A 131,250-nucleotide genomic window follows, 5' to 3' on the forward strand; every position below is an offset into this window, starting at 1 on the left:
TAAATATTGGAGTTCAAAGGATGACAAAACTCATCAGCAGTAGAGGTAGGGTAAGGATATTTTACTATATAATTTTAGATCGTGTAATTATGTAGTTTGGTAGTAGATATTATTATGTCAGTGAAAACTACGCAATCGACGTGTTGTCATTTCTCCACACCTCGGAAGGAATGACGTGGTAGACAGGCGGCCACTGACATCAGCATAATTCTTCAGTAAAGTACGGAGCCATAGTCTGACTTCTAAAAAACTTAAAAAATGTATACAATACAATAGTAACTGCTTCCAAATGTCTGGAGCCAGTGGGGACTATGGTATTTCCACCGGTGGTATGTTGTGAGGCTATAAGGGAATACACTCAAAGGAAGGAGATGGGGAGGAGAATGGTTGGAATTTTCCTTACTTTTATTTTTTTAGTACTGTGTGACAAATTATTAATCCATTTACAGCACATTCTTCTCATTCTATTACTCTTAACATCTGGGAAGATAAATATACAAAAAAGTCCTAAAGAGGAATTAAATACATCCACTGTTTCAAAATAGTTATTCAACGGTGCTATTTCTCGTGTCATGCTATGTTGTGCTAGAACATCTGTTTGTTGCCTCAAGGGCATGAACCTCGGGTAAGTTCCATACGTCAGACGTACCTAAGAATTTTTTACAATGACTAGACATTCTGTCTGGCCCAGGAGTCGAACAGTCTCACGTCAATATGCAACCTCAGATTTTTTTCAAATTGTTATAGATTACACTTCTTGAGATTGTGTATTCACTGTCGAAAAAGCTTCTAAATAAAATACGAAATAGTGACCTTGCTTGTTTTGTGGTAGAGTGAAAAAGTGTTGACACGTCTGATGTCTTATAACATCATAGTTTAGTAATGCGCAAATCAAAATAATTTCAGTTTCGAAATAATATATAGTTTTCATCATTTAGTCACTCCCCTAACTCCCTCTCTCAATTCATGAAGGAAGGTATTATAATTTTTACATCCCGGGGAATGAAACTATTCGATTTCATAATATATGGAGAAAAATGATCCTATTAAGAAAATGACAGCATGCTAAGTTCCTGATAAAATATAGTCATTCAGAATAAATCGAGAACACTTGTTCTTTTCCGAATAGAATCATGAAGGAATGCTACAATACACGTATGTCAGTATCAATATCAGTACTTTTATGAACACGTATTCATTTGCTTATAAAACATTTGCTTTTGACTGATACTTTGTTACAAACTCTTTCATTTCATTCGTTATGGGCCTGCAGTCCCATTTTTAACAGGAAAACAAAAAAAATTACCAGATATTTTTATAAATTAACAGAAGATGTTATTTTTTTTTTTTTTTTGTATTTCTTTGGCATTCACTATGTAACAATTTCTAGACATTTTTTGTTTTTAATGAGTTTTTTTATTCACAATGTACATTTGTTACGTATACATTTTTTATAAAATGTTTAAAAAATAATAATTTCTCCGAGTTCGCTAATCATTTGATAGAGACAGGCCATAGCTTCAACCGGGATAAAACTAAGTTTAAACATTCTAACATTAATAAATATTTTAATTTGTGCGCATTAGAAACATTAGAAATCAACAAAAAAATTAATTCAAGCATTAATATAGTAAATAAAATAATAGCACCTTGCAAATCACCTCTATTGACAATGTTCCCCGTTATTTTGACTCCTCCCTCCACTTCCCTCTCAACCCCCTCCCCCTCCCTCAAATCCCCTCCCACCAAAGAACCAAACTAAATAAAACCCCATATTTCTGCACTTAAAAATTTTGTTTTAAAATAGCTAGTTAATGACACGGACGTGTCGAAACCGGTCGCTAATTTTATAAAAAATTTATACGTAACAAATGTACATTGTGAATAAAAAAACTCATTAAAAAAAAAAAAAAAAGAAGATGTTATACCTATTTGTGAAAGTTTTCTCAGTGTAATCACAAAATACGTTCGAGTTTTCCGTATCACCACAAAGATAAATATCCTTTTTTGACACAGGTGAGCTTTGCAGGTAGCAGAGTATCAACTGGCCTTAAAATCTCGATAAGTTTCATTACTTAGCGTTAGCCCAGACAACACGAACTGGAATAGAGCATGCATGCAATCAGTTTAGTGAACTTTCCCGAAAATGGACATTCCGTGACGAATTTCACCAAATTGTTATAATTTAATATCTAATGTACACACCATTTTAGATTAATGAATACCACACAACTCTGTATTTGTACACATTCCTTGCTTCATTCACATGCATACATCGATCCATGTCGTACACATATTTGCTATTTTACTGTTATCCCACCTGCACGTCATAAACGTTTTTAAAAAATTTCAAGTTTATGCACATTGTACAGAAAATATTAGTGCAAGCGAGAAACTATTGAATGTAAATCATATTTATAGAAAACCCAAAACTTTTTTACTTTCTTCCACTTTTGTCTTAAACTAAAGCATTAATAAAACTTTTGCAGACGTATCTATGCTTCAACGCATTTTTAAAACATGAAAAAGCTGATATTAACCCCCTAGCGACCGATTTTTTTTTTCAAATTTGACTTAATAAATTGTAACTTCGTATTCGATTTACTCGAAAACGAAAGCTCAAATCAAAAAATTATCTAATCTAAATTATCCAAATGTGATAGATTCACCAGTTTTCCTCTTGTTCTACGAGTTTTCGATAGTTGGCTTTGCATTCATATTGTTATTTTTTTTTAATTTTCACCAATTTATTTCTTTCTTTCTTGATTATACCTAATTTCTCTGGAGTGTTCTGCTCCCTTTCAGTTTACGTGACAATAGTATATTCTGGTGAAAATTGATAGTAGCAATGTGCTAGCCTAAGCATAATGCCGACCAATCATTATAATAATGATGTGCTTTAATTATGCGATTTATAAATTAGAGTATAGCGCCACAGACGGGGAAGCTCCTTACTAAAATCCTAGACGCAAACCACAATCTCGCCGATTCTTTTGCCAACCAGTATTATATGTAAAACCTTTAATAGTCTGGAACTTAGATATAAGTTCTTATTTCAGTCGATAGTCTTACCTTACATGACAATTTTACTTACCGGTTTGATTATCTTTTAATAATTATCAAACATTTGGCCGTGTTTGGTGACCAAATCTGAATAGGGCAGTTGCTTTCCCTTCTTCCTCTACCCCATCTCCTCTCCACCCCATAACAATTGGGAATTTCATTGTATCACTGGGTCCGGTTACAAGAGTCCCAACCGCTTCCCGTTTGAGAAGATTGTTTCAGTTTCTAATTTAACCGTGTTTATATCTCATTGAAAAAATACATATTTTTCCTAAAGTTTATTTATAAAAATACAGTGTCGTACTACGTACTACAGGTGCTGTTTTACATAGTAAACCTCTTATTTTAGTTAACATTTCAATCATATTAATATGGCAGTGCTTAAATGGAAGAATTTGAATTCAAAATTCAATTTATTAGTTTAAAAAATTAGTGACAAAAAATAAATGCGTTTTTTATGAAATTATGATTACAGCTCCAATCCTTTCAAAGGGAAACTAAAAAAATATCTATAAACTATATATAAAGTTTTTCTGCTCCTTATTCGCCGTTTGCTTCATTTAAGTCATCACATCTGTGATCCAGATCGTCCTGTAAGAAAAAAAACTATTAGTCTTACTAATTTCGAGCAAACAGATGATTACAAATTCATGTGAGAGTATACTGATCACATGTTGATTCACTTTCATGTTCCTACCATTAGATCAAGGTTCCCTACTTTGTGTTATTGTTGTTCTGTCATAAATATATTACACACCATTGGTAACCCTTATGCTTTGTTAGCTGATGTTTTTAATATGCCTCTGTTGAAGTAAACAGCTAAACTAATTAATCATTTCTGCAGTGCATATTTTAATGAGGTTACTGCAAACAGGTTTTGTTTTTGTATCTTTTTTCACTAACTTTTCTCTAATATATATTGTTTGTGCCTATGTCTTGTTTACGTATAATATTTTAATTTTTCTTTTCTTTCTGCTTTCTATATTGTAGTATGACTGTCAATAACTATCATATATGTAAATGGCACCTGTAAATTTACTTACACACACACATGTATATATATTATAGTTTGTGTTTTTTTTGTTCTTTTTTGAGGTCAAAAAATCTATTAAATACATTATCTAATGGAATTGTATGAAAATGAAGAATCTAATGAAAAAATACAAAGGAATAGTGTATTGGAATTTACTGTTTAATGAATTGTCTAATTGGATTTCCTATTGGAATTTGTTTTTTGTCTTTATATTCCGCTCAAATGAAATGTCATCAAACTTTCTAATTTTGGTTGTGGGTCTGTGTGTAAGTGATTGTAACTCTGATTCAATGAATTCGGATTTCTTTCGGATTTAAATCTCACTTTCAAAACATGAACCGGTTGTGTTAAGAATTCAGACAAGCTATAAAGTACCTACCCATATAGCATTTTAACAGAAAATAATTTTAAATTTCATTTTCGAAATTGAAACTAATGTATCAAAAATACAAACATAATTTGATAACTTTCATGACTCATCAAGAAAAATATTCACGAAGAATTGCAAAAAAAAAAAATTAAAGTGGCTAATAGTTGTGGGAAATATTACAAAAAAATTTGAAAATAATAATTATTAATATTACTACACAAAAATATATTTGAAATTAACATTATACAGGTTTTCCAATAAGAGGTGTTATTTTGAATAGCCCGCTATTTCGTTAGATGTTACTTTTGAAGCTGTCATTTTTTAACATTTGACAAGTAGAAACTTACGCCATTAATAAAAATGGAACAATATACGCTTCAACAACGCATTAAAATTCACTTGAGTTAATCAAATGCAAATCATCTTGAGTGATGAGGCCCATTTCCACCTCGGTGGCTTCGTCAACAAGGAAAATTGTCGCATCTAGGGCTCGGAAATCCCAAGAGTTATTGTTGAAAAGCCTCTCTATCCTCAGCGTGTGACTGTTTGGTGTGGTTTGTGGTCCGGTAGAGTCATTGGACCTTACTTTTTCGAAAATGAGGCTGGAGCAACATTTACGGTGAATGGATTGCGCTATCGAGAAATGATTAATGATTTTTCATGGCCTGAATTGGATAGTATTGATCTGAATAACGTTTACTTTCAACAAGATAGCGCTACGTGCCACACAAGCAACGAAACCATTGATCTTTTACGATTGAATATCAAAATAACACCTCTTATTGGAAAACCCTGTATATGAATATATTTAAAGTATTAAATAATTCTTCAAAAGTAACATCTACCGAAATGGCGAGCTATTCAAAATAACACCTCTAATTGGAAAATCCTGTATTATAGGGTATTTGCTTACACACCATAAGACGAGTTTTAAATTATCTGAAGTTATAGTTAAAAATATTGTTCTTACATCATCCAACTGCAGGCACTTGCCCCATTCGATGAGCGTGATGCGGTGGTCATCATCTGAGTCGCAGCTGTTGAGGAAGGGGCCGATGCAGTGCTCCAGGGACATCAGGGGGGCCCTGATTGGGAACAGCTCGTGACGGGAGACGAACCTGAAAAGTCATTGCTCAGTGAAATAAGTAGGTGCAATCAGGTATACAAAATAATCAATATGACACCCATAGAGAGTGTTGGATTCTGTCTAATTAGTAAAACTGTTAAAATTGAATATCATTTTAAGGACAAGCGATACTGAGAGATGACGAACTTTTTTGCGGGCTACACATAGAATAAAGAAGAAAACTAGGTGTCTTCCATACAAATTTGAATAGAAACAAATGTCACCACTGACTTATTACTTTTGGTTCTAGACCATTTAGCACGCGCTCTATCTCACCTACATCTACCTGACATTTTACACGAATTTCGTAATCATGGTGACACACAGTTTTAGTATTGGAAATTAAGGCCCGATCTTTGGATCACGATATACATCCATGTGGCATTGCTTGGGTTGTTCTTTATTGTATGGAGCTACAGTTAGTAAACAATACCATCCCCAAAATACAAATGATACCTTTTTTATAATAGCTCCACACAGGAGTCCACGAGGAAAAAAATCCCTCATTGCCTATGTCATATTTGGGGATGGTGTGTGGTGGGTCTTTTTAGGGAAAGGAAGGAGAGGAAGTTCTAGGAATCTGGAGTTCAATGTATCCAGGAGAGGCGGACGTATTAATCCATCCTTCCAACTGCGGTGCAAGGCGATGGGTCGAGAGATTCCGGCTGGAGAGGTCAAAGGGTCTCCCTCAACCCTTTTCTCCCGATCCGACCCACCACGTAGAAGGTGAGCAAACGTATCCACCGCCAAGACCTAGACAAACCTCACCACAATAACCCGGGCGCCCTTGCGTGAACGCACGAAGGTGTTTAGGTATCTAATACACTTTAAAGTGTGACTCACGCACTTTGAGGCACAAAACATGAATCCTCATCAAGAACGCTATGGCGAAAATTGCCATCACGAAAGGAGCTATGCAAAGAGTCTGGAAAAAGAGAGACTAATAAAATGCTAAGCAATTACTCGGGTAGCCGACATTACCTCCATAATTAAAACTTGAGTGATATGCGGAAAAGAAAAAAAATTTCGCCACAGACGAGATAGGCTTACGAGAAAGAGACGGTGAACTATCAGCTTGATCGCTAAAAATCTATAAAACAAGACTTTTGAAGGAGATCAATATGCAAAACATAACACCAGAAGGCTTGCAAAGAAGGTTAAAAAGTTATAATGGTAAATTTTGGAAACTAGTGTAACGTCAGTTATCGACAGGAAATCTGTCATTACGAAATTGGCTGAAGACCAAAAGAAAACTGCCGGCTACACAGAGGATAGGTGAGAGTTGTCAAGAATCAACCAAACTGGAGACATTTGAGGGAGGCCTCATGAAGACCTAGAATCTAGTATAACTTCTAGGTCATGAAGAAGCAATTTTGGAAAGTTTAAATAAGCAAATTTCTCGATAAGTGAATCCATCTTTTGGTCAATTGTTTTTTGGATCTTACCTGTCGTTGTCCAGGGCATCCAGGTCGCACCACTTCCAGATGGCGGCGTTAGTCCAGCGGCGGGTCAGGTTGCTCTCGGCTTCACGCTCCATCTTCAGGTAGTAGTCGGACAGCTCTTTCCTGTCTGCCAGGTCGCGCATGATGTTGAACAGCCAGTCGCGCATGCGACGGGGAAAGTCGGCCATCTCATCGACCGAGCATTCCTGGAACAAAATAGTAAAGTTTTTAAATTAACCAAAACTTTTGTCATTATATTTTTACAAATTCGAACTGCTATGAGCCAGTGCTATAGCTCGTGGTTTGGAGATTGTTTCAAGGCTGAAAAAACGGGAAAGGAACTAATCAGTGTAAAAAGAAGTTAGGGACATGCCTAGCTATTCAAAAAGGATTATTGGTTCATATAAGTCGTTAAGAAGTGCATGCTCCAAGTGAAAATAAAAGAAGAGCAAAAATTAGGTGTGTTGTGAATTTGTGATAACCACAATAAAGTTATTCCTTCCCTACGAATTGCATTAAGAAGTTATTTAAAAATTTCGGTGCCTTGGAAAAAGCCTTGACAGCAATTCTGTTATCAGAAAGTAATTGTATTACTGTTATAATTACAACAAATAATTGTTAATATGAATTTGTTTCTGTTATCCTCGATAAAAAAAAATATGTAAAAATTTATAAGCATATCCATATTTTTTCCTTTTATGCAGATTGCAGACCCCAAACCATACATTAGATATCAAAATAGTCCATTGCCGAAAAAATTTTCTGAATAATTATTCTTTGACAGTCAGTAAAATTGGGTAATACTGATAGCTAAGTTGCATGGAGAAGCCTGATGTTGGTATTACATCTTAGATACATTCCGGAAAGATTCTCAAAGATGGTGTTTTCTTATGTAGGAAACTGGACCGTAAGTGAGGCGCACCATAGAAGGGATCTTGGAGATGGGAACGAAAACGGGCCTAGGGTGAATGTGATACCCAGATCTCTTACTATTTCTTACCTATACAAATATATGAATTACATTTGTCATCCATGGAGTTTACTTCAAATTTTGTCATAGCTACGATTCTATCCTGGAGTTAGTGCAGTGCTTGGTGAGCAGCAACGGAATTTTTCAACAGAGACTTGTTATCTAGCCTGGGTGATAAAAATTGTGAAAGGATCTCAGAGAAAAAAATTAAAGAGTTTATTGGTATACTTACGGGCATCTCACGGCACTGTCCATAGTAGTCCACTTGGACGTGGCTGTACTGGCTTCCCCTGCATCCTTCCTGCCCGGTCATGCAGAGACACCTGTGACGGTGGACTTCGCAGTCAGAATCCCAGGTCTCGTTGTGGTTGGTGCACACCTGTAATACAAGTTCTTCAATAAGGTATATCAATAATTCTCAAATTGTGGATTTGAGACTGAGTAAAAAACCTTCGATTTTCATTAGGGTCGTGCTTTATACTATTGGATTTTATGTAGCCTTTATCATGTTTCACCTTAGTTTCAACAAGAATGCTTTTCTTATCAAACCAATTTTAAACATGGATTTACAAAGTTTCAATCTGAAATAAGACAAATTGAAGCCAAAAAAAAACATTTTAATTACTAAGGTATGTCCATAATTTATATAGAACTGCAGATTTTCCAACAGGACTTAATACAGTAGGAAATGACATCATTTCTTCCATGAAAACATTTTATCGTATGCTTCAACACAATGGGAAGTTAATGTTGATAGCGCTCATGTTTATAGTGATTCTTCCGCTATAAATAAAAGGAGAGATAAAAATTTTATCCCACACACAATAATGGTCATCACGTCTCGTTGTATGGCCGCATCGAAATCTTTTTAACTCAAAGTTAAACCTATAAATGAGTCGGTGAAAAAAAAATATAGGCTTAACTAAAATGAGTAGGGAATCGAGACCACAAACTCATCGTTAGTATAAACCGGAAGTCTTTTTTTTCTGAAGCAATAAAAACTCTTGAACGCTTAGCTTTCCATCATGACGTTTGCGTAGCTTTCTCTAATTTTTTTTGACTAACGCAAATTAAGCTCAGATTTTAAATTCTAGCAAAAGATATGGGGGGTTTGGATATTAAAACTTTTTAAAATAAGACAAGACACAAAACAATTGTTTCAATATTTTTCGTTTGATCAAAGAATTTCGCCAAAAATAAATTACACCTCGGGCGAAGCCGGGTATTAAAACCAATCAGCAAATAACAACGGTTGGATACAGTGTCAAAATAAACGTGACAATTATTGACGACGACATTACTGCACCCACCGAAAGTTTCAATAGAGAGATTATGTACTAGATAGTTAAAAACTTTTTAGGCACATAAAACTAAAAGGTTGGTCTTAGTGTATGATGATAGAGCAAGCTGACCTTCCTCCTGTCATCGATTTCGTGAGGGCACTCCCTGATGCAGATGCATTCAGCTTCTCCCTCTTCAGTCAATTCACAGATGCGTCCAGCACTACAGTGGATCTTGGTGCAGGCATCTAGAAAAGTAATTCATCTCATTAGTCTAAAATAATTATCATCTATAGTCAAAAAATACTACAATATTTTATCAGTTGTCGCGTTACCTTCAAAGAGTTCATTGGTGTCAGGTTTCTTGTGAACTATTCCTTCTTCAACTTCTCTGGCCATCTCCTTCAAACGAAGACGTTCTCCCGCCTGTAAACAAGAATTAAGAATTATTTTACTTTCATTCTCCAGGCCTTTATCAGCAAATACTATGCAACAGATTCAGTGATGGTTTGTTTTTTAGTTAGATTCCGTTGAAATGTTACAACAATCTCAAAAATATGAACCTTCAAGTATCTTTAGTAGTAAGTTCTTAAGTATATTAACTAAATCTGAAATATGAGTTGGACTATATATACTCACTGGAAGAAAAGCTGAAAGATAAAATGGATTTATTGGAATTAAAAATGGTCGCGTGTCTTATATTATACAAGTCGGTAAACTGAAGACTGACTGCGATGAGTAAGTGCATTTTCCTTCGCCTTCCAGAACAGCGCAATTGAATATTTCAAATCGCACCGATCATTTAACCTATTCATAGGATCATATTTTTTAATCTTGTTTTTTACCTCGTATTTGGATTCATCGTTCCTCTCCGAATCTTCCAATTGCTGCAGCACCATCTCCTGCTCCTCCGTGTCTGTTAAATCTGGTGATTCTGTAGTCCTCATATGCTTCCTACCTTTCCCCTTCTTTCTGAGCTGAAATTCATTAATTAAGGAATGGATTTTTTTGGACTAAAGTAAGATTTTTCGGTTTAATTTTAATTATTCATAGTAGTGTAATGTTTGAATGGTCAGACTTGTACCAAATAGTGATGAGAGTTAAGTTATTTACCTTCTCAGCTGCCGAAGCATCTAAAACCAGCGCAGCCAGTAGCACGGCTACTAGCACCAGTTTCGCACGCATCTTGGCTTTTTCCTGAAATAAGGATGAGCAATTTATTAACTTGTTTATTGATTTAAAAAGTAATTAAATATATTGAACCCATCGTAAGATTGGTCTCAAAAGTGGACAAAAATTGTAACTTGTTGACCTAGAGGCAGATCGAGGATGAGGTGACACTGTGGAAGAAGATTGAAGTGGGATGGGATGTTATTTGGACTGGAGACAAATGGCTATGGCAACCGGTGGAGTGGAGTTGTGTGGGAGGTCAAATCGCACATTGTTATGTAGCGCAATGATATTGATACAATTGCATTTGTCTTTTTTATTTGTTTATTCCTTCCGTAAAATATAAAACTAGATAATTCAATGGAGATAATATATAATTGAAAATATTATATTATATTTCATTATAGATAATGTACGCTTTACAACCCTGTAGAAGAATGGGCTACCATATGTTTTTAAAGGTAGTGCGGGATTGTTTTATTATTCATCTAAAAAAAAGCCTTTTTAGGCGTATATGTATATTTAAATTAATAAATAATATCTATACACTTGTTATGCCGAAATTATATGAAATTCCCTTGATATAAAAAAACCGCAAAGCTTTGAAAATTAATAAAAACACGTTTTGTTCTGTTATTTAATATGTTATAGGAATGAAAAAATTCAGAGTGTATCTTTAAATGAAACTAAAGCATTTGTCATGTGATTTTTTCCCTATTTCAAACGAGGTGTGTTTTATTTAATATTTTCACCCTTTCCACTTAAATATATTGTAGGCCTCAGCACGGGTAAGCCACCCAGTGAGGCCAACATTACTGGATAACTCTGAAATGTAAAAAATATTGTTCATTACCGAGACTGTATATTATCATCAATGCTAGAAGCTCAACTGTAGGACACTAAAAATGTTATGTTATTTATAAAAGGTATTTTTTTTCCATTATTTCTGGCTTTCACCCTTCAAGGGTGTTCTTGGCCATCATTTAAAATTATTGAGAAATGAAAGGTGAATTTAAATATTAATTTTATTTAAATAGGCAAATTTCAAAATTATAATGAAAATTGGAGTCGACTTCAGATTTAGACGAGATGAGATGTTGAATGGAGGGGAAGCAATTTTAGATTAAGGCTTGATAGAAGAGAGGATATTTGTTTAGAGAGGGACAACCAAAAAATATGTGATCTAAAGTTCCCACTTCTAGACCACAGAATGTACAATCTGGGGAGTCAACAACGTGAATTTTAAAAAGATGGGAAGGAACGGAACAATGTCCGATAATAGGTATTGTAAGACGAAGAAAAATATATAGAATGTAATTTCAACAAAATAAAATTCCGACGAAAATAATTAATTATTAATAAACTAAATGCAATGTAATAGTGTATTTGATAAAAATATCCTATTTATTATTTTAATGCACGACATCTATTGACTTTTCTGCAAGTCTAGAATGATTTTTTTTTGTTTTGGAATAACTTATTGAGTATAACCTCAAAATTTAATATTTACAATTTGATTGATTTAAAAATGTAAAACAGAATAGTCAGTTAAATATGACGGAAGGAAATAAGGTCCCATTAGCGCAGTTCGTAGAGTAGCGCCTGGCAAGGTAAAAGTTCTGGATTCAAGTCCCAGATTCGACCGTATCTTTGTATATACATATAACGTATAAATTGGAGGTTTTAGTGATTAGATTATTCAAAAAAAATATATAAAAACAATTTGATAATAAAAATATTGAGGTTTTGTAAAAATTTTACTAAATTAACAATGGTTATTTATGATAGATTTCAATTTTCAAAGTGCAGCTAAAAATATACACGATCGTAAAATCAATTAAGTCCACTTAGTTCTTTGGCTCCGTTGAAGCTATACAAGCTGAAAGTTATTTCAGAAATAAGTCTGGGGATAAACTTTGATTTTCTATTTAAGGGATTGTTTTCAAGCTTTTGGCTGAATTTATTGGAATCAGCGGTAGAACAAATCAACTTAAAACACTGAAGAAATTTCAACTCACTTAAAACGCTATTTTTGTTGTTTCTGTGTAACTTCGGTTCAATGACCTCTAGAAATGATCATGATGCAAATATTTGTTTAATAAATAATTTCAGCTTCACAAATCCTACAGTTACAACACACCGTGCTTTTTCACGTGTCTGCGCTTCAAAAGTATTGTAAAAATATTTTATGTGACCACGTTTTGGGATAAATTGGTAGAAAATTTGACGGCCTCCGTAGTCGAGGGGTAGGGATGTTGCAATGAGTTTATTAACTCCTGGGAGTACAATGCTTTATATAATATACTATATTCTGTATTGTATACTTTTAATAAATAAAATAAAAAAATAAACTAGCAAGCTGGAGGTTGCGAGTTCAAATCTCGGCGTGAGCAAGTAAATTTTATTTGTTTTTCTGTGTTTTTTCACAATTAACTCATTGAAAATAATATGTAGTATATTTGCAGCATGTTCCAGAGTGGAAGATACGCTTAGTATCGCCCTGGTGTAAGACCACCATTCAGAATTGAAACGTTGCTTGAAATAGCTTTAGCCGTGTTTGGGGACCAAATCTGAATAACCCACCTTTCTCTTCCCCACTACCTTCTGCCTCACAACATACCCCGATTGGGGATGCAATAGTCTCACTGGCTCCAGATGATTGGGAGTAGTTGATATTCTTCTGCGGTTCGCATTTAAGGCGATGCACTACGTAGTAATGCAAAATCATGTGTTTTTGCTTTGAAAATTTGGTCGCCTAGAAATTTTTCAGATGCTTAAATTAAATACTGCGAGTTGAATACATCCTGGCCTTTGAAATAATCGAGTATTTTTTATATAAGTCTTTTTATAAGCCCAGAAAAAATAATGTATAAGGCCTATGAAAACTGCTTTAAAGTTAAAAATCTCCTACTTACGAACCCATTTTCGGTTATGGCTTTATTACATAATGTGTCAAATTTAGTTGTTTATAAAATGATCGAAAAACATTTAAATATTTGTGCCTGAACATCCACAAAATAAAATAAAAGGCACTTTTTGGCCATGTTTTTTTCTTGCATAAATCAAAACAGGTGGATGGTGTTAAGCGGGAATTTAAGCCTTATCGCCATCTACGTAAGGTCTGTTATTGATAACGGCTCGTTTCAAAATATTACACGACGTAGTGCTTCGCCTTAAAAATCCCAACTGTCCGGAGCAAGGGGGACTATGGAATTCCCAATTGGGGATGAATGTTGAGAGGTTCCAGAAAGTAGGGAAGGAAAGGATATGGGAAGAAGAAGATTGAAAAGTCTATTAAGATATAGTCAACTAACTCTGCAAAAGCTATTTCTAGGAATTTTTTATTAGGAATGGAGGTCTTTCACCAGGGCGATACTGAGAGTATCTACCACTCTTTGTCGTCTTATCTACAGTGAAGTTTATTTTCATATATAGTGGCATCAAATACAACTCTATCCAATAAGTGATATCATAATTTTGTATCTGCATTCTAATGAAGACTTCTATCAAAAGAGGCACGCACACAATGATGTAATCTGACATTCCTACTTTAATCAAAAGCATAACACGAATTCATATTACCAGATGAGCTTTAGTAACGTGACTAATATATTTTAGAGGGGAATAAGATGTTCATCTAACACAGAAGGATCGGTTGTTGGATTGTAACAATTCATCAAATTTCGTAGTTAATTTTCAAATTCTGTGAAAGTCCTTTTCAAGTTCTGTTATAATTTCAGTTCTGTGAAGCAACTGGCACATAATTATATAAAAACAGAATTTTCACAGAACTTGCAATTGTTATGATTTTTTCGAATTCTGTGAAACAATCTGTACTTAACTATGCCTGATGCTATAAATAATAAGGTTTAGACATAGTTTAAAGTTGTACATGCAAGTTTTGGGAACAAGTGTAGAGTCAATTTTTTGAACAACTCATATGGTCTCATAGAAATCGTTGTCTCCCTTACCCTCGTAGTTAGAAGTATGAACTAAACAGTGTTAAAAAGAGATAACACCAAGCTTTATATTCAAATATAGAAGTTAACCAAAGAATAATTAAAATTTACACTTCTATCAAACCGAACGTTTCGACCGCAATTTAAGAAAAAAATTGTGATTTTATTATAAATTTTTGTTTTTTGTTTTGGGGTGTTATGCCGTGTTGCGCTAACTCCATCTTAATCACACATCTGCCCTGATGATGGATACTGTAACGTAGTCCGAAACGTTGGCTAAAGAATGAGTTAGCGCAACACGGCATAACACCCCAAAAACAAATAATAAAAATGCTTCTGGCCGTGAAAATCTTAAATTTTATTATTAACTATGTTTATATGAAATTACAGATAGGTTTACATTGAAGTAATAAAATAGGCGTTTTTAATCAGTAAATTTTAGTCCAGTGTATTGAGCTATTTAAAAAAAATTATGTTCATTGAAAAAAAAACTATTATGTATTTCTAATAATAAAATTTGTAAGTGTATTTCATCGTCATTCAAAAACAGCTTTCGGATTCGTTCAAAAACATTTAATTATTTGGAATTTATTGAGAAGTGGACGTCCTTCTAGTACCTACTGTAAATGAGTCATATATTAATATAGTTTTTCGTGGACACCTCACTAATGGAACCTGTGCTGACGTGTTTTTGATAAAGTATTGTATTAGTATTTTTAATGTTTCAAAAAAAAAACACGCAATAATTACTTCATATTATTCATGCTACTAAATTTTAATTAGGGAGTTAAACAGTGAGGATATCATTATCTTTATTTGTTACACAAAAATTAAGATAATAAGAATCATATTATGCTGACGTTGCAAAAATGGCCGATTGTTTGCTAAACTGTCCTAAAGGGTAGGTTATATTATTTGTCGTGTAAATGTTTATCAATTTGGTAGGCTGGTTTGGGTACCGCCGCCCCGGGAACCATTTACTGGATGACCAACACCTCTGCCATAGGTCACCCCAAGAGGTTCGCTGCGTTTCGTGATTTAGCTGTTCATGGGATGAGGTGTGTTCAAGATGCGCATACCCACCAGATGGTTTGGGGAGACCATTACACCTCTCCCAACTGGTCTCTCGACCCATGATCCACCTCCTTGCGCCGCAGTAGGAAGGATATATTCGGTGACCGGGTATCTCATCAAAAATCCAACTTCAAACTTAACTATCAGAATCTTAGTCAATGTATCTCAATCTTTTTAGATCTCTCTAATGCTTTTGATACAGCTGATGATCAGCCACAACACTTCCTGAAAGGCTGTTAGTAAAAAAATCAATCAAAATTATCGAAAAACCATGCAAAATATATCAAATCCCGTTTTTATTTCCTAATTGATGTTTTTAGTTGATTTGAAAAACTTATGAGAAGTTTTTTTTTCAATAGAAATGTATGAACGCCATATTCATTTAAAAACTAGACACGGCATATTCATTTAAAAATAACCTCAACACAATTTTGGTTTGGTTCACATGCACATTTATGAAAAGGCCCACGCATTATGTCGCAATGCGAAATGGGCACTGTGCATTGCGTTTTACCTTTTGTTGGTCTATTTTGCTTCTCAGCTATGCTGGGCAAGTTCATTTTTTCAATCACATAAATAACCGAGTTCCAAATATTTAAATTTGAATTATGTCCATATTACAACACCTCTGACAACAAATTCTCCGTGGTTTCGCTTACGAGTTTGAACGCTTGTACAAGGAGTTTAAACAGAGTTGGGTTGTTAAGTTCATCTCCATATTTGTGACGTACGCTACGTGGCGTTATTTTTAAAATAAATTTAACTAGACAGGGCTAATCTAATGAACGCGTAGTTCCGGGATGTTCTGAACTGTTCTAAAAATTTCATGACATTTCAACACAACTACAAAAAGTGATATAAAGTCATGAAAAGTGATGAAACAAAAACTAGGTTGAATAGCTATTTAACCTAGTTTTTGTTTCATCACTTTTAATGACTCATCACTTTTTAAAGGTGTGTTTATTTTTCATTTTGATGAATTATCATGGAACTGATAAATACGTATATCCGTCACTCTTGGACACACCGATCCTAGATTCCTCTCCAACCTTTATACCTTTTACTTTCCTACAACTTCCTTTCCTTAAAAAAAATACAGTGTGTGGCAAGCCTATGCACGACGGAAGTGAAACTTTTAGTATTCTTCTCTCTCTCTTTTCATTTCATATTATTAAAAAGCATAAATTTATTTATAGGCGTGTTGTTAACAAATGAACGTTTAACTAGATTCCTAATATTGACATATTTATAAATAGCATGTGATAAAAAAAATTAAAAGTTATAAAAATATTGGATTCGAACCCGGGTCCTGCATAACGAGTGTCGAACGCTCTGCCTCTAGACCTGAAATGATCCGCGTTTTTCGTGACGGTCATGAGTCGGTTTTAATCCGGTCCTCGAAAATGCATAACGCGCGTAAAGAAGTTTCACTTCAAAAACCTCCATACAGCATCCCAAAATATGTAATAAAAGCCCCTATGGGCGTATAACAACAACAATAAACAATAAACATTTAAAAAAAAAAAAAAAAAAAAAAAAAAAAAAAAAAAAAAAAAAAAATAACAAATGTCAGTGTCGAGTTAGTGTAAAATAAATCCCAAAACGCGGATGCAGCGTCTCGGATGGTGAATCTTGAAATTCGTCGCTGTTTATTTATTTTAGGTTCCATAAATAACGCGGCAGATAACTTGAGATAACTAACTTTAAGCTTCTAACTGGCAACTTTATCCGCTGGATAGATAAACAGAGGCATATAAATGAATGCGGATTTTATGCTTTATCGCCTTGTAATAATAGGTATCAATATTTTTAATAAGACCTGAACGAGTAGGACGAAAATGACGCTCAGATGTATGGAAGTGAGGCATGGAACTGACAGAGAAAGGATGAAAGTAGACTGAATGCTGTTGGAATGAAATCCCTGAGGCGTATGTGTGGTTAAACCATGTATGAGTGTGTAAAAAATGTGGAGATCCGCAAAGAGTGCAAGGCTGATGCAAGCGTAATGAGTAAGATTAATAAAGGGACGCTCAGATCGTTTGGACATGAAGAGCAAATGAACGAAGAAAGGAGTGCTGGGAGAATATATAACACTAATGTGAATAGTAAAAGAAGTCGGAGACGTCCGAGAAAGACATGATATGATCAAGTGAATCAGACACTGATGTATGAATATGAATAAGGCGAAGAGCGTGTATCAAATCAAGACCGACTTGTTTGGCGCTCAGTTCTCTCTGCCTACCCCTGCGGGGAATCGGCATGATGGTTAGTTAGTCACATTGAGGTAATTGCCAGCTATTAATGACAATTTTATTGCATTTTCAGAAAGCTTGCCGCAAACTGAACGTAGCGCCGATCATTTAATGAATAAATGGCATCAAATAATTTAATAAATTACATTGCTGCTGAAATTGATACATTTTTTATCAATCCAACGATGTTTCATTGCTGAATGTTGCAAGATAACCTTCGCCGAATACTGAAATATTCAGTTGACCTTTTCAATGAACCCCGTGCTTCTGAGAATGTATTTAACTGCCTCTCGATTTCATAAATAATAATATGTAATGTTCTGGACTTTAGTACAGTATAATAATGTACTGTATATATAAATCAGTTACATGCATGGTGGTCCATCTTACAGAGGACCTACTGCGAAGAAAACTTGAATCAATAAAATTATTACTCGATCTTTGATTTTGGAGATTGATTGGTGATTGACATTTTAGATACTGCGTATTTAAAAATAGTTAAGGAGATGCACTACGTCGTGTAATATTTTGAAACGAGCCGCTATCAATAACACACCTTACGTAGATGGCGATAAGGCTTAAATTCCCGCTTAACACCATCCACCTGTTTTGATTTACCCAAGAAAAAAACATGGCTAAAAAGTGCCTTTTATTTTATTTTGTGGATGTTCAGGCACAAATATTTAATGTTTTTCGATCATTTTATAAATAACTCAATTTGACACATTATTCAATAAAACCATAACCGAAAATGGGTTCGTAAGTAGGAGATTTTGAACTTTAAAGCAGTTTTCATAGGCCTTATACATTATTTTTGTCCGGGCTTATAAAAAGACTTATCTAAAAAATACTCGATTATTTCAAAGGCCAGGATGTATTCAACTCGCAGTATTTAATTAAAGCATCTGAAATATTTCTAGGCGACCAAATTTTCAAACCAAAAACACATGATTTTGCATTACTACGTAGTGCATCGCCTTAAGCAAACTATTTGTTTCATATACCTATAGTTATATATCAATTATTTTCAGCTCGTAATGGTTCCATCATGAGCTGTGGAACTTTGGAATGTTCATTTAACAGTGAAAAATTAGTCCGGATTCTTTTTTGAAAATTAATTTTCAACGGTAGGTATATATTGTATCGGTAGTAAAGGTAAGGTCGGATATTTTTAAGTTTATTCTACACTAGATGTACCCCGCTACGCGTTGCTGTGGCTCAGTCTATCTGTGCAGACCGAGAAACAATAGCAAGTGTTAAAATGGATTGGAGATCTACGATGTCAGGCGAGTGTAAGTGAGACGGAACGCTGAGACATTGGGCTAAATGGAACATTTTTTGTTTCCATCCAAATTTTTTTGGAAGACGCATCTAGTGTTATTCTTCATTCTATGACTTACATGAACAAGACACGAGAAATGCTAAATGTCCTTATATTTAAATAATATTCCGTGCTACCACAGTAGAAATAGATTAATTAAATTAATAAGGTTTTTTTTAGCCATTTTGTAGATTATTTGTCAACAAAAATACCAATTTCGTTTGTATATGCGTCCCGCGGATCTCTGGTTCAATGAACTCAAATTTGCTTTCAATTTAAGTGTCATTTAAAAATTTGGAACTGATTTTATGAAGAATTCAGACAAGTGATAAAGTACCTACCTATAATGCAATATTTTAATAGAAAATTATTTTTATTGTGTTATTTTTACAATTAGAACTTATTTGTCAACAATTCAGACTACGCCGTGATTTTTAACTGGACTGCGCTGGTTAAAAATTAAAAACAAAAGTTTGTAAACATTAAACAAATTTAATGCTTAAGAACTGTTCTCATTAGAGGTTAAAAAGCTCCCGGCATCTTTTTGACGCCCCATTTTACAATATTTGTAGGAACGAAGGCCACAAGAAAAAGAGAAGATTTAACAAAATGATGTGGCGAGTCAACATCAAAGACTTCTATCAAATATCAAACACGGTTGCCATTTCAAAACAAAGTAACTCTTTGTCATTTGTATTCATAATCATCATTTCATTATTTGATTTGAAGTCCAGATGGTGTGAAACGTTTGCATCATTGTTTATAATATTAACTGGCATTTATTACAAGGAATCGTGCTTCCGCTGTAGATAAAACATATAGTCCGACAAAAATGTCTGCTAAATCATTTGAGCCTCTCACTCTGAATTCTGACAAAGATCAGAAGTGTAATCAATTTAAAGATATTACATTTAATTCCAATATTTGGGTCAACACATATATACGATGATAACCCACATAATTTGACGACCTTCGTAGAATGATGATCCAAGCATCTGACTTCCAGTCAAGTCATTAGGTTTTAGGTTCGTTCCCGCATCAGGGGCATTTTATTCAAAATATATTGAAATCTACAGACGAGTCGTAATGTTATCATCAAATGCAGCTTAAGAATTGATTGCAAGTATTATAAATAGAGTATAAAAGGGTTAAATAATAAGGGGATGCCATACATGGTGTCCGGAAACTAGTGGTACAAGAGGAGAACTGGTGAATATACATCAAATTTTGAATCGATTTGTGGTATAACTTTTTTGATTTCAGCTTTTATTTTCGAGTAAATCAAGTCCAAAGTTAAAATTTCTAAGGTGAAAATACATGTTTTTTTTTTACTTTTTTTTAACGGGTTAGAGATGTTAACTGTATTATAAAATGCATCGAGGAGTAGACCCGGCTCCAAAAGTGTTAGATATTGAAAAAGTTTAAAACAAAAACGTATTTTTCAGATCGATTTTTTTTGGATTCACCATTTTTCTTTTTGTAATTATACTAAATGTTTCCAGACACAGTGTATAGATGTTCGATCAAAGGAAAAAGCTTTCAAATGGTTTCGCAGACAAACTTTCAAGGGCAAGAATTAATGATAACCATTTGTACTCTTGCGAAAAAATTAACAATCTACAAATACTGAGTTGAACGTAACAGAATAACAGGAAAGCTGGGAACTATGAAAGTAACTGTGCCATTCAATTCTTAATCAAATATATGAGTAATGGTATTTTTATGAGCAAGTACCTACTTTACTTCAAAAGATACCGATATATAAATATCACATTCATAGCACTATGAACGGAAGTAATCGGAGGAAGTTACTGTGTAAATTATAAACTGAAGTGAACAGTCGGCGTTCTGTTTTCATTCGACTTATCTCCCTCGCGTCCTCAATTAATTAAACTCAATTCACAGTTTAAAGGGCAGCGCATTTTTATAAGGATACATTGATATACTTTATACATGTTAACAAATTATTTTTGAAATGAATGCAGCAAGTACAGAGTGGTTACAAATTGTTACATACAGAAATTAAGGACGGGTTGTTTCACAAAATTTGAACAATTTCAAAGTTGATTTTCAAGTTCTGTGCAGGTTCTATTCAAGTTCTGTGAAACAACTGGCCAATAATGATATAATAACAGAACTTATTATAAAGTCTTATTGTGAATACGTTCATATTTCTTTTTACATGAAAAAAGAATAAGAATATTACTGAAGATGGTTTGAAAGGGGGATCATATACGAATGATAGAGGGAGCGCGCTAACATTAAAAAAAACGATTATAATGAATAAGCGTAAGCGATTGTTGTGAAAGTATTTAATAAAAAAACCACTCTAAACATTTCTCGAAATCTGATTTAAGTAGGATTTAAAAAAACAGTATGATTTTAGAACCAGATGTGTTTTTTAAATTTTCATAGCAGACTATTAATTTTTTTTTTTACGAGGGAATTTCATGTAATTAATTTTTTAACTTGGAATCTGAAAATAGGTTATCTTCAAAATAACGTTTTTTAGGTTAAAAGTGTGTTAAGTGAAAGCATGCGTTATATCGATGGAAGTATGCCGGTAGACATTCGGAATGCGGGGTCTTCTTTGGTCATGAGCAAAACTGGATAGTATGTATATATTGTATATATTTGTCCTTCCTTCCAAAGTAATAGATACTTATTGCACGGGGGAGAGGCCACTTTAAAAACGTCTTAAAATGGCTTTAGTGTGGAAGATACAGTATCGCCCTGGTATAAGACCGTCACTCAGAATTGAAACGTTTCTTTAAATGTCTTTAGCCGTGTTTAATGACCATATTTGAATAGCCAGGTACTTCCTCATCTCCATCCCTTTCCAACTAACTTCAACCTCACAACTTATCCCAATAAGTGGGGATGCCATGGTCTCACTGACTCCAAACGGTTGGGACAACCTTTCTGGGAAGTTTGAAATACAGTGCACATATTTCAATCTTCATCTTCCATTCCCACCAGTGTCACAACTTCCGTAATAAGGGTGAGTATACTGAGTATCCCACAGGTTACGAACAGAAGACTTTATTATATCCAAAAAAAGTAACTAAGACTCAAAATTTTCATATGTAAAACTGCATCAATCTGGTTTGACAACCCTGCATTATGAAATGTAAATGTTACAGTAAAATACGAAATTTCCTGGAAGACCTACTTCGCCATAAATAGCATCAGCCAGTAAAGTTTAAAGATTAAGAGCGTTGGCATGGAATCTATTTCGATGTGGTTTATTAAACTTTACAGCTGAAGTACTCGAAGCACATGCGCATAGTTCTATAGCTAGTTCTTGTTACAGTCAATAAAACGTCTTCCTATAAATGCATTCACGGCAAGTTGCGACAGTACAAGGGTTGTCATCCGTCAACCGATACTATAAATAGTACGTTCCGGGTCCAAAAGGAGAGGAATCACAAAATTATACAGCATCCACACTTTGACACACGCCAGTCTCCACAACCATTAAAATTATAATTATTAGATTAGCAATAGAAAACAGTTCTACAAAATAGAACCAAGAATAAACTACTGTTTATGTGATTGTTGCTATACGTAATAATATTTATTTATTTCATTACACCAAAGCAGTATAAAGAGTTGACAAAATACGAGTAGCTTAAATTATAAATAAATAATCACTAAATACAGTATTAGAGGCTATCAAACAAAAATTTGAAACAGAAAAGTCAGAAAAAAGATTCCGTCGCATCTAGGAATTGAACCCAGGACATCAGCTTTTCCGGGGCTTTGCTTTACCACAGAACTTATTTGACCCTATCCCCTTTGGTCAGCTATTAAAAAAAGCATTTTAAATATTTATAATTATTTCAGAAAAAACACTATTTAATATTTTAATAATTACTTTATATTATCAATACTTCTAAATTTTAATAATATGTAAATGAAATCCTCAGCACTGGAGATCCCAGTCAGAATATCATTATATCTGTTTTTTACAAAAAAAAGAAGATGATAAAACACGTATTATTATTCTATCATATTTCGTCTAAGAACTACCAACATTATCTTCATTTTCTTAACGCATATTTGTATTCGCTACTATCTTTATGTAAGATTCTTCCCGAACAATTTTATTTTTTATTTTTACGTACAACCGAATAACTGCGTCCAATTGTCTGGAGCCAGTGAGACTATAACATTCCCTATTGGGGTACGTTGTGAGGCTGAATCTAACGAGGAGGGGAAGGAGATGGAGAAGAGTAAGGTGGTAAAGTACCTGGCTATTCAGATCCTGTAACCAAACACGGCCAAAGCCATTTCAAGCAACTTTTCAATTCTGAATGGCGGTCTTACACCAGGGCGATACTGAGAGTATTTTCCACTTTAAAAATGCAATGCAATGCACTCAAATGCAATCGAGATATTGTCTAAAATACATATATATCCATTTTTATTTTAATGTGCGACATCTATTGACTTTTCTGGGTTCAATTTCTAGTCGCGACCGAATATTGTTTTCTGATTTTTTTGTTTTAAATTTTTGTTGAAGAGTCGCAAACATTGTCTTATATGATTCAATTTTCCATTTTGAGGTTATACTCATTAAGTTATTCCAAAAAAAAATATTAATAAGTAACATAACTTTAACGATAATTTATAAACTAGGTAGAAATAGTTCGCACATCGGCGTTTGAAGTTTGCCGAGTTCAAATTATTGTCAAATTTAAATTCTTGTTACCAAAATTGTGTAAACGTTGTACTGGTAATACAAAATATATTTGGAATGAGGTGTATATTTGTTGTTTATCTAGTTGTTCGTACAGGTACAGGTTTTATTAAATGCAGGAGTTCACAACAATCGAATTTAGAGAACAATTTTAATAAAAAGGTTAGGTCGTTTATTTTTTTTCTGTTTTCTGAAGTTGGAATATTCAAAATATTCATTAATGACAGCTTATATGTGTGATTTAAAGGGATTTTAAGTTTAAAGTTTAAGAAACGTAGAAATTAACATTATGATTATGAATTTTGTAGAAGGACGACCAAACTGTGGGGTTAAGTTCTATTTAGCTTCTAACTAGTGATGTTTACTGTTCCATAGTTTTTAATTGTTCGTAAGGCGAAGCTTAATGCTAAATAGTGATTTTCGATTGATCTTTATAATTAATTGGTTTACATTATGAATACGAAAAAATATGCTTTAGATAAATTGAAGCTTTTTCTATCGTTTCCCTCGAGTAGAATTCACATACAAAATTTATTTACTCAATGTAAAATATAAATGTAAAAAATACTCAATAATGTATTTATTAAATAGAAATGTATAAACGCATAAATTAAACAACTTTTAAAAAATGCAATATAATGGCTAAGATTATCTGTGACAGTTTCCCTTGATTAACTTTTTTGCGTTCTTATAAAATTGTTTACAAAATAAATAAAAACCACTTTTGCGCTTTAAATCGAGCGTTTCTTGAGTCTATTTGCCCATCGATTTTAATTCCTTTTACCTACATTCGTGCCGAAATAAGGCTTACCAAGAATATAACCTAAATAATCATAACATAATATTACCTAAATATACCTCTCAGAAGCTGGGCGTACTGTACAGGGCCCGCAGATACTTTAATAGTACACAACTGCTGACCCTGTACAAATCGCAAGTGCGCCCTACTGTCGAATTCGGCAGCCATCTCTGGTCCGGAGCCCCAAAATACCTGAAAAAAACCCTTGACTCTGTGCAAAAACGGGCGGTCCGTTTGATAGATTCCCCAATCTTAACAAACGGACTGCAATCTTTAGAGCACAGGCGTCAGGTAGGTATGCTGTCCTTGTTCTATCGGTATTACAATGGAAGATGCTCTGAGGAACTAGCGTCATTGATCCCTTTGGCACCGGTGCGTAGTCGGGATACACGCCAAACGCGCGCCCAACATTTGTACACAGTTGACATTTGTCACATGAGAAAGGGTCGCTTCTACGATTCGTTCTTAAGTTCAACAGCTCGGCTGTGGAACGAACTGCCGGCCTCTGTGTTTCCTCCCTCCTACAACATGGGACTCTTCAAGACCCATGTTCACACCTTCCTCTCCACAAAAAGACCCTCCACACAGCATCCCCAAAGATGACATAGGCCCTGAAGGAAATTATTTTCTTCAGGGCCTCCTGTGTGGAGTTAATATAAAAAAAAAATATATAAAATAAAACACATTTTTGGCTCGTAGCTTCCTCTTAAATATATTCCTAAGGTTTTCATACCCTTATTCACAAGTTGAACGGGGGCGTAAAATCTAGTTTATCATCCATTATAAAGCCAAGATCTAACATAAAAATTAAGAAGAAAGTGGAAGATAAGTAAGTAGTTACACTAGTTACAACGTAATGTAAGTAAATTGTAATAAAACAATTTGTCAATCCCAAATAAGCTCCATATTAACAGAGGTTATTGTTTTGGAAAAAGACAGAAAAATCTATTGAAAAATAATGACAACCCTATCTAAGACCTATATGCATCTGCATTTTAGGCGCTTGTGTGAATACTGTAAACTCTGCGTGAAGGAAATGCATTAATGATCTCATCGATAAACCACAATCAATGAAGCTATACCACAATGTGATGCAATATGCTATCTTTTTACGGACCAATTTCTGAGTTTAAAACCTACTGTTATGGATTCTATTGATGAAAACACTTAACACGGTTTTATAATTTTATTTGTAAGTCTTACAATTGTTTATGGTTACATATTATATAGTAGAGTTTTTACAGAGTTAAATGTCTCTAAGTGAAATGTTTCCAAACTGAAATCTAGAATGAATCTGCCTTGAAACAGAGCGTAATGCATCTTATAGTAATCTTGTATTTAACTAGTGTGGTAAATAAAGTCAATTAATAGTAAACATGGAAATTTACAATAGACAAGAGATATGGCGACAATCAAAATGTTGATTTTGATATGCATTGGTGCGACGGACAAATAATAGATAGTGAATGAAGCATAATAGGTTCAAAGGTTGTACAAGTATTAGAAAGGTACATAACACCTTCCTCGTTAAGATGAGATAATGTGGCGTCCATCATTATCTCACATCAGTTCGAAGTCTTGTACTTCGTCTGAGCGTTAGGGATTCATCAGTGGATCCGGAAACGTTTTCTTCCATTTCTACGTTTGCTTCTCTTTTGTCTTTTGTTTTACAAATGTTCAAGTAATTTATTAATCTTACACGAGAATCACCTTTAAAATGATCTCTTCTAGATGTGTAACACTTAAATAGTTTATATAAAATGTAAATGATTATTAAACTTAAAAATACATAGGAAAAAAAATTATTTTTCATAATTCTAATTACAATATGGTCTTCGGGTATATTTTCCAAGTCATCGTACATTTTATTTAACTTATGGCTTGCTAAAATTAAATCATCTTTATCTAGAGTAAATATTTTTGGTATTATTAATGGAATATTTATTTTGACATTTTGTGTTTGATTTATATTGCAACAATTATCATCAGTTATATTGAACAGGGGAATTATTGATTTTGAAGCTGTTTGATTTGATATATTATAATATTGGTCTTCTACATTAACAATCACTGTTGAACTAGTGTAAAGTTTGCATTTTGGCTTTATAATTAATATTCCTGTATTCTGTAATTTAACATCGGTTGGTTCAGAATTCTTACATTTAATTGTAACCAATGTTGGTTTAGGGAGCACAAAAATCCATTTCGTTCCTTTATTTGTAGTATGCCAAATTTCGTTAATCGTATTCATTATTCTGGTTTCACAATTCGGAGGCATATGAGAAGGTTCGATTAGTAATTCTGTTTCACAAATAGATCTTTCATGTAGATTATAATAAATGTTTGTGGTTTTACAAATCGCTTTATCTAAAATGGTTTGTTTACACGAATCTATATTATCAAGAGTAACATAATTTGTTTTACTCTCGGCGATAGCTAAATATTTAACATTAGGCATAATAAAAACATATAAATCGTCTTGTCTTTTCATAGGCAAAGGTATTAACTTGTATAAATTATAGCTTACATAACTACACAAAGGGTTTGATATAACAAAAATTATTCTTCTATTTACATATGCAATGTCAATTTTTACCATTGACATTAAAATATTAACATTTTTTATATTTGGTGGGACAGGATAAGATACGGAATTCGGTAAATAAGGCAAGGACTTACTTATTTCTTCAATATATTGCTGAGGTGTGATAATAAATGGGTGTATTATATTATTTTTGGAAAGCATTAATGCGTTTATGATAAGCGTATATTCGTTTTGTAATTCTGTTGTGATTAAATTCAATAGGGTAAGATGTTTTTCTATTTCTTGCTTCAATTCTAAATTAAATATGACATCGCTAATGTTTGTAGTAAACGACTTTAATTTTACGAAATTTTGATTAAATATTTCTTCATTTCTTTCAAGATTAGTTATCGTATTATTAAAATTTGTTATAGTTGTTTTCACTATTTGAGTTTGCTGTTTTAACATATTATATAAGTCTTTATCACCTGTGTTTAGAGAATCAATTGCTTCATCATAATAAAGCGCGTCATTATTATCTAAGGTTCCAAATACAGTTTTAAATACTGTACCTACCATATCTATCCAACCACGTTTTACTCTTATTTTTGGTTGTCCTATAAATTGTTTTAGCGTCTTATCCTTTTGCTTTAATACTATTATTAGTTGATGTAAAATATTTAAATGCGGTTCGCAAGGAGAAAAACTTTTATGCATGATGTTATCGTCATTACATAATAGTTGTATATTGCTATATGTTTTATCAATTAATATTAACTTATTATCAAAATATATGTCTAAATCAATGTATGTTACTACATTCCAATAACTCTCTATAAAATTAATCATATTAACGTGTTCATAATATATCCCTGCGGACGAAGATATTTGCGTCCAGTTGAATCCATTACCGTAAGGCAACCATGTCATCAATCTGAAACAATAGCCTTTTTTAAACGATTGAAATGTACTTTAACATATTTTTTCTTTATTTGTATAGTACAGTTTACTTTCGAATTAATTTTAACAATTCTATAGGGGCCTTGATAATTAGGTGATAATTTTTTGGAATGATTACTCTTCGTTGTTTCGTTTCTTAAATAGACTAAATCGTTAACGTTATAAAGTTCATTACTAGAAATGTTCTTATCAAAGTTCTCTTTTGATCTTATCTTTTGGACTTGAACATGTTCGCGTGCAATTTCTTGTGATTTGTTCAGTTTCAACTTTAAATTGTCAACATAATTATCATATGTATATTTGAATTGGGGTTTTTGTGTTAATGACGTTGGAAGTTCTGGTTTTAAACCGAAAATTAATTCGTATGGCGTATACCTAGTACTGGTATGAGGCGTTGTATTATACGAAAACATTGCTAAATTTATCCACTCGTCCCAATCTGTTTGTTTTTCTGAAATGTAATGTTTTAAGTAATCTGCTAAGGTCGCGTGAGACCTTTCCAATGCACCGTTGGACTGGGGGTGATAAGCTGTTGTTTGGATTTGTTTAATTTTAAATAGTTTTGCAACTTCCTTTAAAATAATTGACGTAAAATCTTTTCCTTGATCTGTAAGAATTCGATTTGGTATTCCGAATACACAAATGAAGTTATTGACTAACTCCTTTGCAATAGTAATTGCTTCATGATTTGGAATTGGAAATGCTTGCGAAAATTTTGTTAGGTCGTCTTGTAACGTGAGAATATATTTATTTCCATTTTCGGATAAGGGTAACGGACCTACAATATCTAAAGATATCCTTTCAAAAGGTTTCTCAGAAGTTGTAGTTATTTCCATTGGATGAATAAATCTTTTACGAGAAATTTTATTTTTTTGACATGATTCACATTTTTTAATGTAGTTTCTTATGTCTTTTCTCATATTTTTCCAATTATATCTCTCTTTCATTCTATTATACGTTCGATGAAACCCCGAGTGTCCTGATTGTGGAGAATCGTGATTCTCCTCTATTAATTTAGCTATATCCTTGGGATCTGGATAACTTATTTTATTTTTACAAATAGTTACCATGATTCCGGAGTTTGCAAAGACGTAATAAATAATAGTTTTTATTTTATTCCAATTTAAATTATTATCACTGCGAGCTAGTTCAGGAATTGAAAGCGATTTCTTTCCTTGTGAAATTAATACATTTTTTAATTTAAGAAAACAACAGAAAATATCTTCGTATGTTGGTTTATCCCAAAAATGTTCCATTGTTATAAGATGGTAAACGTTAAATATGTTATTTAGTTCTGAATATAATATATCTCTTACATTCGTTTTACTTTTCTTTATATCATCGTGATTATTGATTAAATTCCTTATCTCCATAGACAAACCTTCGGACATTTCCTTATCATTGGAAATAAAGTTACATAAATTATCTTTCCGTATTAGAAGACATTCGTCTGTTTCAACAATATTTTTGCAGTCAATAATGGTTTTATCTTTATAATGAGACTTTATAAATTCTTCGTAAGAATTTGGTTCAGGGTTTATTCTAAAGTGTAATATTTGAGAATGATCAATTCTAGATAACGCATCGGCATTAGAATTAAGTTTTCCGGGTTTATATATTATATTATACTGATATTCTTCCAATTTTAAACGCCAACGAAGTAAGCGAGAGCCAGGGTCTTTTGTATTAAATAACCAAACTAAAGGTCTATGATCCGTTATTATATTGAATTTTACACCATACAAATAAGGTCTAAAATGTTTAACTGCATAAATTATAGCTAAAAGTTCACGTTCTGTCGTTGAATAATTTGATTCGGCTTTATTTAGTGTTCTGGAAGCAAAGGATATTGGCAAATCTTTAGAAATCTCACCTTGAGATAATACTGCACCGATAGCAAAATTACTTGCATCTGTGGTGACATTAAATGTTTTACTGAAATTGGGGAACTGTAATATTGGTTCATGAATTAAATGTTCTCGAAGTATATCAAAAGATTCTTGTTGTTTTTCCTTCCAAATGAATGGAATATCCTTCTTTAATAATTGGGAGAGAGGTTGAGCGATTTTGCTAAAATCTTTAATAAAACGTCTGTAATATCCAGCAAGTCCTAAAAATGACTTCATATCTTTTGGATTTTTTGGAATAGGGTAATTTTTTATGATTTGAATTTTATCTGGGTTTGGTTTAACTCCATTTTCTGATATAACGTGACCTAAATACATGACTTCATTACGCATAAATTCACATTTATCAGGCTGTAATTTTAAATTGTGTAATCTTAATTTTTGGAATACCTCTTTTAACCTAACCTCGTGAGTCTCTATTGTATCGGCATAAATAACTATATCATCTAGGTATGCGAAACATCTTATTCCTTGTATACCAGCTAAAACGTTATTTATAACCCTTTGAAATGTTGCAGGACCGTTTTTTAACCCAAACGGCATCCTTAAAAACTCGTAATGTCCTAGAGGGGTGGAAAATGCTGTTTTATGTGAATCTTCCGGTTTCATTGGGATTTGGTGAAATCCTGATGCAAGATCTAAGGTGGTGAAGTACTTTGAGTGTCCTAATTGATCTAATATCTCTGTGATGTTGGGTAAGTTGTAAGCATCGCCTACAGTGACCTCATTTAATTTACGGTAATCAATCACTACTCTATATTTTACTTGACCTGTTGCATCTTTCTTCTTGGGCACTACCCACAAAGGAGATGACCATGCTGAATTTGAATCTTTAATTATTCTTTGGTCCAACATTTTTTTTATTTGATCATTTACTTCCTTTTTATGTACCTCGGGGTATCTATATGTTTTTGCGTGTATTGGAATCTGTGTTGTAGTATTTATTTCATGCCTTATCGAATCGGTTTGACTCAATGTATCTCCTTCCAAGTGAAAAATATCGTTATAGTCTCGACAAATTGAAAAAAGTGATCGTTCTTCTTCTTTATTTAAATGTTCAGTCCGTAATGATGCTTTTAAAAGTTCGTACCTATTATCAATATTTTCTGTTATTTTGTTGAATTGAAAAATGTTTTTATTTTTGCATTTAACTTTCCTTTTTATCGTTCTATCATCGCAATCAGCTTCTAACATTTTGCTATCTTTTTCACTAAATTTTTCCAATATCAATTCCATTTTCTTAACTTTTACTGCTTTTTCTGTCGTATTTAAAATAGACGTAATTGCTTTTGACTTTGAATTAACCTTTGTTATACTTCTACAAAGATAAACTCCTTCCATAATCTCTATTTCTGGAGCGAGTCCCTCTCCTATTTCAGGATTCAAAACATTGAATTCAACTAAGGTCTCTGTGCGAGCCTGTACAATAATTACCGAATTATTGTTTTTGACATCCGAACTTTTTGTTTTAAAATGGATTTGCATAGAACTTTTACCTATACATAATGTATTGTTGCTGTAATTAATTTTGGCATTTACTTTTCTTAGGAAATCATTTCCGATAAGTCCATCGAGTGGAACATTTGTTGCTCGAGGCAATAAATGCATCTTATTAGAAATTGGGATACCGTTGAATAATAAGTTCAATTTGACAGATCCTAACGTTTCAGTCGATTTTTCAGCGTTAATTCCTCTAATTTTAATTATTTCTTTATCATTGTATACTGTTTCACCATCTAAAACCATAGGGTTAATTAGTGATATATCTGCGCCACTGTCTAATAATAGTTTGACATATTTATTTTTACATTCTTTAATGGGGATTTTGATATATGCTGTAATATTTTCGAGATTATTTAATATTCTACCTGTAACGTATTGACCTTCTTCGTTTCGGTAGGGAACGAAGGGTCTTGGAAGTTTTCCGAAGCTTTCTTTTCTAAGAAATTTTTATATTTCCAACAATCTTTTTTGTAGTGTCCACGTTTTTGACAAAAGAAACACGTTATTGTGATGTTTCGATGCGTGTTTACAGTATTATTATTTTTGCACTGAGAATTTTTTGAAGTGAAGTTACTAAATGATTTTACTTGGTTGACACGTTTATCTTTATTGTGGAAGCAATTTATAGATATATGTCCTGATTTTTTACAAATAGAGCAAAATTTTTGGTTTGAATTACTTTGTTCTGTAAAATTGAGCATTTTTTCTTCGTTAATTGCAAATATTGAAGCTTCTTCAAAGGTTTTTGGGTTTCTAGCCCTCAAAATAATGCTGTACTGCGGTAATGCGCCCATTAAAAATGCTTGAAGAGCCATTTGTTTAATCATAGAATTTTTTCCTATTAATTCAGTGATGTCGACAGTTTCTGCTTTAGTAGCTCTCATTAAATTTGAATAGCACCTTTCAATTCTTTGTGTAAAGTTGAGAACACTCTCATTTCTATTTTGTTTACATGTCTGCAACTCTAATAATAGTTGTGGAAAACTTTTCGAATCAGCAAAATTTTCTTCAAGAAAACTTTTGTATTCCTCCCATGTACGCAAATTTCTACATGATGTTATTTAATCAGCTTTTCCAGTAACTTTGGTTTGAATATATTTAAAAATAATATCTTTTTGAGCTTTAGATGCTAGTTTATAAGCATAATCACAATTTTTAATGAATGTGTGAAGATTATTTGTATTACCATCAAATATACTAATGAATTGTGTTAAAAATTGAAGAGATACTTCTTGTTCAGTCATTTTTAACAAAGCGATAATTGTAAATTAATAATAAGAAAAGAGAATTTAAATGCTACGTATGAGATTCTTTAGAATTCATGAAACAATAATCAAACTTACAAAAATATGAAAAACCATTCCATCTTCAGCAAGGCAGGTCCGCGACGTGCGACGTCAAGGTGTAGAATCTTCTTGATTTTCGGCTATTTGCACAGCAAAGGGCAACAACGTACTTTATCAAAAATACTCAGCAAGGCAGGTCCGCGATGTGAAGGTGAAGGTGAAGTGTAGAATTGTTGTGTTTGTGGTAAGATCCAGGGATGTTTGGGAATCTTCTTGTTTCTTTCTTCTTGGTGCTGTTCGGCTTTTTGCAAAATTTTTTTTTTGCAACAACGTCACTAGTCACAAATAATTAAAAGTTACTCGTAGAATCCAGAGTTCTTTTGTTACAGTCAAGAATACTACAGTATTATCGAAATAATGTTTCCATGTAGTATTAACTTAGACCATATCGCACTTCTGACACCAATTTTTTGTTATGGATTCTATTGATGAAAACACTTAACACGGTTTTATAATTTTATTTGTAAGTCTTACAATTGTTTATGGTTACATATTATATAGTAGAGTTTTTACAGAGTTAAATGTCTCTAAGTGAAATGTTTCCAAACTGAAATCTAGAATGAATCTGCCTTGAAACAGAGCGTAATGCATCTTATAGTAATCTTGTATTTAACTAGTGTGGTAAATAAAGTCAATTAATAGTAAACATGGAAATTTACAATAGACAAGAGATATGGCGACAATCAAAATGTTGATTTTGATATGCATTGGTGCGACGGACAAATAATAGATAGTGAATGAAGCATAATAGGTTCAAAGGTTGTACAAGTATTAGAAAGGTACATAACACTACACTGAGAAAACTTACTGATCTAAAATACTGTTAATTTATTAAAAATTTCGTCAAATTATTCGATTTCATGTTAAAACCGGGACTACAGGCCTTTAACGAATTAATTGACAAGCGTTATCAGTTAAAAGTGAAAGTTTTATGAGGACGGCGACACACGCATTCATACAAATACTGATTGATATTGACACACTTATATTGTCATGATATTTATTAGGAAAAGAACATAGAACATAATATATATGTTCTCGATATATTCTGAATGACTAATATTTTATCACGAAAATTTACATGCCATCACTATTTCAACAGGATCATTTTTCTCCGTGAGCTATAAAACTTATGTAGACTATGCACTGTGTCCGGAAACTAGCGGTACAAACTGGTAAATCTACATCACACACGGAACACTAAACGGTTAATTGGAGTCGGATCTATGCTTCGACGCACTATAAAAGAAAACAAACATCTGGCAGTAACCCCATAGACAGGTACTGATTTTGTTCAACTTTGATCTAAAACATTCCAATTTCAAACCCGACTTAATCGAAAAAATGCTCAAATCAAAAAAATATATAAGTTCTACATAATCGACTTCAAATGTGATATAGATCCATCAGTCTCAAACCCTTAATAAAACTTTTAAATGCAAAAAACATATGTGAGAGAAGTCCTCGAAATATTTTTGAATTTGTTCAATAAGAACACCATCTGGAATATGTGCTATTTTAAGAAATGCATCTCGTGAAACGGTTGATGTTTAGGTTTGTAATGTTGTGCTTACACGAATTATTATTCCGACCACATCTGCGGTTGGTCCTATGCTGGTATGGTCTGGTTTGTGATATTTTTGAATGTTCAATCATCGTAATTGTATTATTTTAATTTGATGACACCATCGTATACTAAAACAATTAAACCGCAATGAACATAAATAACTGTCTCCCAAAATGACGCAAACAACATTTTTTTTAATAAAATTTAGAAAAAAATTCTTCTAAGATCGAAGAATATGTTTTTTTTTCAAATCTGGTACCTATCTACTTCAGATGAGCGAACTTTTACAGCTGTATGTCGTGTGCTTTGTCATCTCCCTCACATGTCTGAATATTGAATATTGAATATTCTGAAATTTGCTCAAAAATATTGGACTTTCGAAACGAACGGCGACCGGTAAATGCACTCCAGATGTTTTCAACAAAATTCTCGGAAACTGGGCAAGCTTGGACACTGGCAAATTTTTTACTAAGCCCAGGGTAAGTTATTACCCAACCGTCGCTTTTTATTGCGGACAGAATGCACCACTTCAACAATTACCAGGAACAGGATTACATGGAGATAAATGATGGACTTGCCAAACGTCACAGCGGTGCTACCAGGGTCTCTTATCTATGTCTTACATACCTGGACGCTGTTGTTGGACGCGGTGGACTCTCTTACTGCAGCAGCTGGTCCAGTTCCTTCACCACTTAGGATTCTTGCTGCAGAGTCTCCATCTTCTATCTTCGTAGAACGTCACAGCGGTGCTGCCAAGGTCTGGTATCTGTGAGAGGATAGTGTGTCAGCGCTTTATTAGCAGCAGACACATACCTGGACGGATGACGAACCTCGTGCTGGCACTGTTGGTGGACGCGGTGGACTCTTTCGCTGCAGCAGCTGGACCAGTTTCTTCACCACCTGGGATTCTTGCTGCAGAGTCTCCATCTTCTATCTTTGTGTCACCTGTTCCTTTACTTCATTTTACTTAACTTAACTTCACTCTATTTTTATAATATTAATATTTTCTGTAATACCTGCATCAACTGTAAAGCGCCCCTGAGGTGATATCTCACAAAAGCGGCGCTATACAAATTATCCAATAATAAATAAATAAATAAATAATGTCAATAAAACTTGATTTCTTTCTATTACTAGTATCCTATAATGTAGTATTTGAATTCTCCGTTTTTTTTCAGGATAATAAGTCACAAGGGTACCAAAAAACACCAAAGATAACCCTTGCAAAATATTTTTTTACATAGGTACCTCAACTATGTTCAAGATGGCCCCACTGTTGTATGAGAGCTGATCAGAAAGAAATAAATAAGTTAGTTGCAAAATTCTGAGTAATCCCAAAGCCAAAACCAAGAACAGAAGTGCACGGAAAACATCAAAATAAAGTTATTCAACAATATTACTGAATTAGTTACCTCTAGCACAAATAATAATGAACAGCTTTGTTACTAGAAACTACAAGAGTGCTTGTAAATAGTTCATCTCGAACATTAATATCAATATCCACTTGTCGACTGTGATAACACAAAATCAATCAGTGCCCAATCTGCCAGTAACTGTGTCATCCGCCTAACAAATATTAATTCAGAATAGATTAATTGAGTCGACACAATATACCCAAGCATCGCCTACCATTGCAATCGACAGTTTGTCTGAAGAAGTGAGCCGATAACTAAACTGCATCTGAAGCTTGCGTCATCCGAGATAATGTGGTCAATTGACTCGATTTCCTCGTATTTAATTTGTTACCATCAGATGTTATTAATAATACAAATAAGAAAGCACTTTAAGGCTTTTTCGGAATCAACTGGTTAGGTTAGATTTTCAAAATGTTTGCGTAAATATCACATAACCTAACCTATCAATTCTTTTCTAAATGCTGCATGCAAGTGATGTATATAAATGAATTTAAAAGCACTACTCAAATCACCATCGTTATTAAAGTAGATAGACCTACATAGTTCAAAAAATGGCGCTGCTCAAAGACAAAACAGTTGATGAAATAGAACTTCGAGTGGGGTTACGTAGTGCTTGTGCCAAATTAAAATCAATTACATTAAATAAATTAATAAGTCAATGCATCCTACCACTTTTGACCCAGGGGACAGAAACTTGCGTTCCTCTTAAAGCACTATCCATAAAAATAATCCTAGAAATTACTCCACATAACAGATATAAGCAAAATATAGAAATAGGAAAGGAATGATCACGATGCATGGTAAAATATTGTTGGTGTAATACCCTGCTGAATTGGAGACCAGAAGAAAAAAGGCAACAAGAGCAGCAATTACTTGTTCTAAAACCAGAAATATTAAAAAGACATCTAGGAGGCGCATAACCAACAAGGGGTAGAGCAAAGCTAAGAGAAAAGGTGTAATTTTATAAAGATTTTGTCGAAATGCTTTGAAAACAGCCAAAATTAGTTTTATAATTATTCTAAATGGGGATAAGATTGAAATAATCTTAATTCATATCATTGTGTGTAAGTTATCTAAGATATTTCAGATATTTTCAATATGGTGTTTTATGTGTTTCTGTTTACTTATGTTTTGTTTCTGTTTATAACATGTTTTTTTGTGTGGAAACATCACTGGCTAATGCAACATGTAAAATAGAATTATTAACAGAATTTGTTTCCTCAATGCACTAAAAGAAAAATAAAAATAAAAAAGCACTGGAAAACTGGAAATGAAAACCCATACTTCAAATTTTGTTTGGAATAAACTATAGACAAGACCATTGTTCAACATCTTGGCAATACGCCAGAATATTAATGGTATATTTGATGTGAATTCTAAGGCATCATAACTTCAAATAATACGGAAGTCTCTTTCGGGAAATGGCTTTGTGTAGTGTGTGGGCGAACTACATTATAAAAAATCATTTTAAATATTATGTTTTTCAGCTAACTTTACATTAACCTTTTTCAGAAATGTGTAAAATCTTCTGAATTGTAATTGACCAGATTTTAGAACTAAGGAGTTGTCAAAATTAAATAATTAAATATTTCGTTCAAAATTTGACAACAAACGTTTTACTGTGTAGATACCTATCGCAGTCAGAGTTGACACGAACACAGTAATAACACAGATGAATTGCTTGCATGCAATACGTATCAAAATTTCAACGTGGTAAAAAAAAACACACTGTTAAAACTTTTCTCAAAAATACACGTGCTGTCCCTCTTTCGCTAAAAAAACATAAGTAAGCGTTTTCATAAAAAGTAAAAATATCTAAAAACAGAATTAATATATTTTTTAAAACGATGCTTCATTTATGAAGCATTCGTTTCCATCATCCAAAACTTCGGCCATTATTGATTGAAATATTGAATCAAGGATGGCGCCTCACACAAAATAATATAAACGGTGACAGTTTGAGGTTTGCAGCAGATCAATTACAAAGTAATAAATCAATGAATATATCTGGTTTTAAACTACCCATCAGGGCCGGACCTGCGGACAAATTGGACCAAGAACAGTTTGAAAACGGCTCTTTGTGAAGGCATACCCTGAAAACTGCATTGTTGCCTCTGCCTCTTTCTTACAAACGATGTTTTTTCACATTATGTCGACACAAAGATTCTGGGGGAGGATCTTTTTAAAGAGAGGAGTAGTGAACAACTACTGTAATAATAATTGCTTGGGTAATGATTTTTTCTAAATTAAGTTAAGTTTTTTAGGTTAGGAAATACGCATATATTATTAAAAACAGCCCAAACTAATAACCTAAAAACCCATTTGGTGCATGTTTTACATCTAAGGCCTAGCGCGCACCACGATTGTATTTTTTGCGACACTATTTTAAAATCGTGCTATAATATATCGCAAAAATAATACTGCGCGCATCGCGATGAAAAATTGCGATGAATTGTTCATTCTCAACATGGATTTCGTACAAATTGCCTGTATTGTTTTGCTTCTTCGGAAGAGGAGGAATAAAATAACACATAAATACTGGACTCATCCTTTTACAGCAGAAAGATATGTTAAAGGTTTCTTTTATCTGAAATAGAATGATCTTCTACAATATCCAAAAAAAATCTTTGGCTACTTTAGAATGACGATTCAGACATTTGACAAACTATTAAGAATTGTTGGACCTCAAATTGCATACAATAATACTAGATGGCGGAATGCAATCTCAGCTGAAGAAAGGTTGTCAGGTAGCGATTTTAAATCCCAGTGCGCGCGTGTCCATATAACTTCAAATGCTATAATTTTATTTTGCGACAATCGCGTCGCGCGCTGTCGCGAAAAAATGTGACAAATCACAATTTTAAAATAGTAACTATTTATTTATCGTATATGCGCGCACATACTAACTATACGTTGCATTTCTGCGACAAAATTATCGTGGTACAGAAAATCGTGGTGCGCGCAAGGCCTAACCGACTTCAAGTCGAGTGTTATTTTTTTTATTGCGTGCGTGAGGCGGAATTTGGCGACTTTGCCAACCGGCTAATCGGAGTGCTATTGCGCCATTTTCTCCTAATCTTGCACTCAGATTTCCATATCTTTCTCTTTTCCTCTGACAATCCGACAATTTTTGATAGCCCAATAATAGCCTGTATGAACATAATTCAAAAGAATTAAAAACGGTTAGAAATCCGAACGTATAAATTCGATCAAGATTCCTAAATGCTGTCGCTAGAAGTGCTGTCGGTGTCTAGGCATATAGGAAGGTTTCGGGCCAAGTCCGTCCCTGCGGGTACTTACTTAAACTGAACCGTAGCGACACAGATACGAGAATAATAATATTGTTAAAATTATTATTGAGCTTCTGATTTCGTTATGAGACGCGATCTATTTGTAAATAAAGATGGCGGTGATTTGATAGCTGGAAGTCAGAGCCTTATTTCACATTGCATAGATACAAGCTTAACCCATTTACGCCCAAGACTAAAGTAATCGTAGAAAAAAGAAATAATTCATTTTATGTAGTAGGAAATAGAGTTTTTTAACAAAAATAAAAAAATATATATTTAATTTTTTTTATTTACTAGAAAAAAAAGTGCCGTGCTCAAATGGGGACACTGGGCACATTCAGTATGGTATTTCTCGAAGGATGGTTTTTCAATACACAAAGTTTTTTTGCATTTTTTGCACTCCTAACGTGCCTTACTATGGCAAATAGTGCATCGCAACTGTTTTGTCAACTTCTCCGGAAAGTGGCCAAAACCATCAAACTGTAAATTGAGCACTACAGAGGCTGATGGGTGAAATTGTAGCTGGTCCATCTTCACGTCGTTACTAAGTATGTGTAGATCGAACATGTATGTAAATAACACCCACCACCACTTCTTGCCTCGTATTGAAGTTCGATACGTTGAAATCGACTGATCGCCTTGATCGACACCGTCCATGCCTCTGTTGTAATTCATAAATACTTGAGGAATATTTTCATCGATTTTCTTCTTTTGGATTGAGCTCGGAAGAAAATTATCGTAGTTTGTTCCCATTGTACAAACGCTGTTATCCAGCCAGCGAACAAACAATATTTTATTGACCGTGTTGAACCGGTAGTCAAAGTCAGCACGACTTTTCTTTTTCATCTCCTTGACGGGTGTGAGAGAAAATTTGCAGGTCCTACCCTCACGTACAGTTCCTGTAGCCAGATTCCCATAAATCCCGCAGCAATGCAAAGCTAGTGAAAAAATTATCGAAGAACACAACATGGTCTCTAGGATCTGTGTTTAGCTTGTTCAACAGGTTTTTCACAACTCGTGTACTCAACAACTCATTGGTGGGTATTTGCCACTTGCCGCAATAAATATCAAAATTGTAGCAGTAGCCATCAGCACTAGCGAGCATCCAATTTTTATAACCGAAGCGTACAGGCTTACCTCGAATAAATTGTTTCTATGGATGACGTCCAAAATATTTCACCATGGATTCATCTATTGACAGATTTGTGTGAAACACTCCCCATTGCATACATTTTTTCATGAGAACCTCAGCAAGGGTTCGCATCTTGAACATTTTATCTGATGTTTCAGCAGCTACAGTATTATCACAAAAATGTTGGTACTTTTTGATATCTAAAAATCTGTTTCTTGTCATTGCCTTAGAAACAACAGGTACATTACAGTCCTCGTCTAAAGACCAAAATAGACGTTCGCGAGGCAAAGTGTGATAACCAGATAGAGATAGAATGCCCAGAAATGTTTTCAACTCACCAATGGTAATATTGATATCATGTTTATTGTTTTGTGATGCATACAAATCAGAATATTGAAGAATCATATCGATTACTTCCTGATCAAAAATCTTCTCAAAAATTGAAACAGGATTTTTACCTTTGAGATCAGTAATTAGGTTTTTGCATCGTTGTTGTACATTATTCTCATCAAAAGGCATGTGATCGTAGCTAGGCTCGCATTTACGCCAACGGGGCCCAACATTGCATCGTTGCCTTCTAGCGGAATTCGACAAAGGCTCTTCATCAGAACTGTCCCAATCTTCTTCGTTTCTGTTTGCAAAAACTTCGATATTTCCAGGAATATCTCTTGGCATGTCATTGGTAATAATATTGTCTTCATCGCCTTCTTCTTCGTCAGTGAGGATACTTGTTTCTGGGGGAAGAGCAACGATATCAAATTCAACATCTGAGTCCTCTTCTGCCATAATAGCATCAAGGGCCTCCTGGAGTCCATGATAGTTATCGCTTACTTCAAATTGCCGTTTTGACATATTTATGTGCAGTCAAAACTCTGTAAAAAAAAAGAATATTTTACTCTTTATGTGCCCACTGTCCCTATTTGGGGACACCAACAAAAAAAAGTAGTTCACACTTCAGTAAATTATATATTTTACCTTATCAAATTTTTATTCAAAAGTAAACAAAGTGTTCAACAAGATTATGTAGAAAAATTAAAAATTTACGAACGTAAACATATTAAAAAAAATACTTACATTTGGTAATCACCGCGACTATGAGATTCCCTTTATTTATGACACTAAAATACTGTTTATAAATGGTGTTATCCAAAATGTTTGATATAAAATGTAAGACACATCAATTAACTCAACAATAATGCACTGTTAGCAAAACTTACCACATTAATAACAAAATGGTGGGTAGATTTGAAGGCGTCCTCGTTTGGGCACGGCAGGCGTAAATGGGTTAAGGTACTAATTTAAGAAAAGTGAACAAAATAATGAAGAAAATCATTTTTTATATCGAAATTGGGGTAGGTACTTACTTGCAATATTATTCTTCATGGTTGAATGTGTTCTATTTTTTAATTGTACACAACAGAATATATATAAGTTTGCTTGTAGGTATTAGCGGTAAAATACATCATGGAAGAAAACTCGTAAGGAAACATTGAGGTTAAAAAAAGTGTTGGTACAATTAGTGTAATTTGAGCATAATAAAAATGAAAGATAAATACATTGTTAATAAGAACCACGTAGGTACTGAAAGCACCCAACCATATTATTAACATTATTTGTTTTATTAACTCCTCAGGACTCAGGCATATTATGTCGGAAGGTTTCGCTTTGCAATAAAATTCAAATAAATTGGAATATTTCTGTACGTATCCAAAAATATAAAACTGTTTTTGAAAGATGTAGTAAAACGCTTTCAATTTTTATTATTTGAAATATTATATATTTTTTTATATAATTTTTTTTTAATTTAAAAATAAAAAATATATATAAATGGCTCACTTCACGTTTTTTGTAACCAAAATTACTGATAGCAAAAAACATACTTATTTTATTGAACACACGTATTACAAGTATTACCGTTACATCACTTTTATTATAGTTTCACATAAAAATAATTAATTAAAAATTCATGACGTTTCATAAGTTTTTTCAAATTGCGGTCAGAACCTTTGGTTTCATAGAGGTGCATATTGTAATTCTACTGTGGTTAACTTATAGATTTAAATATAAAGTGTTGAATTTTTTTCTTTCTAAACCGTATATTTCTCACCACAACAGTAAGGGAAATACAACGATTGTTGTGAGACCATACGAGTTGTTCCCAAAGGCGAAAAATTTAGCCTGAAGTTATAAACCATACAAAGTGTTAAAAAAAGGGAAAAGTAAAAGTAGGTACCTAATCTCCGTGAAACTACAATATCTATATATAATTCTATTTAACTCGTTGCTTTTTAGAAAGTATCATACGTTTTGAATGGATAAGCCACTTTCATGGTTTAATTAAGTTAATTTTTTCTATGAGAATGTATGAACATGAAAATGCTTTGAAAAATCACGAAATCCAAAACTTGAATATTAACTTTGACATTTGATGAATTCTTCGAATTCTGTGAAACAATCCGTCCTTAATGTTAATTGGGTTAAATCACAAATTATAAATAACAATAAATCAATCAATATGTCAAACAAATTTAAATCCATCTCGGCGAAACTATTTAAGCAAGTACCTACTGTTATTATTTATTATTTAAATGAGAAACAATTATTTTTTCTGGCAACACCCTTGAACTAAATTCGTTATTCGAACGCATTAGTACCTACCTACCTATCTACTTATTTCTGAAAAATAATCAAAATAAACACGAAAGACATAATTATTGTAATAAGTTTTTGGTGATTATTTTTGACCCACAATGCGACTTATAAGATATACCTAAGCTACGTTATGGAACAAAACTGCGTAAACATTTTAAAGTGTACGATTATATTATAAGGAAGCCATAATATTATTTTTAACCAGGCTGATAAGACTATTGAGGTCTTTAAAATGATGACCTCAATGTTAAAGTCATTTGTGTTGATATTAATATAATTCCGCAATTCAACGTGGTTTCGATGACATGATATTTAATTATACGTACGTGTCTTCGAATACTTTAGATCATTTCGAGATGATAGATCTGTTTCAGATTTAAATGCTTAAAATAAATAATTAGAAAGGTTTAGATGTAGTAATCGAAGTATTTAAAGTCCAATCAAATGAATCAGAAGTCGAAAATTGTTTAAAGGATAATAAAATACAGCTACTTTTCTACCCGAGATTCAGATTAAATGGATAAAACAGTACCAACGACATCAGATATAATTTTACAGAGCTCCAAAGCCAATAATGGGAATGACGTTCAGAGATGAAAATATTGTTTTCAATTTAATTATTGTTAATAATTTATACATTTCAAATAGTAAAACCTATCGCATATTTTGAGTGCCATGGTTCGATTATCAAAATGTTTCGATTTTCAAAACATTTTATTTTTCCCATTAACAATTTGGAAGTTACCATTATTTTTTTTAAATAGTCGATAAAAATATTAATGTTTTAAACTTATAGGAATGACATGTGAATCTAGTCCGCAGAATCGTATTTCCTAATAAGATTAATATCACTTGAATTCTTTTTAAAATATATCCGTATAAGTAGATTAGGTACCTATTTGCACTCAAATTGAAATGATTAGAATAATTTTCATAATAATAGGTCAATTATATCTATAGGATAATATATTTACCCAACTTCTAGAACCGACAAACAAAATTCCCCCTACAGAACATATTTTAAGCATGTAAACGCTCCGAACTGCATAAGTAGATGTGTTGCATTAAAAATGCACTGTGCAATACTTCAGATATGTACCCACTTAAAAGTGTTGTTGAAATAGAATGTGTTATTTTCTAAGGACCAAAACAACATAATAAATTGTAAAACTGGACTTACCTCAATTGGCTTGTAGCACTTTAGAATAAACCAACTCGGAAGAGCTCCCAACGTCAACTAAAGTCTAAAATACTAAAGACTCGAACAAACCTAAATTCAAACTAAAGAGAAGCGTGTTTACCAAGAAACCCATAAAATGCTTTCTGGTAAATACAAGCCAATTTGTTAAAAAGTTATGATTGTTTGGCTTGTGTTGTTGTTGGTGTTAAGTAGTTTGGTATGACTTTTTGTTGTGGTGGTGGTGTTTTTGTTTATCTTCTGTGTGGAGGGATATTTGAGATAAATCTGCAAATGCATTCTTATGTTGTGCATGTGTTGACAGGGTCGGTTTTGGGTTTCGCGATGGAATGTTCTGGAATAATAGTCTTATATTATTTTGCTATAGAAATTATGATGCCAGACCTGCGAAATTAGTTTTTTTTTAAATCAAACACCAAAATGACATCTGTGTGATGAAAATGATATTTAAAAAATCTCGTCCAGTTCTGACATTGTACTTTTCAACAATATTGTGTTCTAGAAATTAGCCCACCTTAAATGAATTTAACAATAATATTTGGATGATTTGTATAGCGCCGTTTTTGTGCAAAATCACCCCAAGGGCGCTGTACAAATATATAATAGAATAATTATTTAATACGTTTTACTGGTATTTCAATGCAGTTTGTATTTTCATCACGCAAAAAAATTGATTGACTCCTGGAATTGTCAGAAACGTCAATCTGACATGAAAAATACAACTGATTAATAAATTGATGTTTTCACATCAATCTCACTTAATTTCGAAATACCTAGTGCCAGCCCTGTGTTGTTCAAACGCGAATCGTTCTATCAGGCAAGACACCACAACACCATAAATCTATTTAAAAAATCTCAAGCGGCCAGTCCACGTTAGCTCAATGCATTAGGCCAATGCATTGAGCTAATGCTGACCATAAATGAACCACTCACTAGATCAATATCTTCGGGTTTTTAGTACTGAGCCCATGGGTCCTAATGTTTGCCATAGATAAAAGTCTGTAACTGAAAAATATACGTCACTACTACACATACTCACCATCGACTAGGATAGAAACTATAAAAAAGGCGTAACCATAGACAATATAATTCTCATTCGGAGCCAACCCATTGGCTAGCCTAAAATCGGCCAATGACAGCGGCCTATAAACATGCATGAAGTTCGTATTGGTTTGTGGAAAATATACGTCACAAGTTACCCATAGAGATTACCGTGTCTTTTTTTCTGACCCACTTTTTTCTTGGAGTTATACCCCCCTGATGCTGACCCAACGTGTACAGGACGACTTGGCCGTTGCATGCGTTGGCCGCCAACTTTGGCCGGTCAACCCGATTATTGTCAGTTTTCGTGCACACATCAAAGGATCTTGGCGCCAACCTCTAACAGCGTTGACACGTCGGCCCAGTCTTTAGTTTGCTATACCTATATGCTATAGGCGTTCAGCGGAGCCAGTCGTGTTGATTATTGCGTGAGTGATTAATAATTAAACGTGCTGTACAATTGTAATAATCTCCACATCCATCTAGATTTGACTGCCTCAGTGGCCGAGGGGTGAGGCTCCCGACTAGCAATCCAAAGGTTCCGGTTTCAAATCCCGGTGGGCGCAGGTAAATTTTATTTGATGAACTAGCTAGTTGGCCCGGCTTCGCTCAAGGCCATAATTCGGCGAACATAGAATTGCGTCGACACCTCATGCTACCCACCCCTCATACCTTTCCTTTCCAGACCTTTCCTTTCACCTCCTACCCTTATAAAAAAAAAAAAAAAAATCATGAACATACAACACAACAATTTTAACATCGTTACAGCGGCGAGTAGCAGGCGTCCCCGGTGCGGGCCAAAACTGTTGGTAAATTTTGCCAACATTCGCGGCCTGCACACAAATTTAAATTCCGTCCATCACCATCTTTTGTCCCAACGTCCCAACCTTCTTTTCCTATCCGAAACTCAGATAGCCGAGCCGCCAGACTCCTCCTATCTGGACTGCCCGGGCTTTACCCTCGCAAGCAAATTCCGACTCAAAGGAGGAGTCTGCCTCTATAGTCGAGCTGACGTCAACTGTGTGCGACTATTGAGTCTGGAAAACTCCAGATTTGACGTAATATGGGTGCGCGTCAATCTTGCCAGTACGGCAAGATTCTACGCATGTCTATACCGCTCACCGAACCATAGCGAATCAGACACTTCCGAGCTCTTCAAACATTTGAGCGATACTATTGATGATCTCTTGCCCCGCTACCCTTCGGCCGAGTTTGTTGTTCTGGGGGACTTCAACGTTCATAACGAACCATGGTTGAAGTTCTCAGGCCCAACGGACTCGGCTGGCCGACAGGCGGAATCCTTTGCCATTTGCTACGGATTAGAGCAATTGGTTCAGGAGCCTACAAGGGTTCCTGATGTCCAGACTCACCGCTCCAATCTGTTAGACCTATTCTTAACTACTGTGCCACACGGTTATAAGATTGACGTCACAGCGCCTCTGGGATCATCTGACCACTGCCTAGTGACGACATCAATCCCCGTTAGCCTCAGACCAACCAATGAGAGGCTGAGGAGAAAAGTGTGGCACTATAGGTCAGCAGATTGGTTCGGTATGCGGGCCCATTTCAACGCTTTTCCGTGGTCAGCTGTTTGTTTTCGGACTTCGGACCCTTTAAGATGTGCCCAGGAGATTGGTGAAGTCATCAAATCGGCGATGGATGGCTTCATACAATCGACTACTAAAGAAACTGGTGTGGGCTCAAAGCCGTGGTTCAGTCGACAATGCTCCGAAGCAGTCCGACGAAAAAACGCGGCTTACCGAGCCTACAACACATCTCGAACGCCCGAAAGCAGATCAGCATACAACAAATCGGCAAAGGAATGCAAGAGAATCATCAATAGGTCAAAATTCGAACACGACCTGCAGATCAGCAAAAAGCTGGCTGCCTGCCCGCATGGCAGCAGAGCATTCTGGTCGCTTGCGGGCTCAATAGGTCGAAATTTTTGCAAACCCAGTTTGCCACCTCTTACCAGACCTGACGGCTCACTAGCAAACACCGCCACCGAAAAGGCTAACTTATTAGGGAAAATGTTTGCGGAAAACTCGACCCTCGACGACGGGGGTGCTGTTCCGCCGTCGGTTCCTCACTGCGGCTTCTATATGAAAAAGCTGAGGATCCGGCATCGGGATGTACTCCACGTCGCGTCGTACGGGGGCTCGATGTTAACAAAGCTAGTGGACCTGATGGAATACCTGCCCTGGTATTGCAGAGGTGTGCTGCGGAAATAGTTCCAGTTTTGACAAAGCTCTTCAAAATGTCCCTGAAGTGTGGCACTGTGCCCTCTGGTTGGAAAAAAGCGGTAATTCACCCTATTCCCAAGAAAGGTGACCCCTCCAACCCGGCCAACTACCGCCCCATAGCGATCACATCAGTTCTGTCCAAAGTGATGGAACGTGTGATCAACGACAAACTGCTCACATACCTCGAGAAGAACAAAATTATCAACGACCGTCAATACGGATTCCGGCGGAACCGCTCGTGCGGTGATCTTCTCGCGTATGTGACGCATGTTTGGGGGCGGTGCCTGGAACGTCACGGTGAGACCCAAACGGTCGCACTAGACATATCCAAGGCCTTTGACCGGGTCTGGCACCGAGGACTTGTCAACAAATTGCATTCTTACGGACTTCCCGCATCCCTGTGTACGTGGATTGCTGACTTTTTAAGGGATAGGTCGATTCAGGCGGTTGCTGACGGTTTCACCTCTTCCTCGCACTCCATAAATGCTGGCGTCCCACAGGGATCGGTTCTGTCTCCAACTTTGTTTTTGTTGCACATCAATGACCTTTTGACATGTGCACCGATTCATTGTTACGCGGATGACAGTACAGTTCATGATAGCTTTTTGTTTGACAAGCCCCCAAAGGGCACACAAACTCCAACGGCTCGGAGGGCTTTGAAGCAGAGAATGGACGGTTATCTCGAGAGTATTTCCTCCTGGGGTAAAAATAATCTCGTCGAATTTAATGTTTCAAAGACCCAATCCTGTCTGATTACGTCTAAAAGGGATCCAAATGATAATCTAGTCTCCTTCAACGGAAGCAATCTTCCGAACAGGCCTTCCATTGATATGCTTGGTGTAACTATAAGTGACCAGCTCAGGTACGGGGGCTCCATCGAAGCCAGAGTAAAGTTGGCCTCTCAGAAGCTGGGCGTACTGTACAGGGCCCGCAGATACTTTAATAGTACACAACTGCTCACCCTGTACAAATCGCAAGTGCGCCTGTCGAATTTGGCAGCCATCTCTGGTCTGGAGCCCCAAAATACCTGAAAAAAACCCTTGACTCTGTGCAGAAACGGGCGGTCCGTTTGATAGATTCCCCAATCTTAACAAGCGGACTGCAATCTTTAGAGCACAGGCGTCAGGTAGGTATGCTGTCCTTGTTCTATCGGTATTACAATGGAAGATGCTCTGAGGAACTAGCGTCATTGATCCCTTTGGCACCGGTGCGTAGTCGGGATACACGCCAAACGCGCGCCCAACATTTGTACACAGTTGACACTTGTCACATGAGAACGGGTCGCTTCTACGATTCGTTCTTAAGTTCAACAGCTCGGCTGTGGAACGAACTGCCGGCCTCTGTGTTTCCTCCCTCCTACAACATGGGACTCTTCAAGACCCATGTTCACTCCTTCCTCTCCAAAAAAAGACCCTCCACACAGCATCCCCAAAGATGACATAGGCCCCGAGGGAAATTATTTTCTTCTGGGCCTCCTGTGTGGAGTATATATAAAAAAATAAATAAAAATAAAACATATTTTTTTTTAGTTTCGGCACCAGTGATTGGATTGCTTTGCTAAACCGTCTACGCCTTGCCAAAATATCAACAGATATTTTAGCACACTGTAGCTGCACTGTTTTTCAGCAATACGTTGTTGGTGTGTTGCACATAAATATTTAAAAAAGATTTTTTGAGTTCACATTTAAAAACTTTCACTTGCATATTCGATTAGACTTTCGCCACACATAACACTCTAAAGAGAACCTTCCAGCTCTTTCTACAACATTCTGGAACCTTCTCTAAATCTTCTGGGTTGATTTTTGGAGTGATCAAGCCGTGTTGCGGTTATGCCTCCTTAGTCAACGTTTCGAAGAGCCTTGCAGTTTCTATATCAGGGCAGATACTACAAGTGAAATAAATTATAGAAAATCTACCGGAGTACAAGACCGTGAAGAGATAAGACTTTTTTTAATAATATACGCCTAAAAATGACCTTTTTACAATCGTCATAACATTGCAGCTATGTACATTGCAGAAAAGTATTAAACAGGCGTCAAAAAGGCCATGAAAATAATATTTAACATTTCGTTCGCCTCCTCAGTTATTTTGTAGGTACTCCTGGTATTTCTGACAGTAAATAACATTAATTTAAGAAAGAAAAGTTTCAACAAAAGGTTATAAAAACACCTTGTCATTATTCTGTTCTCCTGGCAGAGGCGGCTGTAGGGGTCCAGAAGTGGAAAGTCATTTGAAACAGGGGGACAGGAGCAGGGGGGACACGGGTGGGTGAAAGGGGTGGGGGAAAGGGGCGAGGAGAACATACAAATAAATTTACAGGCAGACAAAACACAAAGTGGTCAAGTCAAAACAGGACTTTGCTGTGACAAGTGTTCCCAACAGCATAAAGCGATACAGCAACCAACTCATACCAACATCGAGAATCAAAAGTTGCTTGAAATGGCGATAGCTATGTTTGGTGGCCAGATCTGAATATTGAACTGAGTTTTACATCAAAGTTACATAAACTGCCCATAATAATTCTTTCCGCAGAAGATCTGCTCAAATAAGGACCTAGGAACTTACTGATCATTTCCACATATAGATCTCTACCGATGTAAATAATGAAGAAATGCCATTTTAGTCGAAAAGTGTACCTACTTAATGAATTTTACTTACTAATCATTTCCAGATACAAATCTCTATCGATGTATATAATGAAGAAAAAACATTTTGGTCAAAAAGTGTACCTACTTAATGAATTTTACTTACTAATTATTTTCAGATATATCTACTGTATATACTTACTGTAGGCAGACTGATGGAACCTAAGCGCAAGCCAAATACTGAGTTTAGTGATCGCGCTTTCGGAGTATCTGGGCCGAAGGCTTGGAATAAACTCCCTCCGGAACTAAGATCCATAACAAGTCCAACAGAATTCAGGTCTAAACTAAAAACTTACCTTTTTAAGCTATCATACCCTTAAATTAAATATACCATACCTGAGAGAAAGTCCAGTTATATCCAATTTTCCAATTACGTCCTAAATCCTGTATCTAAATTTCATTAAATAAACAATTAGTTAATGTTAATTAAGTGTTAATCTCAAGTGACCTACCAGATAAGTATTGTACTGTATATTATCTCCATATACAGGGTGTATCGGCACGTACCCGACAAACTTTAACCAGCTATTCCTTAGCACATTTGGAGTAAAAAATGTTATGGGCACTTTGCTGTCCGGTAACATTTTTTTTCTTTTAAAAACAAAAAATAAATAAAATTTCCACACTCCGTTACTGCCCCCAGTATAGGGGTAAAGTACTTGGCAACGCCGCGCTACTGTCATCTCTTTCACACGTATTCTGTCTCAAGTCCCGTGTGGGCATAAGCAAGTGTGTCGAAAACCATCTTCGCTCTTTCCTACACACTAAATAATAATAGTTATAAATGAGACGAATGATGCCATACCATTGTTATTGTAAAAGCGTGCCAATACGTAAGTATACAACGAAACTCGAATAAGAATTGCCAGGTGGGTTTTTTAATCGCTTTAATCTGACTTCAAGTAATAATTAAACACGTAAAAAATTTATTAAAATATTTCCAAGTACCTACTATTTAATATAATATTACAGTACAGTACTTTGAACCTTCGCAATAAATTTATTTGATTTTAAGTTTAGTTTGTAGAACTCCATTTCAATTTAGAGATTTTTTTAAATTTTTAACAGTCTTATTATTAAATTTATAAAAACAGTGTGTTTATAAACAAGTTCTGCTAGTTGTAATTATTATTACGCGTGACAGCTGTTTCACCTTCTGACGGCATTATCAAACTGTGGTGAAGCCACTTACAGACGACGTAGGTGATAACTTTCTATTTTTATTATCCTGGCTTTATTGATTTCCGAGTAAATTGTCGTAAATTATTATTTGCTAATTCCTATTATTGCATTGTTTAAAATTTCACTTAATGTCGTTGGTATTTCCAACTGATGACTCAGGGGTTTATTTCCCTGAATAATTAAGTATTTTGGGGTCTAATTATCATGCATTTTATTACATCCGATATATCTACACAATTTTTATGTTGAATTGGGGAAAGTTTTATGGCTAAGGGAAGGAGTGGAAGGTGAGGAAGTACCTGGATATTCAGATCTGGTCACCAAATACGGCTAGTCATTTCAAGCAACGTTTAAATTCTGGATTAATTAATCAATTACGAAAAAGCGTGGGGTTAAGAATATTTTTTTAAATTATAGTTGTAATTTATTGTCGAGTTTTTAAAAAATTTGGGATGTTTTAAATAAAATTTAATAATTATTATGTAAATAACTTAGCAATCTGGCAGCATTCATTTGCCAGATGGTCATTTGCAATGCAGTCATGACATTTGTGTGAGTGCTTTCCTTTGAGTGAGTGTGTTGCGCAGCAGTTTTATATGAACGGTTTTTTGATTCATCAGCACTGTTTTTAAAACTATACATTCTTTGTACCTTCAAATTAGTGGAAATAAACTTAAGTGTGTCAAGCTGCTCGTTATGTTCCGGTAATTCTGGAAGGCTTTTAACATAAGCAATAATATTAATAAATCACATTCCGCGAAGTTGTAAATAACTAATTTTATTAAAAAATATACGTTGTAGGATAGCCTAGTAAGTAACATTTTGACAGAGCACTTACGGTGATTTAAAAAACAACGGCGCTGTTCAAATAATCCAATTATTATTACTGATAAGAGTGATAAGTACCTAAGTGAGGAAAATTGTTTTTAAAAGTGCTCAGAATTATTGGACTTCGATTATAAATTCAGGAAACCTACTAATTAGTTTCTTAGTTTCAAAATAAGACTATTTAATACGTGAAACGCGTAAGAGGTGAAACCAGAGCATTCCAGAGATGAAACAATTTAGATACAAAAATAAAACTGATGTGTACAATACAAGAAGACAATCAGTGATTCGCATACGAAAAATGTGAATAAACATTAATGTTAAATAAAATATTTATTTTCTAGTACTGGATTATGTAATACGGGCTTTGTTCGCAGCGACACGCGAGTTGAGTTGCGACGTTGCTTTCAAACTTTGACAAAGGATAAAACAGTGGTGACATGTGGTGAAAATATGTTTAATTAATTTTTTATTAAAAAAAAACGTTACCGGACAGCAAAGTGCCCATAACATTTTTTACTCCAAATGTGCTAAGGAATAGCTGGTTAAAGTTTGTCGGGTTAGTGCCGATACACCCTGTATAGTTAGTAATAACATAGATCATTGTAGAAATGTATTATATATTTGTACAGCGCCCTTCAGGTGATTTTGCACAAAAATGGCGCTATACAAATCATCAAAATATTATTATAATTATTATTAATAATCATTTCCAGATACAGATCTCTACCGATGCATATAATGAAGAAATGACATTTTGGTCAAAAAGTGTACCTACTTAACGAATTTTACCTCTAAAGGGGGGATATGTAATAAAATGTGATAATTGGCGTTCAATAAAATTCCAATTAATTCCCAGTTTTCTTGTTTTTCATGATCTGTGGCAACCCTGTTTTTACTGCATGTGTGTAAAAATTAAAAACCAAGACATTAAAAATTAATGTATTTATTTTTATCAAATACTCACATAAATGTTACAAAAATTGTATTTTAAATAATGAATACTTTGAATACATCCCTTAAAGCATCATTATCAAACACATTAACAAACTAAACACAGGGTAGAGAGAAGATTTAAGATATTTTATGGAAGGGTTGTCCAATTTTTTGTTAAGTTTCGACAGCAGATCAAAGTAAATTTACAAATGGAATGATTAGATTGCACTACCAACTCTTCACTTCATTAAAATTATAATACATAAATATAGCCAGAATTATTATTTCTTAAATAAATATAACATCAAAGATATTAATTATTTGAGTATTATTTAAAAAATTACACTTAATAATATTATAAATATTTTTTTATTTTCAATAACTGGGAATATTTTTTTTTTCATCTTTTTCTGTGGTAAATAAAATGACTAGCCAACAGCGTAACATTTTTTAAGATCTTTTAGGTTTGAATTTTTAAATCACAAGCCATTTTTTTTTTCGTAGGGTGAGAAATTAATGTCAAAAAATTGGACAAACTTGGCATTGAATACAGAGAAGAAACTGCAGCTCGTAGGTTAACTGACTTCAGTTAATAATATGTATTTATCAGTTACTAGAGTTGCCTAAAATACTTGCGACACAAAGTTCATACTATTGAGGAAATCATTCTAACCAAAAATGGTTACATACATCAGTACAGACCTAAGCAATGTTAATATGAATGATATTGAAAATAACACGTGGATACTAGCAGACTCGTTTTCCGATTATCACGATTTTACAAAACAAAAAATTTATGATTGCTATTTTTGCATCAGAAAAAATTTATTTTTATGTTGAACCTCCTTGATAAAACCTGAAAAAAAAATATTCTAATTTCTCTTAAAGAAAAATATTAAACAGTTTTTTTCATACAATCGGTTGATATTTTAAAACAAATTTTATTTTCGGTTTTAAAAATAATACCAACCTAAAATGATTTTTATGGAAAATCATGATACAAGTCAAGGCGTAGTGTTGTACCTTGTGCCAATACTCATTTAAATTAAGTCCACTAAATTTATTTTGAACACATCTAAATTAATTTCGTCGCTCTTATTTTATTTAGATACCAAATTATACTTTTTATTCTACAAATACCTCAATGAATCAATACCTCTTCTATTAATGAAGATAATTAACTAAAAATAAAGACATCATAATCATATTGCCAACACAGAAATGAAAAGCCATTTAAATGCAAAGTTATTCATCAAATGAATCCACATTTATTTTATTATTTTTTTACATTTTTCATAAATTAATGTACATACATACTGCGCAGCGTAAAAAAATGCTTTAAACTGGGGGAGGATACATTAATGGCTTACATTCAAAATGTCTAAAGTCTGTCCCGCACAAAAAATGGATTAACATAATTATTTCCAAAGTATTGTATCACTCGCACTTCTCAAAATGAATGCAACTCAGATCTTAAAAATAATAATAAATTGAATAAAGCGATGACAAATTATAAAATAATGTTTAAATTTTTTGTTAGTACATACATTGAATATGGTTAAAATGATTTCCGTTAACCTTTTGCACGTACCTAAAAAACACGCTTACCGGCGGAATTTAATTTTAAGTGAGAAAATATTAAAGACGAACCTTAGAAAGGTTGGTTACTTGAAGAAATTAAATTTAACCTGTTGTGCAAATTCCATATTTTGACCGCTGAATTAATATGTTGAAAATATTTGCTTTTATAAGGTTAAAGTATTTACAAAGAAGAATAATCGACTCTTCCCTTTTGTGAATGTTTTGTTTTGGCCACATGATTGTAGAATACATATTATCTTCATCTTGGCTGTAAATCCATTATCTTTAAATGCCATTATTTGACAGTGGCAATATGTAGTGCAATTGTTAAAGTAAGGGAAATGGTTGTACAATGATAATTATTATAAATGCGAGAAATCGCCACTGGTTTTTGTCACAAATATGACTTGCGGGGATGGACTAATATCCACGATATGTAAAAATGGTTTAAAGTTATAAACAGGTTAAGTTAACTCTTTGAAAAATTCACTGCAAAACCAATGCAAGGCATTGTTTAATATTTCAACACCACAAGGATACACACAATGTCAAAAAGAGATGGTGAAAGCAATATCACTTGAAGCCATGTATGTATTTTGGTTTGTAGGGAAGCGGATAGTGTTACAGCGTATTGCATGGAAACTGTCATCTATCTGCTTTCCCACAAACCTAAACTGTCATTTGGTGTACATTGCTCTACAAAAATTTACTCTGACTTACGTTGAAGTGCTTTAAACTCCTTCACATTTGATCACTACCAAATCGGCCAATCGGCACCAATTAGAGTTTAACGTTAAATGCGGATTCTCGGCTCGTTTCAGGTTTCAGTAAAATTTTAGTCAGCCATCAAGCATTGCGGTCAAATTATTATGCTTGTCAGCTGATCACAATTTGATCAAAAATCTAAAAAAGAACCATTTAAAAATTCAAACTAGGACTGATTGTCAATTTGGCGGTCATCAAACGTGATGTAGTTACAAGATGATTTTTGACATTGTGTGTAAGCATATTGCATACACAATTCTCAGAGGTAAGCGTGTTTATCGGCAATAGAATGGGACATATTAATCAGGCGGTGGCGGGTGCCAGTTGGTTGGTTGGGAATTGAGGTTGGTGGGACGTGGTGGCTAGCGACGCTGTGGTTGGAAGGTGCCTCGCTGGAAGGGGGCGCGTGGGGGGCGCGAACCTCCCCGGCCGCCGCCGGAGCCACCGCGAGGTCCCCCGGGGCCGCCGGGACGAGACTTCTTCTCCTGGACGTTGAGCAGTTGGGCATCGGGGGCATTCTCAGCCGGGTAATAGAGGGACTGCAAATTAATTATAACATTAACGATATTGTTTTTATTTACTAGTGTGATCGTAAGACTAATCCACTAGACCACGAGACAAATAAGATTGATAATAATATGCTTCCAATACAGATCATCCTAACACATTTCTGGGGGGTATTTTTTGCGCTGGCGCTATGGTGTTTTCGGGCGAATTTCTTTAATTTGTTTTAAATCGCTGTAACTTCTTAAATAATTCAAATATTTTAATAAAAATTTCTACGTAGTAACTCAATACCCAAGCTATAAAAGTACTAATCGAAAATCGAATATTATTTGAAATGCAACTCAATTAACCTTGTAATATGTTTATAACGGTCCGCCTATCGGTATTTGGCCATGCCTGCTTTCTTTAAATACGCCCAACATCTCTCGCTCGCTTGCACATAGGAGTTGAGTGGGGCGGAACAGAGCAATTCGAATCGGGTTTCACGGTCATAAAAACCCTCATTCCAGGAATTGAATTATTACATTAACAAATAATATACTATCCTTTTGTTGAAATACCGATGTAAACGAAAGGCACAAAGATAAATATAAAATAAGACTTGCATTACGATTCGATAATTGCGTACATATAGTTGGGACCTTTACAAAGAGATTGAAACATATAAAAAAAAACATTGAATAATTCTGTTTTTTCTGCCATTAAAATGAGGCCAACGCAAAAGGTATAACTACCCTTCCCGCCGGCAAGCATCAATTGACCTAAGGGGTAGAACTACCTTTCCCGGCCGAATTGTGTTAATTATGACCATCATCAATATAATCATAAAAAATCTCATTGGGTTTCACTATTATTACATATACAAAAAGGACATTCACAAAGAACGCAAGAAAGTGAAATGAAATTAGACTGCCAAAAAGGGACAAAGCCAATACACGAATAGTTTACTATGCAAAGGAATACAATACATATTATACTGCGCTGCTGGAAGCAACGCAAAAATTGATGGATTCAAGCTGGCTTGTAGGAGCAATATTAATCAAAATTAAGCAATAATAATAAAAAAATCAAAGATAATAAAAATAAAAATCAAAGATACAAATCAAATTGATGATTTGTGTAGAAAATGTTTGGCTTTTCCGGAAACTATAGAACATATTATATCGGGATGTTCTATATTAGCACCGTCCGAGTATACATTTAGGCACAATCAAGTTTTAAAAATAATTCACCAAAGTTTGGTAAAACATAACTTGATTGACTGCCGTAATATAATATCATATTATGAATACGAACCAAATTCATTTTTAGAAAACGAATTTTTTTTAAATATATTATGATAAAACTATACATACTAACAGACCGAAAGATTAGTCATAATAGACCCGATATAGTTTTACATGACAAAATTAAAAAAATAACTTATATCATTGATGTCGCTATTCCAAATTCCTGTAATATTCAAAAATCTGTTGAATCTGTGAAAAAATAAGAAAATACACAGATTTAGGAAATGAAATTAAAAGAATTTGGCATTCTCAGACTATAAAAATATTACCATTCGTTATTTCAGCTACTGGCATTATATCTAGCTCTCTCATTAAAAATTTAGGCGTATTAGATCTATCAAAAAATTTATATATAAAGATGCAAAAGTCGGTCATTTTGAATACATGTAGGATAACGAAAGATTTTTAAAATATTTATGTTGAGGGATCAGTAGGATTTATAGGCCCTGTTGGAGTTCTACCGAGTCGAACCCTCTGATATGAAAATATCTTGAGTCGGTGAATTATTTTCCCATTTGATCTCTGGTGAGTTGACGTGTTGTTCTTGTATTGTTTTGTATTTATTTTGCTTATATAATGCACTTGCATAATGTTGATTGACTAGATGATCATTTGTGGAAAAGTGTGTGGAAGGGTTTAGTTTTTCCTATGGGGAAGATTTAACCCGGACATAAAATCGGAAGTCAAATTTATTGACATACTTAAATTTTTTTTTTTTTTTTTTAAATTAATAATTTAAGTATTTATTTTATTGACACTTAAATTATTATTATATTTTTTAAATAATAATTTGAGTATGTCAATAAAATAAAAATTAGATATATGTAAACTTTGATATGAAAATGGCTAAAAAAAAATTAATAAATAAAATAAAGTATCGGTACTTTTCTACAATTTTTGATGCGAATAGTGCCAAGGCCATTAGGGGGTAGCCAAAATCTCTTAATCTTTTGCACGCGGCCGTATCAACTGTTGTTACGGCAAAAAGTCTATACTCACACGCGGCCGTATCAACAGTTGATACGGAAACTTTGACGGCCGATATTCCAGCGCTCTTTCGTCATTAATGTATTTCTTGCTCGCTTGGACATTCGTAGAACTATCACGATGCTGACATCTACAAGTATTTCTCAAAAATAAAATTGTATTTCATAAAAAAAGATCCATAATCAAGTGCGCCTCTTCGCGCCTTTGAGTGCTTTAGTTCACAATTTTGTCAACGGATGGCGTTAGTACTAGTATGTTATCTGCGCTTGCGCGCGCCGAGTTGATCTGTGGAATCTGCGCCGATAACATTCTGTGTTCTGCTGTAATATTGAATTATTACGAAAAATTCAAATTAATTTGTTCACTTCAGAAATCATTTTTTTTTTGATTTCTTGTGTTTCGTCTAGCAAATTCAATTTTACTGTATCCACGAGTGACCATATTGTGCCGATTGCGCGTATTTTTTAACATTTTACTGTGTTACAAAACTGAGTTATTGACTTTACTATATACTTTATTAATTTAAATATATTTTGTTATATCAGGGTGGCCACAAAAAACGGATTTCAAAATTCCCTGATAAATCCAGGTTTTCCAGGGCAGTTTTTATATTTTTCCCTGATATGTTTTATTTGGTATAAGGACATATCGTTCAAAATTTTCATTTTGAAAAACGATTTTCATCTACGCCAGAAAATTAGAACAGAATACATAAATAAAGGGAATTCCGTCATCTAAAGCATTTCTTATTTCCTTGCACCACAATGATCTATTCAAAACAAAATACACTTATTACAAATTTATGATATTTCGCCTGAAGACAATTTGTGTACAAATGAAAAGACCAGACAAAAATAGACAAATAAACAAAAGTAAGTACAGTAGAACCCCGATAATTCGAAAAAACGCCTTTTTCGAAATTTTCGCCAAAAAAATTTCCGCAGAAAATTTTTTTCATACAAAATTTTTTTTAATTCGAAATTCGTTAATTCGTAATGCGAAATTTATTTTTGTCCGCGCACGAAAATTTGTTCGTGAAATTCGAAAAAATTTGATTTTTGCGAAAATAAATCATAATATCTCGTAAATCTGAATCTAAAAGTCAGCCGTGGCGGTAAAACGCCGAAAAATGTATTTTTACGAGTTTACACCAAATATCTGTATTTAAAGGGTCGGCCGCGAAATTTCGATTTACGCGTAAATGTATCGTATATTTACGAATTTATTTCGAATATTTGAATTTAAATGGCCCGCTGCGACGGAAATCGGCCGCGAAATCTCGATTTACGCGTAAATATATCGTATTTTTACTAACTTTACTTCGAATATCCGAGTTAAAAAATACGGCGCGACGGAAATCGGCCGAAAAATTTCGATTCACGCCGAAATATGACATATTTTTACGAATTTACTTCAAATATCTGAACTTAAAAGGCCGGCCGCGACGAAAAACTGCCGATAAAATTCGATTTACGCGGAAATATTTCATATTTTTACGAATTTATATCAAATATCTTAATTTAAAGGGTCGGCCGCGGCGTAAATCGGCTGCGCATTCTCGATTTACACGGAAATATATCGTATTCGACGGAAATCGGCCGCGCATTCTCTATTTACACGGAAATATATCGTATTTTTGCGAATTTTTTTCGAATCTGAATTTTAAGAGCCGGCCGCGACGGAATACGGCCGCGAATTCTCGTTTAACGCGGAAATATATCGTATTTTTACGAATTTAAATTCAGATATTTGAAATAATGGGCCGGCTGCGGCGGAAAATTACCGCGAAATCTCGATTTACGCGGAAATATATCGTATTTTTACGAATATCTCAATTTAAAGGGTAGGCCGCGACCGAAATCGGCAGCGAAATCTCGATTTATGCGTAAATATATAGCATTTTTACGAATTTATTGCGAATATCTGAATTTAAAGGGCCCGCCGCTACGGTAATCGGCCGCGAAAATAAAGAAATAATTGGTATTTATACGAATTTACAGCTAAAATACCACCCGGATTTGAAGAGGCGGCCGAGAAAATCGATTTTCGGCGTATTTTTTTTTTTCATAAAAATTCGAATGACGTGGGAATTCGTTAATTCGAAATTTGATTTTTGATGTCCCGTGGATTTAGAATTAACGAGGTTCTACTGTATTGACACTTTGTAAAAATGTTGATAATGATGATTTTTAAATTTTATTACGACCGTACTGGGTGTCCGACCCTTTTGACACTTTGTTGTAACTTTGCTAGCTTTTTCTTTACAGATTTCGCACCTACAAGCTGTTGCAAGGGCTTTTTACGAAAATAATAATAAAAAAAATACCTACTTATCTAGTTTGTCTTTGTCTGCATATCTTTTGTTACACACGCCGCAAGTAAAATTAATAAAACACAACTTTGGGACTTCACAAATCGTAAATAACGAATTTCGTTTTATTTTTGGAATTCCCTGATATTTTAAGAATATTTTAAAATTCCCTGACATTTCCCTGATAATTCCCGGTTCGGTAAAATTCCCTGATAATTCCCGGTTTTCCCGGTTTTCCAGGTCTGTGGCCACCCTGTATATATATGTATTAGTTATATATTACTAAAGTGCGTGTTATTTTCGTGTTTTATATACTATTTCAAAATTTATTAGGAAACGTTCACAAGTTTTTAGTTTTTTAATTCATTTGATTTTTCGGATAAAAAATGGCCCATAGTTTGGAAGATGATGAAATTGAAAATATATTGAACGTTTTGGATTCTGATTATGAAATGTCCGAAGATGAATTTGAACCTTCGGAACTTTCAGATACAGAAACTCAAGCGAATGAGTCTGTAAGTGAAGAAGTGCTACACTCCTGGGTGTCTGGACCTCATATTCCAATAGTACACGAATTTGATGATTTTCAATCCGGCGTTTCTGTACAATTTAACGAAAATTCAACAGAAAGTGATTTTTTTGAACATTTTTTAAATCGCTCGATTATGAATGAAATTGTTCGAGAAACAAACGACTACCATACTTTTCTTCTCATTTCAAAGGAATTTGGTGCGAAGTCACGAATTCATAAGTGGAAGGACACAAGTATTGAAGAAATGTATCTATTTTTTGCAATAACCATGCTTATGACAAGAAACGAACATTTGACTATTGAAGAGTATTGGAGTACAAATATATTTCTAAGTTCCCCTATTTTTGGCCAGATCATGAGTAGAGACCGATATCAATTGTTGTTGCAAAATTTACATTTCTGTGACTCAAATTCGCTTCCTATAGATCGTCTTTATAAAATAAGGTTAGTTTTAAATCACACCCGAACACTATTTAAGGAGTCTGTGATACCTTATGAAGACCTATGTATAGATGAAAGTATCATTGTTTTCAAGGGTAGGCTAATTTTTAAGCAATATATTCCATCAAAACGACATCGCTTTGGAATCAAAATGTTTGTTTTGTGTGATGTGAAAACTGGATACATTCTAGATTTCATAATTTACTGCGGAGAAGGCACGGAAATTACAGATGAACAAAACTTGGGAATAACCGGCGCTGTTGTTACTACACTCCTAACTGATTATTTTGGCAAAGGGCACAATTTATGGTGTGACAATTGGTACTCAAGTCCAAATTTATTCAATTTTTTGCATTCGAAAAAAACAAATGCCTGTGGGACGGTAAAAAAGAACCGGAAGGAAATGCCAAAATTTATTAAACTGAAAAAAGGCGAATTTGAGTCAAAAAGCCGCGGTCCCCTTTTAGCATTAAAATGGTGTGATAAAAGGGATGTACATATGCTAACTACCTTGCACGATAACTCATTTAAGGAAACCAGTAAAATAAATCACCAAACTAAACAACCCATTCGCAAGCCTGCCTGTGTCATTGATTACAATAAATCTATGGGAGCTGTTGACAAAAGCGACATGATGCTGAGCAGTTTATCCTGTATGAGGAAGACCATAAAATGGTATAAAAAAGTATTTTTTCACATACTTGACCTATATTTATTGAATTCATTTATTTTGTACACCCAAGTGACAGGTATAAAAAAATCTCTAGCAGATTTTCAATTGGCGGTTATTATGCAACTAGTTGAGAAATATAAACCAGAGATTTCTCAAATACCAGAGCCTAATACATCAGCCCACCTCAACCCGTTTCGGGTTTTGCCTAAATATGCCGCTAAGCATATGGCCGAATTGATTCCATCAACTGGCAAAATAAAAAAACCGCGTAGACGATGTCGTGTATGCCGATTGAAAAATAAAAAAATGCAGTTAACGAGATACGTATGTAAAGAATGTGGTGTGTCTTTATGTATCGAACCCTGTTTTAAAGTTTACCATAGTTCCAAAAAAATGTGACAGACAGAGATTCCTCTAAAGTGCTTAAAAAACAATATTTATTAAGTGATATAAAATTTATGTGTTATTTTTAAGTGTTGAGTTTAGAAAAGAGTTTGAGAAAAAGTTTTCAGAACTAAAAATGATAAGTGATCATGGTGTCCCACTTATGTCTATCAACGCAGTGGCCTAAGTACACACACGGCGAGTGAATGGCGGGACCACATTCAAAAGATACGGTACGTCTTTGTATGAAATTTTATGTTTTTGTTTTTATAAACATCTAAGAGTGTTGAAACACGAGGATTTGTTTTCATATTGTGGAGAATAATCTGTTCTGTCTATATAGTCCAATAAATAATGCCAGAATGCTATAATTTGACATTTAATTGCGTGCATAGGTATTTGAAAATATGTACCGCGTACGGGTATAGATAAAACGGAGCAAATTAACGCGTTCAAAAGGTTAAATTACTATCATCCATGTTAAAAAGCGAATTAATTATAATGGTATTTTTTTAATTCCTATAATCACGTAGTGATTAGTTTTATTTCCAATCCATTTAGTGTCATTTCACTTGTAGTGGGCTCAACTATAACAAATTGGTATTTAATGGTATATAAATGGTCTTGGCATCAAATCAACAACTCACCCCGTGGTTCAGGCAGTCCTGTGCCGACTGTGCGTCCTCGTAGGTCAAGAAGGCATAGTTCGGCACCACGCGCCCTCCCGGGCCTCCTGGTCCTGCCGCCGGGCCCCCGGGGCCACCAGGGCCTCCCGGGCCTCCTGGGCCCCCCAGGGGCTTGCTGTGCACGCGCAACTCGGCGATGGCGCCAAACTTCTCAAACAGGTTGCGCAGTTCCTCTGTCAGGACAAAATTATACTTTAAGTTGCTTTAATATTTTAGGCATTCTAAACTTTCCGTATCAATAAACCATGTTGCTCTCTTCGGATATACAATGTAGAAACCTTGCATTTCAAGTGGGACATGATTGCAGTTTATACAATTTATTTTAAAGAAAACCTAGCAATTTGCAACTATCAAACTAATCCAACAACAATGTCTATCATACATACAAAATTGTATAAACATACTAGCAATCTAGCGCTATCCATTATCATTTTAAAGCTTTATGTACATTATTTATTATTATTACAAGTCAGATTGATTCACTATTTTGGGTTGAATGCGCACACTTCTTTTAATTTGTAGCTGGCAACTCACTTCAGTATTGAAATACTGGAAATTACTCAATCATAATACAAAAATTACAGTGGATGCAGTATTTAAAAAATGTTTATGGATCAACCCAAAGATATTAGAAGAACGAGATGTGCTATGAGCAGTTCATACTGTGTGGAATTGTATTGCCCAGTGTCGCCGGTTTTGTTCACCAATACTACTGCACACCTTCGCTTAAGCTAAGGTATCCGCACTAATACAGAGAACAGATTTCTGTGCGTACACGTCCCGATAGTATTCAAAGTACCCTAATTAGATAGTACTCCCCCTACGGTCCGGCGGCCAACATAGCATATCTCGTTCTTCTAATATCTTTGGATCAACCCAAGGGTGTGTTGCAAAAACGAGACCTTTGGAAAAATATATCTACTATTTTATTCCAAGATTGGTGAAATTTTGCACACCTGACCTTCAAAACAAAGGTGAGACTGTCTACGTGAGATTTCGAAAAACCAACCCAACCCCATCCCATTTTACCACCCCTTAAAGCAGAAGCTTTTTTTTTCGATTGACCTTCAACTTCTGGACCTCTAGAGCCGCCTCTAGTTGGAAGGCGGGTTAAGATAGGGGTTGTAGGGAGGGATTTATTAATGTGGGTCTTGAAGATGCCCGGATTATATGAAGGAGGAAAAACAGATGCAACTCGTTCCACATACGGAGCCGTCTTACACAAAAATGAGTCGAAGAAGCGGCCCGTTCTCGTGAAGACATCAACTGTGAACGGGTGTTCAGCCCGTGTACGTCGAGTTTCACGCATGTGCACCGGGATCAATGCTTCTAGCTCCTTAGAGCAGGTTCCATTAAAATACCTGTAGAATAGACTCAGCATGCCAACATTGCGTCTGGGCACTAGAGATGGCAATCGGTCTGTTAACTGCCCTCCTTTGCACAGAATCAAGTAGGTTTATCAAGTATCATGGGGCTCCAGCCCAGAGGTGGCTTCAAAATTCAGTTGTTGGGCATTCTTGAGATGTGTAGGGGGCTAGCAGCTGGTTACTATTGAAGAATTTTACAAGACGTCTTACAATGAAAATAGAATCAACGCGAATCTCTATTGCCTTCCGTTTGGGTAAAATCATCGCCAGTTTTCACTCGTCTCTCCTGAAAAGTGGCCAAATATGATTTACACGGTGATGGATTATCATCGACGATCGACTGATTAGTTGACTCACCCTTGGTAGCACTGTGTGGCAGATTTCCCAAAAACAGTTGCTGGCTGTCAGAGTAGCGGCGACCTCCCCCCGTGGTGGAAGTGGGAGGGGTGTTGCCACCACCATCGCCGCTTCGGGGCTGGCTGCTGGACTCTGGAAGGGCAAAAAGGTTCTATAAGTTTGGGTGGGTGGCAGAGGCGATTCCTAGGTAAGTGCATTTATGCATTCAATTCAATTCAGTTTATTCATCTTAAAAACATTACAAAGTTATTTATTTTAATGCGTTTTTAAAATACATTTGTTCATAATTTTTTTTACATAAATATAAACAGTGGATATTATCAACTATACTAGTAATGATAGATCTTGCCTTTTAAAGGCAGCTTCACTGATGCTAAAAATAACAATATCCAAATTGATTCTGTTCATAATCGAGATCGCTCTCCCCACCGGCACGACCATTGGCAAGTCAATCCTGCAGGCTTGGAAAGAAGCTATTCCGAGCATACCCAAAAAAATCGGTAGAATAAAGCCACTGGTAGTAGTCATACTCCCTCATGTAGAGAAATCTCAGAAATTTCTTCTTAACTCTCTCCAATGGTATGGACTTCAAATTATTGACCCAATTTCAAGTCTACTCCTTACCAAGGAATTGAATAAAACTATGAGAACCCGGGTATCTCTAAAATTTCTTGCAGTGAGTAGAACAAACCCCAGCATTCTCAAGGAAGTGCTAGAAGCCATCTCAACATGAGCATGAAATATCAGCCTTCTATCAAACATAATTCCAATATCCTGCATGGTGGAGACACATTTTAAACATCAAGTGTATTTCAAATACAAAAATCTAGAAGGTAATTTTATCTAGTTTCTCAAAATGGTTTTTATTTTTACGACTTCTTCGATCTTTAAAATGAAGAAAAATATAGAACATTTAAAAATGACGAAATTCAATGAGAAATTATTATTATTATTGGAAGTTTAGACAACAGATAAACAACCCCCTTTGACTGGATAAGTAATTTATATATCTTTCAATGAAATGTCAGTTTCTATTTCACATTTCAATTAATAAGGTTTTCACATAGACGGTCGTTTATAAATTAATTAAATTTTCGTACCGACCGTCAGTGTTTATTAGACGTATTTATGAAAATCTGAATACCCTGAATGTCTTCTAGTGGTGAGTGCACCAAACAAAATACAATATACTGGAAGAAATCCAGAAAAAAAATCCTCGGGTTTATCTAAATGTGCACGCACGGATCTTATTCATGAACCATAGTTATGGATTTGCTTGAGGCATCAAATAGATTTAGCCCAGAACCCAATTATGCAAATTTTGCAATACATATATTTTTGATATATTGCATAACTCTATTGATAGCACATTCTTCTTGGAATGCTATGGCGTGCAAGAAAACTGTGCCATGATCACGTGAATTATTCAAGACACCACACAGCAGAACAGATGTTCTAGCACAGCATAACATGACAAGACGAAGGTGTTATTGACTAAAAAAAATTAAATAGTAGATATATTCAATTATGCTTTAAAAAACATTAATATTTGTGTATATGTTTAGAATCTATCTTCACAAATGTTAAGAATGTTAAAATAAGTCTTGTACTGTAAACGGATGATTAATCTGTCGTACAATAATTCAAATAAAAATAATCAATATGGTGCCGGAATAAATACAAATTGACAGCATTCCACACTCAGTTATAAGATGGTTATTTGATGAATACTGACCACTGGTAGAGTCCTGACGGGGCGTGTGTGCTGCGTGTTGGCCACGTGAGGCCCCGTCCCGGCCACTGGGGCGGGTGCGCTGGTGCTGCGGGGGCGCAGGCGGAGAGGTCCCTGGCCCTCCCTGGCCGGTGGGGCCCTGGGACTCTGACACGCGACCGGGCGCCTGAATACGGGGTGCGTGACCCTGGAAATTGTGGATATTTTATTAATATGATGAACAATCCAGAAATTTGCATTTATAACCCAATGTAAGAATTTCAACTCGGCATGTAAATGTGATAAGACAAATTGATAAAAAAAACCCACATGCAGAAGAATTTTTTTTAAAGAAAATTGTAAAAAATTCTTTTGAAATATGTTCAATAAATCAAAAAAATATGATTTTGAAACATTCAATAAGAAATAAATTATAATGATGCCAATCTTCTACATAAATAAAAATTTAAATATTTGTTTGTTCAAAATCTTAAATCTCCGAAAGTTCTTCATCGATTCAGATTAACAAAATAAAAATACATTTTTATGTGGTTATACATAAAAATAAGATTTTTCGTCATTTTACCGCCACGGCCATCTTTCAAATTCAGATTTACGAAAAATAATATCGCAAAAATCGATTTTTTTTTAATTACTCGGACAAATTTTGATGCGCAGACAAAAATTTATTTCGAATTACAAATTAACGAATTTCGAATTAAAAAATCATTTTGTGTGAATAAAAATTTATGGGGATATTTTTGTCGAATTAACGGGGTTCTATATAGGTAATACCATAATGATACTCTCAAAAAAAAATTCTGGGGATATTTTTTTGGTGAAAATTTCGAATTATGAGTTTTTTCGAATTAACGGGGTGCTATATATGTAATACAAGGCAGGTATATTTAATTTAAGGGTAAGAGAGCTTAAAATGTAAGTTTTTAGTTTAGACCTGATTTCTGTTGGACTTGTTATGCTTCTTAGTTTCCGGAGGGAGTCTATTCCAAGCCTTCGGCCCAGATGCTCCGAAAGCGCGATCACCAAACTTAGTATTTGGATTGCGCTTAGGTTCAATCAGTCTAAGAATTGACTGCCTCAGACCAGTATTTTCCGGGATGCATTATTCAGAGATGGGGAAGGCCATTTCATTGATGGATTTAAACACCATCCAGCACAACTTGTACTGGATTCTTTCAGGGGGCACTTGAGCCAGTGAAGATTATAAAGGTGTTTTGAAATGTACAAATATTTAGAGAACCCGGTTATGAGCCGTGCCGCTGCATTAAACACTGATTGAAGTTCGTCAGTTTTATATATTGGAAGGTTAGCATAAATGCCATTGCAGTAATCGAGACGTTAGACTACGTAAGAGTTGATAAGTGGTTTTGTTGCCTCTGAAAGAAGATTTCTTTCGACAGACTTGAGTTGTCTAAGGTGAAAAAAAACAAGTGCTAACAGTCTTATTTATTTGACATTTAAACGATAAGTTCGAATCGAAATTGACAATGAGAAGTTTGACTGTTGTTTTTGGGATATCTCTGCCGGAAATAGGTAAATCGTCTATGAAATGTTGACGTTTGTTTGTGGCCGCCAGAAAAACTCAGTCTTAGATGGATTCAGCTTCAGACGAGTTATTGCTTCTAAATATTCAGCTATACGGATTTATAGACTATTGATTTCGTTTGGAGCGCAGTAAAAATAAACTTGCTGTTCATCAGCGTAGAAGTGAGACAAGAGACCAAATGACTCGATTATTTTGGCGACATCATTTGTAAAAAGGATGAAGAGAACTGGATCCAAAACGGATCCCTGGGGTACCCCAAAAGAAAGATGCGAAATTAGACAGTTTATTTCCAACCTTCACGGCTTGTAATGCTATGGCGAGATATATGATTTAAGCAGCGTTAGAAAGAGAGAAAACCAAGCTTTCGCTTTGCATTTATTTCAATTTTTTATTCAAAGATATACCAGAAGGGTTAATTGATGTTTATGTACCTTTATTTATGACAAAAATTGCTAATTACAAATGAATGGATTAAAAGCAAATAATAGGTTCGAAATATGCCGTGCATGCGGCATGGCCACCAAGAATAGGCTAAACTGGAGACATTTGAATGAAACGTTCAAAAGAAAACTCTGTGGTTAGAGAGATTAAGATAAAAGCCCTACCAAAAAGTAAGAGCTGTTCTGCTGCATGGCCTGGGCGAAGCTCCCAGGGGGCCCTGACTTGACAAGGTTGGCGTAGGTCTTGGGCTCCGTGCTGACCGGGGGCGCTGGCTGGTGGTGGACGACGGGCAGAGGCGCCTCTTCCATCTCCTGGCCTACCTCCATGTCTCCGCAGGATGAGTCGCTGGCTCCCAGTCCCATGGACAGGTTTCCTGGAAGTATTTTACGTCATGAAGGAGAGATTTGCAAAGTATTACAGAAATGCATTATTCCATATAATAAAAAAATATTTTTCTTTAAATAATATTCATCCTTGAAACCTTTAGGTGATTTTTACAAAACATAGTCGTACTGAGTTATTCACGTATTTAACCTGTGGAGAGCGGAAGCAGAAAATCTTTAGAATACACTAGTTTGACGGATGAAAATACACAGAGCAGAGTGAAAATAGCGAGTTTTACAAAGTTTTTTTTTTTCAATTGCTTTCTGTTTACCGTTATTATTGAAATATATTTCATGTTTGTATCGTAATATGTTTCCCCAGAATAGCTAACTTTATCTAAAAAAAATTTAAATAACTGTTGACAAATTGAGTTCTGTCAAAAAATATACATTTATACGAATACATAACTTCTTCGATGATAAAAACTGGTTTTATTATTTTTACATAAAGGTGAATACATAATCTACAAGAAAAACTTTAATCAAAAGGTGTTTTCAAAGAAATAATGACCTTTATACTACTTTGAAAACTCAAATACATACTTCCATTTTCACAAAGCCAACAATTAACAATTTATTTCCCGAGTTGTCGTAGAGGCTACATTCATGAAATTAGAGTCGATAGTTTATTAGTGCAAGCGATTCTGATTTTGTCCTCTCTACAGTTTTCAAATCATAAAGGTTAAAATCGCATTGCAAAAAAATTCCAGCATGGATGGTATTAGAATGTGTCTCTGGAGCACGATCGGCACTCTACTAGTTAACCCTTGGGACCTTCTAAGACCCAAACAGTCCCAAATGCTGTGCGCGCATTATACTCTCCTAAGACCATATTTGTCCCAGAACGACCGCACATTATTAAAATGCATATATCTCTCTTCCTCTCATCTAAAAATTAATTATTACTTTTATGTCAGAAAGAGAACGAAATAGTGCTTGTTATTGTCTTTGAAAAAATGGAAGCTTGTAGAAGGTTCGATCCGTGCAAATCAACAACGTCTCAAGGGTTAATAGACATTGGATAATAATATTAATTTGCTTATGCCAAATGCATATAGTGGCCCTTTTTAGTATACAGTCGAACTTGGTTATAACGACTGCGGCACAACAGCAAGTTCACGGCAATAACGAGTTCACGGCTATAGTGAGCAATTACAAAACAATATTTTAGTTCAGGCTTATCTTCATATAATTGTTGATTGTTATAACGAGGTCGATTCACTGTTATACCGTGCAAATAATTTTGTAACACAATTTCTGAATATATGAATGGGTCTGAAAAAAAACGAATAATTGGGAATTATTCTTGAAGTTAGCAGTAACAAACGAACATGGTGCGACAGTAAGCTTCCCTGTCGCAACGGTGGCTGACGGGAATGTCGTATCCCGTGAAGAACAGATTCAATACCTGTGTAAGATTGTCGGCTATGTGAAACATTGATATCCATCAGGCACTATGTAAATTTGTCATAAAATCTGCGAAAGTCATGAGAAAAATGAGCTTTGCAAATTTGTTCCCTTTTTACGTTTTCTTTTGTATTACAACTCGTCGTCAATTTTGTTTTAAAAACCAATAAATATGTGTATGAAGGTACCTAGTTTTGCGCACCTATCACTGCACGGGGTTAATTTATCACAGTGATGCACATTTTTCTTTGCCTATTTTTCAAGCAGTAGATTTTTTTTGTTTTCGTTGAGGGGAGGGGGTCGACAGCAAAATTTAAGATTAATATAGTTTCTATTGATTTTTTGAATTTCGTGTTATGCAAAACCAGTTCTTCAAATTCGATTCCATTTAGGACATGCAGTGTAAATTAACCAAAACTCTACAAAAAAATGTTGTCAGCAAGGGTTTTCAAGAATTACCCCAATAATTTAGATTTTTCTCTATAGCCAAGTGGACAGTATGAAATTGATATGCGGGCTACAAGAATTGGGCCGCGGGTTGGCCTACATCGCTGGTTTGTGAAAAGTAAAATTTTACAGCCGAAAAGCATAACAATCCCGCAAGCTTAGTTATTTATGACAAGTCAGATTTTACAAGCGGTACAATATGCACAACCCTGTGATAATAAGATAGGCAATTTACTGATATTATCGCACCAGGCGATGATAGTTGTAATGCATTGATTGTTTTGAGAAGGAAATTGAGAATCATGAAAATGAAATCTTTAAAACAAATTTGAGTAGTAAGTGTATTTTACTAATTTATTTTTTAAATAAGTAATACCAACTCGTATTTTCAAAATATACTATACACTTGCGAATATATTGATAGTAGAGTTAACGGGGTTCTACTGTATGACTTTTAAAAAACCTATTTTGGACATAACGAGTAATGGCTATAAGGAGCAAATTTAATCGGTCCCCTCATTCTCGTTATTACCAAGTTTGACTGTATTTTATCAACTTGTAATACGCATTAAAATGATAAAAGAAGAATTTAAACGGTTCAAATTAAATTACTGAAATTAATATCAACAACTCTCAATGAAAACATGAAAACGAAGACAGAAAATAAAAAGGCATGGTGGCGACTAAAAAGCAGAACTCAGAACCTCTAGTCTATCTGGGACTGGTGTCTCTTTATGAAGTTCTACCCGAAGCAGATCGTACTGTTTAAATGGTGTCTCAGATATACCCATAGAATAAAGAATAACACAAGAAGTGCCGCCTTGTGGCCATGATTCATGATCAAAATATTTGCCTAATCAAGGCTTAAATTTCCAATACACAACTGTATTTAAATTCAAATGGGATGGAAAATAATGAAGTCAGTCATGAGACGTGTAAGTGAGACGGAGTGCTGGGCTATTGGGCTAAATGGAATATTTGTTTCCATCCAAATTTGTATGGAAGGCACTTCTAGTGTTATTCTTTATTCTGTGGATATACATACCCATCCATTTTTATTTTGACATGTTTTCTACTTATTTCAAGTCTAGAATTAATATTCATTATATTTTATATTTATTCAGTTATATTTTATTTTGATATATTGATTGCATCCATCTCTCCAGCATTAATTATATATAATATTCACATATTCTCTTTACAAACTCTAATAATTTTTTTGAGCATTGTATTCCAAAGAGAGGGGAAAAAATACAATTTTAATTGTATTTAGTAGATAATATTCTACCCCTCAACTTTTGTTTGTACAAATGCATTTTCATTAAGAAATTAGAACTTTAATTAAGAACCACATCTACTTCTGATGTTTATATTTTTACCCCCCTCACTAATGGGCGTGTTTTAGATTTTGTACAGCTCAGAAACAACCATTTACTCTACATTAAGAGTTGGTTATTAGCTGTGTAAGGTTTGAAACAAGTTTATTGAAAGGCCCAAATACTCTTACTTTATATTGTTAACTTTTTATTCACAATAACTATAATGTATTGGTCACCGTGAAACACACAGTTCCCTAGTATGGTGATTCAATGTACAATGTATTGGTCACCATGAAACACACAGTTGCCTAGTATGGTGATTCAATGTACAATGTATTGGTCACCATAAAACACACAGTTGCCAAGTATGGTGATTCAATGTACAATGTATTGGTCACCATGAAACACACAGTTGCCTAGTATGGTGATTCAATGTACAATGTATTGGTAATGTATTAATGCAACCATGTTTTGATAAATGGACTTATTAAAGCTTAACTTCAGTGTAATATGTAATTATTGAAATTAAATTAAAACGGTTCATTTAAATAAAAAAAGTACCAAAGGAGTACAGACGCAGCGGGGCCAATCAATCTGGGAAGAATCAAAAGCCAGAACATTCTCATGGAGAAGTATGGTAAAAATTTCATAATCTAAAGATTCTCTTACCTTGCTGTTCATCCTGATGCCCGTTGAGCTGATTGGGCGGGGGCGAGGGTGGCAGCGGTGCCGGGAAGTAGGGGGCGGGTAGCGCGGCGGTGGCGGGAGCCACGGCGGGGGCCGGTGCGGGAGGGGTGAGGGCCTGCGCCACGGGGGCTTGGGCCAAGGGGGCCGGCGCTGCGGGGGTCTGCACGGGGGCCAGAGCCGGCGTGGGCGGGGAGGACTGCGGGGGCACCACGGGCGAGGCAGTGGAGCGAGTGTATTCCCATTCGCCATCATCGTCCGAGAACACAAAGTCCTGAAAAGAATAATAACAAATATAAAAATTATTACAAGAGGGAAAACTCATCAAGACAATATAAAATCTTTTCTCAAGTGATTTTCTCAAAATCATATCTCCTAATATTAATATGTGAACATATAAACTGCATACTGTGGTTTAAAACCGGTGAATCCAGCTAGATTTCACCATTTATCCCATATTTTTAGATTTTATATATTTTACTGTAAATTTATAGACCAAAATTGTCCTACCTTGTACTTACTTGGGGCAGTATTGAATATAACTATTTATGTATGTTGTCTTTGATCTACTGGCATTGTCTTTAGTCACAGAATTTAAAAAAAAATTAACTTGTAAGCAGATGTCCTATTTTTATAAAACAATTTAAAATGGCGTCTATATGCAGACTTCACAATACAAAATACCATACGGAATATTCAATGAGAAGAACTTTGGTAACATATTTTGATATTCAATAGAAACTTAATCAAGCTAGCAACTAAACATAATATTAGCAGATTGCGGGAAGTTCAAAATAAATTCACTTTAATTCATAAAAATCACCTCCCCAAATTTCTGCAGCTATCGCTCGAGTGGTTATATTGAAACGACCGAAGTTGCTCCAGTGAAGTATTGAAAAATGAATCTTTTTGGCCCCTTGAATTTATTTCAAATAAATTCAATGACCTCTGGCTCATGTCATTGTGTAAGCAAAACCAATTTACAGAGTGTACAGTCAATTAAAAAAGCCATTTGATTCAGACAATCTTAGAAAGGGACTTCATCAAAATGTTTAATTTCAGCAAAGAAATACAAAAATATTTATTACCATTTTACCGTTGACTGATTTGAATTTTTTTTAATTTATACTTAATAAGGTATCGACAATGCAAGTTCAATATCATGTGCGGCCAATAATTCCAGTTGAACGGCATAAGCGGCATTGATCGGTTCATTCATATTTTAACGTAGGCATTCCATGATGATGCGTAACACTGTGAAATCTTTCAGGCCCCATTTCCACCGTTTACAATCAGATGACAAAAAACCAGATGTCGGACGCCCATTCCCACTTCCATTTAAAAATCGGACGGTCAAAAACCCACTTCCTTACGACTGGAGAGCGAGCAGGTTGCTGTGTCAGACTTTTAATTATATTGGATAAGTGCGAACAGCTCCATATAACCTCCACAATTATGCCACTAGGGCATCCGATTTTTGAACGGAAGTTGGAACGGGGTGTCATCGTTAGATCCTTAACTGAGGAAGACTGTCTTCGCTGTACCACACAGTATTAACATTATCAAGTCTGTTTACCTGGTAACGGAAGATGTCATTGTGCACGTAGTACTGCTTGGGACTCTGCGCGGCCAACACAAAGGTCTGTGTGAACCTCCTCATGGGCTGGCCAGCGTTGCTGAGCTCTCCGGTGACCTGAACCACCACGCCGTTTCCCAGGGTCGCCTGCGAATCAACCTAACAACGGAATACATTATTAGTATTAGTAATACTGGAGTTACTTATGAAAATAAAGTAGTAAAGTTGGTAATAATGTGACTAGACTAGTGTAGCAAAAGACTTGATATTGTATTGATGCCCATTTGTCGAAAACAACATCAACATAATTTTATTATTTTATGTGAATACTTACAAAGGTCTCACCTTCACGGAGACAGTAGGACTATGGCATCCCCAATTGGGGTACGTTGTGTGGCTGAAGGGATTGGGAGGTGATGGAGATGGGAAAGAGGAAGGTGATCACTAAGTACGCTAAAGCCATTTCAAGCAACGTTTCGATCTTGAATTGTGATATTTCATTAGGGAGTGTCTACCACTCTGGAACGTGCCGCAAAGACATTACAATTCAAAGTACATATACATGGTGTCCGGAAACTCATAGTACTAAGCAAGCGGGAAACTGGTGAATCTACATTACATTTGGGGTCGATTTTGTGATTATCACCTTAGTCGATTTGAAAAAATTGGTCGCTAGGGTGTTAACATCTGTCGTTTAATGTCTTTTCAATTGCGTTGAAGCATAGACCCGGCTCCAAAAGTTTCCTTTAGTTGTCAAAAAAATACTAAAAAGTAAAAGATAAATGTGTTTTTGGGTTCTCTATATACATAATGCTGATTCGTCTGATTCCCCCTTGAACTACGAGTTTCCGTACACCATATGTATTATTGTGAAATAACATACATAAATAAAAATAAAGATTATTTGCCTGCACCGGGTTTTGAAGTCGCAACCCCTGAATCCGGAGCCAAAAATCTTCAGTCACGGAGGTGGTTGAACATTTACCAACAATCTATTGTGTCATTTGAGTGGGGTGACAGGGTGACAATAATAATGTTATTATATGTAGGTATTGTATTCACTTGTTTCTGTTGGTTTGTTTATATCAATGGTTAGATCATTTTAGTTGAGATTTAATAAAGCTATCTGCTTTATTGTTATTCTTGGAAAGTAAAAAAATCAATCATATCATAAAGTATCATTATAAAATTCATGGTATGGTGTGACGGTGAATTCATTTTAAGACATTATGTGTGTTGAAAAATCAACAATATTACTGTCACAATTTGCATACATTTAACCGTATTATTTATACTATTGACGGTTATATTTCATGAATATGCCGTCAATAAAATCCAAGTTGATAAAATGGGATATTTCTGAATGTATCCGAAAACTAAAAACTGTTTTTTGAAAGGTGACGAAATACGCTTTCAACTTTTATTATTAGAAATAAAATATGCATACTTTTTGAAAAATATAAATTTTAAAAGTAAACATAAAAGTTTTAAAGATGGCTCACCTTACTTTTCTTACACTGAACTAAAATTACTGATAATGAAAAAAAAATTTACTATTTAGAGAAAATGTATTATAAACACTGTTGCTACCTCAGTTTTTTTGTTGTTTCATATAAAAATAATTAACAAAAAATTCATAAATTTTTCTCAAATTGCAGTCGAAACCTTGGTTTCTTCGTGTATACACGGTGTCCGGAAACTCGTAGTACAAGCGGGAAACTGGAGAATCTACACCACATGGGGAACCCAAAAAAACATAAAGTTTTTTGATTTGAGCATTTTCAAAAAAAAAAAAAACCAAAAAAAAATATTTTTCGGCTATTTTAGGGTTAAAGTTTTTTCTGGTGTTTAGGGTTGAATAACAGATGTTTTAACCCTGCAGAGCAGAAATATTTTATGATTACACCGGGTTAAATGAAGGGTGATTTCAAAATAATGCTTCAAATCCGAGTTTCTTCATTTGTTTTACTTTCAAATAGTTTTAATTAGTTTGGTACTTTGATCTTCAGTAATAATTTATAAGAATTTGATTAAAAAAAAAAAAAAAAAATCAACTTCAAACTCGATTTACTCGATAACGAAAGCTCAAATAAAAAAAAAATATACTACAAAATCGACTCCAAATGTGATGTAGATTCACCAGTTTCCCGCTTGTACTACGAGTTTCCGGACACCCTGTATATTAGTACATTTTATTCCTTCTGTGGTTAATTTCTGGATTTAAATATAAAGCATGGTGTTTTCCCTTTCTTACACCGTTTAGATCATATTTCTAACCATGTTAGTAAGTTCCCAAAAGCGAACAAATCGACTATGCAGGTAAACCAAACAAATAAGTCTGAAGAGTTAATAATTTATTTGTGTACATGCCGAACTACCGCGACCATACAACTGTAGTGTGTCAAAGTTAAAAAATCCCAGACAGAAAGTATTGTATTCAGATTCCCAATTGGATACGCCGGCGCTAACAGGTACAAATTTTTCATATTCCATGGATACTTTTGGCGCTTGACAAGTTAACAATTTCATAATTATATTGTGAAACCGGTCGATGTGTAAAATAATAAATATTCGTGGTTAAATACAAAGTGTTTGTTTTATTTTAAAAAATAAATATATTTTGTTTTTTACAACATTTGCGTATAAGAACCTAATTTGCAAGTACAGATGATATCATTTTACATCAAAATTAACTGCATATATTTCAACTACTATCTTAATACTTATTTAATTTTCTTAGAAAAAGTCTTTAAGTGTCAATATGTTTTTATCAAAATTATATTATGCGTATTGCTTATCAGACCAAGTTAGACAAATACATAATGTGTATTCAGCATGTATATTGGATAAAAAGTAATAGACTCCTTATCAATATAAACTTTCCAATATCTACATATCAATTTAAATATGTTTAAGCAGGGAATAACAGATAATGAAAGCGAAAAATGTTTATTTGATTAAATGACTAGAAAGTTTTGTACTGACATGTCATCAGTTGATGATTCACATTATTATATAATACTATGTCTGAAAACTCTTAGGATGGGTTGTTTCATGTCATTTGAACAAGACATCAAATTTCAACCCTCATTTTCGGGTTCTGTGAATGTCGTATTCAAATTCTGTTATTATATCATTGTAGGCCAGTTACTTGACAAAACTAAAATAATAACGGAACTTGAAAATTAAATTTGAACATTTGTTCAAATTCTCTGAAACAACCCGACCTTAGTACACGTGGGGAACTTTTGAAGCTACTTCACAGATCATCAGAGATCTTCAGAGATATCAAAAAGGACTTATTTTTCAATCTGAGAATTTTTTTATTTTTTATTTTACTTTTCTCAAAATAAAGGTTTTAAAAGAAAATTGGAGCCGTGTCAATGCTACAACGCATTTGAACACATTAACCAACTGATATTAACTCTCTAGTGATAGATTTATGACCAATAACACTTAAAAAACCAACTTTAGAAACAATTTACTCAGAAACGAAAACTCAAATCATTAAAAGTACCACAAAATCGTCCAAGTGTCAGTAGATTCAGTTTACCGCTTGTATTATGAGTCTTCATACAACTTGGATAGGACATTAACAATTGTTGCGAATAAATTAATGAAAAATCGTCAGTGAACACAATATTATTATTACTGATTATAGAAAAAAAAAATTAATAATTGAGGAAAATTTAAAACATCAATTTAGATTAGTTCTTTACTGATATGTTTATGTTGTTGAACAATTTCCTAGAAAATATAATAACTTCTACTGATGCAAGCAGCACCCACCCCAACATAGATAATTAACAGAGTGATTTAGATTAGTTCTCTATTGATGCATTATTAAATGATTTCCTAGAAAATATACATATATAACACCCACTCTCATTAAAAAATAACACTGAAACTGAAGCCATTCAATTAGACTAAAAAACACCATGAAATATATTTATCATTATTTCAGAAAAATTACTACATAATACATTTATAATTACTTCATATTATATTCATAATACTAAATTTTAATAACATGTTAAAGAAATCCTCAGCACAGGAGATACCAGTGAAGATATCATTATCTTTATTTGTTAAAAAAAAGAAGATAATAAAATATATATTATTACATATTATTAATAAGTAAGCTACAGATTTAAAATGCAAATTGTCTATTTATATTGCTTTGTCCAATTCAAAAATTGACATTTATAGTTTATTTTTGTAACTGCTAATACATACCTCTCATTTAAAAAGTCTCAACATAATATTATTATAAGGCCATATTTTTTTTTACTTATTTGTGGAAAGTTTTGCATTGTACTAGCGTACATTCTAGAATATTATATGTAATTAAAAAGAGAATTAAATTTAAAGTAGGTACTATTAGACAAAAATTATTGGAATTATTCACCTTACAGAGAGTCTAGACGTAAAAATATAATAATTTCTTTACAAATATTTTAAATAAGCTAGATACTAATGGGTACCTGCAATAATGAGGTACCTAAACCCAAACTTAGAATAAAAGAAAGCAACCATTGCCAATTCTTAGAAGGACCCTTCCATTAGGCATTCCCAACATTCATTATCCCAATTACTGTGAAAGCCCATTTTTGGAAAAATTATTATTAATTCGCATCCCTATCCAAGTTACCCAGCACAGGCAAATTTTTCAGGTAGAAAAATGGCCAAAAATAATAGGGCTTATTTGTTCCAAGAAAAAGCTTAAAATACAAACCTTTGTCTTTTCTAAGCAAATTTTATGACTAGGGTACAAGAATTATTGCCTTAAGATATTTAATAAGCTGCTTAAAAGCTTTCTTTTGAAAAAAGGTCTGTTATGCTTTATGCATATGAAATAAGGTTCTTTACAAATCCTCCCAGCTGACACTAATACAAATATCGACTGCGGTTTGGTAAAACCCTTCAAGCCACAAAATGTTAATTTTACAGTAGACATCAAGAACTAATATTTAAAAATTATTGTTATTATTATTGTTTTCAAAATGTTGAAAGTAGTTATTTGTTTTCAAAATGTTGATGTAAAGTATTGCAATCCTATTTATAAAAATGGGATATTCAAGGGTCCTTGAGGTTCACAAAAACGGCGCTACACAAATTATCCAAATATTATTTCATCTGCGGTTTGCTCAAAATACCAAAAAAAAATTTTACACATAAATTTTGTTATTTTAATTACTCTACCATGTTGTACTTTGAAGACATAGAGCTACCATTAGAGGCGCTACCGCATATTTATATCTCGTCGAAACTTGTTCCACTATTAGAACGCGATAAGCGGTGCACGTAGAACGGATTCGGTAGTTTTAGTTAGAGAGTTAAGAGAGTTGGATGTCAATTGGAGGTAAAAAAGCGGAACCTATTTTTTTTGCATCATGTCTCATCTAAATATAATATCAGGTTTTGTGTGTTTCATCTTTTTAAAATTTTAAAATTATAACACAGCAATAAAAACATTGAATAATTTAAGAGGGTTTTGTTGTAGTCATGGTTCATGATGTATATAAATATTTCAAAACCAGTTATGCTCCAAAAAAATAGAGGACATTTTTTCTGCAAACCAATTATTTTTCTCTTTGTTGGGTAGGTACATTTATTCGAAGGACAAGAGAGAATGCAAATATACTAGAGTCAAGACATGAACAAAATGTGCTAATTTACAGAAAATATACACAATATTTTCATAAATTTATTGGAAGTTATTTTCCTTCATATTTTCTTGGAGCATCTATAGTTTTGCAGCCTCTACAAACTGCAAACCTCTGAGTTTTAGAAACTATTTCCATAAACAACAAAGTTGAAATAGTCAATGGCCCTCCACATTAGTGATCAAATTCTTGTAAAAGTAATATGAAAACAAAGATTGAAATGAAAACTTGGAATAAATTGCTTAAAAAATCGAAAATGTTACACTACACCCTAACATACATACATTATTCCATATTTTAATTTCTATTATGTGTTTTTTTTTGCTAATTACCTTACACAGAACATATTAATTCAGTTATCTGTCTAAGGGTATTTCACCATCCTCTTAACCTTTTCTCTGCGGGAGACGCACGCCTGCGACGCACTGTACATGCCCTGTACGCGGGTGGCACATCTGTGCGACGCAAAGTTTCTTCGGCGTTATGGGTATGAAACATGCTTGAGCACGGTAAAACTTATACTCTTAAAAAATCTCACATCTTTACACTACTGACATCTTACGATATTTATCCATAATACGTATCCTTATCATCGATACAAAGATTTGAAGGGATCTTCCAACTCAGAGCGAAAAATGAATCAGTTTGAATTCTTCCCGCGTCTTTACACACGTTATTGCGCAGGCGCATTTTATAAGATTCTCAAACAGAGACGCTCGCCGTGTAGATTACATTGTTTTATCGAATTATTGTTTGCTTTTTCGTGGATATGAACTATTTTAATTACAGTGTACATTAAATCTGATTTATCATATTTTAAAATAAGTTCATTTACATACATTATTCATTCAAACTATTGAAGAAATATAAAATTTCGTCAGTGTTAGATTATTTTCAAATAAAGATACGTGGTTAAAACTTTTTTATAGTGAAAAATCAAGTGTAAAGTTGTACAAGTTTGACTTTTTATCAATTCTTGAAAGTATTTTTATTGCCAAAATACAAAATGTCGGGTCGTGGTCTTAATGACGAAGAAATATTTGGTGCTACTTTAGAAATAGATTCAGATTTTGAAATTAGTGACAGTGACGTCGATAATAATTGCGAAGCTGCTGAAATACATGGAAGCCATGATTCTGCCGTTATGCGTTGAGAACTGTTTCAAAATCACGATAAAAAAATATATTGAGTGATACATATTTACGGTGACATAATAACAGAAAAATTATTTCATTATTTTTGTAAATTTAAGTGTAGTTATTTTTTATTATATGAACCTTTTTAAGTGTGTCAATATTTCATGTATCCAGTCAAACGCGACATCGCACCCATAAATCAACCACTTACATCGCACCACAGTTGAAGAGCTCTACTCCGGCATGTTTATAATCATGTGTATCGTTAACCTTGAAATAAACATGGCCGCCCGGGCATACCATATCAGTTACATTATGAATATATACTTCGAATTTTTATCAAGCCCCATTGATGTTCGGATTGTTTATTTATACTTGAAAAGATAATTCAAGACATAAGCGACGTATTTTTTAAAACAAATTTTAAAATCCATGCGTGATTATTGTTTAAAGTCATAAATTAGATTGATAATAAATAGCCCCGCGTGTGAACGAAGTGATACAAATTAATGACGCATAGAAAAGGTTAATAATTATCCATTATAATAAATAAGTACTTGCAATAGGTAGAAAACTCGGTGATTTAACTTGTCCGTTATACATACAAAGCCACTATTCATAGATTCGAGTATTGAATAGTAGCTCTGACTTTATAAATAAATAAATCGTTTAAATAAAAAATATATGTTATAACAGTGCTTTTGACAGCCTATCGAGAGCGTGGTTAAATACCCCCATTACAAGGTAAATTATAAATTAAAACTTTGAAATTGATAAGAGTAATGTAGTCATGTTAGGATAGCAGTTTATACTTTTAATATTATACCTCTAAAAGAAAAATTTGATATTTAATGTGCAAGAGAGAATGCAAATATACTAGAGGAGGTTTGTTAAAAAATTGTCCGAGTCGTAATTATTCAATCAAAATAGTTTACCTGGCTTATCTTGGCGTGGCAGTCACGAAAGTTAAGCTGCTGAATGCGGTTGTGAATCTCCTTTTGGCCGATGACTGGCGCGGTCTCGCGGTCAGGAGCGTCCAGGCCCCCGTGAACAAAGGACGATGCATTGTTGTAGAAGCTGAGGATGCAACCACAATTTTGTGTTAGGTACAGTCTTATAGAAGGGAAATGAACATGGATATGATTACACAGTGAAAATGTTGTTAGATTCAATCACACAGAATGGAAATGTTGTTAGATACAATTATACATGGTGTCCAGAAACTCGTAGTACAAGAGAAAAACTGGTGAATCGATATCACACTTGGAGTAGTTTTTTAAGTATAACTTTTTTTATTCAAGCTTTCATTTGAGTAAATCGAGTCCGAAGTTGGGATTAGGTAATTTGAAAAAAAACATCGGTCGCTAGGGGTTTAAGATCACATGTTTAGTGTCTTTTTTAAATGCGTCGAAGCGTACACCCGGATGCAATAGTTTTTTTTTATTCTTTATTTGCCAAAACTTGTTGTACTTGGTTTCCAGACACGGTATATAGGATGGAAACACTGAAGAGATGAACTGATGAAGGGTAATCCATTACGATTTTAAAGAAATGTGGCCAATTTATGTATATTAAAATAAAATAAAATTGAAATTGATCAATTGAAAGAAATTTGATATTTGAAAATTTTATTAACCAATTTCACCAGAAGTAAAAAAAGAAATTTGCTATTTCAGTCACACCGACATTCCCACAAGATTATTTTATCGGTTCATCTCTTGAGTGGGTAGAAAAGTTGACTCCATAAATAATAGGTATTGTGATACAAACACAGTAATATGTTATTTATGAAATTTTAACATGAGAAAAAAATTGTTCTCTTTGCTTTTCTTTCCAAAGATGTATGAACAACGTTTTAGAAAATTATAAAAGGGAAATATTAACTGCTGAAATAATAAGTGACCATATGAACAACATCAATGCAAAGATAGAGAAAAGGGAAAATTCTACCTTCATCTATCAACCTCATTATTATTTTTGTCAACAATGGAAACATTTTTTTACCAGATTATTGTTTCTATTATTATTGCATGTATATAATCATTTTGCCGCTTAAAGCTACGTCTCTTGACAATAATCACTTAAAAGTTACAAAACAATTTTGTAGTCTTTGGTATTAAGAGCCCTCACACAATGAATAGATAATACACTATAAATTCCTTCCATGTAGATTTGAACATAAACCAATGTCGCCACAGACTTAGTAACTTTCGGCCCATTTAGCCTTGGCTCTGTCTCAATTAGACTTGCCTGAAATTGTTTATTAGCTTTCACATTTGATCGAAAATTTCATAATGATAATTATATTTGGCTGATTTATATAGCGCCGTATAAGCTTTCATAGCACCTCAAGGGCGATAATGAAACATAGTTTTGCATAATACGAAATTTAAGCAAAGAATAATCAGACTTTTGGATCATGAAACAAGCCCACATCACATTTCTTGTCGTCTTAGAGAATGGAGAATTTATTTGAAACAACCACTCATAGTTTTATATTTAACTAGCTGGCGTATAATCCGCGTTACTCGACTTTTCTCTACTTTTTATAAATATAATATCAATGTATTATATATGTAAACCTTCCGGAAGAAATTCTCTAAATGATGATAAAAACCCTATCAAAATCCATTGTGTAGTTTAGAAGAAATAAGCGCACAAACAGACAGACTCGGATAGCGACTTTATTTTATACTATTTAGAAATTTATTTATTTTAAATACAAGACAAATTTAGATTGATGGGCACAATCGAGAAATCAATCTCAAAAATGACTGATTATTTCAATAATCAAATATTTCGATTCTCGGAATAATTGATTAAAACTCATTTGAAACATAGTTCTATTCTGAAATCAGGTTAAATATTGGAATTCCAGAGAAAGTGAAATGTCACACTCTTTCAGAGCCATATATTTGCCACTAAACGCACATTAATTACTAATTATAAGCCCTTATGAAACTTAACTTAAATGTCACACGACAATGTTCACTTTCTTTTGTGTTAATTTGGCATGAAACGCATGGATTTATGAAATATTTCCTGCCCGGCTGAAAGTCTTTCTTCCATTGATGAACAATTTCTCCTTATCTTTCTGATAGCAATATAAATAAACTGACCAATTGAAGATAACAATATGTCGACTTATCAAACAGAGTAATTGATGACAATTCTAGGCATTAAAAATATCATTTTTAATAACATAATATCAATAATAATTAATGAAATATCAATGAATTTTGGGTTTGCTTATTAGTTACTTTATCTGAGCAAAATAACCATCAATGATTCATTCATTATCCAAAAAGTTCAAAATGATGATTCATTAAAAATTTCAATGTAGATAAATAGTTTACTAGTAGTTTTTTACCGTGAGTCACACCAATAATAAATTTGTATTCAACATTGGAAGAGTTGTTGCTATCAATATCTATTTAAATAAATACAAGAAAAATGTCTGCATTTTTTAAGAAGACAATGAAAGCAGAAGACCTTTGTTGTCGTTCAACTTATTTTATCAATATTTGATTTGTAACGCTCAAGCAATATAAATCATTTAACCCAGATAGGTTCAAATTATTTCATGACGTGAGAGGACAATGCCCAAACAGTTCTATCTTTATTTGACTACTTAAACATCCTATGATAAAGAAGAATCCTGTCTTCTTGTGAGTTACGTTAAGTTATACCCACATGCAAAAGCCAAGTTCCTATAAAACAATGAATATAGCAGTTTGGAGAGAATCGAGGTATATAAGAAAAGGTAAGGTAATCATTGGGTAGACTTACCGGTGGAGGTGAATGGGTGCTTTATTAAGAAGAGTGTAATACTGACGTACAAACTCTCTTCCGACGCATTGTGGGGATGGGTGCTCCTCCATGACCATTGCTTCACCTTTTGAAATGGGATAGCAGAAATGCCTTTCCCGTACTAAAAACAGCACAATAATGTAGATTGGATTCCTGTTAAGATTTTACACATACAAATTCATAAGCTTTAGTAAGAAATCACTCGAATCAAGACATTTTCCACAACTGTGTTTACATCCAACTAAGAGGTCGTAAACCTCATGTGAAGGATTTTAGCAATAAAACAAAGAAACAGCACACTATGCCCATTATAATTCATCTTACGTCAAATGAAATGTCTAAACAAAATTTTTGAAGAATTCAAATATAGAATTAAACGATTATCAATGAGTCCGGGATTTTTCAGAGACAACTGACAAAAAGTTTACGAAAATGTGAAACACACATGGCGACGTTCGCGGGAATATTTTGACAAATATATCTCCTTATCATTCGAGGGTCTTATTATCTACGAGTCTTCGTATAAAATTATAGAATTCATCGACAATGAAGCATTTTAAATCACTTTAGTCCTGCATTTAATATCTTAAAGCGGCATTCCAGACAGTGGAGATTTTTAAACAAAATAACCTTCGCAAACATTAGACTGTCGCATCAGCTATATCGAGCCATTAATTTTAAATAAGAACCTTTCAATAATAAGGAACACTTCTTACCTTAATATTAACGGAATCTTGGTTATTTTAAATGTATAAAAAAACTAAATATCCCAAATTTAACAACAAATGGGAATGGAAAACAGAAAAAACGTTCTCGCCGTTCAGGGTGTCAATGTTCCGCTCATTGCCAACCTAAGAATTCGCACATAGAGTTTATTTATAAAACGGGTACCTACCCAAAACCAAATTTATTGTCTTTGAACTCGGGACACCGATTCTATAAAAAGATTATTTTGCACGATAAATATTCAAGCAAAATGCGTGTAACATGAACATATCATGATTTCTGCATAAATTGGAAAAATTGTTTTTAAAATACCATAAATTTACACATTTTTAAGCCAACCAACTCGCTTTGAATATAAACTAAACATGGCCTTTTAAAATATTTCACCATTTTCGGGGTTTTTTCAGAAAATAATAATTTTGGGCTAGAATCTAGAATGAGTTCAAATGTCTTAAGTTATAAATAATATATATTAAATTTTCACAAGTATATAAAGTTGGAAAAAACACTGAAATAATTGGGGAGGAGTATGTTTGAATAATAACTTTTATAAACTAAGAACTTAAGTTTTGAAAATAATAATAACATGCTATGCAAGTATTCTTCTCCAAATTGTCTTCTTAAAAGCATTCTTTTGAGAAGACATTTCACAAAAACAACTCCATAGCAAAATCAATATAAATTAAATAACGTCAACTACACATATTGAATAAATGAACCGATTTGTTATTTATTCTTTAATATACTCGCAGGTTAATATTTGAATGAGTGGTTATGAGCCTTAGTCGTAAGTCACTAGATATAAGTCTAAGATATAAGTCACTGGTTTTAAGTCAGTACATAGTTATAAACCCTAGGCGTATGTCAACAGATATAAGTCTAAGATGTAAGTCAGCAGTTTTAGGTAAGTAGTTATAAGCCTTACTCGGAAGGCGTTAGATATAAAACTTAGATGTTAGTCACTAGTTATTATGAATCTTGGTTGAAAGCCAGTAATATTTATTATTCAATACGTATATTTATACAGCGTCCTGGAAGATATTTTTGATGAAAACGGCGCTATATAAATCAGCGAAATATTATTATTATTATTACATCTTAAAATATTTATTCGACTGTTTCACTTTTTCTTGCCAAAATTATTCAACACACAAAATATCAACATTTTGAAAGTTTTCACAGTTTTAAATTTATTCCTACTCGATTCGTTTTGAGATTGATGAATTAAAAATATGTACCGGTTCAGATTTTAATTATTCGAATTACATCTTTAAATTTTTGTTTATTTATTTATCCACGCCTTAAAGGCTGTTCCATGTGTACATTGTTGTAGGTAAGTTGTTCAGGAGTGCAATAATTGAGGTACTACTAAAGTAGTTACAGAGCAATGTGTACCTAGTAACTCTGTTGATATGCATAAAAATAAACAATAACTAACTAACTAATCATCACACCGTTTCCCCGCAGGGGTAGGCAGAGAGGACGGACCGCCAAACAACTCGGTCTTGGCACACACTCCTTGCCTCATTCACATTCATACATCGTCTCATACATACTCTTCTATTGTTCTGAATCTTGACATGGCCCGAAATTTAATTTAATTAAATTTATTCAAATAAACAATAACAGTTTTTGTAAAGCATGTTTGTAAGTAAATCTTTATTACCCCAGATTGACTGTTTAACAGATAATAGCTTAATTAATACAGCGACAAAAGGTGCAAAGTAAAATGTATGAAAGATACAATAATGTATCAAAAGTTGTACAAGTGAATTACAGTAATTTTATAACGTAGTTCAAGTAAGTTTGTATCATAATTTATAAAAAAACAAACGAAAAGTTTAAATAATGCACTTTTGTAAGTAACAAACCTTCACTACGCCCGATTGTGATAAAATGTGAAAATGAAAAAAAAAATATGAATCCTTAAAAATAATTCTTAGCGAAAAAAAATATCATAACATTACAAGGTACTTAATAGTGTTAAAATAGTGCTTTTCTATAAATGTAGACAGTATGTTAATAATAGCGGGTTCAGACTTTTCAATTGTAGTTGTTAAACTTTTATTGAATGTCAAGATTTCTTACTAAAAAACTCAATCAACTTTGTAAAAAGAAGGTTCACGCTTCTCAATTTGCTTTCAAGTGTCGAGTTGATCAACTAAAATCGTAATTCTGAATTAGCTACTACACAATAATCGCAGCGGTATATCAGTCATATTTAATAATGGTATCATTAGGCTTATCTTGCCAGTACTCCTACCATAGAGCAACTTGACGGGCGTAAATATCTCACAAACCGAGCGAAAAACAACTGAAATCCCGGCCCATGTATTTTTTTTAAATCTTATGACGCCTATCGAATAGATTGAAATTCCTTTCCCATTTCAAATTTATTCTAAAATGATATTTAAAAAAAATATATCATATTTTGTAGAAAATATTCCTATTTTGTAGTAAATATTCGTATTTTTGAAACAATGATGGATGATATAATAATTATCTACCGACTCATATTTATTCTCAATAATGACTATGTAATATATGAAGCGGAATATAATATTATAGAATTTTTATTCTTAAATATTTTGTATTGACTATGCGTAGCTAAGTCCTGTTTTGATTCGACCGTTTTGCATTTCATCGTCCATTGGTTTGTACGTTCCGTTTCCGTTTCAAGATTGTAGCCGTAAAGATTCAATTTTCAAATGAGAAATCGTAACGTTAATTTGAACTTTCTTATTTTCATTTTTTCAATACTACGATAACTACCTGCCGAGAATAAAGTTTGAAAAAATAATTGTCATTGTGATATTACAAATGTTTTGTATAAAATATATGTTTTATAAATATGGGTAGGTATTTAAGTACCTACTTACAAAAATGATTAGACACGAAATTTTGGATTTAATTTACTAAATAAGAAAAAATAGAAGCATACTTTTTGGACGCGAGGTCTGCTATGGGTCTACTGTTCACAGAACTACTAGTAACATACATATTATAATCTATTGGATAGGAATAATTATTATACACTCATTACAAATTAACCAGTACTATTTTCAATACAATATTCAGACATGGAACATGGCCGGCTTTGATAAAGTATTGTAAATTTTGTAAGTATTGTAAATTGTAGTGAAATACAAAGCAGAATAGTATATTTTAACTAATGTTTTCATGGATACGCTTTCTCTGGTACATTTTTGGTATTTTTGAAGAAGTAATATTGAAACAAAAATTAAATCAATATTATTGAAGCGTTGAGTTTGTTCAGATTCCTACTCTTCATCGATTTAGTTTTATTTTGTTGTTCATCCTGATTGCATACTCAACATTTCAGTCAATCAAGCGAACAGCATTGTAATGTTGTCTCATTCTTACATGTGATATTTCATATTGCTTTCTCACGAATGTACTGTTCGTAATTTTTTTGACAGGAAATCAATGTCAGGCCGACATAATGCTTTGCTCTCATTGGTCGAATTTTCTGCGCGCCCATTCTGCGCGGCTTCCGAGCATAGCATCATAGCCGGCGTCTTTCCGGCAGTAGTCCTTCTTCTTTCAACGTTCGAAGAGAGCGGTGGTGTCTGTAGTCTGTTATCAGTTCTAAGTTTAATTTGAGCTTTTTTTTTGGCAAGCGGCCAAGAAAGTAATGGGAAACGGTGATAATTTTGCACAGGACGTAACCGAAGATCAACCAATGAACGGCACATCTGAAAACGGTGGAGCAGACAATGCTCAGGATAATGGAAGCGCCGAAGCTCCCGGCCGGGATGACGACAGGTACTTGCAAACGTTCTATTAGTGTATATTCCAATATACAACGAACTTGAAATGATTCTTAATTGCATTGTATCTCTTTATATGTACCATTGATTTAAACATTAATATAACTAGCATTTTCACGATTCTATCGACACACTGCCATGGCGGATGATGCCGGCCCGTGTCTTATGTTAATTTGTTAATCCGAGTTCATCTCGTCATTTTCAGAGTAATTATTAGTTTTAACAATATTTGGGCATGCCTATGTAACTCAATTTAATACTGATTTGTGTAGTTTAATATTTCAGATGCTTTACTTTCTTTTCCCTCTATAATTTCGTTGTCGCTGAGGCGTGTATAAAATGGCGTCCCCAAGCCTACATTTTGGCGCGGCGTCGTTATTGATTTTTTTCGCTCTAAGTTCAACCGGGAAGTCTGCTAACTGTAAAGTTCTCTCCAAATTGGGGGTATTCCAGAAGATATCAGCACTTTGCGAGTCTAAATTAAAAGTTTTATTTTCAGATTGGCAGTTTGTCAGTAAATTGATTCGTTTGTTTGGCTTTGGGGTAAAGTCTCCGAAGTGAAGTGGTGTAGCGGGTAACGGTCTTGTTTGTTTGGTCAGTTTGGGTCAGGTTGCTTGCTGGAGCTAGCTAAGAGTTGTTGCTGTAAAGAGAGCAATGAAGCATTTAGAGCCAGAATGGAGTAATAACTTGGGTGTCTGTCTGCAGGTAGAGGAAAGAGGCGGCCGCGCGCGCAGGTCACCGTGTGCTGGAAGCGCCATGATGGTATTTATCTCTTGGAAGGGTCTCTTAACCGTAATGCTCAAACAAACCAAACTGACTTGCCTCGCCCAACTTTTGGGCCCAACTCCAGATTTATTTGTTTTACACTGTTAATATTCATATTGATATTTTGTCTCTTTGTTCATAGTAATTTTTATTTTACTTGCAAATATTGTTTTCACAATTTTGACAAAATTTCACTGTCTTATTACTTTTTAAAAATTTCCAGATACATTGATTTGCAGTCTTACAGGTTCCATTTGATGAGGCATTCTTATTTGATGCAGTGCTTTGGAGATTTCGCATTTATTATTAATTTTAATTAACTGTAAACAAAGTACTGCGTAATGTTAACGTAACTGAGCGTACTTTTGGCAAATGTAGCTTCGGCTCGAACTTAGTCACCAAGCCTTTATTCATGTTGTTTGTTTATTTGCAGAAAACTTTTTGTTGGAGGTCTGAGCTGGGAAACCACAGACAGTGAGTATACTATTTAATTTTATTAATTATATTAATTATATTATTTATATTATTTATATTATTTATATTATTTATATTATTTAACTTAACGCAACACCCTTTTATGATGATCAACCAGTTCTGCTTCTGAGTAGCGTTGAAGATACCCATACCAAACTTCTGATATCTCAATCAACCCAAATCATTATATGAACTCCTTCTTTCTTACTAATGTAATATTCTTCTTGCAGAGGAGCTTCGGGAACACTTTGGTGCCTATGGAGATATTGACAGCATTAATGTTAAGACTGACCCCAACACCGGAAGGTCGCGAGGATTCGCCTTCATCGTGTTCAAAGCCTCTGACTCCATCGAGAAGGTGATGAATGCTGGCGACCACACCATCAACAATAAGAAAGTTGATCCCAAGAAAGCAAAGGCCCGCTATGGAAAGATTTTCGTTGGAGGCCTCAGCAATGAAATCTCCGATGACGATATCAAGTCATACTTCGCCCAATACGGCACCGTAAGTCCAATGCACATTTATTTACAAAATGCTTTCCTTAATGACAATATTATTATTAATTGATATAAAACTGTTGTACATACATATACAAACACCCCATGTTTCGATTCAAACAAACAACATTCAACTCATCCTTTTTACTAATGTTTAGTGTTTATTTGTTAACAGATTGTGGAGGTTGAGATGCCCTTCGACAAGACAAAGAACCAGAGGAAGGGATTCTGCTTCATCACATTTGAGTCAGAGCAGGTGGTCAATGAGCTGCTGAAGACCCCCAAACAGACAATCTCCGGCAAGGAGGTGTGTATTTGAACATTTTACCATGACTTTATATCAGTGTGGATGAATGCGTAATGATGAATCAATGGCTCAAGTCAGAGACGCCCGGCTCACGTCCCAGCGCTAGCAATAGCAGAACCCTCTGGGGCGCGGGCGTCGCTGCTGAAGTCCTCGCCGTGTCTGAACAGAGTGAGAAGAATGCAGTGCAGGATGATTAGTGTTGGAAAGTTACTGACCGTGTTGTGTTGTTGCAGGTCGATGTAAAGAAGGCGACACCCAAGCCCGACGGCCCTGGAGGCATCGGAGGGCGAGGCAGTGCGCGCGGAGGACGAGGAGGTCGTGGCGGACGCGGGGGTCGCGGCGGCGGCTATGGCGGCCAGGGAGGATGGGGCGGCGGCCAGGGCTACGGGGGTTATGGAGGCTACGGCCAGGGCGGCTATGGCGGAGGATACGACGGCTACGGCGGAGGCTATGACTACTACGGCACCGGATACGGAGGCTATGGGGGCTACGATTACACCGGCTACAACAACTATGGTAATAAACAACACAATAAGCAGCACCATCAGCAGCAGCACTAACTGCTCTCACCACCGTCATGGCTGAACTACCTCGCCATCCTAACGTAACGTGAACAATAAAATATTGTTCAACATAAATGCCGACTATATTATTATAAGGAGAAGATATTTATTTTTTGGATACTTTTTTGAACCTGGAAATAATATAGGAAGCCATTTAAAAGGACAATATTTTATACGTGAGATACCTTTCATATATATAATGTATATAATTTAGTTTATGTTTGTAATACCACGTTTGGCATTTGTAGCACTGTCGGTATTGACTAACGACGGCTAGTTTGGCTCTGGGCCGTTGGGCGCTTCTCTTGCCTTCCGATCGTGTCCCACCAGAGACAGTGCTACATTTGGGAAATTGGGTAAATAGTATATGGAAGATACATTGTGAAATATTGAGCTTTTAAATAAAGCATTTCTTAAATGGTATTCTCAATGTGTTTGCCATATATTCATACCCTATTTCCACTGCCTTGTCCCAAACCATCCTTCATTTTTATATCTTTACATACTTCTGCTGTTGCGCGCTGTCTTGTGGGTCCCAATACATACATGCATTTACTGAGAAGCGGTGAGTTCCTAAACAAACTATATCTTCCTCTGTTTACGCTGGATTCGTTCCCCGGTATTGTGCCCCACAAGCAAGCAGCCACCGACTAGCTCACACACCATTCTACACACATTCTCATAGAATTAGACTTAACAAACACGGAAATTTCAGATTAGTGAGATCATCAATTAAGGACAACAATTTTAGTAATAGATTTTTTTCAATATTTGATAAGCCAAGGACTGCTCCATCACTTTAAGAATAATAATATATAAAACACTTGAATCGCATTCACAAAGCTGACTTAAGATGTTTGCTGCTGCCATGCCCGGTTAAAGGTCAATTCAGTATGGTTACTGTCTTGTTTGGATTCTCGTCAGCAGCTTGAAGTAATGCCCATGCCTCAATTGTGGCTAATGAGCTTGTGTTGGTTGTTGTGGCAGATTACGGCGGCTACGGGGGGTATGAGGGAGGCTACGGCGCCCGCAGCGGCGCCCCCCGAGGCAAAGGTACCCCCCTTGATCCATCACACACCAAGAGATCGGCAGACTAAACTTTCTCACCTGCAGATTGTCCTACCTTCAATTCAATTACTAACTATTCATTATCCTTGGGGATACAACGGTGTGATGTATTAGGATCAGCTAGTAGGGGGACAACATTTACTGACGTAAATATATATATTTTTTAAATCTATCGTGCAAGACAAAGTCAGTTTTAATATGATTTTGTATTTTAATGCTGGGCGAGCATTCTTGTACGTTTTTGTGGAAAGTATGACAATCTGTACAGTGGCTGTAATTTCTTTCCGGTCTAATTTAGTAGTAGATGACGTAGTATTGGCATATTGAATGGAAAGTTTAGACTGCTGCCATGTGTTGTTTACCTTGTGTGCCATTTTCCCGCTTGCACTTTTAACTGTAATTACTGTTTGGACGGGTCTGCCGAACATTTGAAACACACTTGGTTTATTAATTTTTGCGAATATATACCCTTTTCTACTAATTTATAATGCATGCAAGGCAAAACGGTGACACTATCGAACCATTTCTAAATTAGACTCAATAGTAAATCATCTCTAACCCCCTGCCAAAGGGTATTCATTGCACCCTTTTCTCATTCTAGTTGATACCTATTAATCTTCTCTAAATGCTCATGGAAGTCAAATGATATTTAAAATGGGAAATTTCTTGAATCCAAATTTTGCATAACTTTTAGCTGATATCATTTGACTTCCTTCGCTTTAGTAACATTACTAGTTGTAAGCCAAAGAAAATGCTGTGATGTAATAGTAATAACATTTCAGTTTGAATATGTTTAATACTCACTGGCAAAAGTGCGATATCACCGCATTGACTTTGCTTATCAGTAGTTCAATAGATCAGAGACTGAGTGAGTGCTTTGTGTAAGCACATGATAAGGTTGAGTTGGTTGTTTGTTTGAATGGAATGATGACGACTAAGGGAGGGAGAGAGAGAGGGAGCTAGCCTAGTGTGTGGCCGGGGGAGAGTTAGTCTGTACTTACGTTGTTGGGCGCTTGGTGCAGGAAGCTCCAGCGGAGGAGGCTACACGGGCGGAAAGCAGCGCGGGGGAGGTGGCGGCGGGGGTGGGCGAGTGAACCAGAGGCACCAGCCCTACTGAGCTGCCCCTCATCTAGCACATCTCGGCCAGCGCCCCTAGACGTCTTCTGTTAAGGTAACCACCCCCGCCTACTTGTACTTGACTTACATCTTGACAATCCAATACTCCCCCCCCCACCTGGTAATATAGCCTTGGTTTTGTTTGCAGGTTAAGATTCATCTCGTCATCGTGTATTTTCTGATGTTTTTGGTAAGCTCACCGCGCATCTTCATGAGAATCAGATCATTCCATTTCATCGAAGAGATAGGCAAAGTTAGGAAATTGTAATCCTGTAGTGACGGAACCGCCCGGTATGAAAGGGATCCCAACTCAACTATTCAAATTGTCATTGTTCATTGCCCGCATCTTTTTATATATATGTTTACTGTAATAACACATAGATCTTGTACAAATTCTTAATATTACGGATAATAATGGAAGTTAGTGACAACCCGCCCGTGAAGCATTGTGCTGTCGGGCACAATGACGTACGGAGGACTTTGTCCTTTATTTAATGTTTGTCCTCTTACCTCATTGTGTGAGATAAATATTTTTTATTTTATACACTTACACAATAGTTTTCGGAGACTGTGTATTTTATGGAACAAAATAGAGCCGTTAAAGTATTGATTGATAAAATCGGCCGCAGTAGGGAGGGGCAGGTGGGTGTCCAATTTGTCCATCCACCGCTGTCTTCTCTAGTTGTATTCCCGAAAGGTACAACGCAGACCCCTTGTTGCTATTATAATTATTTGTTACCGTCCGGTAACAAACAATAACTAACCTAGGAAGCCAAGCCCTACGCGGGCCCTTACGAAGTGACATTCATGTCTAGCAATTCTTAATGTTAGTGAATTATAGATTATAAGTAAATTCATCTGATTTGTCAGATATTCAAAATTGATGTACACGTCTTGGAAAATAAATCTTGTGTAAATAAATTTGTATTTTTCTTATGAATAAACTTATTTAATGTACCTTTAATTTATTATGTCTTCAAAATTCCTTCTGAATTGTAAAATTATACTTCGCAAAGAAGTTCAGTTTGACCACGCACGCACACAGGAGGACCATGCAACAAAATTAAAATTTAACTACCAAATGGAATTTTACTAACGGCACTATTCCGGAGTTCTGGCAAAGTGTGTCTTTGAAATACGCTTTGTAATGAGCTGACTTTTATTTTAGTAAGGATGAGATAAGAAAAGAGAAGACAAGGAGAATTATGACGTGATTGTGAATGGTAGAAGTCGGGGACGCACGAGGAACACATGGCAAGATCAAGTGAAACAAATACTTGTTTGGCTATTCCAATCACTAAATAAAATACCCATGAAGGTTATGTATGAATGTAAATAAAGCAATGAGTGAGTGGCCCCAGAATTGTTTGGCGGTCCATCCTCCACCCCTGCGAAGAAACGACGTGCTGGTTAGTTTTCCACTAACTACAACATTCTCCTAAAGATAGCAAATCTTTATCTCTACAGCATGGGCCAGGTTTTACAGGAGATGAACAAAACAGCTTTCCTATTCATCGGTAGTAAATGGAGCTTAAGAGGAGTACCCTTTTGATAGTGCTTTTTACCTAAAAATTGTGAAATTGGAGTTATTTTTTTCAAATTCACTGCGAATGCGAATTATTGTATAGGTTGAGGTATTTTATTTAATATGTAATATATTAAATTTGCAATTAGCAATATTATTGCAACCGAAAATAGCTGGTTATTTCTTCCACATGTATTTAGAAATAAACAAATTCATCGAAATTTCTGGGGTCATTGGAGGTAAACATTAGAACGTCTGAAGGTTATCGCGGGGCGTCAACCTTCTGTCAATGACCTACACCTCCACCTCCATCTCAGTAGCAGGATAAATCTGAATAGAATAAATATTACGGCGAAAAAGCGCGTAGTAAATATCTAAGTCGATGGCGTCGTTAGCAACAGTGCAGAATTTGCGGTTTATTCTGGATTGATTGAATTCTGACTCACAAATCCCTCTGTCGAACTACACGCGCATTATTTTAATTGGTTTTGTTCTCGACACTTTGTAGTTATGGACAAAGAGCGTGAGATGGCACTGTAGTAGCTAAATAATTTCTGTTTTTGTGGGTAGATGGCGGTATTTTAAGAATACCTTAACTTTATTTTCGGCAGGTGGTATGGAAGTTTGATGAAATACCTCCAAGTTTGCCGGTAGATGGTAGTATCAACTAGAAGTAGATTTTTTTCGAGGATGGCAGTATCATGATTAAATAGTTCAAAATTTTCTTGGCAGGTGGCATCCGTATTTTATGATCATTTATTATTTATGTGATTTTTACATAGACATATGAATATTAGTAGACCTGCCCTAAGTGATTAAAAGCGTATTATCCCCACTCCCCATACCGGTTCCATTGGAGCCGGCTGTGCTCGCGTATGGCCTCAAGTGAAATTTGAAAACGTGACGTCATCATTCTTGTGCGAACTATGGTCGAGGCATCATCGGTTCATTTTACGAAATAACACGGCAAAATGTTGACTTGTACTATGAAAACTTGTCAAAATAGATGTGAAAAAGAGAATAAACCCAATTGTCGTATTACATTCCATATATAAGCATTATTTTACTTTATTTTAAGCATATTCACATCGTATAATATAGATCAGTTTTAGAAACATAAACTATCACATCGAGAAACGTCTGGACGCGAAACACAAAGCTGGTTGGTTGCTGGGAAGTAAATTATGAACATTTATAAAAGTGTCTTACCTAAATACTTAAACGAAATATTCGACTCTGAACATACAACCGAATTTTTTTGCCGAATTTGGACTTCGCAAATTTGTTCATAACGTGGCGAGTAATTTGCGCTTCCATGTAAAAATGTCTATTCATTCAAAAGCAGGTTTTACTTTTAAGAAGTAAATGGTGATATTATAATGCGAGATGCCTATTTACTGTCAGATTGATTTATTGACGAATCACAGTCAGCCTTACTCCCTTCGTTCTTCAACAGTTGATTTTACCCCTCGCCATTATCTTCTCGTCTATTAATTCCTATGTCTGTGGATTTTTATTAATTTGGAGCTTTCGACTAAAAAATAACAAATCTTTAAAATGGACGCTGTTACTATAATAATAGTAAGCGTCAACTGTAGTAGTGTTTACAGAAAATTTTGGCTTGGTGGCATTTATTTGAATTAATTAATATTATAATACACACTCATGCATTATATATATTATGCATTTGGAAGCGTTTCTAGTAAGACTTGCAATCATAGACTAATTCAATGCTTGCAACATATTTTTCTACAAAATGTACACATGTGGATTTTGCGAAAAGACAAAAATAATTGATGGTCCGTTATTTCGCCTTTCGTTCACTCACTGGCAAAGTTACATTCAAATGTGTTTCAGATGTATGTCATAATGTGAGTAGAAGCAAATATTGTAGAATAGTTACAATATCCTCCGACTACTAACATTTCCCATACATTCTCACTTCTCAATTTTAAATTTAAAATATTTATCAAACCACAAAAAAACAACAATAATCTCCCTTCTGAATTGCTCAGTAGGTACTATCAACAAATCAGAACAAATGAAATAAAACAATTTAAATTGTGAATGAGAAATACTTGGAGCAGGTGGATGAGTTTGTGTATTTAGGAAGTATGTTTATGAGAGATGGTAAGGCTGCCAGAGATATTGAAATAAGGGTAAATGCAGGTAACTCCAAAAAAATGTCCAAAGAAGTGAAGTTCGCAGTTCACAATGGAGTGCTTGTACCTACCCTGATGTATCGAAATGAGGCATGGAAGTGGGAGAGAAAGGATGAAAGTAGACTGAATGCTGTTGAAATGAGATCCCTGAGGCGTGTGTGTGGTGAAACCGAGAAATGTGGATATCCGCAAACCGTGCAAGGCTGATGTAAACGTAATGAGTAGGAAAGGGACGCTTAGACGGTTTGGGCATGTAGAGCGAACGAGCAGAGAAAGGCAGAGATTATGCGAATGCGAATGGTAGCAGAAGTCGGGGACGCCCGAGGAAGACATGGCACGATCAAGTGAATCAGATACTCTAGTCGGCCCATGTTAAGAGTCAGAATAATAGAGGAGTATGTATGAGACGATGTATGAATGTGAATGAGGCAAGAAGTGTGTGCCAAGATCGAGTTGTTTGGCGGTCCGTCCTCTCTGCCTACCCCTGCGGAGAAACCGCGTGATGGTTAGTTAGTTTAAAAAAAATAAACATATTATAATTTACAACCAAAGTAACAATCGTGGCTATCTTATCAGGCAAAAGTGTCGTCTTTCTGATAAGGTACCTGTACCTAGAATACATGGCCGTAAAAAATATATATCTAACTAGAATGTAGGTAACCCATATTTTATAAATTACAATATTTTTTTATTAAATACATCTATTTGAGTTTGAATTTTCAATTTTCGTGAAAGAATGATTGAATTTCCCGACATCCGATGGAGCTGAAACTCGACTAATTGTCGGCATATATATATGTTGTGTATAAAGCTTCGGGCTTTTAGACACAGATGGCAGTACTCTTAGTTTTAGCCTCCGACGACAGAGGGCGTCTCAGCTTCAGGTTAGGTTTCATTTGGAATCCCTCTGGCAGACCGAATCTAGCTAGTACCGATAAAGGTTGACCAACGCGGTTATATTGTACACGCGATATTCTAAATAAACCAGTTAATAACAAGTAACCTATTTATTACTGAAAGAGGTATCTTCCATCCAAGGAGTGTTGGAAGTCTGTGGCAAGAAGTCCACGGCTGACTACCCTGAAGGGTAGAACATCACAGCTGGCGCAGTCGAAGGATAACTGGAGAATTTTTTTTTGTTGTCACACGGCAGCAAAATTTTGTCAACCGGGAACGTGAGGGCTAAGTCACGGGGTGACTTCCAATTGTGTTTTCCTTCGTGGAGAAGGGAGACAAGATTGGTTATCCAGGGCCGTGGAGGCCTAGGATCGACGTTTTCTGTTCTAGGAATTAAGAGGCAATTTACCAGAGGACCATTTTAACAAAGGAAAATAATCCATTGCCAAGGCGAGCGGTGGAGCTAATTTGGAACAATAAAACATTGCCAGGACGTGCGGTGTTTGCAGCATCTATCTATTGCCAAGGCGAGCGGTGGATAATAACAACTTTTGAAGGAATTTCTGGAAGATTGGCGGCGCAGAGAAGAGTCCCTGAGTTAAGTAGTTGTTTTTTTTGTTGGAGGTTATTGTTCCGGGTTTTGTTTTTTTTTCTTGTGTGTTTTTATTGTGGTCTGTGCTTCGTGTAGATATGGAATCGGGAAGAATTCCGAGTTTTAATCATCTCGAGGGAGATTGGTTCGTGTTTAAGCTTCGTCTAGAACAGTTTTTCGTTATAAATGATGAAATTAACGCGGATAAAAAAAGGGCGTTTCTGTTAAATCTTTTGGAGCCGGATACACTCTCTTTGTTGATAAATTTGTGTTTTCCACTTAGAGTTACGGACGTTTCATTTGAAAAATTATGGGCACTTCTTGAAAAACATTGTAGTAAAAAGCGTTCAGTATTCAAAGAACGCGAAGTATTTTTTTCAGCAAGACAAGAGGCGGGCGAATCCATTAAAGATTTTGGGGTTAGAATACGGTCTTTGTCAACTTATTGTGAGTTTGAAGCTAGGTTGGAGAAAAATTTAGTAGATATGTTTGCCATTGGATTATTACCGGGTCGCATTAAAGACAAGATTTACTTGGAAGGGCTGAAATTGTCACTTAGCGAACTAGAGGAAATAGCTAATAGTATGTCAGTTTTAGACGTTCCAAATAATTCAGTTAAATCAGAGGTTAAAATCATCAGTAAGAATTCTAGCAATAGGCATTTTTCTAAGGGCAATAAACAAAAGTTTGCCGCGAGTTCATCTGTAAACAAACCGACGTATACAGTACCATCGGGTGCGAAAACCCAGTGCCGAATTTGCAAGAAAACGGGTCATTGTACTAATTCATGCAAATTTCGCAATGCGAGATGCTACAAATGCAATGAAGTAGGTCATCTGCAAAAATATTGTGTGAATAATAACTTTTCAAATAGTGTAAATCCAATTGTTGAGGATTTTTGTTGTAATAATCATGTGATAGCTTCAATAAAACCGTTCACAGCAGACATTATAATTAACGACAAGCATTTTAGAGCGATGGTCGATTCGGGATCTTCGTTAAGTGTAATGCAGGAAGAAATCTTTAAGCGTCATTTTGGTTCATTAAAATTATTGGCGGATAACCGTATCATTACTGGGTACGCAGGGAATCCTTTGAAAGTTATTTCAAAGTTATTTTTGACGTGAAGTTCAAAAATAAAAACAATAATGTTACATTTATAATTGTTGCGGGAGGTTCAGATCTAATTGTAGGTAGAGATTTCATGGATATTTTTGGGTTAGAAATCGCTTCAGTACAAAATACAATTAATTCGGTGGACCCTGAAGAGGAATATAAGGATTATTTATCGCGTTTGCCGTTGGAAAACTCAGAGGAAAAATCGGAAGACGATCTAGGTTCCGATTTCATAGGCTATATAGAAAAGTGTGAACACTTAGATGTAAAGCGTATAGTCGCAGCGACAGGCTCAGACCCAGAAATTCAAGGAATTTTAGGGCATCTTCGTAGAGGGTGGCCCAAGTGGGTAAATCGCGATAGTTTTTTATGGAAATTCTGGATGAAAAGGAATGAATTATCTATTGAAAATGATTGTTTGTTTTGGCAACATAGAATTATAATTCCAAGTTCGCTTCAGAATATAGTTTTAGATTTGTTACACAGATCGCATTTGGGCATTGTAAAAATGAAGGGATTAGCCAAAGGTTATTTTTGGTGGCCGTCAATGAACAAGGACTTAGAGAAAATCGTTCAAAGTTGCAAAGATTGTGCAGCAGTTAGGCCGTTACCACCTAAGAGTCATTTATCAGTCTGGCCTAATTCAGGATCAGCATGGAAGAGGCTGCATCTGGATTATTGTGGGCCAATTTCGGGGAAAATGTTTTTAGTTATTTGCGACGCTTTCTCAAAATGGGTAGATTGCGTGGAAATACCGAAAGCAGACTCAAGTCATACGATTAATGAGTTGAAGAGAATTTTTTCAAATTTTGGGTACCCGGACTGTATTGTAACTGATAATGGAACCGTTTTTACTAGTCAGGAGTTCAAAGATTTCTTAGAGTATAATAATATTGAGTTTTTAACAACGCCAGTGCGTCATCCCCAAAGCAATGGGAGGCAGAAAACTCGGTAAAAACAGTGAAGAATTTTTTAAAGAAAATTCTTGTTAATAACGTATTTAAGTCAAATTATAAAGATAGATTATATGAATTTTTAAGTGATTATAGAAATATTCCACATTCCACAACTGGAATTGAACCCTCAGTGCTAATGTTTGGTAGGAGATTAAAATCAACCTTTAGTAGCCTTTTACCTAAAAGTTTTGAAGGAAACGTAGCAACCTCGACAGAGAATTTAGCGAATGCGAATATTAATAAAGGTCAAGAAAATCAGTTTAGGAATTTCGGTGGGGTTGTTTGTAGAAGTTTTCAGATAGGTCAGAAGTGTTTAGCGAGAGACTTCAGACAAGTGAATAAATGTTCTTGGGCAAAAGGAATTGTTGAAAAAAGACTGGGAAAAAAACTGTATATTATTAAAATTGTGGGGACACAGATGTCGTGGAAAAGGCATATTGATCAACTGAGAGGATGTCCGCAGCATAGAGAGGAAGAGGCAGAGAGTGAACCTTTCGCGTCTGATATGACGAAATGCTGGGCAGATGAGGTTGACACGTCACTCCTTTTGAGAGATTTTAACCGGAGTTCTCTTGATTTCAGGTCTCCAGGGAGAAACAGAAGCCCACCACAAAATGAACCAGCACCATGGGCGGGACGACTTCGTCCCAGACGTCTTTGAAATGACCTCCAGGGAAAGAATCAGCTACTTATCAGTGGCGGATCCAGGGGGGGGGGTCACGGTGGTCATGAGTCATAGTGGTCCACCTAGGTCCTGGGCCCATCCAGGACCTAGGTGGACCACTAATTAAAATTGTTAAACATAATGTTTTTATATATTTTTTGTCACAATATAAATTTTATTTAAGTACTTTCAATATTTAATTAATTTAATATAATACTTTGTTTGACGGCAAACGCATTATTCGGGAACGAACGCATCGAAAATTCGAATGTTACCGCGTCACCGCGCACCGCCACCGGCGCGCGCTTCGGCCGCCACCTTTCATATTATTATGACCATAGACATATGAATATTAGTAGACCTGCCCTAAGTGATTAAAAGCGTATTATCCCCACTCCCCATACCGGTTCCATTGGAACCGGCTGGGCTGGCGTATGGCCTCAAGTGAAATTTGAAAACGTGACGTCATCATTTTTGTGCGAACTATGGTCGAGGCATCATCGGTTCATTTTACGAAATAACACGGCAAAATGTTGACTTGTACTATGAAAACTTGTAAAAATAGATGTGAAAAAGAGAATAAACCCAATTGTCGTATTACATTCCATATATAAGCATTATTTTACTTTATTTTAAGCATATTCACATCGTATAATATAGATCAGTTTTAGAAACATATTATACTATCATATCGAGAAACGTCTGGACGCGAAACACAAAGCTGGTTGGTTGCTGGGAAGTAAATTATGAACATTTATAAAAGTGTCTTAACTAAATACTTAAACGAAATATTCGACTCTGAAAATACAACCGAATTTTTTTGCCGAATTTGGACTTCGCAAATTTGTTCATAACGTGGCGAGTAATTTGCGCTCCCATGTAAAAATGTCTATTCATTCCAAGGCAGATTTTACTTTTAAGAAGTAAATGGTGATATTATAATGCGAGATGCCTATTTACTGTCAGATCGATTTATTGACGAATCACAGTCAGCCTTACGCCCTTCGTTCTTCAACAGTTGATTTTACCCCTCGCCATTATCTTCTCGTCTATTAATTCCTATGTCTGTGATTATGATACATTTCGTGTGACCACGTGTGACGCTTGCGCGCGCTTTGTTTCGACTAACGTCTAGCGTCTAGCAAAACCTAACCTCAATCGGAACGACTAAACTTTATTAATAAAGTGTTTACTTTTATTTGTTTACTAAGTTAAAAAAAATAAGTTCCAATATAAGTAATAGTGTTCTTAAAAATTGTTGCTGCAAATTCAATTCATTACAAGAAATGGTAAGTAATCTAATCAGTTTCTTCATTATGCCAGTGTATGTGTGTTTAAACTCAAATGTTATTTGTTAACACGTCCAGTGCTGAGCCTGTAGCAGGTACGGGCGATACAAGGTTCGCAGGATGCGTAGCCCGTACAAGGTACGGGCATCTTATAACTTACAGAAATGATAATAAAAAAACGTTAGCACAAACGGATTGTGTATATAATACCGTCAGCATGTAGGATAACTTCAGTATACATCTATATGTTGCGCGGGTCGGTCGCTATTGTTTTTTTTCTACCGTAGTACCGTTGTGGCGAGTTTACACGCGACTTTTTCTATACGTTTCACACAACTACAACGAATTATATGTGTGTGCGGTAATTGTGATTGTTATTGACTTTATACAAAGTGTCTCCTTATTTATAAGTATTTTTTATTAGACTTTTCGTTATTATTTTTTGTGTGTTTGGACTTTTGAATCAAAATATTGTGTTTTAGACTACAAGTAATTTATATTGAATTCATTTACTATAAAGTGTTTTATTATTATTTTTGTGTTGGACTTTTGATATTTTTTTGGTTTATACATACCGTGAAATATGGATCAGCCATCAAAATCCAAAAGAGCTAGGCTAGATGACGACTTTAGCGACACCGATAGTGATTTTGACGATTCGGGAAGCGACTTAGAGATCTTCCCCGAATCGGATGAAGATGACTTGGAAGACATGGATAACGATGAATCGGATGAAGATGACATTATCCAGCCAGTACCGGCAGTATCAGCACTGCCTCCAAACCAACCATCAATGTCCGAACCAAGACAGTGGTCAAATTCACCCAAACCATCACATCACATCCCATTTACCGGTGTATCTGGCATAAATTTTATGGAATCTGGAAGAGAACCGATCAACTTTTTCAATGCCATCGCCAACGATGACTTGTGTGAGATGGTCATCAAACAAACAAACGATTATGCGGTAGAGGTGTTATCAAAGTCGAAAGGTGATAAAAGCCGAATCACAAGGTGGAGGGACCTAACAACCGAGGAATTCAGGAAGTTTTTAGGGCTTATTTTCCACATGGGAACTATTAGGATGAATCGCCTAAACGACTATTGGAAGAAAACTCATTTATTCAACCTGCCAACATTTTCTCAATACATGGCTCGAGATAGGTTTCTACTTATCCTTAGAGTGCTTCACTTCAATAATAATGAGGAAGAATCAACAAGTTTAGGAAAAATTCAGCCACTCATCGATTTTTTCAATGATAGAATGGAGATTATATATACTCCTAGTAAAAATCTTTACATCGATGAATCACTGGTGCTCTGGAGAGGGAGACTATTGATCCGTCAATACATGAAAGGGAAAAAAGCGAAATATGGCATAAAACTGTATATGTTGGGTCAGTCAAATGGATTGGCCCTAAAAATAATTGTTTATGGTGGTGCAGCAGACATCGAACTCGGTGGTAAAGACCACACCAACAAAGTGGTGAAGAAATTGATGGAAGGAAAGACTGGAGTCGGGCACAGTTTATACATGGACAATTTCTATAATAGCGTTCCATTGACGGAGCATTTATTAGAAAACAAAACATTTGTTACTGGGACCCTCAGATCAAACCGGAAGGACACACCGAAGGAAGTTACTGAAAAAAAATTAAAAACCGGAGAGTCTACCAGCATGTATACAAATAAAGGGATATGCGTCACAAAATGGAAGGATCGACGTGAAATTGTGACGATATCTTCCGAATTCGATGGGCAATTGACGAAAACTACCAATCGTCGAGGAAAGGAGGTTTGTAAGCCAAAAATGATTATTGAATACAACAAACACATGAGCGGCGTAGATTTTCACGACCAAATGCTTGCCTACTATCCATGTCGTCGAAAAACTTTGAGGTGGTATAAGAAACTGGGAATTCACATTTTCCAATCAATGCTAATAAATGCTTACTATCTGTACAATGCACAAAGTGAGCGTAAAAAAAGTCTATATGATTTTAGACTGGAAGTAATCGATAATTTACTTGGTCCTCTTTCTGCCATTCCTCGTCCACTAGTGTCAAATATAAGACATTTGCCAGCCCTATGCGAAAGAAACGACAAAGGAAAAGTAAAAAAAAGGCAATGCAAATATTGCTGGGAAAAAAATCGAAAACGGAACAATTCTAATTATTGCTGCAAGGAATGTCCACAGATGCCTGGATTTTGTATCGAACCCTGCTTTAGGAATAACCATGATGAAAATTATCTATAAAAACCCCATTGTTTCATTTCAAACCGATAATTACCTGTCCACTACTTTAGTAATTACCACGATTAAAATAATCTATAAAAACCCCATTGCTTCATTTCAAACCGATAATTACCTGTTCACGATGGTTTTGCCTGCACTTTCTCTTTTTATAACAATACTATATAATTACCCTTTTTAGGCGGTCAAAATCAATTTGTTATAACTATACTATATATGACAAACTGCATGAACGTGGTGAAAGCAAAGATTGTGTGTAAGGACAGGGTAGTCTGGCGTTCTGTTTTCTCTGTTTACCCCCGTAGTAGTAGTAAAAAAATTAATCTTGAGTTTACTAATAATTTATAAAAATATGAACGATGTATTAATGTGAATGAGGCAAGGAGTGTGTGCCAAGACCGAGTTGTTTGGCGGTCCGTCCTCTCTGCCTACCCCTGCGGGGAAACGGCGTGATGGTTAGTTAGTTAGTTAGTTATAAAAATATAATTTCTTGATGAGTAAATAGTACAGTAAATGTCTCGTGTAAACTCACCATTACGCAATGACGCCTACTATTTTGTCCTGCCAATTACATAACAACTGGAGAGTATGTAGCGCTGTCAGGCAGTGGAATTGGTAGGTGTGATCCCCAATAATAAACCAAACATGCAAAAGTCCCAATTTTTTTCGGATTAGGGAAGTAGTCCCGTTATGAAAATTTCGTATTTTATCAGCACAGTTGGTTTACGCCATATTAAAATAACGCAGTGAAAGTGTTAATGTTCTAAGGCTGGGGTTAGACTCGTAAGTTTTTTTCCTGTAAATCGCTCTTGAAGGCGAGTTTGGCCAAATTCCCAATGTAAACGACACCAAAAGTCACTTAACGTAATTTTAGTAAGTTACAGAACTTATTCTTTCGGAAGTTTTTTGACAGGTCTGGACAGGTCTAACGCGCCCGCGCGAATTACCAGCCTTCCTATACTTCCTAAAGCAATTCTTAAGGCGAGACACAACCTCGTTCATCGAGGTTTTGCCCAAAACATTTTAATTTATTTCGGCGAAATTATAATTGAATTTAAAAAAAATAAAATTATGCCGCACGAGGGATGCAAGTTATTTATATTTTAGATTAATAAAACAATACCTTACAATTAATATATTTTACGTTCAACGATTTTAAAACTTTATAACCCGTGTATAACTCTAAAGTTAGCGGACTTAGCGGTAAGTACCAGATTTTATTTTTCTAGATGATGAATTAATAACTTCGGAAGTGGACACATTTTTAATATTTGTAACAAATTCTTCAGAATCAATTAAAATGAAGGCTAAAAGTGTGGATAGATTTTTTTACTAAGATTACGAAAACGTTAGTAATTTTTTTTAGAAATGCATAGTATTATTTTTAATGATGGATTTTGAATGATTTACATGAAAATGTTCCGTCTCCGATTATGTTCCCTTAATTTTGTAAAATTCCACACTGATTATTTTTTTTATACGGCAACACTTTGATATCCGGCGAATTTTTGAATTTGACGTTTAACGTTCACTAGATTTATTGTTTGTTCTCTGCGAACTTAACCACTTAACCTTTGATTTGACTTTTTGCATGAGTAGGTGGTTTGGTATATTTATGCTTTTTGCTAAAGATGGCGGTGTTTTGACAGATGTTATGAACAGAACTCCGTACAATTTCATGCCATTTTTGTGACATTCGTGTGGAAAACGTTCTTTTTTAAATGACTTTCGGCTAGTTAATTACCGTTTTTTTTGCACATATAAAATTATGTCCCGTCTTTCCGGTTTATAAAAAATGGTCTGATTTTTCGAGTTGAAATTTTAAAAAAATCACCAGGGTTTCAAAAATACGATTAAAAAAAAATACGGAACGTCTTAGAATATTTGCCTAAACCGGATTTTTTTTTTAAATGTGATGCATGTGGCCTATTATCGGTCCAATCCTTTCTAATCCTAATGTTTCTGTTTTTAACATTTACGTATTTGAAATTTTGAATACGAAGCCGGTTGCCGTCAGCAGATGTCAGGTAGGTAGCTGTCATTCGGATAAAACGAAATTAATTGTCGCCTTTGACGGAACAAAAGCGCATAGAAAAATCTATTTCAACACTTTATTTGGGCCTTTTTGTCTTTCTTAACAAAATCGAGTAAATTTGACAGTAGCAGGTCGTTGTTGAAAGGAAGCCATCTTACCGCAAATAAATTTACAGATTGATATAAACGGTCGCATGAGCATTTACACAGGCACAGGTTGAACCTCCGAACAACTTCCGTGATCATTAATTACCACAAGTCGGATGCATATGTAAACGCTCCTGTGAGCTGTGAGTGACCTGTCAAAATTCAAAATATTATGTAATCCGTAAATTTTAATTGCGAGTATAACCCCAGTCTTAAAGTACCTCGTGGGTAGATAAGTAGGTACCTACCTACTTACTGAAAGAGTGTGACTTATGTACCTGCTTAATTATTTTTTTTGGAAGAGGGAGTTTGAAGAGCCTAAGCTTACTAACCTAACTAACCTAACCTAAAATCTTAGATAAATTCACACAATGAATCGCGGGTTCAAGCCCCGTCCGTACCTGCATGGCTAATATTTACGGAATGAACATTTGTTTTGGCTTGAGTCTGGGTGTTTTAAGTAGCGTAGGTACTTATAATTAATATGTATTTACAAAAGTCTGTTGTCTGTTGTGGGGTGTGAAATTTGCATGGTTTTGCTTGCAGGGTGACTCTAAGGGAAAAGGAGATGGTGGTGGTGGGTTAAAACGTAATATAGGTGGCAGTTCATTAAAAAAAATAGTATGATTGACAATTGACATTACACGAGCCTACGCCGCCCGGGCTTGCGGAGCAAAAGACAATCTTAATGATATACCTAGTGTTACCATATCCAACAATACCTACTTTTTACTTGTATATATTATTATCAAAATTAAATTATAACTTCTTGTAACTGTAACTGACCGGACCTAAGTCCTCCATCACAACACAAGCAAGCATTTTCGGCTTTCTGTGGTGGTGGTAGGAGTTATTGTTGGGTTATTCGTAACCCGGGAATGTTTGTCTTTCTTTAAAAAAAAAAAAAAACTTGACCACGACTACGTGACCCCCCCTGGCGCCAAAGCTGGATCCGCCCTTGCTACTTATAGAGTCAACATCTTTTTGGAGTAGAGTCAGTGCTTAATGAATTATTTAATTTTGTGTGTAATGATATATTTTCAAATATTTAGTTCTTGATTTTAATAATATTGATTTTAGTGACATCTGTTTGCGATTGTATAGATTCGTGATTTTAAAAATAATACTGTAACAATGAAATATCGTAGACAGGTTTCTAGTTAGCAGGGGGAAGATGTTGTGTATAAAGCTTCGGGCTTTTAGACACAGATGGCAGTACTCTTAGTTTTAGCCTCCGACGACAGAGGGCGTCTCAGCTTCAGGTTAGGTTTCATTTGGAATCCCTCTGGCAGACCAAATCTAGCTAGTACCGATAAAGGTTGACCAACGCGGTTATATTGTACACGCGATATTCTAAATAAACCAGTTAATAACAAGTAACCTATTTATTACTGAAAGAGGTATCTTCCATCCAAGGAGTGTTGGAAGTCTGTGGCAAGAAGTCCACGGCTGACTACCCTGAAGGGTAGAACATCACATATATATTTTAATTTTTTTTATTATTTAAAAATATATTTCTTTTATATAAAGACATAAATATGTTATACTAAAAAAAACTAAATACAATAAAAATGTTTTCTTTTTACTGTAACCAATAGAGAAATACGTTTCTCGTGTTTGAGTTGGGGAGTAGTGCCATTACAATATCGTCACCTTAAAGCAATAGTGGGATATCTTCGAAAAATACACTTTTGAGATAAGTATGCAGTTCGATGTAAAATTTTGAGTTCTACATGATGCATTACTGGGATATTTTGTAAAAAAAAAAATTGTCAGTGTTACAAGTAAAATCTCAGTATTGAAATGTTCGGTCACTCAGAGCAACACTGAGATATTGATGTTGTCCCACTGTTGCTTTCAAAAGGTCGTTTAAAATACTGAAATAAATTTATTGTCTCATTGTAGCTCTATAGTTTTCAACATGTTGGGTGATCTTGGAAGAGAAACATAAATAAACTGAAGGTGAATACTGGTCAGGAGTATGTAGCAAAGTCAGGAAAAATACGCAGAGCAAAACAAATTAAGCCTGTACTGTGTACTAATTGTAAATACAAATGTTCTGAATCTGTTTTGGAAGTTGATCGATTAAAATATTTTAATATTTATGATTCCATGAATCCTAGCTAATAGTGGTTATTATTTTGAGAGAGATGGACATAACATACGTATGTGAAAGATTTTTTTATGGCAACCTTAGATATAAGCAATAATACCATAAGCACTGCATTAAAAAAGAAAACAGACAGCTTCCTGCAAAAGGATGATTTAGTTGATGGTGTTACGAACACATCAACAGCTTTAGTAGAGTGGAATCGCACTATTATCGTGCAGGATCATCTCGGATCTCCAAATATCCAAAAGATGTACAATTTGTACAAATAGAAGTGTGTCTCGGTAGGTAATCTCTATGTTACACACTCTACATACAATTCAATACCAAATTCAATATATTTTTAACCAAAAAAGAACGTTTGTGGATTTTGTGTATAATACAACTATAGTACTGCAAATGAGATATTAGAAAAAATAATAATATTCTGAACACATTCAGAATGTAAAGCTATCTCGACAAGAAAAAGATAAAAACATTACCAAAACCACTGATGATACTGTAGTTGCCATTTATGACTTTCAAGCTGTTATGCCGTTGCCAAATGGCAATATATCTATTTTTTTATAAGAGCAAGTTAAACGTTATAACTTCTGTATTTACAATACCAAACACGACAGGGCCATTGTTACATGCGGCATGAGGGTGTAGCTAAAAGATGCGCAATTGAAATATCTACCTGCGTGTACACATTTTTAAAAGACCTTTGCCAAGGGAAACGGGAAGTGATCTTTTATTCTGATAACTGTGTGGCACAGAATAAAAACAATTTTATTTATTTTCTATGTACATGCATGCACTATGAACACTTGATATTCAAATCATTACCCATATATACCTAATTTTTGGGCACTCAGAGAACAAAGGAGACTCCATTCATTATTGCATCGACAGAGAAAAGGTCAGGGTTTTAAAAAAAGGCCTAATATTTATTCCAACGGAGTTAGCGATGATCATAAAGTGTTCCAAGAAGAATGAACCTCGTTATAAGTTATAAGTTAACAGAAATGGAAACAACGGACTTCATTGACTGGAAGAAGGTATGTGAGAAGACTGGAAAAAACTTCTCACATAAAAATAAATGTATTTGGAATAAAGTTAAGATTTTACAGATCACTAAAGACGAATCGTTAGTTATCAAATACAAAAGCACCTACACCGAGGATCCATTTAATCAGAGCATTAATGTGAGAGAGCGACTAAAGAATGTTCGGAATGAGAATAGTATAATTCTAGGACCAGCTTATACAGTTCCACCTACAATTCCACCGAATAAAAATCGTGATTTCTTATTTGTTTGCCAAAGTGGTGTTATACCAAAAAAAACCTCATAATTTGTTTTGAATTAATTAATACTGCTAATACAGACTGCGATGCACAAAAAGAAAATAACGATGAAGGTTCATTGTAGGTTTCCAGGGAATCAACACATATTTGTTTTATTTTTTTGTTCTTAAAGTTTTCTGTAAAAAAAATTACATACTTTTTATTCTAAAGGTTTTCTGTTATTTTTGATACATACCTACTTTTTATTCTTGGTTTTCTGTTAATTTTATTACATACTTTTATCCTTAAAGTTTTTCTGTTATTTTTGTTACATACATTATAAAAAGCTTCTCATAAATAAATTTATAAGCACAAATATATATTTTTTTCATTTTTATTCCACCTTACTATCGTCAATTGTCGTATTGACAAACTATAGGAGTGAGTGGGAGTGTACTGTTGAAAATGTATTTATGATTATAAACATCATGGAAAAACATGCAGAAATAAGAATTATTAATTATTTTGAGCAATTATTAATTATTTAAAGCAATTATTAGCCTGAAACAGTCGTACACATTGAAAAAATCTCCCGAGGAATAATTATTAATTCAATTATACATCTAAACTCGTAATATTATTATTATGCTACACTGAGATAATTTGAGATGATTACCAAACAATCCACGCAACAGTGAGATATTTCCAGATTTACGTATACTTTGTCAAAATTAGTATGAAAAAATTAATTATTTTTCTATTATTACAATTTTGTGTTGATGTTAAATAATTTACCTCTCTTATACTATATAATTAATCTGCGAGATTAGTTAATTTGATGCTGCTAGAGCTCACGCAAACCTAAAAGTCCTATTATCTCAGAACAGCATTTTTCAAGATATCCCACTATTGCTTTAAGGTGACGATATATTATATAGGGTAACGAAAAGAAAGAAAGTTTTTATTTATTTATAAGGTAAAAAATAAACAAAATGTATATAGCATGATAACAAAAGTATAGATAATAAAAAAAGACTACAATAGCACTTACTAAATTAGATACACAGTAAATGTAAATAAATTTAAGAATATATTTATTTACATTTAACATTAATTTAAGAATAAAAAGTAAAATAAAAATAATATTATTACATTTCGATTAATAAGTAGTTAGCAGTTGGTATAAGTACATGGAGTTATTTTATTCATTTGGAGTAAACGGAGCTGATAATATTGCAAGCGAAGGTAAATAATAAATTGCGACAATAATCTGTTGGTGGTTCGAATGTTGATATAATATTTCAAGAGGATAGAAGAGAAAAGATTTTTTTTTGTTAATTAATTTTATGAAATTAAATAGTTAATTATATACTAAGTATGCACTATTAAAATACCCACTCCCGCCTCCCAAATTGATGTATCATAATAAAAACTTTGTGTTTTACGTGTATATATATATATATTACAATTAAAATATTACTAATATTTATTTACTATCTACCGAAGCTATATATTTTTACTAAATAGCAATGGGCACAATCAATGATTTTCTCGATCGTTTTGACCGTCGAAATATTTCGTTTCATTGATGACAATATGAATAACAATTTATATGAATACAAATCGATTCTTGAACAATCGATTGGTGGAAATCGTTTCTCGGCTGTCGATTCTCGTATATCGATGTCAAAAATCATCCATCGTATATATTTAATATAATTTGTTTCCTTTTTACCGAAGAATGTCACACTTGGATAACATGGATGAATTAAAAGGGAAGATAGGCTACTGAGACAGAGCACGTGGTTTCACTGAAGTAGGTCCAGTGGACAAATTTGTGATTTAATGCGTTTAGTATTACAAATAAATCCTTCGGTAAGACAAGCTGTCACCGGCTGCCAGAAACACGTCTTTCTGGGCTCTTTTTTTGTGAAAAAAATGCCTTCCTGTGCTTTTGAGATGTGCACAAATCGTTCTTGATCAAAAACCAAATCTGATGGAGTTTATTTCCATTCGCATATACTAAAAAACTACAGTGCTTTTTGCTACCCGAAAACTTTACACGTAGAATAAAATAAAGTGAGACAGCGAACGCAGAAATATATGAGAGTATGAAGGACAACGTAGTGACAGTACGTACGCCATACTCTACTACTCTGCTCGGTCGTTTGTTCGTCGATAAGTAGGGGAAAAGGGGCCCACTGACGGGCGAGCATATACGCGGCGAGCAGTCTGAGCATGACGTCACGCGATTTATCCGACGGACATCCGTACAAAAATGCTCGTCGCTCGCCTATGACGTCATGTTTGCCGCAGACTTTCTAGCCCGTCAGTGGGCCGCTTAAGCTCGCAAATGGTGTCGCGAGGAACGCATACAGAAACGAGGGGCGTTTCACCCGTACACATATTCTTTGGATCTCTTTCTAATGCGTTCCGTTCCATTCAGTTACGAATGATGTTATTTGTTGCGATGTCATTCATTAACGCATATTATTCTCGCTATCCTTTTCTTACGCGTTTCGTTATCCGATTTCAATAAAGAAACAGGATAGTGCTATATTTTTCTTCGATTAGTATGAACATAACCCGTCTTTATAATATGATTTTCGAAACTTTTTTACAAACAAAACAACAGTACAAATAAATTATATGTTAAACTCTTGAAGATTGAAGAAAAATGAGAGGTTTAATCGAACACGTTCTCCAGGAGCTGAACGAAATGGCGGGGCAAGCGAGTTAGTAGGTATATCTTAATATATAAAAATCACATGTCACTGTATTTGTACACGCTAATCTCCGAAGTCGCCCAATCGATTTCAATGAAATTCTGTGAATGTGTATGGTTGGTTCCAGCTTGAAAAAGATAGTTTTGGACCCGATCGGTGGCACTGTTGTCGAAATTGATTTTAAATAAAAAAAACATCTTTTTTCTTCCAGCTTTATTATCCACAAATATATACAAACACAAATTTAACTTCTCTACACCCCCCCCCCCCCTCTTAATATTTTTAAAGCGATTTTCGGGATTTTTTTAAAAAAGGGTCGTAATTCATTTTTAAGTTGTGTAAGATTTATCTATTTATATTGGCAAAATATGGATTGACAAAAAATATTGTTTACCAAATCGCACTACATTTAAAACAACAATATTGTGTGGACTTAAGAATCAATCTTAATTTTGACATTTTATTTATTACACTTGAATACGAGATGAATAAAAAATGTATACCGAAAGTATTTTCTATGGATCGTATTCGTACGGCAATCAATCACATTGAAAAACATATACTTAAAGGCAATTAGCACGGTACCGGTACCGGTGTCATTTTTACTTATTTTCTATCGTACGGAACAATGATCACAATCTGCTGAAATGATCGATATCAAATGAAACGTCTACAATATCTACGATAGTTTTGACATGCGCATGTATTCTATGTATGTAAAATGCATAAAATATCCGATAACAGCGACAACAGATAAAAGGTGGTCTACATAAAATGAGGCCCATATCATTCGTACGTCTATATCTAAGGCAGTCTGTGACAGGACAGCGTCTGCCCTGGAAATTGTTAAATTACAATTAATTTTGTCGTTAGTAACAGGTTCTTTCGTTTATAACCCTAAAAAATTAATGAGAGAAACAGTTTCAATTTGAGTGTTACATCATGGCATAAAAATGTAACTAATTAAAATTTATTTCGATACTATTTTATGTTTCTATGTATTATTCAGAATTATTTTCGACTTGTCAAACATGTGCATATAAATAAATAAAATTCTTGTACCAACTCGTTTTTTTCTTTCGTTTCCACATATTTATTAAGACGAGAAAATACCCTAATATAAATCCAGAATCTTAACGACGTAAGTGAAACAGTCGTGCTCAAAAGTAAGCGACGCGCGGCCCTGGTGTATTGGACAGACATGTAGTTGAATTTTCCCTATCAAATCTCTAAAATAAAGTGGGAATCTTAAGGCGAAACTAATGCTAAATCACTATTTTGATTAATCTTTAAAACGAATTGGTGTACATTATGAATACCAAAAAATATGCTTTAGATAAATTGAAGGTTTTCCTATCGTTTCGCTTGAGTAGAATACAAATAAAATAATTAATTACTCAACAAAAAATATAAATGTAAACTACTAAAAAATATATTTTTTCCAAAGAAATGTATGAACGCGTAAAGGAAACAACTTAAAAAAAATATAGTATTATAGGTAAGATTATCTGTGATAGTTTCACTTGATTAACTTTTTTCTTTCTTATAAAATTATTTACAAAATAAATTAAAACCAGTTTTGTGCTTGAAATCGAACGATTCTAGACTCCGTTTGTCAAGCGATTTTAATGTCTATTACCTATAATATAAGGTTTACCAAGAATATACACATTTTTGGCTTGTAGCTTTCCTCTTCACTACATAAGTTGTGAATACGTGTAAAACAACATACGGCGCGCAGCCCGGCGTATTGGACGGATCTACGGTCGATTTTGCCCTAGCAGGCCTAGAAAATCTATCTATCCGTGGGTTTTATTTTAATTATTTCTGATGAAAGTATTACTAAAATCTCAAATGTTTCTATAGAGATCCCTCGGAAAGTTAGAAATTCATCGTCTAAAAAAATAAAATCTGGGGCTTAATGGTATGCCGCTGAACAGGATTCATAGGAACAACATGATAACTAGCAGTATGTTATTAAATAATATTAATTATTCAATGTAAGCTAGGATATATATTTTTAAATGTTCTAGAATTACACGAAAATATGTCAATATCATTAAAATTCTTATTAAATAATTTAAACTCTCTGATATATAAAAGCGTTTTGTCTCTTATTAGTAGAGCATTTATAAAGATGAAAAATGGATTTATCTCTTGTAATTTAGTATTCCTAAACGAATTTCTTCCTTTCGCATTGGATTACTCAAGACCAAAGTGGTGAAAAATTCAGTTGTCTTCAAGGCGCTGCGCACATGCGTCGAAACTCGACAGTGCACGGGATGAGTTATATATCAGCATTGCTTTAACACGTGATTTGTCGTTATGAGCGTAATCTGTCTCGCTCTTGTCACCTTTTCGGCGAACCGAGCTTTCTCGATTCAACAAAACAATGTAGTGTGCACAAAACTTCGTGAATTCGCGACTCGTTTGCGCTTGCGCGGGAGTCTTGCGTACTTTCGTACATCGATGACTGGGGTACATACTACGTGTGGAGACTGAAGACATGCAGTGCAATGTACAAATATACATAGCATGGAATCACCTCTGTACACGAGCTCTGCCTGGGAATACTATAGTTAGGTTACTATAATGTAAATTAGGTACACGGGTAATATCATGCAAGTCAAGTAAAAAAAATCTTAGATATTAATTAAATTTATTTATTTCACAATTAACAGTTGGAACAAAACAAGTATTACAATAAATCAATTAGTACCTACCATCAATTGGTACAATAAACAGGCAAATTAATGAATAAATATTATTATCACAAAACTTACTGCAAATAAAAATGTGTTCGTGGTAACAAAATCTACATATTTTACAGTAAATTATTATTACTATACGAAATCTAGTTTATAAATTTATGATTAGAAAAATTTAAATATATAACAAGTTTATTATGCACTAGCACTCGTACCTACTCTAATTATTGCGTAATATTCTTTCTGAATGATTTCAGTCTAAACATAAATTAATTTTAGTAAACACAGCGTTTTAATTTATTTCTATACAACATACTATGTAATTTAATACTGATTTGTAATAATGATGTCTTACCGTATACAGCAAAATATTATTTTTTCCAATTTTCGACATTTACAAGTAACGGCTGTACGGTGAAATATATTTATGAGACTTTTCTTCGGATTCGGAATTTTCTTCAGAGTTATCGTTTTCTTCTGCGCTTTCTTTTTCTACAGAGTTATCGTTTTCTTCAGAATCATATTTTTCTTTCCAGAGACGATCCCAAATTGAAGAAACTTGGCATTGTGCCCTCTCCGGATAGTCGCAGACCTTTGAAGCAGCACTGAAATGTAATCCATCGGGACAATTCATCGAGTAGACAGTACCTCTATCGCAGACGTAATATTTAGTACAATCTTCTGGATCTGGCCTCAAATCAGCCCAGCCACCCAACGGGCCGTTTACCGAATTGCACTGAATAACTATCTCCTTTGGTAGAACTACCTTTTCCAACTTCTTGGGTTCTTGTCTGACTTGAACATCTTTAGGGTTCTTGACTTCTGACTTGTATATTTCAGTAACGTTTTGCTGGCACCTGGCGTTTTGTGGCAGGTCGCAAACTTTGAATATGGCGTTAAAGTGCAAACCGTCAGGGCATGCCATTGAAATGAGGTAGCCACTGTCGCAGACATAATACTTGCTGCAATCTTCTGTGTCTGGTCTTAGGTCGGCGTTGGGACCACTGTTCTGAACACATTGGTTGCCATCTGCCCTGAATGAAATAAGCCTATCATAAGGAGCGTTAAGTTCTGGCATCTCGAAGGGAATAGATTTTAAAGCATCTTTCAGAGCGACGACCTTCTGTACGTATGCTGCGGTAGAATTTTGTTGGCATCTGGCATTTTGAGGTAGGTCACATACTTTGAAAATGGTGCTGAAGTGTAAACCTTCAGGACAAGACATAGATATTAAATAGCCACTATCACAGACATGGTACTTGCTGCAATCTTCTGGGTCTGGTCTTAGGTCGGCGTTGGGACCACTGTTCTGAACACATTGGTTGTTATCTGCCCTGAATGGAGTACGTTTCTCACGGACAGCGTTGAAGTCTTCTTTTGTCAGTTCCGGGAACTTGTACGGGATGGGTTGAAATGTTTTCCTCGCCACGGGTACAGGGAGAGGTCTCACAAAGTGTGACATGCAGCCTGCATTCCACGAGTGATCGCAGACCTTCAGCGTGGGGTTAAAGTGGAGGTCGGCAGGGCAGTCTCTGCAAACTGGCTTCTGTCCAATGGTCTCACAGACGTAAAACAGGCGGCAGTCATCTGGGTGTACCATTAATCTATCATCACCGATGTCTGATGGACAGATCACCTGAGTGACGCTGTTTTCATAGCATCTTTGAGATATATTAGCAGCTGCGACTTCGTATTCGCGTAACGTTTTGAATCTAGCTATATGTGGAGCAGGAATATTCTTCACGTATTTTTTGATATTCTCTCTTCTATCCTCGCAATCACACTTGACCAAGTTGGACTGCCGGCACATCCGTAAGATGTTGTCGAAGAGTTCACCATCGGGACAGTTACTGAAAAGTAAATAATACGTTAGTTCATAGAATAAAGAAGAACATAAGAAATGTATTGTGGGCGTGTTTCGTGATCAAAATATTTGCATAATCGGGGCTTGTGTTATATGTGTATAAAATTCAAATGGAATGGAGATTATCGCTTGAAACATTCTTGACACATCAGTCAAGAATGTCACATCTTCAAATTCAGATTTATGACAAATACATAACCTAAAATAGTATTTTTGATTATAGAACAAAGGAGAAAAATCGCTAAGAACATTATTCAATGAGCCAAGACGGATTTCTATGGGAGATGTGGTCCGGTGATTTATCAAAGATAAAAAACTAGCTAAATTCATTATATACAAACATGCAATGGCTGGAAAAAATTGTTTTGGTATATTTTATATTAATTTGTAAAGTTAATAAATATTTCATCTTGATAAAGCTTTGACGTCACAGATACCGCTGTGGACTTTAACCATGCGGCAAAAATCGAAACTAACTGAACAGGCCGATTTCAAATCGTTTTCGACTGTCAGCCGATCAAAAGTATGTAGTCTGCGGCAAATCATATTGTATGTCGGAGAGACCTACGATTGATTATCCAATAATTACATTATTATTGTCAATTACCTTTATACGTGATTGACACAACGTATTATAAATATAAACAAACCATTATCTCTGTTGATAAAAATCAAACAAACCATGTCCAATCAATAAAAAAATCTTATTAAAAAACTCTTTCTATTGTTTCACTATCGTCATTTTGTTTTTTCAATAAAATTTAAAAAAATGTTATTGTGTTTAATTTATAGAACACCATTTCATTTGATTTCACAGTTGATTAATTTAATATTATAGGTCAAACAGTTTAAAAATGGCTTTGAACACCGAAACAGCTGTCCCGCTAATAAATAACAAAAAACGTGATTAATTAATTAATTTGATGTATTATTAATCAGGAGAATATTAAAACTTTTAATATTAAACGTTTTAATATTCTCCTGACGAAGGAAGGTTGCTTCCGAAACCGGCAGAGTACAATTAAAATTAAAGTGGTCTAAAACAAATTTATATCTTTTATTGTAAATTATGACGAGCCACAAAGTAAATGCTTATTACAATTATGCATTAAAATAATATTGGGTCGATCACAAACCGATATTTAATTTGCGATATTTTTTATTTCGTGTTTAACTGAAACTATTCTAGACGTAGTCCACAGTCAGTAAAAGCGATGCATTTACACATAGGAACTAATAGTATCATAATGTAAAGATCGATTGAAAAAAAGCAATACGAAGCAAGCAATAATTATAATCGTACACCAAAAAAACAGAGTTTTAACTTGAATTTCAATGCAAAAAAAACTATAAAAGAATTATTCACCCGAAATCTGGAGTGCCATTTATGCAAATGGTGAAACCCGAGCAAGTAGAATTGTGAGGATATATGAATACTCCTTCGGTAGGACACCGCTTGGGTGTACAATATTCTGCTCGCACTCCCAATATAAACACCAAACCGAGCACCAAGTACTTAAACATTTTCACAAATTCAAAAAAACTAATGTTTATATAATTTTTATTTTGTACTGTCGAACCGATGTAGATTATTTCACTTGTGATAGGCGGAAGAAACACTTTGTAATGTCTCACCGTAGTAATTTTTTTTCATTTTATACCGTCGCGAATAACCGGTGAGGTGCTTCTCCAGAGATAAGATAGTGTTTATTGTACATTGAATCGTGATATAGAAAATTCGCGGAACTTGAGACAACTATCTCGTGATAGACTTCCGCTGGTGAGTTTGAAACGGGTGGTTCGAAAGCAAGTATCAGCTAGATCCTAGTGTGGGAATTGGCCTAAATACTCTCCACTCCAATGTCTTGTTCCAATCTTCCTCCACGCAGTTAGTCTATTTCTTCACCGACCTGTCACTTAAGGCTCTGTAGTAAGCTTCCAAAAGAAGAAGAAGATGGTTTGAAAGGGGGAAATGTAAATATGAATGTTAGAGTTAGCCCACTAAAATAAAATACAAATCTCTTATAACGCGAAGCTTGATGCCAAATCACTATTTTGATTAATCTTTATAACGAATTGGTGTACATTATAAACACCAAAAATATGCTTTAGATAAATTGAAGGTTTTTCTATCGTTTCGCTTGAGTAGAATACAAATAAAAAATAAATTACTCAATAAAAAATATAAATGTAAACTAATGAAAAAAATATGTTTTTTCAATAGAAATGTATGAACGCATAAAGGAAACAACTTAAAAAAATTCAGCATTATAGCTAAGATTATCTGTGACAGTTTCACTTGATTAACTTTTTTGCTTTTTTATAAAATTATTTACAAAATAAATGAAAACCAGTTTTGTGCTTGAACTCGAACGTTTCTAGACTCCGTTTGTCAAGCGATTTTAATGCCTATTACCAATAATATAAGGAATACCAAGAACATACACATGTTTGGCTTGTAGCTTCCTCTTAATTAAAATAGAGTAAAAATCTATCGACAAATGTCTATCGAGGGAATTTCTTATAATAATTACCGTTTCGGCTCGGTAAATGTGTAGATATTATCTTGAAAAATAACATCATTTTTTAAAGAGTTTGAAGTGTACAAGAGAAATATTTTATAAATCGGTAGAACTTCGGAATGCGGCTGCTTGCCATCACAATCACAGCATCCACTGAACAGGAAATTTGGTATGCATACCTACTATCAGACCCACTCACTAACCAATAAGTTGCATGACCTGGGCATCAAATTTGGGGGTACTATTCATATATTTACTGACTCCGTATATAGAACTAATCTGTACCAGCAATTTCTTGAATCCTAAAATTTATAGTTATTTATTCATTTATTTTTTTAAGGAGAAAACACAGATACAGACAGTAATTTTGTAAAACAATAACTTGAGAATTCGCCTGAATCCTAACTATTTCTCACAGATTGACTGGTAGATAACAATTTTAAATATTTTTTACATGTAAATAAGGAAAAAGTATAAAAGAAAGTTATTTTGGATAAAGATAATGCTCAGTGTCAAATAAAAGAGCACAAATATTTTTTATACAAGTTTAGAGATAAATCATAAAAAGTACTTAGAGTATAGTGAATGAAGTAAGTAAACATTTTATTTTTTTTATAGGAAAACAGACTTCAATTTCCTACCAAAAGTACTATATGTATCAAAAAATATGTCGGAATCTTTCAGGTTTTGGTTTTTATTATACAATTCGCTCATTCTTCTGATTGGATCCTGACACCAGCATTTGTGCGCGTCCGGCTAATATGGAATAAGTCATTAAGCCTCGTCGTTCTGGGTGGTATTTTAAAGTTTATTAGATTGAGTAAGCCAGGACAGTCGATAAAGTTGTTACAGATTTTGTACAAGGTCATTAGGTCAAGGTAAGTTCGCCGGTTAGTAAGAGTGGAGACGTTATATTTCGAGAGCATATTTGTGTATCCCCGTTTAGGTGCGCTCATTCTGTGGTTGAGGTAACGCAGAAATTTCTTCTGGATACTTTCAATATTTTCTTTATAGATATCGTAAAGTGGAGTCCATATGGAGGTGCAGTTATTAATGTACTTTTAGTGATTTTTCTTATATGTACCTAGTATGTTTATGATTTCTATTATATTTTATGTTACTGTACGTTTTACTAATATTATTTCATATTTAGTTTATCGTTATTTCATGCAAAAACTTTGTGTATAATTTTTGATAGCTCACTAGGTATATTCTGTTGGGCGTAGAACCAAATAAAATAAAATATATTATATCTTGCTTTATTCACTATTTCAAGTCCTATTATTTAAATTCAATAAAAGCATTCGTATTTTGCTAATTAATATTAATTTTCTTTTCCTCTAGGAACAAGTTACATTGATTTTATTTTTTTAGCTAACGAGCGAAAAAAGGAGTGTAAGGAGAATATATAATGCGAATGCGAATGGTAGCAGAAATCGGGGACGCCCGAGGAAGACATGTCACCAAGTAAATCGGATACTCGAGTCGGGCCATGTCAAGTGTCAGAATAATAGAAGAGTATGTATGAGAAGATGTATGCATGTGAATGAGGCAAGAAGTGTGTGTCAAGGCCGAGTTGTTAAGCGATTCGTCCTCTCTGCCTACCCCTGCGGAAAACGGCGTTATATTCTCTCTTATAATATTGTTCTATACTTTACGAGTAAATTATATATTTTTGTACTTAGTTTGAAACACACATGTCTATATTAATTGTATGCATATACGTACGTACTTGATTTTATATATTGATATAAAAAATTAATGGTTTTATTTACTTTTTCAGGGCTTTTAATTTAAATTCAATATTCAAAGGATAAGTTTTTATATAGTTATGCTATTTGTACTATAAGTATATTTATCCAATTATACTTACATCCTGTAAGCAAATATCAAATTCCCCGTAAAAGACAAATATAGCATTAATAATAAATAAACAGGAAGCATTTCCCTTATTTGAAAAAGGGTTAAAAGCTACCAACTGACTTCGTCAGGGATTTAACAATGTTCTTTCTTATTCATTAACTGAAAAATATGGAACGACAATGGCAACCTATGTATTGAAACAATTTTCTTTTTTTTAACCTTATTTTATTTTTTGACCGCGACCGGTTTCAGCTTATTATAGCCATCTGACTGGTACAATTATTCCCTAAATAATGGTTTATTAACCCAACATTCGGGGTAGAGGGTCGGGATTCACAGGGGTGGTAAACAATAATTTTATAATAATATTTGGATGATTTGTATAGCGCCGTCTTTGTGCAAATTCACCTAAGGTAACAAATATATAATACATTTCTACAATGATCTATGTTATTACTAACTATATTTATGGAGATAATATACAGTACCATACTTACCTGTTAGTTCACTTAAGATTAACACTTAATAAACATTAACTAATTGTAAGTTTTTAGATTCTCACGGCCAAAAGCATTTTTGTTGTTTGTTTTTGGGGTGTTATGCCGTGTTGCGCTAACTCCTTCTTTAGCCGACATCTTCGGATCTACCGGATCTGCCCTGATGATGGACACTGCAACGCTGTCCGAAACGTCGACTAAAGAAGGAGTTAGCGCAACACGGCATAACACCCCAAAAACAAACAACAAAAATTAACTAATTGTTTATTAGCGAAATTTAGATACAGGATTTAGGACAAAATTGGAAAATTGGATATAATTGGACTTTTCTCAGAAATGGTTTATTTAATTTAAGGGTATGACAGCTTAAAAAGGTAAGTTTTTAGTTAAGACCTGAATTCTGTTGGACTTGTTATGGATCTTAGTTCCGGAGGATGTTTATTCCATGCCTTCGGCCCAGATGCTCCGAAAGCGCGATCGCCAAATTTAGTATTTGGCTTGCGCTCAGGTTCCATCAGTGTTTTCCGGGACGCATAGTTCAGAGATGTAGGGTGGGGCCAGCATTGATTGATTTAATTTTCCCATCTTCATTGCTGTTTCACAGCTGAATTTCCAATTATTACCAGCAGGAATATTTACCTCGGTTTCATAGGATAATTTACTATCAATTTGGGGAATACCTTACTTAAATGGTTTTCACCCAATTATTATAGTTGTTTGGAGGATTGGTTATCATTGCCAGTTTAAATGGATTGATGGCTAAATGATTCTGCGGTTCTCCAAATCCGCAGAATCCGAGGTTGGGTGATTATTTTTAGTGTGAAATAATGAGAATTTGGATAATTCTAATTTAGTTTTTTATTTGAAAAAAACTCACTTCTAATAATTTTACGAACAAATAAATCTTGTACGCTAGAGGAGGTTTAGGGTCAGAAGAGTAAGACTGCTGGAGACAGAATAATATTATTTACCGCGCAAAGTATCGCGAGCAGGTTTACAATGATACCAGCCTCAAGAAAGTGGGTAAAAATAATATTGTTTTTATTTTCGGGAGATGCAAACTCCCTATAATTCACCACACAGTTGTCTGGCAGGTGTCTATTGCTATTATTATTATATTATGTTATTGATAACGTGAGATTTTTTATCGATATTTGTTATGTTAGACTTTACAAGGATACATACTTACCCCTTCCCCAAATGTTGTGAATATGAACCATAATTTAAGAGGAAGCCACAAGCCAAAAATATGTATATTCTTGGTGTACCTTATATCGTAGGTAATAGGCCTTAAAATCGCTTGACAAACGGAATCTAGAATCGTTCGATTTCAAGCAAAAAACTGGTTTTTACTTATTTTGTAAATAATTTTATAAGAAAGCAAAAACGTTAATCAAGTGAAACTGTCACAGATAATCTTAGCTATAAAAGTAATAAGAAATTCCCTCGAGAGATTTTTACTCTATTTTAATTAAGAGGAAGCTACAAGCCAACTATGTGTATGTTCTTGGTATACCTTATATTATAGGTAATAGGCATTAAAATCGCTTGACAAACGTAGTCTAGAAACGTTCGAGTTTAAGCAAAAAACTGGTTTTAATTTATTTTGTAAATAATTTTATAAGAAAGCAAAAAAGTTAATCAAATGAAACTGTCACAGATAATCTTAGCTATAATGCTGAATTTTTTAAAGTTGTTTCCTTTATGCGTTCATACATTTCTATTGAAAAAATATTTTTTGTAGTAGTCTGCATTTATATTTTTTATTGAGTAATTAATTTTTTATTTGCATTCTACTCAAGCTAAGCGATAGGAAAACCTTCAATTTAACTAAAACCTATTTTTTGGTTTTCATAATGTACACCAATTCGTTATAAAGATTAATCAAAATAGTGATTTGGCACTAAGCTTCGCCTTAAGGATCAATTGTACCAGTCTGAAGATGGCTACACTAAGTTGAAACCGGTAATGGAAAAAAAATTGTTTCAATATACCACCATAATGGAATTCCACCACGATTTATCTGTATAAAAAATAGAAATATGCAACCTATATTATTTTGTTGACAGCTTTTGTTGAAAGCTTAAAGCTTTCAAAGTCTAAAAGCTAACGTTCTACGCCTCCGTGGTCAACGGGTAAGGCTTTTGACTAGCAAGCTGGAGGTCGCGGGTTCCAATCCCGGCGTGCGCAAGTAAATTTAATTTGATTAATTCGTTTTATTTCACAATTTACTCTTCTAAAATAAAATATAGAATATTTGAGGCACGTTCGAGTAGAAGATACTTTCAGTATCACTTGTTGTAAGACCACCATTCAGAATTGAAATATTGCTTGAAATGACTTTAGCCGTATTTGGTGACCAAATCTGAATAGCCAATTACTTTTCCACCTTCCTCTTCTCCATCTTCTTCCCCTTCCACTACCGTCAGCCTCACAACATAGCTCTATTAGTAATGCCATAGTCTCTCTGGCTCCACATGTTTCGAAGCTGTTGGGGCTCTTGGGCGGTTTAACATAAAAAAAATAACGATGAAAATTAAGCTGAGAGATGTAAAAAAATGAGTTTTATTCAGAAAAGCTGTGGAGTATTAATGACAGTATCGGAGAAATTTTGTTACTTCAAAAACCAGATTTCGTTTAACTGTACATTAGAATTAAAATATTTGTTCATATGGAGCAGATACTTTGTGATGTGACATCACAAGAAGAGGCACTAGCTCTAGTGACTAGAGTTACGGAAAGCCAAAAAAATTCATGGCAAAGTCATCAACAACCAAATCAACCTAAATAAAAGCCCAATATTTAGATTGTTCACTTTTGACAAAGACCACAGTCTTCCCAACCCCCTAACTACACCTACAACCTCCTCCACTGGAAGTCAGTCCAATTTCTTGCAACCCTAAGTATGAGAAAACTGATAACACTTGTGTGTTACATGTTTCTTGTAGATTTTAAATTTTCATTATACAGTAGTATTATACAGCCCTGAAAAAGCTACGGTGGCAGTGAAACCTGGTGGGCATTAAGCATATAAAAGTGGTGTTTATTAAGTCTGATTTTATTTAAAAAAAAATTAAAATGATAAAAGACTGAGATTTTTAAACATTGGTAAACAGTGCGTAGTAAGTAACACTTCAATTTTAATCCCCTTCGACTTGCTTGAACTTGATTGTTATTCTGGAGTAAAGATTCCATTCGGGCTTATCTTTACAAGCGTAGACTTGTCAAAGAGGAAACGATAAACATCCGGTGGTGGTACGAGCAGAGATCTTATCCGATCTGACAATGTTTTCCTTCATCAGTTTGGATTATGAAAGATTTATTGATAAACGTGACAAGTAGTTAGTATGTAATGCCGGTATACGAGTAGTATAATCGACATTTAATTAGAGGCACTCCAATTTACGCAGTGGAAGATAATACTCGTACATAACATTATATCGTGATAAATACCTACCAAAATAATTTTGCATGAAATGTTAATTATTTAATTAACTAACTAACGATCACGCCGTTTCCTTGCAGGGGTAGGCAGAAAGGACGGGCCGCCAAACAACTCGGTCTTGGCACACACTCATTTTCTATTATCTGACTTTTGACATGGCTCGACTCAAGTATCTGATTCACTTGGTCGTGCCATGTCTTCCTCGGGCGTCCCCGACTTCTGCTACCATTCGAATTTGCGTCATATATTCTCCTTACACTCTTTTCTTCGCTCATTCGCTCTACATGCCCAAACCATCTAAGCGTCCCTTTCTTAATCTTACCCACTACGCTTACATCAGCCTTGCACTCTTTGCGGATCACCACATTTCTCACACGATCTTTCATGGTTTTACCACACATACGCCTCAGGGATCTCATTTCAACAGCATTCAGTCCATTGTGGACTGCTAACATCGCTTCTTTGGTCAATTTTTTGTTAGCGCCAACTGCGTTCAGTCCTCCATTAATGGAGTTACCTGCATTTACCCTTTTTTCAATATCTCTGTCAGCCTTACCATCTCTCTAGAACATACTTCCTAAATACACAAACTCATCCACCTGCTCCAAGTATTCCTCATTCACAACTATTGCACACTGTTTTCGTACTCTCATACTTAATTATTTCGTACTCTTACATTTTCATTATTTAACGGAATAATATATTTTTAATCAGTTTTTGCAATTCCATTTTCCATATTCGTCATTGTGAGATTAAAATATTACGCTGTTGAGACATGTTTTATTATTCTATTTAATTTAAAAAATATAAATAATCGTAGTTTTTTTTAACTTCTTCAGGAAATGAACCTAATAACCCATTTCCGAAGTAAAATTTCTTATCCATATGCCACCAAGGTCTTAAATAAAGTAATCACAATTTCAAAAAATTCTGAAAATCGGAGAAAGTATTCTCTCTGCAAAAGATTAAAAACAACTTTGAATTGGAAATTATATATCCCTCGTAAAAATACATTCATTTTGTGTCCTAAAAATTGTCATACAGGCAGTAAAAGGCTTATGATAAGCCTTCCCAGGGAAGATAAGATTAAGGTATATCACTCTCCGGAAAAAAACAAATTCGAAGAGAGACTGTAGTGCCATAACGTATATACATAATAATACTTGTATCAAGTTGTTCTATTGACATTGATTATGAATTATGAATCATCACGTTTAAAAAGTATTATTCACGTTAGAAATGTATTTACTTATATTTAGACAGATGAAAATACGTTTGTTTATGCTCGCCGGCACACTCATGGGGATTATATTTGTACTTAGCCGAACATTTATGACGTAAGATAACTTTGAGATTTTTCAGCTGTTTAGAGGAACATTCATTAATATGAGTCAAAATCTACCAGAAATAGACAGCAAAAAGTTTCTATGGTAAAGATAAGAAATTATGTCTTCTTTAGTATGTACATTAATTACTCAAAGAAGTGAACTGCGTATTTTAACTGTAAAGCAGTTATTTTTTTTATTTTTATTTATTTTTTTTTTTTATTTATTTTTTTTTTTTTTTCAAAAATAAGACATCTGCCCTGATGATGGACACTGCAATGCTGTCCGAAACGTTGGCTAAAGAAGGAGTTAGCGCAACACGGCATAATACCCCAAAAACAAATAACAAAAATACTTTTGGCCGTGAAAATCTTAAATCATAGTTATTTTTTTGTTTATCTGAGTAATAAAATCTATTGAACGGTGGGGTTTGGGGTTGTGAATTTTTTCAGTGTTATTTGTCGAGAAAATTTCATACAAAACATAATTTTGGATATGATGCCAAAATACCCGACCAAACGATTTTTTTTAAATAAAAAAAGTTGTAGCAAATATCTAGAACGAATGTGAGCTTTTTATACTAAAATTTTTTAGCTTGGTTTCGTAAAACTCTAGAATGGTAAGCTCTGGCAACGTGGTAGTTGTATATTTTTGATTCCACTAATTTCTATGTTAATACAAGCATTTTCAGTTCACAATATACTTTCGCACAATTGTACACTTAGTGGACACAGAAGGCGTAACCTGTATATATTAAAATATTTATTTCAATTAATCAATGGCCTCGTCTCTAACGGTGAGATTCTGGCGCAAATCAATTTATTTGTCCCAGAGTCTCACTCTCGGGCACGTCACCATAACATATTATATTGCCGATTGAGTCGTACAAATCTGTACCCGAATTCGCCCGTGGGAAGAGCGATACGCTATTTAAATATATTAGATAAAAATTTCGACATATTCTTCGGAAAATTCAATGAGTTTGTAAGGTTTTTGGCGCTACATTCTCACTGTGAAAATGGTACTTTTACAATTAGTTAGATAAAATATCTGTAATGTTGTAAAAAAATTTTTGTACACAAATAAAATAAAAATAAAATAAAATTAATAAAAGTCTTACCAATTAAAATTCGTATAAGAAAGTAGATTCCACCCAATAATTACAGTTTCACTGTTCAGAAAACATAAACATATTATAAATTTGATATATATTTTTATATTATAGAAATTAACTCACTATCAGTCAAACACAGACAATAATATTCTTATTTACTTTGGATTCGGTCAATGACTCCAGTGGTAGAAGTGGTATTCTTTACCGATATTGTTTCCACAGATTAGTTTCAATGCCTAGACTGAAGGGTCTTCCCCATAATATTCTCGATATTAATTTTATCTTCTTACATCGGGAAGTCCCTAAGCATTTTTTTTAACATTGGCCCCACACAGAAGGCCCCGAGGAAAATAATTCCCCTCAGTGTGTCTTGTATGTCTTCCAAGGGGATGCTGCGTGCTGGGTCTTTTTAGGAAAGGAAGGAGAGAAAGTTCTGGGAAGGAAAAAGGTACGAGGGGTGGATAGGAATCTGGGGTTAGTGTGACTCTCACTGTGGTGCAAGGCGATGTTTCGAGAGAGTCCTGCTGGAGAGGTCAGAACAGAAGAGTCTGATCCGGTCTGCCACGCAGTTGGTGGGCAGACGTGTCTGTCGCCAAGACCCGGAAAAACCTTACACTATGAACCCGGGAACCCCTGCTAAGTCACCAAACGTATCGAACCACTAAGGGTGAACTATGGAAGAGGTTGTTGGTTATCCAATAAATGGTTCCCGGGGCGGCGGTACCCATACCCGCCTCCCAAATTGTTTTACAGGTTACTTTAATTAAATTAATCTTAAAAATCCTTTAAAGAAATTTACCTTGATAAATGAAGAATTTGTTGTTCCTAACCTAAAATAAAAGATATATATGTTCGATACAGGTAGATTAATTGTCAACTAAACTATGAAAACTTCCTAAGCCCCTTTCAGATGGTAATGAAAATGCGGCGATACTTTTATGGGGTGGGAATTAGCGTTCGAGCCATTGGTTATTGTGATACCTTCCCATCCCTTTTCTATCCCTTCCCTATCCGTTCCCTAAATAAGGATACCTTCTCCATTCTTTTCATATCCATTCCCCCCCTCCACATCTCTCCCCCTTCCCCATTCCTATCCCACCCATTCCGCATCCTTTCTCCACCCCTTCCTCACCCATTCCCTTCTGTTCCCCAGCCCTTCCCCTACTATTCCCCAGCCCTTTCCCAATCTCTTCTTTATCCCTTCCCCATTCCCTACCCTATTGATACGGAATTCCTTTTCCATCACTCACATCCTCCTCTTCCCTGCTCTTGACTATTCCTTCCCCAAATCCTTCCCCACCCCTACCCCGTCAATTCCGCATTCCTTCCACGCCTATTCCCTCATCTTCTCCTACCCTTCCTTGCTCTTCGCTATTCCTTACCCAATCGCTTCCCCATCCCTACCCCGTCCGTTCCGCATCTCTTCTCCATCCCTTCCACACCCAATCCCTCCTCTTACTCTCCCCTTCCCTGCTCTTCGCTACCCTTATCCTATCCTTTCCCCGTCCCTATCCTATAAATTCCACATCCCTTTTCCTTCTCTTCAACACATATTCCCAACTCTTCCACCTCTGTGCTCTTCCCCAATCCCATACCGAATCCGATCCCTTCCAAGCCATTCCCACCTCTTCCCTCCCCGTCTATGCCTCTAACCTCCCTCTTTTCCAATTTCACCCACAACCCTCCCCCGTCCATTCCATATATACATATATTTTTTATATAACTTCAACGTCCGGTCGAAAATGAAATCCGGCCGGTGAAAAATCACAGCGAGTTGAAAGTCACCTTTAAGAAAATAACAGACTTATCAATGACGCGGTAACGATTTTATTCACCGGAAGAATCGAAATGTCGTCATCAAATCTGGAATATCCCAATCATAGCAGATAGTAGATACTTCACAAAAATA

General features: G+C 34.7%; 4 protein-coding genes and 1 non-coding gene across 6 annotated transcripts; 2 read left to right on the top strand and 3 right to left on the bottom strand.

Annotated features, from left to right (window-relative positions):
• Positions 1-3,444: 3,444 nt before the first annotated feature.
• SPARC (secreted protein, acidic, cysteine-rich) lies at positions 3,445-44,132 on the bottom strand. The gene is made up of 9 exons (XM_089639335.1): positions 44,038-44,132; positions 10,398-10,481; positions 10,130-10,261; positions 9,620-9,710; positions 9,417-9,532; positions 8,237-8,383; positions 7,038-7,240; positions 5,437-5,584; positions 3,445-3,654 (listed from the first exon to the last, which is right to left on the bottom strand). The coding sequence occupies exons 2-9, from the start codon at positions 10,467-10,469 to the stop codon at positions 3,604-3,606; spliced, it is 960 nt and encodes a 319-aa protein (XP_089495461.1). The 5' UTR covers positions 10,470-10,481; positions 44,038-44,132; the 3' UTR covers positions 3,445-3,603.
• An 8,792-nt stretch (positions 44,133-52,924) lies between these two features.
• Positions 52,925-85,814, bottom strand: rin (ras GTPase-activating protein-binding protein 2). The gene is made up of 10 exons (XM_089639655.1): positions 85,674-85,814; positions 84,937-85,078; positions 82,083-82,224; positions 74,346-74,504; positions 72,755-73,043; positions 68,694-68,902; positions 66,546-66,729; positions 64,811-64,942; positions 63,048-63,259; positions 52,925-55,815 (listed from the first exon to the last, which is right to left on the bottom strand). Exons 2-10 carry the CDS (start codon positions 85,032-85,034, stop codon positions 55,639-55,641), a joined length of 1,602 nt encoding a protein of 533 aa, XP_089495781.1. The 5' UTR covers positions 85,035-85,078; positions 85,674-85,814; the 3' UTR covers positions 52,925-55,638.
• A 3,414-nt stretch (positions 85,815-89,228) lies between these two features.
• On the top strand, positions 89,229-95,186 carry sqd (RNA-binding protein squid). 2 transcript variants are annotated; one of them, XM_089639656.1, is made up of 8 exons: positions 89,229-89,469; positions 90,673-90,713; positions 90,944-91,218; positions 91,387-91,518; positions 91,752-92,034; positions 93,069-93,134; positions 94,172-94,320; positions 94,414-95,186. In XM_089639656.1, the coding sequence occupies exons 1-7, from the start codon at positions 89,339-89,341 to the stop codon at positions 94,264-94,266; spliced, it is 1,023 nt and encodes a 340-aa protein (XP_089495782.1). In that variant the 5' UTR covers positions 89,229-89,338; the 3' UTR covers positions 94,267-94,320; positions 94,414-95,186. The 2 variants fall into 2 exon arrangements, with proteins under 2 accessions (XP_089495782.1, XP_089495783.1); XM_089639657.1 differs by lacking the exon at positions 93,069-93,134 and having other exon boundaries at positions 89,230-89,469.
• Positions 90,812-90,879, top strand: LOC149418114 (small nucleolar RNA snR61/Z1/Z11). Its single transcript, XR_016303181.1, has one exon. It is a non-coding gene; the product is annotated as a small nucleolar RNA snR61/Z1/Z11 (small nucleolar RNA).
• A 21,503-nt stretch (positions 95,187-116,689) lies between the features above and the next one.
• On the bottom strand, positions 116,690-120,182 carry LOC149418115 (uncharacterized). Its single transcript, XM_089639336.1, has 2 exons — positions 119,942-120,182; positions 116,690-118,561 (listed from the first exon to the last, which is right to left on the bottom strand). The coding sequence occupies exons 1-2, from the start codon at positions 120,097-120,099 to the stop codon at positions 117,106-117,108; spliced, it is 1,614 nt and encodes a 537-aa protein (XP_089495462.1). The 5' UTR covers positions 120,100-120,182; the 3' UTR covers positions 116,690-117,105.
• Between the last annotated feature and the right edge of the window lie 11,068 nt (positions 120,183-131,250).

This window comes from Hesperophylax consimilis, chromosome 14 (assembly GCF_061612785.1).
Source record: "Hesperophylax consimilis isolate HC1 chromosome 14, BYU_Hcon_1.0, whole genome shotgun sequence".
NCBI classification, from domain to species: Eukaryota; Metazoa; Arthropoda; class Insecta; order Trichoptera; family Limnephilidae; genus Hesperophylax; species Hesperophylax consimilis.

What these genes read in the sequence shown, in the direction of transcription:
- sqd (XM_089639656.1), top strand. Translation starts at nt 89,339, where the DNA reads ATGGGAAACGGTGATAATTTTGCACAGGACGTAACCGAAGATCAACCA. An exon ending in CACCGGCTACAACAACTATG is followed by an intron (nt 92,035 to 93,068) that starts GTAATAAACAAC and finishes TTGTTGTGGCAG; the next exon opens with ATTACGGCGGCTACGGGGGG. An exon ending in CGGCGCCCCCCGAGGCAAAG is followed by an intron (nt 93,135 to 94,171) that starts GTACCCCCCTTG and finishes CGCTTGGTGCAG; the next exon opens with GAAGCTCCAGCGGAGGAGGC.
- LOC149418115 (XM_089639336.1), bottom strand. Translation starts at nt 120,099, where the DNA reads ATGTTTAAGTACTTGGTGCTCGGTTTGGTGTTTATATTGGGAGTGCGA. An exon ending in AATGGCACTCCAGATTTCGG is followed by an intron (nt 118,562 to 119,941) that starts GTGAATAATTCT and finishes TTTACTTTTCAG; the next exon opens with TAACTGTCCCGATGGTGAAC.
- SPARC (XM_089639335.1), bottom strand. Translation starts at nt 10,469, where the DNA reads ATGCGTGCGAAACTGGTGCTAGTAGCCGTGCTACTGGCTGCGCTGGTT. An exon ending in ACGATGAATCCAAATACGAG is followed by an intron (nt 9,711 to 10,129) that starts GTAAAAAACAAG and finishes TCTTGTTTACAG; the next exon opens with GCGGGAGAACGTCTTCGTTT. An exon ending in GATGCCCTGGACAACGACAG is followed by an intron (nt 5,585 to 7,037) that starts GTAAGATCCAAA and finishes ATGACTTTTCAG; the next exon opens with GTTCGTCTCCCGTCACGAGC.
- rin (XM_089639655.1), bottom strand. Translation starts at nt 85,034, where the DNA reads ATGGTCATGGAGGAGCACCCATCCCCACAATGCGTCGGAAGAGAGTTT. An exon ending in GCATCAGGATGAACAGCAAG is followed by an intron (nt 68,903 to 72,754) that starts GTAAGAGAATCT and finishes AAATACTTCCAG; the next exon opens with GAAACCTGTCCATGGGACTG. An exon ending in CCGTCAGGACTCTACCAGTG is followed by an intron (nt 64,943 to 66,545) that starts GTCAGTATTCAT and finishes TTGCCCTTCCAG; the next exon opens with AGTCCAGCAGCCAGCCCCGA.